This window comes from Rhynchophorus ferrugineus, unplaced genomic scaffold (assembly GCF_030347505.1).
Source record: "Rhynchophorus ferrugineus isolate W39M unplaced genomic scaffold, kcgeb_rfMv2 rfM8, whole genome shotgun sequence".
NCBI classification, from domain to species: domain Eukaryota; kingdom Metazoa; phylum Arthropoda; class Insecta; order Coleoptera; family Curculionidae; genus Rhynchophorus; species Rhynchophorus ferrugineus.
Genome location: NW_027472587.1, coordinates 18,683,672 through 18,805,567, shown reverse-complemented (window position 1 = coordinate 18,805,567; position 121,896 = coordinate 18,683,672). Strand labels below are relative to the sequence as shown.

The following is a 121,896-nucleotide window of genomic DNA, read 5'->3' as shown; positions in this document are numbered from 1 at the left end:
TTTGCTTCTTTTTGTCATCTGATATAGATTCGACAACTGATACTACTGTTATCACTTTTGTTAGGAAATCAACACTTATTGCGAATTTTTATTCAACATAAATGATGTAGATTTGGCAGTTGATATTAGATAACAAGTTGTTAATTTTATTAGGAAATCAACATTTTCTGTGATTTTTCTTCTCAACATCACTGACGTAGATTTGTCAATTAACAGTAAATAAATAGTTGTCAATTTTATTAGAAAATTGACATTTATTGTGACGTTATTTCGACATCACTGACATCAATCATATATTAAGAACAATGATTTTTCAACCTTTTGAATTATAATATCTTGGAAAAGACGATTCTGACGAAAAAAAGGACAAGAATAATTTCAACAGATAATTTCACGGTATATAACTATTTTTATGATAAAACTTACCTTTTTGTTGAAAAGTGCGGAAAACATATTTTTCGAACTTTGACCTTGAATTATTTTTGCAGATGTAGAATCAATGAGAACGCTTGGTAACCTCGCATGTCTACTTTGACCGGACTAGTGGTGACGGGACACAGTACCGCGTCGTGCGATCCACCCGCGCCCTTAACAAATAACAAGACAACAGCTAACAGAAACGTCGAATAACATCTGGGTCGATAACTGAACGAGACCAAAAAAAGAAACATTAAATGTTTTGTAATGTCTTAACTACTGCTATCAGTTACTATATACCACAAATAGTAATACCGTGCGAGCGTGTTAAATTTGCTCGACGGCTTGCCTTATTATAACAATATAGTATTTTAAGAAATAATCTTATCAAATAGTACCGAGTGCCTTTTGATATTCGAAATGGTGGTTCGAACGGTTCGTCATCACCATCACCGGTCCGGCGACGCGTCTTGGTTGGGCGTCGAGGCTATTGAGGGCCCTAGATTTGTATTTTTTTTTATTTCGTAAAAACAACATTGAAGGCACTTTTAACGGACGATTTGGCCCAGTGTGCTTTTGAATGAGTTTTTTTTGTCCGAGCGACGTTGCCGGTTCCGTCCAGTCCGAATCGAAACCTCTCGCGTCCACCTAACGCTGCCGAACTAAATTTCGACGTCACTCGATCGGTTTTTGTCCCAACTCTGTTTAATAACTTGTCCCAACAGAAAAATTAATAATCGACCGTCTTGTCCGGCTCGTATAAGCTTAACCGTCCACGATAGACGAACAATCTATTAACAAAAGTTGGAGGTGGTTTAATTTCGAACAAAAAACTTCTTTACGAAATTTCTGTCCGATAAACGGTTATCGATATACGATGCCAAACACTAAAGGATTAGCATCACTCATAAAGCGTCATATGAATTGATCGGTAAGGTAGGAATTTTTGTGATAATGTCCGTTGTCATCGACAATTTGACTGAAAGTTACTTTAATTGACGTTCATGAGTGATATATCGACGTTTCGGAAGCGTGACAAAAACTGATCGAGGTAAAACCGCGGCCTACGCGATAGCCAGCTCGATAAAATCGAACGCAGCGCTGGCGTGGACTCGAATCTTCGACTCCGGGCCCGGACGGCGCCGTCTCGCTCGGACGGCCGGTTCAATCGAAACATATACGAGGAAACTGTATTTTTGATTTGGTTGCCTTCATTTTTTACCTATTGCGTCAGATTTAATATGGCTCTGGAATGGCTATTTTATAATGAGAACTCGTCGCCAGACCGCTGATGGTGTCAAAAATAAAAGGAAAAGGAAAAATCGTCGCGGTCACTTCGAACGAAAATCGGTCAAGAAGCACCCTTTGTCTTCTCGTCTCTAGCTCTAGCTATACACGATCCCGATTCAATACTCTCTATCTGCTTGTAAAACAACTATAACTCTATTATTAGGGGCTCGTTAGTAGTCATTTATGTATATGGTTCTGTAAAATAACTATATATATCCAGTTCTATTGTAAAAAAATAATTATTGTGTTATGGCATCGGTGGCATCGCGATGAGGGGGAGTGGGAGCAGGCGGGGACGCGAAACCGCGCACCCCCTTCCACTAATATACCGCCTGTCTGGGAAGGTGGTCGCGAGATGATCGTCGTCGTCCCCCCGTTCTCCTCAAACCTCCCCCCCTCGCCACGTTTTATGTATGTATATATGTATATATATAGATGAGTCGTACCTACTGCACATCCCTTTGTTGAAACCGAATCCGAGTCAGCTCATAAGACACTCGGCGAGACTTGTAACAATTGTACATATATATACTACAACCCACACAAAATTCTATGTATTAAATATAGTATTGGACTAGTATAGCAGAATTTATTCAATGGAAAACTTATGGATAAGAACACTGCCGTCCATACGTGATAGGTGAACTGTTCTATTATTATTATTTTTTGTTTTGTTTCTTTGTTCGTTATGATACATCTAGCAACGAAAAAATGCTATACGGTAGGAGTTTCTTTTTGTCGTCATAAGAAAATAGAATTAAGGCAGATTATTGGTTATACACACTCATATTTTTTTACTCATTTTTCATTTTTTTGGCTTATAAGGCGCAGATGTGCTTAAAAATAAGCTTGTACTTTTTTCTTGATATCTTTTTTTTGTGTTTTGGTTGGTCGCGCCAGCGGGTCGCGTCGCGCGGGTGCGGGGCGATGTGGCCGACTGGCGTCGAGAATTTTTTTCGTTTTTGTTGCTCATCTTCATTTTTTCTTCAGTTAGTGTTTTAGAACCGGTGACCGAAATTGATTTAATTGATGTGTGTGTGTGTCCGAAAGCGGTTTGTTTTTGTTTTTACCTGAATCCGTACTAGATTGTTTTTATTTTTCTCTATAATATTTTCCTTTTAAGACAGAACAAAACAATTGCCGACGTTATGTGTGTGCATATCTGACCATAATGCTTGAAAATTAGAATCCCGATCGAACTGCCAAAGATGCTGGTTAGGAAAACTACGACCTCAAGCTCATCCGTCGCCAATATAACATCGGATCTACGATGTCTTATGGGATACAATCGCTATTCGTGTACACACAATGTTCAGGGCTACAGTTGATTAAGTCTCGTCAATATTGTACAAATGCGCGATGATTTTTAACATGAAATGCAAATAGTTCCATAGAAATACTCGATAACATTAAAATGATGTCTTTACTTGATCACACATCACACATTTCATAAAAAAACACTTTACGATTTTGATTCTCGTCATATCATTATAACTTTTAAAACGGTTGGAAATTATTGGAATATATTATATCTTTATCAAAGAAAAAATAGTTTGATAACATAAGATAAGGTTATTTCCCTAACAGTTTTAAAATCTTGATGTATAAGTTCTCAATTAATTATTAAATGGCAATCATAAACCGTTAAATTATGAAGGTGAACTTATGGCATTTAAGAAAAACTTAATGAAACCGTTTTGCCGCTATTTAACTTTTTAGGGTATCATGTAAGATATTTAATATTAATTGAATTATATTGATAATGAAATAAAGGTATTTTTCGAAATGTGAGATGTAGCTTTATTATTTTTGATGAGCAAATTTTCTCATTTCGTTATAAAGTGGTAATCATAACAGGTTAAATTATGCAGCTGAATTTACAGCAATTGAGAAAAAAAGAGTGTTGCTGTTTAACTTTTTAAGATGTTATACAAAATAGTCTGATAATGAAATATGAAATAAAGATATTTTCTTAATATTAGATGTAATTGTATCATTATTTCAAAGAAAATTTTGACATTTCATTACAAAGCATTTACCACAACATCTAAAATTATGTAGTTGAATTTAGAACTGAGAATTTTTTAATTTCCAACTGAGTGTTGATATTTAACTTTTCAATATATAATACAAAGTATTATAAAGAAAAGATGACATAATAATGTTCAAATTAGGAAGTGTAAATAATAACAAGTTAAACTGTAAAATTGAATTCAAGGAATTTAATAAATACAAAATATTTTGATAAGAAAATATGAAATAAATTTATATGAGATGCAGCATTTGTATGAAAATTCCTCCAATAAATTAGAAAATATGAATTACAATAGGTCAAATTGTGAAGATGAATCTAGAGCATTAAATTATAGATTTGCGTGTGTGTAAAGGTATCAGATGAAGTACAAATAGTAAATAACTGAAATAGTAACTGTTATACTGCGAATGTATGAAAATTTAGATGACGTGCGATGTAAAGACGTCATTTTACGATTCTTAACGTGCAAATAATATTTTTGTGGTTAGTACCTTGTTGTCAGTTCATTTTTTGCGAGACATATCCTTGGAACCATCTGTTCTAGCTCTTTTACTCTCTGATACGGCTGAATTGTTAATGATATCGTTGTATATCGAGTGGGTTTACGTCCAAGTACGTAGATGAATAGCGATCGAGCTTACTCAGTGTCAAAAATGAATCGAAAACACGAAAACAACACCAAACTAAAAGCTTCAAACCATGCCAGGACATCCTACCTAAAGAAGGAACGGGTTCAAATGGTGGCGATAAAACGGGGTAGGGGGAACGCGTGGGGGGATAGGATAATAGAGGGTACCTACGCTACGGCCCCCGGCCTCCAAAGCGGGCCTAGGGGCGCCTTGAGTGACCTCAAAAATTACTTTTTTACAGTCTCATCCAGAAAGTAATTGTAGTACATATCTCGAGCCCCAATCAGGGTGGGGGCTTTTTCTGAATTCGTCTGTGACGATTTGCTTTCAAACAATTCGGAACAATGATCGTCGAACGGATCAAGCACGAATTGATGGCCCGCGTGCCGGTGCCCGAACGCACCGTCGCGGATGATTTTAGTCGTTTTAGTGCGGGGGCAACCGCGGGCGCCGGTCTTCCCCGCCTGGGACGATCGCTCGGCCGCCCGGGGCGCCCCCCATCTGTCGTAGAATCGGTAATGTCTGTGAGTTACGCCTGGGTGAATTGTTTTAAACCAATAGTAACGTTTTGAGGTCTCGATTTCTGTATTTCTCGTCTGTTTTTCAATGTTCTATTGTTTTTTTATGTTTTTTTTTGTTTAGTGTTACTGTCGATACCAATCCAACAACCAACCGGTTGGCGAATCGAGAACTGTTGCCTCTCGCTTTGTGACGGGAAACGTAAAATGTATGTACACGTGTTGTGAACCTCGCGGGCAAAAGAACATGTTGTCTCGCTGCAATTGTGGTCCGGTTTAAGGTGTTGGTCGTTAGATGGCCGTTAAACCTGCTGGAATATCGGAAAGCAACTAAAAAGCACCTAGGTATTCCCCGCAGAAATCCCGCCGGTCGCGAAAGGCGCCGTCGGATCGCAGACATTTGTACTGGCGCATTCGCTATATTATCTATTACCAATTTATTGATAAATGAGTCTTTTAACACCTTTTTCATTGATCAGTTGAAGAGGCCTATTTTAACGTGACAATAAGTTCACAGATGACGAACGGTGCTTAAATCCAGGTAGCCACCTTTTTCATGAAAACAGATGTATGGCGCATTCACCATTTTTTATCATCTGCCTTTTTATGAACGAATTATTCAAAAATGCCAGAGACTAACATAAGAAGTATATTTTAGCATTAATATAACTTTAGAGACGACTGAATACGCATAAAACTACCTCATTTAGGAAAACATACATTTTTAAAACATTCACCATTTTCCACTACATCAGTTTATTTATAAACGAACAATTCGAACTTGTAAAAGACTAATTCAAAAATGATATTATAGTTTTGAAAATGGCCATATAGATCACAACAAACCGTTAAAGTCGCTTAAATACCCATTTCAGGAAAACGATGATACCTGCGCAGTCGCCACTTTCAATATCCTCGGTTTATTTATAACTGATTCAAAACTGTTGGAGACTAACTTAAAACGTATATTTTAACATGTATGTTTGTAAAGTGTATGTAAAGTTTATAAGAGATCAATTTAAAAAGAATTATAACGTAAGAATAAATCTATAGATGACGAAAAACTCTTAAATCCAGGTATAATCATTTTAAATATAACAAAAATATTGGGCGTATACACCATTTCGTCTACGATTAATACACCAACGATTAAAAATTGTAAGAGATCAATTGCGGAAGTGCATTTTATGAAGAAAATGTATCTACAGATGACGAAATAAATTTAAATACATGTATAAAATGTTTTCAATCAACAAAAATATTGGACAACTTCGCTATTTTTCTTGTTGAAATAGATTATATGAATAAATTAATAATATAGATGGAGAGATACTTATAGAAGACAGTAAAACAAGAATATTGGCGCATTCACCATTTCTTCAATACCCAGTTTATAAAGGGGCGGTTCAAAGAATTACATTTTAAAATAACAATAACTTTGTAGATAACAAAACATACCTATTAACCGGGTATAGAATTTTTCCCCGGATAACGGAAATATCGGGAGCATTCGCCATTTTTTCAAAATGTTACTTAGAAACAAAACAGAAACATTTTCCTTAATAGTGAGTAATATATATCGTTCTCGGTTGTCTGAGTGATCCGACGGACTGATCGCCCCGCGACTTGGGATAGCGGGGGAGAGGAATTTAACGTCGTCCTTAAACTTTCTCTGAAATTTCGAAAATTCTAAACAACTATATCGAATTTGGTTCGAATTGCGTTTTTTTATTTTCAGTGTCTGTGTGTCCCAGAACAATTTCTCGATGTCTCGTCGTTCCGTCAAAACGATAGCCTGAGGACGGGTCCCGAGGTCCGCGAAACCGAAACGTAACTGAAATATTACACCGAACGTAACGATCAATTTTGATCCGTAAGGAAATCGAAGAGCATCGACCGGCGAACGAAACGTCAACCGAACAGTAAAGTGAATGGCAGTCTTTCGAAAAATGGGCAGTTTTTTTTTTCGCGATTTTTTTTGGTTTTTTTGTTCATCGGAATCAATTTTTCTCGTATTAGGAACACTAAAATCACTCGTCCGTTTAGCCTAGATGTAGGCTAAAGAAAACTGGCGACCTCACGGGACCGACCTGTAGACTAGACGCGAACCGGGACAAGCAGGTGTGGTGGCTTTCTCCAACCCGAACTGTCATACCGTTCGTCTTACGCTATGTACATTGTACCACGTGTAACAACCCACTGTAAACTGTCGTTACGAAACAACGAAGAACAATTCCAAAAAAAAATCGTGTTAATAATAATAATAATAATATATTTATTTCAATAATGTAAAAACTGACTAGTTGCTGCACACGTGTCAACGAGATCGTGAACCTAACCTATTAATTGTGCCGTAGTGAAATAAATTACTATTTAACATAAATTAGATCTTAATACAAAATAATAATAAACATAAATATTAAGCAGACATGCTGGGACGCTAAGGGAAGGGGGAGGTGGGGGAATTTTATTACAGAAAAAAAATATTCAAAAAAAAAAACAAACACACGAAAATAGCAACTAGCCTGAGCGCAAAAAGAAAAGAGAAAAACCTACAAAAAAATAACGCGAAGGAAGACACGACGACGAAAAGCGGCAACGTCGCGACCATCTTTTGTTTAAAGCAAGGATAGTCGCGATGTGGTCGCCGTAATTAGCTTAGGGGGGGTGTGTCGTGTCATTTTTGTTTTGTTTCGTTGTCAATTTTTCTTTGTAGCTATTTCCCGAATGAATGAATCATCGTACACGCCAAATTAATGAAGAAATAATGGCATATCTACTTAATATAACAAATCACAGTAAAATATAATACCTATGGTATATATTCAACTAATATTATTTTGTTTTATGTATCCTCTTACTTTGTCCAGTAAGAGGATACATAGGTTCAACATTGGAATGGAAGAGATAGAACTAAAACTATAAACAGAACAGGAACCTTCGTTCGTCTTTCGTAGAAGAGGAGAAGGTCCTTAACCTCAACGACTAGCAAAAATATAACTTTGGTTAGACAAAAAGGAAATTCTCATATTATTTACAGGCCTTCTCGAACGATCACACATACATATACACGCAGACAAGATAGATATATACACAAAAAAATAGCGTGCGCGCGCTCTGTCGGAATCGCGCAGCTTACAGTGGTGCCAGATGGTGCAGGTTTTCCTGCAGTCGGGGGTGATGGGGGGCGCCTGCCACCTGTCGGCCGGAACGGCGGTTCTGAGAAATAATCCGGATTGTTTGATGATGATGGAGTTGTTGGTCGCGATGGAGAGGCGTCACCGATTCACCGCCACGTCCGTATTGGTTTCTTTCCGATTCAGTACCAGACGCCGGCGGCTTGGGGGGGCGTCGTCGGTTTGACAACACCGCCCGGTCACTCCAGCTGCTCCAGGAAGTTGGGCGACTTGAAATACTCCGGGACCGGGTCGTCAAGCCTCGAGATTATCTTGTAGATCGATTTCTTCCAGGATTGCTCCGCGTCCCTGCCCTCCTGGATCGCTTTGAAGAATTCCCTGAGCGTTTGCTCTACGACGAACCTGAAATTTGAAGGAACCTACGGACAAGAGAAAGAAACATTAGATCGTTGCCTCGAAAAAAATCCTCGAAATAATTAAAAGCATGAACACGCGGCAACGCAGCACCGTTTACTATTAACGAAACAAAAAAACATCGCCAAGTTGCCACATCTACCAATTACAATATTAAATCAGAAATAATATTAACATATTCTGATTCAATATATTTCTAAGTAACTTAAAATAAAAATCGAAAAATTGCGTGAACTAGCCAAGACATCTTAGCAAAAATTTGTCTTTTCCCAACTGAGAATCTTATACATTGATGGCAAAACAAACTGAACTAAAGAGAAGACTAAAGCAACAAAAATCAAACGAGGAAACTGGTTCGTAAATGGTTCTATGGTAGATAAAAATAAAAGAAAATAAAAAAACAAAAATTTTTAGATGTCTCGGATATCACAAACCTGTGGACCCCATACCTCGATGTGATTGTTTCTGTTATAATGAAGATTCAGCACTCGGTATAGTTCTGAATCGGCACCAACGTGGAGATCATCGGCGTTCTTGACACCCTCCGACACAGCTTGTCTCGCGTATTTCTCCATTTGAATGTAATAGAATTCCCTGTAAACAAAATAAAAAAAAATCGTCAAGTTCTAGGAATTAATCGAGGACGCGACAACGTCTCAACGAACCTCCGGATTTTTTCTAATTATTTGCAAAGTAAAATGAAAAAATATTACGGTAATGTATAAAAAAAATTATAAGTGATCAATTTATAAAATACATTATAACATAAGAATAAATCTATAGATGACCAAAAACTATTAAATCCAGGTATAGACTCTTTAAATATATCAAAAATATCGGGGAATACACCATTTCGCCTACGATTCATACAACAACGATTAAAAATTGAAAGAGATCAATTTCGAAAGTACATTTTATGAAGAAAATAAAGCTACAAATAAACGTTTTAAAACTGCAAGAGATCAGTTTAAATTAGATTATATGAATACATTAATAACATAGATGACGAGAGATACTTATAGAAGACAGTATAACAAGAATATTCGGCGCATTCACCATTTTTTCAAAAACCAGTTTATGAAAGGGCAGTTTAAAGTATTACGTTTTAAAACAATAACAACACTGTAGATAAAGGAAGTTACTTATAAAACGGGTATAGAATTTTTCCGGGATAACGGAAATATCTGGCGCATTCACCATTTTCCAAAATGTTACTTAGAAACAAAACAGAAACATTTTCCTTGATAGTGAGTAATATATATCGATATCGGTTGTCTGAGTGATCGGACGGTCTGATCGCCCCGCGGCTCGGGATATCGGGAGAGAGGAATTTAACGACGTCACATTGTTTCTTAATTGTGAAAAAATACTTAAAAAGAACCACCGGATTTTTTTTCCAAATATTTGCAAAGTAAAATGAAAAAATCTTGCAGTAATATATTTAAAAAAAATGTAATACATAAAACTTAAAAACAAATATAGATACTAGATAATTTAACGTTATAATTGTAAAGTATCCAAATAGTGAAAATGGTTAGACCAACTACGATACCGAACCTATTAGACAGCAACAGTTGCGTTGTTAATATTTTACCATAGCTAATACACCAGAATTAATTATGTATGCCCAATTGGCCTATAATTGGCATTCGAGTTCTATGACATGACACTGCAGTGTTTAGGTAATATTAATTCAATTTCGGCCTAAACATTGGTATTATTACGTGTAATCAGGCGCCATGTAACGATTAACGCTCTTGGCTGTACATTCTCCATCTAATCTGTTAATTTAGTGTTTGATTTTTCTCGATACGGACTAGCTTTTTTGTTTTACTTATTTTTTTTTTGGTGGCACAGCCTACTTTGAATGGAATTCATGTTTTTTTTATTGGTGCGGATTATATTAAGCCAGACGAACAATACGGCACGACAGATGTCCTAATCTGAAAAACCGTTAGGAAACTATTCAACTATTCAGAAGATCGGTTCGTTCTAAGCAAGGGTGTGTTGTTCACCCTCTTTGGTATTTCACCAAAAAAGGGGAAAGTTCCTCTCGGTTGGAGCGTGTGTGTGTACATACGTATTTTTTTCTGTTACTGTTACTGTACATAAATAATCGTCGCTGATTCCGCTACGAATGTGGGGTTTTTGTCTTGAAAGCGATATTGTCAAATTCGGTACGGCTGGTTGATATGCAAAAGGCTGGTGGAAAGTGTGAGTTTCTTTGACCTGCTGACGGGTCAGGCCCGCATGTACAAGAAAATTGTATTGAAGGATCACGTACTGTAGCGGTTTACCACCTGCACTATTCAAGATTGATTCATAGCGATATCCTGGCCCATTTACAATGACATTTTTAGTCACTCTCTAATACAGTTAGATGTTGGTAGAGTTTTCAAGCGAGTTTTATTTTCTTACCGTTAAAACTAAATTGTATTTTACCAAATCTAAATCTAAATATTTGTTGTAATATGATTTAAAAGCAATAACCTAAATAATAATTCTCTATGACTCAGTATTATATCGTTCATTTTTAATTTAACATACTTTGATAAAAATCATTTTCCTTCAATGTCATAAAGAATAACTCATGTTGATTAAAATACCTTTTGGTATCATTAAATGTTACTGCATTATACCTTTTTTATCGACCATATTTTACTAACCTCAGAAATGTATGTGCATTAAAATCATTTTCTGGTAACAATTCATCAGAACTGATTACATTTTTGAATGACTCAACCATTGACTTCTAATCGAGCATCATTTAACTGGATCAAGAATAAGTTATGTGCATTAAAATCATTTTCTGAGCAACATGCATCAGAACTTAATCCATTTTTTGAATAGCTCAATACCACAGCATTCATTTTAATCGAGCATGATTTAACTCCATCAATAATTAGATGTACGCATTAAAATTATTTTCCGCTAAAAATCGAAGATCAGAACTTTATTTTTGAATGACTCAGTACTACATAATTCGTTCTCCATTGAGCATAATTTAAAAGTATTACAAATAACCCTTGTACATTAAAAAATAAATTTCTGTTAGATATTGATCAAAACTTATGTTATTTTTTGATAACTCGATACTAAATATTTTATATTCAATGGCGTATCATCTATAACAACGTTAAAAAGAGACCTGTAGCATCAAAAATATCATCAAAATGTGTTTAACGCAAATTATATAATTTCAAAAAAATATCAAAAATATGAATTTTTTATTACAGTTCAAGGATTAAAAACGATTTTTCCATATTTATTTATTGATATGATTTAGTGATTTCTGATCAAAATTGTACGAAAGTTAATGTGTACATAACTGTTTTTTTTTCTTCCTTAATATTAAGGGAATAAAATAAGAATACAGCTGTTGCTGGCTACATCAATCTTCTTAAGAAAAACGAACGACAAACACAAATAAAACCGTTAAATAAATCGCTCTCGGGTCGAAATCTTAAAGAAGTGCTTTTCAATTCGGTCCAAGGAAAAAAAGGGAGGCCGTGACGCCTGTACAAACAATCGAGGCCCGGTGATTCCGGTAGAGTTCGTTAAAGACGCGTGCCAGGCATCTTAAGACGACCGTGGGCCGTCTCGAAGACGTTCAGGGAAACGACGAAGGGACCGACCGACAGCCATCTGTCCCGAGGCCGGTAACGTCTTTTCGCTCTAAAGGAAACCGTCTCCGAGAGTGTTTACCTGTGGGAACGAGGGGAATCGGAACTTGTTTTGTTCGGTATCGTACCTGGCGGTTGACGCTGATTTGGCTTTGGGACTTATAAATTACGAGGTAGGGTCGTGAACGACGACAATGAACCCCTATTTCGCAAGAAAGTCATAACGTCTCCGATTTTTTTCACAACCCGCGCTCTTGCCTTGTTTGGAATCCGTTAAAATTCGATTTTTTTTCGATGAAAAACAACACCGATGCCAAATCTAATTAAGTATAATTAGGATGATGCCTGGGCAACGAGGAATTTTCGTGTTCAATTAGCGAAAAACGAAAACGAGTGAACGGCGACAATAAAACCCTATTTCGCAAGAAAGTCATAACGTCTCCGATTTTTTTCACACTCCACTCTGTTGCTTTGTTTGGAATCCGTTAGAATTCGATTTTTTTTGATCAAAAACAACACCGATGGCAAATCCAATTAAGTAAAATTAGGATGATGTCTGGGCAACGAGGAGTTTTCGTGTTCAATTAGCGAAAAACGAAAACGAGTGAACGACGTCAATAAATCCCTATTTCGCAAGAAAGTCATAACGTCTCCGATTTTTTTCACACCCCGCGCTGTTTCCTTGTTTGGAATCCGTTAAAATTCGATTTTTTTTTATCAAAAACAACACCGATGCCAAATCTAATTAAGTAAAATTAGGATGATGTCAGTTCAATTAGCGAAAAACGAATTGCCTTGTATGAAATGTCACGATTCCAACGTTAAATTTTATTTAGCGAAAAAAAAAAAACACAGAAACTCTACAAATAAAATAATATTTCTGCTTTGTGTTCTTGTTGGGTGCGCTAAATTTTTTAATTTTTAATTTGCCTGCCTTTTCCTGCCAAACAGATAGGGATTTCCGTAATTAGTATTTCTCAATTAACTCATTACGTCATTACTGTGTGTATGTGCCTTAATAAAAATAGGAAAAAACCCTCGACGAACTGCCTACTGCTCAATTAAAAATAACTTAATTAAGGTCTTGAGACTAATTAGTGGGCCAGGCGTTTTCCTTTGGCTGCGGTACCTCCTCCCCCGCCTCCGTCTCTTTTTTCCGGTCCTCTTTTTTTTTTCGCGGAGGTTTTCTCCCTCATTTTCCACTCTCTTTCAAACTGGTCGTGGGACATATTAAGTTAATTAGACCAACTTATCGATTACCACAATAAAAGATCACGGCAGTTTTCATTATACTGGACCGTGTTAAATCTAAGAATATTGCATTAAAATGTCGTGCCTCCCTGGAATATCTTTATGTTATGGAATATTTAAGCTTTCATATTAAATAATCATCACATTGTTGATCAAAAATAACTGAATTTCTTTAAAAAAACTGTTTTCTTTAAACATCATCAGATGTTTTTAGCTTAATAGGGTGACATATATTTTAGATTCCTATAGTAACTATAGGATCAGCACATTGACCTAAAATTCTATCTAAAATTAAGGTTTTATCCCAAAACAATGTTTGCATTATTATATTATCAACTTTTCTTGCATTTTCAGATGGAGCTAACTTAGATTATTGGTCTGCACCAAAGCATAATTTAATTGTATCAAAAATAACTGAATTTCTTTAAAAAAGCTGTTTTCTTTAAACAGCATCAGATGTTTTTAGCTTTATCGGGTGACATATATTTTAGAATCCTATAGTAACTATAGGATCAGCACATTGACCTAAAATTCTATCTAAAATTAAGGTTTTATCCCAAAACAACGTTTGCATTATTATATTATCAACTTTTCTTGCATTTTCAGATGGAGCTAACTTAGATTAGTGATCTGCACCAAAGCATAATTTAATTGTATCAAAAATAACTGAATTTCTTTAAAAAAGCTGTTTTCTTTAAACAGCATCAGATGTTTTTAGCTTTATCGGGTGACATATATTTTAGAATCCTATAGTAACTATAGGATCAGCACATTGACCTAAAATTCTATCTAAAATTAAGGTTTTATCCCAAAACAACGTTTGCATTATTATATTATCAACTTTTCTTGCATTTTCAGATGGAGCTAACTTAGATTAGTGATCTGCACCAAAGCATAATTTAATTGTATCAAAAATAACTGAATTTCTTTAAAAAAGCTGTTTTCTTTAAACAGCATCAGATGTTTTTAGCTTTATCGGGTGACATATATTTTAGAATCCTATAGTAACTATAGGATCAGCACATTGACCTAAAATTCTATCTAAAATTAAGGTTTTATCCCAAAACAACGTTTGCATTATTATATTATCAACTTTTCTTGCATTTTCAGATGGAGCTAACTTAGATTAGTGATCTGCACCAAAGCATAATTTAATTGTATCAAAAATAACTGAATTTCTTTAAAAAAGCTGTTTTCTTTAAACATCATCAGATGTTTTTAGCTTTATCGGGTGACATATATTTTAGATTCCTATATTAACTAGAACATCAGCACATTGACCTAAAATTCTATCTAAAATCAAGGTTTTATCCCAAAACAACGTTTGCATTATTATATTATCAAATTTTCTTGCATTTTCAGATGGAGCTAACTTAGATTATTGGTCTGTACCAAAGCATAATTTAATTGTATCAAAAATAACTGAATTTCTTTAAAAAAGCTGTTTTCTTTAAACACCATCAGATGTTTTTAACTTTATCGGATGACATATATTTTAGATTCCTATATTAACTATAGCATCAGCACATTGACCTAAAATTCTATTTAAAATCAAGGTTTTATCCCAAAACAACGTTTGCATTATTATCCTATCAACTTTTCTTGCATTTTGAAGATGGAGCTAACTTAGATTATTGGTCTGCACCAAAGCATAATTTAATTGTATCAAAAATAACTGAATTTCTTTAAAAAAGCTGTTTTCTTTAAACATCATCAGATGTTTTTAGCTTTATCGGGTGACATATATTTTAGATTCCTATATTAACTAGAACATCAGCACATTGACCTAAAATTCTATCTAAAATCAAGGTTTTATCCCAAAACAACGTTTGCATTATTATATTATCAATGGACGAACCTCTTGCATTTTCAAGATGGAGCTAACTTAGATTATTGGTCTGTACCAAAGCATAATTTAAATGTATCAAAAATAACTGAATTTCTTTAAAAAAGCTGTTTTCTTTAAACACCATCAGATGTTTTTAACTTTATCGGATGACATATATTTTAGATTCCTATATTAACTATAGCATCAGCACATTGACCTAAAATTCTATCTAAAATCAAGGTTTTATCCCAAAACAACGTTTGCATTATTATCCTATCAACTTTTCTTGCATTTTGAAGATGGAGCTAACTTAGATTATTGGTCTGCACCAAAGCATAATTTAATTGTATCAAAAATAACTGAATTTCTTTAAAAAAGCTGTTATCTTTCAACATCTTCTAACGGTTTCGGTTTTATGGGATGATGTAAGTGTTGAATTCTTGTATTAACATGAGCATCAATGCACTGCATCTAGAATAAAGTACTTTACTTGTTGTCATCAAAGGAAGTTAATTTAGAACTGCTGCATATATGGAAGCTTCAATCTCTTGCTTCATCAATAACTGAGAATCTTAAAAAAAAAACCTGTTATCCGATGACATCATTAAATAGTTGCTGTTATCGGTTAATGTACAAACAGAGGACTTATATTGACGGTAACATCATATTTCTGCGTCAAAGATAATTTGATAGTTTTCAATTAACCGAAACACTAGTTCAGGACGATAATAAATGTTTCATCCGCTGAAGGGGTCATTTCTGTTGGATTATCTCGATCCAATGGTCCATCATAATACCCATCATCCTTGCTGGCTGAAAGAAAAGCGATCCCATTATTCGATTTTCCTTTTTCCCGAACAGCCGCGAGGACAATAAATACTTGCGAATGAAAATTCAGAAAATCCGCGACGAACAAAGAGCGCAATCCCGCCGTTGAAAGTTCCTCTTTTTTCCTGACGATTGTTAGTCGAACCCGGTTAACTCTAATTAGTCATTGTTAATTAAAAAAAACACGTCATATTGAATATGTCAGCGGAGGAGCCGCATAGTTCTAAAGCCGTCAGTCGTGAACGGTAGCCAGTTTTCTTTCGCATTGTTTAATTTTCTTTGGTTCTCCTCCTCGCCGTTCATTATCGCGAATCGCCGAGAGAGAGAGAGAGAGAAGACGACGAACGAGAGTCGACGAAAAAAAAAAATATATACGGAAAGGAAAGGCAATTTTTACCGAATAAGAAGGGCTCGAGAGGGCAAACTGGGAGTTTTTTCCTTAATTACAAAGAAAGCCGTTCAAAATTTCTATGCGTCCCAGGATTTTCTCCTGCATTTCGTCCGTCCGTCCTCTTTTTCTTTATTTACTTTCGACAAGCCTAGTTATCCCCGCAGTACAACAACCGTTTAAAAATTCTCTTTCGAATGTACAATTTCGAAGAAATATTTGAATCAGGAAATTGAAGAAATAAACGACACTGTGGCAACAGTGTAATTGTTTAAAAATATTCATTATTTAGATATTATGTAAAACATGACAACATTGAGTTGTTTAGTTTAAACAGATACAAGCTTAAATATCAGTCAGAAGTTTAAAGGAAATAACAACGCTCCGGCAACATTGATTTGTTTAAACAATAAGAAAAGGAGAACTCGATTTTCTTTCGAAAGAACAAATAAATATTTGAATCAGGAAATAAAAGAAATAAACGACACTGCGGCAACAGCGTAATTGTTCAAAAATCTTCATTATTAAGAAATTATGTAAGACATGACAACGTTGAGTTGTTTAAACTAAACAGATACTAGCGTAAATAGCAGTCAGTACTTTAAATAAAATAACAACGCTCTGGCAACATTGATTTGTTTAAACAATAAGAAAAGGAGAACTCGATTTTCTTTCGAAAGAACAAATAAATATTTGAATCACGAAATCAAACAAATAAACGACACTGTGGCAACAGCGTAGTTGTTCAAAAATCTTCATTATTAAGAAATTGTGTAAAACATGACAACGTTGAGTTGTTTAAACTAAACAGATACAAACGTAAATAACAGTCAGTAGTTTAAATAAAATAACAACGCTCTGGCAACATTGACTTGTTTAAACAATAAGAAAAGGAGAAGCAGTCGATTCGTCCATTAATTTTTTTGATGTTTTTCGATGGAGTGGATTGGTGCGATCGGTAATTAATGCAGCATCGAGGAGTAATTAAAAATTCCGGTCTAATCGTAGTTGATCGCGATGACCGGAAACAATTTGCCCGGGGTACACCTTAGAACCTCCCTTCGCCGCCCATTTCCTGCCGCCTCCTCACATGCCGCATCCCAATTACCAACCTAATTAATTACCTTAATTGGTGCATTGTGATTATGCGTGAATCCCGGTTAATTATTTAACTTCTCATCGATATGCCCTCGATATCTTGACGCTCCGATCTTGACGTTCCACGAACCGAGTTTGGGGAGAAAGAAACCGGAAAAATCCGGCAACGACGCGACCTTTATTTAATTAATGTGCCACAGAGAAATATATCGAATTCGACCTGTACAGGAACGAGAGCGATAATTGAAAATATTTTTAGTCCGTCGCTTGTTTCGCCACGAGAGAGAAAAACCCTTTTATCCTAGCCATATGTAGTCCTCAGATAATCGACGCCAACCTGTAATTTCTTCCGATATCGTCAATGATCCATTTCCATCGGTAAACAAAGAAATAAAAAAAACGAACGAAAACGGCAAAGTGCTTATACGATACGTTTGGTGTTCTTTTGTTCGTGGAAAAAAAACGAAGCCAAAGCTGACTGGTTTTGCCTTATTGATTTCCTTATCTTATCAATGCTAATACACCATCTGTTCTGAAAGTTGTTAGCGTTTGTTTAAGCTTGAGGGGTTAAAGAATAGATAATGGTGTAGGTGAAGTAAATAGAAACATTATGAGACGATTTTTATATGTTTATTTTCATCTAGTAAACATTAATATTTTCGTCAAACGTTTTAGTGTAAATAAACATATGTTTTCAAATATTTAGGAATATTTTAACATCTTTTGATTATTGTGTTTGATTATTTCGTGCGTTAAACTACATTTTGTGTCGATATGATTGAATTTTTGATAAATTTATAAAAACTCACCTGAAATTGGAGAACCATTTCACTAACTGGGCAGTATTGTTCTTGTTAAACTTGATGTCCGGAAAGTACATTTTTAGCACCGCTGAACTGGGATATCGGACCCAGAAGAACATCAGTTTTGCCTTCCTCAGGTGCATGGGCGTCAGCGTTGAGGAGTGATCGGATGTTAAGGAAATATTTGGCTGTAATAAGGGGAAGAAGGCTTTGTACAATTGGATAAAGGGCCTTCTTCGGGTATAATGAAAAGCGAGAAGAAACACGACGGGGTGTTTCTTCTGTTTCCTCAAAATACGCTTGAGAAATGAAATGTGCAACGTCAATTAGAAAAAAGATTGAAAGAAAAGCCGACGTAGATCAATTGCTAGTAAATATTAATGTACCCGTCACAAAAGAATAAAAAAATAACCATAGGTTAAAAGAGTAGGAATTATTTCATCCCCTGGCTAACATACATATGTACTTTCCCACATTCTTTGATATCTTAATATAGAAAAAAAAGAAAACTATAAAGAACAGGGCGACTTGTATTATACGGTAAGTTTTAACAAGATTTTTATTATTCATGATTTTACCTTATCCGACACGAATCTGATATAATTCTTAACTAGCGGGGCTTCTATAAAGAGGATTGGGTCAGATTGTTTTATCAGTCCCCCTCTAGGTCAAACGATACCTTAACCCCCCAACTTCTAGAAGTCTTACAAGCTTTTATTCTACCTTAATCACTTTGCATTGATGTTGCACAAAACTGAGTGTCTCGATATCGACCTTTCGGTCGAGTATCGATCATATTATTAAATGGTTAAATTACTTTGCATAAAAAGGATATAGTAGGCTGCATTCCGTCGTAGGAGATGTCGCCTGAGTTGCAGTCTGAGTTACGGTCTCCGTTGTCCATGTTGAGGCCGCCCGATGGGGCTCGCATGTGCGAATAATCGGGTGAACCGCCATGTTGGGCGGCAGCCAATAATGCTGGGTGCAGCAGCGTGGGGGGATGATGTACTGGCGGGGACTCCCTCTCGATTTTGTGCATGCGAGGTGGTGAGGAGGAAGCCTGCGAGACAAAACAAAAAATCATTAAAGTTACATATGGAATATTCGATAAATATCTCAAGGAGATTAAAATTAACTAAAAATTTGTTGGAGCAAGATTATATAATGTTACAGACAGCAATTTAAAGCATCTAAGCTTTGCCAGTAATAACAAGTGTTTCAAGAATTTAATATGAACATGATGTCACTGAACGAACTCTATATGTTACAATAATCCCTCCTTTTATATCATCTAAAATGATGGAGATTTCAATAAAAACTGTAATATCTCAAGAACGAGACCGGCAGCTTCAAAGGTTTTTGTGAAGCTCGATTAGAAAATATTGTAGGAAGTACAGGCAATATCGCATCAACTTATTGCATCTAAGGTTTGGGGGTTACAACAGATTTTCTTAGAATATTATATGAACACAATAGCACTGGACGAGCTCTTTTCGATACAGCAATTTTTCCTGCTAAATCATCTAATATTCAGGAGTTATCAACAAAAACAGTAATATCTCAAGAACGAGACCGGCAGCTTCAAAGGTTCCTGTGGAGCTCGATTAGAAAATATTGTAGGAAGTACAGGCAATATCGCATCAACTTAATGCATCTAAGGTTTGGGGGTTACAACAGATTTTCTTAGAATATTATATGAACACAATAGCACTGGACGAGCTCTTTTCGATACACCAATTTTTCCTGCTAAATCATCTAATATTCAGGAGTTATCAACAAAAACAGTAATATCTCAAGAACGAGACCGGCAGCTTCAAAGGTTCCTGTGGAGCTCGATTAGAAAATACTGTAGGAAGTACAGGCAATATCGCATCAACTTATTGCATCTAAGGTTTGGGGGTTACAACAGATTTTCTTAGAATATTATATGAACACAATAGCACTGGACGAGCTCTTTTCGATACAGCAATTTTTCCTGCTAAATCATCTAGTATTCAGGAGTTATCAACAAAAACAGTAATATCTCAAGAACGAGACCGGCAGCTTCAAAGGTTCCTGTGGAGCTCGATTAGAAAATATTGTAGGAAGTACAGGCAATATCGCATCAACTTATTGCATCTAAGGTTTGGGGGTTACAACAGATTTTCTTAGAATATTATATGAACACAATAGCACTGGACGAGCTCTTTTCGATACACCAATTTTTCCTGCTAAATCATCTAATATTCAGGAGTTATCAACAAAAACAGTAATATCTCAAGAACGAGACCGGCAGCTTCAAAGGTTCCTGTGGAGCTCGATTAGAAAATACTGTAGGAAGTACAGGCAATATCGCATCAACTTATTGCATCTAAGGTTTGGGGGTTACAACAGATTTTCTTAGAATATTATATGAACACAATAGCACTGGACGAGCTCTTTTCGATACAGCAATTTTTCCTGCTAAATCATCTAGTATTCAGGAGTTATCAACAAAAACAGTAATATCTCAAGAACGAGACCGGCAGCTTCAAAGGTTCCTGTGGAGCTCGATTAGAAAATATTGTAGGAAGTACAGGCAATATCGCATCAACTTATTGCATCTAAGGTTTGGGGGTTACAACAGATTTTCTTAGAATATTATATGAACACAATAGCACTGGACGAGCTCTTTTCGATACACCAATTTTTCCTGCTAAATCATCTAATATTCAGGAGTTATCAACAAAAACAGTAATATCTCAAGAACGAGACCGGCAGCTTCAAAGGTTCCTGTGGAGCTCGATTAGAAAATACTGTAGGAAGTACAGGCAATATCGCATCAACTTATTGCATCTAAGGTTTGGGGGTTACAACAGATTTTCTTAGAATATTATATGAACACAATAGCACTGGACGAGCTCTTTTCGATACACCAATTTTTCCTGCTAAATCATCTAATATTCAGGAGTTATCAACGAAAACAGTAATATCACAAGAACGAGACCGGCAGCTTCAAATATTTTTTTGGAGCTCGATCAGAAAATATTGTAGGAAGTACAGGCAATATCGCATCAACTTAATGCATCTAAGGTTTGGCAGTTAAAATGTTATAGATATTCGTTAAAGAATGTTGTGGATAATAGTCACAATATCGCATAAACTTATATCATGTAGAGTTCGTAAATTATAAAGTAATCCCTAAAATAATTAAAAAAATCCCATGAAATTTAACAGGACGTTTCGCTTTAACTGATGATGAGAAACACTAACGCGTGTCACTCGGATTAATTAAAGAAATTATTTCTCTTAAGTGAGCTGGACGAGAAAACGACAAAAACTAATTAGAACACGTGTCGTAATTAGGTCAAACCCTGGAACGTGATGAAAACAAACATCGTCGTGGCGTAACGCTAACGTACATCGAAAAATTAAATATATTATTTTAATAAATATTTCCCCTTTTAAAAAAATAACTATAAATAAAATAAATAACCGATCGAGTGACCGGGAAATCCGAAAAACATTCCGATTTTTAAAGGTGATATAGCGTATTGGTTTTAATAACAATATTAAATTAAATTAAAAATAAATTAGGGATAACTCTGGCGCGTACGCGGCGTGTAACGTGTCGCGACCGAATATAGCGCCCGATATTTAATTCAAATATTTATGGGTTTTATTTAAATAATTTGTTGAAAAATTAAATTGAAAATAAAATTATTGCCCTGGCGTGTGTTATCGGATCGCGCGGACGTCGACGGTGAGGGGGGGATTCGTTTTTTGGGGACAATTTGCGTCCCCGCAACAAGTGGTTTGTTTTTTCGATACGATTTTGTTTTATACGTGTTTTTGTTATTCGCTCTTTCGCGTGTATATTTATAAATATATCGATAATAGACGTATGTTTATTTTATGGAGGGAAAAAGTGATATATTTCGTTTTGCTTTAAATTATGATGGGTGGGTTTTAAGGAGAGTTTGAGATGGTATAATTTGCATTGCAATGTGATGTCTATTACTTACATTTACTCAGAAAAACCTCATTTATAATGACCAAATTATTATTTCATTATCAAACTTACATCTGCTATAGTAATTCATAAGTAATTACATTTACTCGGAAAAGTAAACTTCTTTTATAATGAAGAAATTCATATTTTATTATGAAACTTAAACTTGCTTTATTTAGAAATATAATTTTCTGTCTTATAATAATTCTTACATTTATTTACAAAAGAAAACTTTATTTTTTATGACCAAATTATTATTTTATCGTCCAATTTAAATTTGCTTGATTTAGATACAAAATTTTCTGTGTAATAATTCTTACATTTATTCAGAAAAGTAAACCTCTTCTATAATGAACAAATTCATATTTTGTTATGAAACTTAAACTTGCTTTATTTAGAAATATAATTTTCTGTCTTATAATAATTCTTACATTTATTTACAAAAGAAAACTTTATTTTTTATGACCAAATTATTATTTTATCGTCCAATTTAAATTTGCTTGATTTAGATACAAAATTTTCTGTGTAATAATTCTTACATTTATTCAGAAAAGTAAACCTCTTTTATAATGAACAAATTCATATTTTATTATGAAACTTAAACTTGCTTTATTTAGAAATATAATTTTCTGTCTTATAATAATTCTTACATTTATTTAGAAAAGAAAACTTTATTTTTTATGATCAAATTATTGTTTTATCATGAAATTTAAACTTGCTGGATATTGATATTTAATTTTCTATCTATGTTAATTATTACATTCATTCAGATTAAAAGACGACTTTGTATATATGAACCTTTTTTCGTATATATTTATAAATATTAAAAATAGACGTACGTTTATTTTAGGGGGAAAAAAAGTAATTTCGGTTTTGCTTTAAATTGTGACGAGTGGGTTTTATGAAAAATGCGAGATGTTACTAACCTGCATTGCCATGTGGTGCCCATGGCTTGGTCCGTGGAAGAAGGGGCTGTACGGTGAGAAGACCTGCGACTCGTGCAGACCGGGGTTTGGTATCGCCACCGATGTCGGAAGGGAGACGGGCAACATCGGTGGCGGCTGATGATATGGGGGAGGCCTTGGTGACGGGCATGATGGGGCGCTTCCCGCGCTGGGTTCCATGGTGGCCGGGGACATTCCCATCCCGCCATCCTGGCCCAGGATGCGACTGACCGTCCTGGGGGTGATGCGGGTATCCGTAACCTTGAACGGCACAAAATCCTGCATTATTTGAAAAGGTTGGTTGCGTTCGCGTTCACGATAACATCTACGTGCAGTAAGACAACCACTTACCTTGTGTCGTTTCTTCTTCGGCGCCACCACCAAGCTCAGGGCCTCGTTCTGTTCGGGCGTCTCCTGCTTCTGCACGCAAAAGGGATGGTTCATGCCGTAGAGCGGCGCCTGACTGATGCCCGGCGGTGGTTTCGGCGCCTGGAACATCGGCGGTCTCACGTGCATGTCGCCGGGTTTCTGGAGGCCGTTTCCGTGCATCCCGTGCATCGGCATCATCTGAGGTCCGCCGCCCGCGTGACTCGTCGGGGGCAGCGGTGCCTGCGGCCTGTCCGCCACCTTCGTCCTGGGCGACTTCCTGTCCAACAGTTGCGACGCCATCATCAGGTCCTTGTTGAGCTGTTCGGCCGCCGAGGCCGCGTCCTGCTGCTTGCACCGTTTCTGGTGCACGAACCGCGATAGGACCGAGTCGATGAGGCCGGACAAGGAGGCGGTGATCTCCGTCTTCAGGGCGTCGGCGAGGCCTTCTAGATCGGGTCCGCTGGGTGTCGTCATGTTTCTCATCAGATGTAACCGTTCTGTCAGAGGATCTGGTTTGGGCATGGGGACTTGTTGTTGAGCCTGTTGTTGCTGCTGGTGGTGTTGGTGTTGATGCTGGTGCTGGTGCTGCTGTTGTTGTTGCTGCTGTTGTTGTTCGTTCATCGCCGCCGCCGCGGCGGCCGCTTCCTTCGCCATCCGCGCCTCCTGCTCCATCAGGAGCTTGTGACCGAGATACATGGCCGCGGCACTGTTCACGTGTTGGGGCGCGTGTAGCAGACCGTTGTGAAAGGCCGGCGTCTGCGGCTTGGCCTTGGGAGTGTCTTGGGGAACGGGAGGGGGCGCGGGCGTCGGCGTCGGGGTGCTGGTGACGGGCGACGGAGGCGGCGACCGCTTTACACTCTGTTCACTATCACTAGGTATCTCCTCCACTTCCTGGCTCTCCTCCGAGCCCTGTTCCACTCGCGTGCATAACTGCATGTATTTCTGCTGCATCTCCGCCAACTGTTCCTGCATCGTCCTCAGCTGCGACTTGAGCAGGTTCTTCTCCACCCGTTTCTGTCTCAGAGGCTCGGTGTCCTCTTCGTCGTCGTCCAGGAACCGATCGGCCGCGCTGTCGTGCTGCTGCGGCTGGTACAGCTTCCGTTTCTTGCATCCGTTGACCTGGGGCGGCGCCGGACTGGCCCTCATCCCCGAGACGATGTGCTCGACGCGGGCCCGTTTGGCGTCCTCGGGCTTCGCCGGACTGGCCGGCTCGGCTTTCGGCGAGGGTAACGACGCAGTCTCGATGCCGTTCATCGCGTCGTCCAGCATCTCGGGCTGTTGCTGCTGCTGCTGCTGTTGGGATTGCGATTGCTGTTGCTGCGGCCGGGAATTGTCCACCGGCGAGTCCTGAACGGAGTCCGGCTCGGGACTGGCCTTGGGATCGTTGTTGTTGTTGTTGGCGGCGATGTGCTCGGAGCGCAGGTCGTGCTCCAGGGCGAGCAGGTCGTGCTTGCGGCCCTGCAGGATGTCGCGCAGCATGTGGTGCGCGAGGGCGTCGGTGGCGGGCGGGCTCGAGTCGCCCCTGGTAGTCGCGTCGCTGTCGTCGGCGCCGGCGTCGCCCTTCTGGCGTCCGAGCAGCTCGTTGAGCATCTTGGCGGGCGCGAAACCGGGTCCAAACAGTCCGAACTGTTGGTGTTGCGTGAAGATGGCGCCGTACAGATTGCCGCCGGAACCGAGGAAGTTCGGTCGCGAACTGAAATTCGGTATCGACGAGTAAGAGTTGCGAGGTTCGCCGGCGTCCACGCGCTGTCTGGTTCTTTTGCTTTTCTTCAAGAGCTTATCTGTGTACACGCCGAATTCTGTCTCCTCCTCCGATGACATCATAGGTCGGGGCGTTATTGGTCGCTCAGGTGCCCCCTCCAGAAAGCCGAGTCCCCACTTAAGAATAGTTGCCCATGTCGATACCTGGAACGGAACGAAACGCTCGTTACGGAGGGTCGCCTCGGCCGGCACCTGCGGTCGCCGTAGTCGGCCGTGGTCTCTCGAGCCGCCGTCTGACGCTCAAGCCTTAGCACACGTTCAAATTCTCGCTCGCTGTCTCTCTCTCTCTCTCTCACACACACGCACGTTTCGGTCTACCCGTACATTCAACAGCTAACATCCCTTACTTAAACCATATTGTATTACATTAATTAGAAAACATTATATATATATATATATATATATATATATATATATATATATATATATATATATATATAACTTTAAAATAATAAACTTGAAATGTCTCTGAAAATTTCGGTATTATGTTATCTTCAGTAGTCCAAGCTAATGTTTTTTTCTTTTCTTTGACAACTATGATATATTCTTTATTCATGTAATATGTATTCATGTATGCCCTATATTAATACTAAATTTGTTTATCACAAATTACCTTTTTTTTCAGAAATATTCCTCAAATTTGCAGTTAGAAATTTATATATAAGTTAATAGAGAAATTGTTAAAATCGTTAAAATCAAGATACTGAGTTTCCAACACAGAAAATGTAAACATGAACTGGTTACCTGTATATATTTAAATTTTTTAATTGAATATCAAATATTTCTTTCGCATCTTTCACCAGTAATTCGTAAATTTCATTCAACTTACAATACTCTCAACAAACATTCGAATGTAAAACACCAATGAAACAAGAAAAAACTATTAATTTATTCGCAAACATCAAGGTAAATATTTAAAAATAGGACAAAAAAACGCCTGGCGGTCTTGCCACCACCGATACCCTGAGCAAGTAGAAATAAAATAAATACCATTCAGACGTCCCCATTGTGACCTCACGTCAATAAGACCACCAAGGCCCTTTAAGAAGCCATATACAGCTACCCATTAAGATTTCACATGGTTGCCCGCGTGAGAAATATCCTTCAGGCCGTTAAGACTCTCAAGGGAACCACCACGTCTTAACAAAAGATAATTCGTCGTTATTTCTGCTTGATATCGTTAATTTTTACAAAATATTTTTTGTGAATGTTAGTTCTTTCACTTTATAAACGTCATTTATTGAGAAAAATTGGTAGAATATATATTAATTAAAATATTTTTCATTATCTTCGATGACCTTGTTCAATCTTTCTATAAATGTCCGGAAATAGTTGATTCATCAAGTGCTAAATTACCTGAAGATTATTTGAGAGTTTGTTGAAATTGGGATTTATTGGTCAAGGATTTGATGAGTTTAGATTTTCAAATCAAACAACGCGAAGGAGAAATGTTAAAACCGTATTGTTGTTGTAAAAATATTAATTTATGATTAATAAGAATCTTAAATTCGTTGTACCAAGTTGTGATTTCATGTGATGAGCTTCCTTTATACTACCGACTGTTACCACAATAAAGAAAGATCACCGAAATAGTCTGAATTCCTGTTATTATTACATATATTTTATGTAACCGATTGTTATTATTTAAAATTAATCTCTAGTTGATATAATCACCAAAACTAAAGTTCAAGAAACGGTTTTCAGTTATGTAGACGTCTCCCAAGACCCAAGGAAAGCAAAATTCGTCTCCTTTCTTCCGTGAAATTAATTAATTACGCCGTTCCCATCCACAAACAGGACGAAGACCTTCGAATTGGCATAGTTTCGACATTCATAATCTACAAGACAATAATAACGATCTTCCCCGAGCGGCAGATGGTGAATTTTATCGAAATTTTCGCTCGAAATCTATCATAGAGCCTGCCATATGGTCCCCTATGGTCCGAAGACAACACAAAAGTTAAACAGCAGGGGGCTCGGGTGGATTATTTCCGATTATTTCTTCAATTCTTATCGGAAGTCGTCCGGATATGGCTTATGATATGTGATAAATGAATAATATTGGTTTGTTCGGAAAGTAATATCGGTTTTTGTTTTTTTTTATTGCTAATTTTTTAATTTTCGTTATTGATGTTTTGAGAATTATATTTATATGGTTTAAGAAAGCTGGCATATAATAATTGTTGCATAAGCTTGAAGACTAGAAGACTTATAATTTAATATGCAATAAGATGAATAAAGTGTTGCGAGTCATGGTCGATGTCCCATGTTACATGTCCAACAAACTGATTCAACGTGATGTCCCCATAGAACCCATAACGAGCGTGATTCGGAGTGTTAGTGCGAAGTACTCTGTTAAATTTGCGCGATGATAGTAAAGTGTATAAGCTCAAACACAAACTGCCATACGAACTGCTTAATAGACACATAGAGTGAGATTGAATAATCTCTAGAATAAGCTAGAATAGTGCTTAGAATAAGTTTAATAATGGATAAACTTTAAAAAAAGTCAGAATAGTATCTAGAATAAGATTTAGATTATAAGTTGAACAGTAGATCACTTACTGAAGTCAGGGTAGTTATATTATATTATATATCTGAAATCATATAATAATACTTATTGTCCACGGGCAGATTATTGAGGTTCTAGGAGATTAATAATAATAACAAATAATAACAGTGAAGTTACGTCATCGAATACATTGCCTATGTAGTACTTTGTAAATTCGTTTCAAAAATTAGGCAGTATTATATTCTGCTTAAAATGAGATAACATGCTATTTGATGACATTGCTTTTAAAAGAATACAATAAAATTAAGGAAGATTTATTATATCAATTTACGTACTTAGGAAAAAGGTTAAAATAACATTTGATTAGATTTTGTTAATCATAATATTATTTAAAAATTTATGGCAGATTTACCATTATTCATGCTGGAAACATGAATGCAGTGATTAAATCTATTTTTTTTCAAGAATATGTACTTAGATAGTAACAAGAGAACCTAGAAAAATATGTGTGTTATAAAAATTACTTGGCAAAAAACAACAGTTTTCATTCACACAATAAAAATTCAAATATGCTCTATGAAATTAAAATACATTACTTGGATACACAATTGTTAATATGGTAAATTATGTCCTCAGAGAATACTAATATATACTACATGATGGATACTACATGATACTAATATATACTACCTACGCACTACATGATAGGTAACTATGTGAATATAGTAATAATATAACAACTTTATCAACAAGTCCATCAATTAAGTCTATCAACAATATATACTTTATAAGTTATATATTGTTAAAATAAATTATGTTTGATAATATTTTTGTTTCATTATTTTATTTACATTAGAAATTTGTTATATTCCAAAGCCAAAATGAACTAAAAGTCAAAGTTGATGCGGCAATTTTGATGACGTGAGTCGACTATTTTATCTATAGACTTAAGGACTAGAAAATTCAAGAGTTAACATACGACAAAAGTAAGATAAAAGCATACATAAACCCCTCGAAACCATAAGTTTTTCGAAAAATACTGTCCACTCTGTATAAAAAATCGCATTAATCCCGAAAAATACTACCCCTATCCCCTCACGGCTCCTTGTCGAGCAACCGAACGTTCCTCCTCCTCATTCCCCACCTCCCCCACGGCTTCTCCTACGCCGTCCCCGTCAGCCGAACGGTATGAAAGGAAAAAATCCTCCGGCCGAGACATTAAAGAATTATCCCCGGCCGCTACGCGAAAGAATCAGAGAGACCGAAAGGGTTGTAAGTAGTTGGGTGGCAGGAGTGGGGGGAGGAGGGAGGTTGGAGGCGATGGGCAGATCGGAAAGAGTCGGGGAGCGACGGGCTGGGGGTGGAATCTGTTACATCTCAAGCGAAAAATGCGATTTCTTTATCCTGCTGCCTGGAAGGCGAGGCCTATGCTGTTCTCCTTCGTCTGCATCTCCTGCTAGCGGTGCGGCGCTTCAAGTGTTTTGTTAATGTGCCGGTACACGGGAAAAAGCGACCCGGTACGGTGGTCAAAGTCGGGTCAGTTGTCCGACAGGACGGGAAACAAGAGGATTGTACAAAGAATAGGAACGTTACCATATAACAAAAATTATTTTTCTAGGTTATTACTAAGGGTATAGGTTATTTCTAGGTTTATCACTAGTTTATCACTCTGGTTGAAAATGTCCATGCCAAATAAATAGTCAGTCATTCAATAGTCTCTAATCCAACCCGTTATTACTGGTAAAAGGCGTTAGAAAGTTAAGTATTGATACTATTAAATATTAAGCTGCTGGGGTTTTATTGTTCAAGTAACTGTAATTTATATCTTAGATATCTTAGACGTACTATAATGTTAAAATAAATCATATTCCATAAGATTTTCCTTTCATTATTTTATTCATATTAGAATGTTGTTATATTTAAAAAGAACAATAAACTAAAATGCATAAAATATCAACGTTATATGTGGCAACATTGCACCGTTTCGACGTCATAAATTGAGATGGTGTAAGTTCACTGCTACTTTGCATTGACTACATTTAGAACTTCATATATTTTAACTAAGTATCAAGAATTAGGGTTTTAAACTGATATATTCAGTTACAAGTGTATCTTTGATGATACAAGCATTGACTAACGAAACTCTATTGATAGAAGCGCAAGTTTATCGTACGGTTTCTGTGATCTGTATAATCTTACCACCAAATATAAACTAATATATCTATAAAAACAATGAGTGAAACCATATAAGAAAATTTTCCTTGCGACATTATATTATCTTTTTTTTAGCTTTAGAGACATCTATAGAAAAAGTTGTGCTTTACTAGCTGTACAGTAATAGTATGCTATTAAAAAATTGAAAAAATTTAATAGAATAGCTCTACACCACAATAACCACATATATAACATTATAATAATCTAAAAATAATTACATGTTATAATATTTGAATGAAGAATATATGAAATACGTATATTATGACATTTAAAACCGCATAATATGTTATTATGTTAATTTTAAATAAATTAAGGAGCGATACCGTGTAAGGAAATTTTCTTTTGCGATTTTCTGTTAGGTCATATCAGTTGAAATTCGCACTAGATCGTCAATTTCGAGATAATTTTCTGTAATGCTGTCGAATTAACAATAAAACTGTAATAATCGGATGTTTGTGAGGTAAATCAACGTTTTATTGGCTATACAATAATTTTTTGCCTGTATAACATAATCAAAGAACAAATGTTTTTATAATAATTAATGAAGAATATATTCAATACGGATAGTATGACAATTAAAACCATATAATATGTTATTATATTAATTTTAAATTAAATTAGGATTAATACCATATAAGAAAATTTTAATTTTGGGATTTCGTTGTGTAATTCTTAGTTTCAACTCATGTTGAATGATACATTATTATTCAGTTATCAATTATATTATTGAATTAGTGATAAAACTGTATTAAGTGATTCATATTCGACGTTGGTGAGGTAGATCAGTTCTGTCGGGGCGATACCACATAACGACCATTTTCTCTCCGATTAAATATTTCTGGGAAAAGGGGCGTTTTTTTCTTCGTGTACGACCGTTCTGGACCCGAATGCATTTACGACAAGTAATGACGTGATCGACTCAGTTCCGCCGATGTATTTACACCGTCTTGTGAGGCTTTTAATCATGTCTCCTCGAACAATCCCGCGGATCCGAACTGAATGGCCTGAAGTTGCGGAGGATTCAGGTCGCGTTTTCCTCGCTTTTCAACCGGTCCCCGCCCCCACCCCTCAGAGCGGCACTTGTTAATTTTTATCTTTCGCGGAAATTTTCCGGATTTCTTCGTTTTAATTATGCGGGCGGGTTTTTATTTTCTTATTCGGTCGGCCCACATGCATCTATTGTATTTGTTCTGCTTGCACAGGTCTTAATTGTAGCCGAGAAAGGTGTTGGTATCGATAAAACACTAAAATACGGTCTCTCAATGATGAATAACGACTTGGAGACCTTGTTAATACGACAAATTTATATTTTAACTGTGACTGGCTATTTAAAATTATCGATAATTAAAATGACTTTGAATTACTTTCCTCCAAAGTGATGAAAAGCTTAATCAAAAGGACTTGTCAATATCACAAATATCCTCAAAATCACTTCTATTCAACTTTCATTAATCAATTTTGTAACGAAAAGTTTCAGAAAATAATAATGAAAATATCTGTTCAGCTAGAAAAAATTTGTCTCATTTTTCTTCTATTGTTTTCTGTAACTCGGGAAAAATTTCTGGTATGTTAACTAAAAACACAGCATTTTTATAGAATTGAATGCCCAATAAGACAGGTTAATTAGAATCGGTTTATATTTAGCATTTCTATAAAATAATAACAAAAAATATCTGATCATCTCTAAATAGTTTTGGGTAATTTATCCAAGATTTTTCCATGTAACTATGGAACTAAACCAGATACCTTTTTCAAATAATCTGCATACCTACAAAATTGAATATTTAATAAGATAGTATGGTTTCCTTTGGTGTATATATCATAGTTTCAAAATATTATAAAAAAAATTAAGATCAAATATGTTTTTGGATAGTTATTTAATAAACACAATTTTGCTTATATCTTAAAAACAATCAGCCTTACACGAAAAATAGTGCTATTATCGATTTTTTTACTATAATATTCATAAAATATGAAAGTTTTTATTGATTTGGACGCTAAATATTTTTTGACAATTTTTCTATATATATACTCAGGAAAAATTGCAATTTTTGGCCATTTTCAAACTTTTCCTTATATCTTCGGTTCAAACAAGGATATATTGTTGAAAATATCACTACTTATGTAGAATTTGATGCTAAATAAGATGGTGATATCAGTTATGTTTAGATCTGAATACTTTAAGAAATATGGCTCTAAAGTGTTTTTCGCTGAAAATTCTTTAAAAACGAATTTTCCTCATATTTCAAAAATATTTGATACATACCAAAAATAATAGTTTCAATGTTTTTTTCACCACTTTATTTACTAATTATACCAAATTTAGTCCATTTGGAGATATAATATTTTTGGCCCTTTATATCATGGAAAAAGTGTTAAAAAATCGATTCTCAGTCGACATTGAAAAGAGATTTCCGAAAGAAAGTGTAACCATGCAAGTAAAACTAGTTGTTTTATATGCCGCTTTACACATTTTTTGTAAATTTGGACTTTATAGAAGATAATGACAACAATTCTAATTTTGTAAAACTCCGGAATAGAATAATATGAACAAAAGAAACAATCGGAATTTTATATAGAATTTAATGCTGTACAAGATGGGATAATTATATTTTGTGAATATTTAAAACTTCCAGAAAATATTTTTATATATATTTTTTAAAGTCTCCTTTTACCAACTATGGGTTTATCTGGACTGGGCCTATAGTTTAACATGGGCTCCGAACCACTATCCTCAGCATTAAGTCTACCGACTGGCGAGTGACCTTACGAATGGCGACTTAGTAGAGGGAGTACTTAGTGGAGGGTCTTACCCAGCCTGGTTACTGGCGTGACTGGGATCATTTTCCTTGTCGGATTTTATACTCTTACTAGAACATTCACAAATTTTAAACAATCACAAACATAAATTTGCCACCATGTCCCAGCAGGATTCGAACCCGCGGCTATCGCAACAGTAGGAGGACCGTCCCATCGCCTTTACCACTGCGCCACCAATCCGGCTCCAGAACACATTTTCTGTTAATTTAAGTTTTTAAGTTCTAGGAAATAATAATAAAAATGCTAGTTTAATAATAAATAACTTTGTTTAAATTTTTTTTCTATGAAAACGTAAACAATCAATATGTCTGAAAACTGTTGTCTATGATTACTGTTGACTTTATAAAAACATGTTCCCTCCGTTATTTTCCGAAAATAATTAACGAGGTGAAAGAAAAGGAAACGAGTCGATCTTATCTGCGTTGTTGTTGAAAAAATAGGTGAGAAATTCCCATAGTGACCACAGGTGTGTATCGGCCAGTAAGTCACAAGACTTAGCCGCACGATTAATACGCTACCGAGCAGATGGTGACGTGGCCAGATAAGCGGCACTTCCGGCGATGCCGCCCAGGTAAATCGCGCATGTATATGTAGATTTCCGCCTTTCCGTGGTCACGGAAAAGTGCCCGTCCGCAAGGGAACTCTTTCCCATGAAGGTTCGCTGCGAAACAGGACGATTAGAACACCATATCAGCACATGGCGTGCCTTATGGGTATGCGGGGTAATGCGAAGGAATCCGCCGAAGATAGATAGGAGGGTAACGAAGCTCAATTATCCAGGTGCTGGCCTCGAAGGTTGTTTATAGTTTAAAGAAAAACATATGGCGTTCAAACGATAATAGTCGTACACCCACTTCATCATCGGTGGTCATTATTAATCACTCAGCCATACACTAGGGACGCCAAAAAATAATTCACATTTTTAAGACCATAGATTGTTTATTAAGAACAAAGCTTGTTCCACAAATATTTGTTTAACGTTTTTAGCAGTTAATCTTGTATTAAACAGATCCGCAAATGTCCAACCAAGTATAAATACATATAATATACAAAGATCTTGATATAGATAACCTGGTGCAGTTTTAGTGGGATCTGCTGGTAGAAGAAAACAACCTTAAACTTTTTCACCTTTCATTTCTTTAGAATAGAGAGATATACAAATAAAATTAAACAAGCTGCTGATTGATCACTGCCAATTTACCCATTCCTTCGTAATAGATCGAACTGAGAGACCTCTGTGACCTAATGAATGAGGAACAAATGTCCGACTCTCGTATTGGAATAAATTGGGTGATAATCTCGTCAAAGATGCCACTACAAATGGTAAACAAACTATAAATACATTATATTGCGAAGATCTTCATATATATACCTGGTGTAGCTTGAGTAGGACCTGCTAGAGGAAGAAAACAGTTTTAATCCATTAAGAAGTCCTTGTTTCCTCTTTAGAGAAGATAGATTTACTAATACAATTTTCTAAAAGGGTGAGAGACCAACGTGTTACAAATTTGAGGTCTGTCTACCATATTTTAATAAAATCCAAATACTCATTAACTATTAGAAGAAGTCATTGTTTATCTGATTCATTGAGGAGTGTTTTCTTGCCTCAAAATCTAAATGTGAGTGTCTAAATTATTTTGACATCAATGATTATTTTAAAATCTAATTTTATCTTGTACACAGTTTTGTTTTAATAATACATTTATCTACTCAAAATTTTACTTATTGATTTGATTCTCTACTTATTTGTTTTAAGTTTTCTCGTTGATATTATTTATATTTTTTTAATTATCAGTTATTGTTTGAGCTTTCTTGCAATGCGCAACAGACTAGAAGAGTTTCTTCTATAATTGTCACAATAATTGTCCAATCAATCTATTAGACACAATTCTAAGAAGATTTTTAAACAATTATAAAATTTGGTCGAGTAGTTGTCACATGAATTCTGATTTTTTTCTATCGGCAAGCATAACATAGAATACACGTATTCAAATAAAAATTTTATAATCATATAGAAAACTAAGCAAAAACTGTAATAATGGTTTAGTAGAAACTTAGTAGATTATAAATTTAATATTAAAATCATTAATTAAGATGTCTGTTAAACCGAATTTAACGTAGTTCATCAACAACTTTATTCTTCTTAAATTTAAACTATTTCATTCGATTTTATTTGATGACTATTGAACCGAATGAATAAATGAACATGATTATTCAGAAGGCGTTCTCAGCTTAACCTAACATGAAAAAGATTGTTTTATTAGTAAATTATAAAGCCTAATAAGATTGTTGAAAAGGTATTTGAAGAATAAGAAAACTGTCCTGCGATATTATTGGACCTCTCACAAGTTTTGACCGAGTCTTAGGACTAATCCACAAGATGAACAAATTCCTACGGCGGAACTATTGTTAACTGTTAGAGTCATATCTTTTCGAAAGAAATATTAGGGCACTCTCAACATTTTCACACTAAACAAACAAACACTAATAAACAGTAATTGAAACATTTGCCAACGGCAGAGCTATCATGGCAAAAGATATATTTTTTGTCTAAGACTGTAGAACCATTTGTAGATCTACAAATGGACTAGAGACTGGAAAATCGGCATCTATCTGGATGGTAGGTAAAATTGGAAATAACATCTTAGACAAGCAGCAGAGCAGATCAGACTCAAAATCAAGCAAATATACTAGTTAGTTGGAAGATATTCTCAATTTGACCTAAATTCAAAGAGAAACCAATCTCCAATCAGATAATTGGGTGCCAAATCAGGGCTGTACGGCGTATGACCCATCAATTCGATGTTTTGAGTGCTCAAATAGTCTCTCATTTGAGCCGATGTGTGAGAGCTCGCATTGTCATGATGAAGAACAATCCGTCTTATTTATTTCCTTATTTCAACGAAGACTTCTGCCAAACAAATGGTTGTGGTTGTGTGTGAAAGAAACAGGCCACCATTTTCTTTGAACTGCTTCGTGCGCGAATAACTTAATAATTTATTAGGAAATTAAGATGTGATAAAAAATATTGATACAGAAAAATCTCTTTCCTATCACTCGTCGAGTCACACTGTAATTTCGACATAACACCCCATAGAGGTCTTAAACTTGACACCACCAGATACACGACCATTAACGGCCCATACCATTCGGGGGGAAACTCTTTATGTCTCCACTCAAAATTACCTCAATTCTAATAAAACGAGCACTTCTCCTTTACGTCAAAGAATTAACTATAAAAATTCTTATAGGCAAGTTGACATAAATTCGAAATTGTTTCGTCGAGGCCATAACGGCAAGATTATAATAAACCTCGGCGTGGGGCGGGTGGTGGTGGGTTTGCGGTGGGGTTATTGTGTCGACGCGTTCACCAAGTCGTTCCGAAGAGATTATAAAAAAGTGACGCCCAATAAAAAACTCACCTCGCAATAAAAGGTCGACGTCGTATACGGCGCTGTTGGCATTTGTTGTCTTTTTTTTACGAGGACTCGTATAAAGACGGCAGTGAGATATTGTAACGTGCAAGGAAACAAATCGAATCGGCTACGGATATGGCTTTAACGCGCTTTAAAAACGCGATAAAATCAAAAATTACGAACGTCGCTTGACGGAATACGTTTAAAATTATTTGCGCATCTATCTTATACGTGTATGTGGAGATAGGGACGCGTACCGATACGATTTAAACAATATTCGATTAAAATATGCTTTAATAATATCTGAAATAACTGGTAAAACCGATTTTCTAGTGCTTAAGGCTACAGAAATCTTTTATATACATTTCAACTTCTGCTTCAACAGTATTGCTCTATAATAGAGAAGTATTTCCGTGTATTTTATACTAAAGTTCCAAGGCAAGACGTAAAAGTCTACTACTCGATGTGTCTCTTAAGACTACATAATTCTTCTAGTGTTTTTAAGGATACAGAAATGTTCGTATGTTTGTATCCACAAAACTCAAAAAGTTATCAGTATGTTGGCCTTAAAATCTCCATATAGTATAGCCCCATAATGGAGAAGTGTTTTAACATACCTTCTATCAAAGTTCCAAGGCAAAACGTAACATTGTAAGCGTTTTAGTTTGAAAGCTATTAAACATGCACGCTTAAAACGAAAACATAATTTATTCCAAAAGTATTTAGGTTATCTTTTTAAAAAAAATTCTTGCTGACATATACTGACAATACTGCAGTATAAATCCTATTTTAATATAAAGGAAAACCTTAGTCCAAATACTTCTTTCATCACATCCCAGAGCTAGACTAAAAACCAAACCAAACAATCAGAGTGGTGAGCCAGTGGCTTTATAATATCCAAATGATATAAAGCATTGATATTTTAAGTAGTTTAAAATAATTTCTAATTATATATTTCTAACTATATTCAATATTTACATCTAATATATGAAAAAAATCTTAAATATGATCTTCGAAACTATGTAATAAACATGTTAACGAATTGTCTTGATATTTATCTGACATTGTCTGAGATAACACATGCAATGTTGACAATATATTTAAAATTAGATATATATGGGGAAAAGAAAACAATCCAAGTATGTATCATATTTCAGTCCAAAGGTACAGATGGACATACAGAAAAATAATTGAGTTGCCTTTAACATAATATATCATAGTGATTCATGAATGATCTTGTTGTTTATTAGATCTATTATTTAAATTATTTAAAATAATGTTTAATGATTAGTGTCATACAGTCTCGATATTCTTGTAGATAACTCAGCGTTCCTATTTTCTGTGTATATATACAAGTTTTAGAAAATAAAAATAAAAATATATATTTAACTATAAAAAGTTCTGTCCAATTTATCTATTATTCTTTCCTGTAACTCCAAAAAAGTCTGTGATATGTCGATGAAAATAACAACATTTATGTATAATTTTATGCCCAATAAGATGGTATAAATATATTATGAATATATCTATAAGTTATATAAAATAATAGTAAAAATATCTGCTTATCTTGAAATAGTTTGGTGTATTTTATTTTGATTTACGCCATTTAACTGTAGAAGGAAACTAGATATGTCTCTAAAATTACCTCCACATATACAAAATTGAAAGCTTAACAAGGTAGCATAGTTACGTTTGGTGTATATCTGATTATTTTAAAAATATAGGGATAACATATCTATTTCGATATCTACTTATTAAACACAATTTTGTTTATAACTCAAAAATTATTAGAATTACATGAAAAATAATGTTATTTTCGATTTTCTCATAATAATATTCATAGAATATGAAAGTTTCACCTTATTTGGAAGCCAAAAAAATTTTGACAATTTTTCCATACATATACTCAGGAAAAATTTCAATTTTTGGCCATTTTCAAACTCTTCCTTATTTCTCTGGTCCAAACAAGGATACATTGTCGAAAGTATCACTACTTATGTAGAATTTGATGCTTAATAAGATGATAATATCAATTTTGCCTAAATCTGAATATTTTAATTAATATGGCTCGGAAGTTGTTTTTGCTGAAAATTTTTTAAAATCGATTTTTACTCATATTTCAAAAAATATTTTATATATACCAAAAATAATGGTTTCTATGTTATTTTTACCACTTTATTTATTAGATATAGAAAATTTACTTCATTTAGAGGTATAAAATGTATTGCCTTTTTTTCCTGAATTAAGTGTTAAATAATAGACTGTCAATTGAAATTGAACAGAGATATTTTGAACAAAATATAATCGTGCAAGCAAAACTGTCTGTTTGGTATAGTGCTACAAATATTTTTTATAAATTTTAAAGTTCTAGAAATTATTGACAAAAGTATCGGTGCAGTAATAAATAATTATGATTAAATTGTTCTTATATGTTTTTGTAAAACTCTTCAATAGCACTATATAAATAAATGAAATTATCAATGTTTATGTATGATTTAATGCCTAATAAGATGGTATAATGATAATGTGTGTTTAATCAGAGGTTCTATAAAATAAAGAAAAAATATCTGTTCAGTTATAAATAGATTTGTATAACTTTTATTCTATTCCTTTTAATAACTTTAGAAGCTTATACGATATGTAAACAAAAATAACAGCATTTGTGTAGAATTTCAAGCTCAATAAGACTGTTTAAACATATTATGGGTATATCTAAAAGTTATATAAAATAATAATAAAAATATTTGCTCATCTCGAAATCGTTTGGTGTAATTTATTTTGATTTTTGCCATTAAATTTTGGAAAGAAACTAGATATGTCTCTAAAATTACCTCCACATGTATAAAATTGAATACTTAATAAGGTAGCGTAGTTATATTTGGTGTATATTTGATATTTTTAAAAATGTAGGGATAAAATATCTTTTTCTATAACTACTAATTAAACGCAACTTTGTTTATATCTCATAAACTATTAACATTATATGAAAAATAATGTTATTTTCGTTTTTATCATAATAATATTGATAAAATATGAAGGTTTCACTTCATTTGGAAAGCAACATTTTTTTCGCAATTTTTCCATATATATACTCAGGAAAAATTTCAATTTTTGACCATTTTCAAACTTTTCCTTGCGTCTCCGGTTAAAACAAAGATACATTGTCGAAAGTATCACTACTTATGTAGAATTTGATGCTTAATAAGATTATAATATCAATTTTGCGTAAATCTGAATACTTTAATTAATATGGCGCGGAAGTTGTTTTTGCTGAAAATTTTTTAAAATAGATTTTTACTCGTATTTCAAAAAATGTTTTATATATACCAAAAATAATGGTTTGTATGTTATTTTTACCACTTTATTTATCAGATATAGAAAATTTACTCCATTCGGAGATATAAAATATTTTACCCTTTTCTCCTAAATTTCTCATATATATATATATATATATATATATATATATATATATATATATATATATATATATATATATTCGTGAAACTCTAGAACAGCATAATGTAAATGATTCAATTTTTGATGTTCAATAAGATAGTGTAATTATAATATGTATGTATCTAAAACTCGTATGAAATAATGAAAAACATAACTGTTCATATAAATAGTTTTGTATATTTTTTCTTCTTTTCCTAGTTATAACTCTAGAAAAGTATGTGAAAGGCAAACAAAAATATTAGTATTCATGTAGAATTTCAATATTCAATAAGATGGTATAAATATATTATATGTATGTCTAAAAGATCTATAAAATAATTTAAAAAATATCTGCACATTTTTAAATTGTTTTGGATAATTAATTTTGAATTTTCTCATATAACTTTGGAACCAAACTAGATATGCCTCTAAAATTACCTTCATATGTTCAAAATTGCCTGCCTACTAAGATAGGATGGTGTATTATATTTGGTGTATATTTAATAGTTCTAGAAATAATGGATAAAATATCTTTTTTGAGATTAATTTATTAAACACAATTTTACATATCTAAGGAAAGAAAACTAGATAGTTCTCTGTCATGTGATTGATATATAGTTTATGAAAAATTACGGAACTTACATATAAGAAAGACGCAACTTTTTTTAATCTTATCAGATAGTTCGGTCAACCGCAACCATGATAAAGACACAGATCATCACGAAAACATTGTTGACTCAAGTCGGACATGCTGGTGATTCAGCCAACAACTTGAGATTGCTCTATCGGAGTTTAGCGGTTTTTGTTATGAGGCATATCTCTTGGACGGATTAAATTGGAACAAAAAAAACCATAACAGTTTTTTTTGTTTGTTTATGTTAAAACGCGAATTCGGTTGGAACATATGGAAGAGCACAGTGGCGGCTCCTGATCAAACATTTTAAGGTATCCTTCAATTTTTCAAACAAACTTACCTATTTTTTATAAATGAAGTGTAACCCAGTTCACTTCTATTGGCAAATTTGGTAATTGTTTTGTCAATAAAATTGTCTATTTCGGATATAAACTGTTCATCAATAACTAACAGGGAAAAAACTGTTAAACGATCTTCGGCTATTGAATTTAGTGTTGAAAAACACCTTTTCATCTCTGATTGTTACCGCGACTTCTCATAATCGCCAAGTCTCCTAGATTGTTTGCCATTAAACATTTTAGAAGAGGTAGTGAACCATTTAATGTTCTGCAATCAATTCTTGAATAAATAACGGACAGTTCAGTTTGTAATCGTCATTTATCGAGTGTCAGATAACCATAGAGAGAAAAAACCTAATACCAACACACCAGTTTGGGTTTATTAATAAGCATTCAACAATTGACCAAGTCCACAGAATAACAGATGTTATTGAAAAAGCCTACGAAAGTCAAAAATAACGCTTTGAATTTTTTTACTAAGTGTTTCTGCATCATATTTTTTCAGGAATTAAGTAGTTCCAAAAACACTCAATTGGCTCACCATCGCGAACATATCTAAAACAACTACCAAAAATGAGGAATTATTCTCATTTCCTCAATTATATACTCATGACAAAATTGTAGCAGATCGTTCTGTATTTCTTTGGTGGTCCTTTTAAATACTGAAGCATTCTTTAGGTGCTCCCTTAGAGTTACACCTAGTTCAGCCGAAAAATGTATAAGGCCACGAATATCCCCGGATTCTGGGAAGTATCGCTCTCATCATGTCCCCTAATAGTATATTCAAACGCTCCACAAAATGTAAGGTAACTTATAATTTTTGATAGAACATATCTATTCTTTTAGACATTTTTATTTTATTTCTGATATTTATCCAATACATAGAATGTAATTGAGCCATAATATTAGTTTACACTGGTAATGCAAATTCAATACTATTAACTATACTATTAAATTAACGGGTATAACTTTTTCCACCATATTTCTCAATAATATCTGGTAATAATCTAACTTTTCCTTTAAATTCCAACTTTTCTTCGTAAGAATATTTAACAGATTTTGTTATTGTTAACTGGCCGAAAGTTGCGTAAAATTCCGATACAGACAACCGATATCACATACGAGCCATTCCGAGCTGGACTAAATGCAGCGAAATATCCAGTTAAATATCGGCCGGGTTTTAGACCGTTTGGACGCACACGGGCGTAGCGGAATGCCACGCGGGTATTTGAAGGAGCTCGCAGAGCACGATCGTGTGGCCCAGATAAATAATACCGATAGCGTGAGTCGGTAGGTTAGGTTATTCCACTGGTCCACGTCACTTCCGTGGCTCCTTCACTTCCATTGCAGTTATTTATCATTTATTACAACAAGAATTCGCGAATGCTAAGTGGGATTGGCTTTTTGGTAAGTATTAGAAAATATTTTAGTGAGATTATATAATTATTTTTGGGAGCTCTGCAACATTATGCACTAGCCGCCACTGGGAGAGTATCTAGGAGCGGTACTGCGTAATCGAATTTTTTTTCTCCCGCGATTTCGTTCGGTCGAAAGGGCCGCTGGTCCGGACAAAGACGTCCGCGTGATCGATGCGTACCTACGCCGGGACGGTTCGCCTAGTTCTAATTAAAACGGCGGGGCGGCCGTGTAAACGCGTCAGAGATGAAAGCTCCCTGAACTTTTTCCAAAGCTCGGCCCTCGGTCAATAAAAGAGAGCCGGTCGGAGAACGCAAAAAAAATTGAATGCTCTTTTAATACTGCCCACCTCTCGGGCTGAAGAGTGGACTGATGGATTTTCTAATTAGCATACATAACCGCGAAGTGCGGTCGACGAGGGCGGGGGGATGGAGAGAGGGGGGGGGGATTTGGAGGCGCTCTTTAGGCATGACCGATGCTGTTTTCGCAGTTTTCTTGGAGGTTATTAATAGAAATGCACTCGTGCTATATGAAAAATGAAGAAAAAAATCCCTTTTTAGTGAAAAAATCCCTCATTGCTCTCTTTGTTTCCTTCGAAGCTAATCTGGGACGTATCGTCCATTGTTTTTCATGACTGTTGATGCTTTAAATATCAAGTTGATGCCTACAATGTCAGTAACATCCATTGGTGAACATATGAAGTATCAATATATGAGTCATGCAGTCTATACAGACACTAATCGTCGGTTTAACGATTAAGTGGTGATGATTTTGGTGTCAGTGACACATAACCGCCAGTATGACCGAAAAAGTTCGAATATAATGAAATATAAGACCTAAAGGACGAGAATGTAGCTCAAACTTTCAGCGAATAGATTGTTTTAATGTTTGTCAGACAAAAAAGTATTGTTTTCTAAGACGTATTGTGGGTTCAGCAAGGTTCAGTGTATTACGAGCTGCTAAAACCAAATGTAACTGTTGCTACAGATATCCGCCGATCTCATTTGAATAAATTGAACAACATATTGTTGTAGAAAGCCTTGCAGGATACAAAAGTTGTGATGAATAAATTGACCGAATTTTATTAAAACAAATCTCATTCCTGTTCATATTTGACTGTTATGAAAATTATATGAGCTTTTCCTTTCTTACTGCTAGTTAACACAGTTTTGATTTAACACAATTTCTATAAAACGGGTTTAAGCTTATAATAGATATAGATAGCCCATGTGTTGCAATATTTTTACATATATTTTCAATAAAACGTTTCAAACATTGTTGAAAATATTACTACTTAGGTAATTTTGGATCCTAAATAAGGTGGTAATATCAGATTTTTTATTAATTGTTTTGACTGAGAATTTTTATAAATCGAATGTTACACGTTTTTCAAAAAATATTGGCTGTATACTAAAAATAATGTATTTGTATGTTTTTTTTCACTACTTCATTTACCGGATATATAAATTGACGTCAAACAATGTCAATTTGAGGCTTGGATTTCGAATATATACGTTTCAAATTTTATTCCTGTTAATATATTAAGATTAAACTGTTATGAAAATGATATTAGCCTTTTCATTCTTGTTGTTAATTAAAAGGGTCTTAAATTTCTATATAACACTTTTAAGCTTATACTGGGTTTAGAGAGGACATATGTTGTAATATTTTTATATATATATATATATATATATATATATATATATATATATATTTATCAAAACGGTTCAAAAAATTAAATTTTCTGATATAAAACATTTGAGTAGGGCAACACCTGTCGGAGCCGCTAGTATCAAGAGTAAAAATCAAGAGTGCATCTGTTTATCATAAAAACGATAAGAGAGCAATATTGTATCGACCGCAGATAGGCCGGACTGACGTCTCCGTGGATATAAATCACCAAAGAAACCGTCCTGACTCATCCCATCTAATCGAATTAAAGACGCGAAAGTCACATCCTCTGGGAAACAAAGGAACCTGCAGTCGGAGTGAAAAATCTCAGCAAAGGAAGTGGAATAATGAGGATGCAGGGACGTACGACCGTAAAGACGGTGCCCTAACGCGGCCCGATCGAAATCCGTCAGTATTTCGGCTCGTCCATTGACAAATACGGATGAGAAAATTCTACGTCGGAAGTGCGAAGTCTGTAGGTCGCACGTCTGGCCGGCGAAGAGCACGGCGGGTTAATTGGAGCTGATGGTTTCGCGTTTAACACTTGCACTTAGCGCTAATGAAATATATCCGCTGCGTCGCGAATAAAGAAAACGGAAGAATAATATCCTAACTGACTCATTCCGTCTGTTGGTACACGAAACAATAAACGTTTATATTTGTGCTGTTAATTATAAGGCGCGTTTTTTTACAGTACTTTTAAATAGCGCGAGTTGAAACTGGAATAACTCGAAATGACGTTTACCTAATTTTAATAGATTAACAAAATTTAGTGGAAAAATATTATCTATTCTTATTATAACCATAGCAGGCTCACCGAATACAATATATAACATTTATAACAAAACTTAATGGAATTTCTATTACCCGTTATTTCTAGAAAATCACAAAAGAATCGAAACATTTGACTGTTCTTTCAACGGCAGACAAACAACTAAACAATCAATGTGGATGAGGATATGTAGATATTTTCTAGATATACAGAATATTTATAGATATAATACAGACATATAGAATAGATATTCTTTAGAAAATGGTATTAATCGCGCAATATAACACCGCCCTCCTTAAGAAATGACGACAGAGACGGACATGGTCGTTGTTCCGTCTGGGCCATCTTATAGTTGTAGTAAAATTATTTGGGTATGGCCTGTATTTTCGTCCACCAGTTTGTCTGTGATGATCATCCGAATAGCACTGTGTGTACCCAAATTTCAATGGCGTGAATGTTTGGTAACGATAATAATTCATGGCTAAGGAAATTTGAACAGCTTCCATACTTTTGCCCGAACTCTATTTAACTACGCCAAGGAATATTTGGATCAACTGCGAAACAATTGTCAATCCAACGTTAAATCTGTCTTATTTTCTTAATAATTAATTTAATTACGGTTAATTGAATGAATTCAAACTGTTCTCTTTTGAATTGTGAGCGCGATATAACTCGTATACTAAATGAACTGACGATGACCTGAAGATGGCAGATGGGGTTCTGCCGAAACGCCGTCATATGTATTAACTGACAAAATATTAGGCAGCAAAATGAGAAATTAGGGATGGACGATAATAAAACATAGAACATTTTCCACAGTCAAGTGTTAAAGTAAAACTAAATCAAACTAAATTCACAGTGTTTTTGCCGAACAAACACGTTAAGCTCCCCCTCCTCCGCTTATACCACCCTAACCTTCCTCAAGGGTCCCTGGGGATCCTTGGTATCGATCCACCTATCGTCTCAAATCACCGACTGCATTCATTATGGGCCTGTCTTAGAAGGCACGGCGCTATAAACGAAAATAAACGCGGCGGGTTACACAACGCCGATTGTTTGGTTCGTTTTTTTTTTATCCCGTGTCATCGCGGGACTTCGAGTAGACGCCAAATTGCTCTATACCTAGCCCGTAATGGCGGTAATTCTGATTTTTTTCCGAATATCTTCGCTATATACTTACGGAGGGAACCGTTGCATTTTTGATGTCGGGGAAAATTGATTAGGTTTTCCGGGTTATGGTTAAGATCGATGTCGGGGTATGTTATTTGTGAAATTGTTGGTCGGGTTTGAGTGGTGATGTCGTTTTTTTTAATAGATTAATGATATAATCAAGAATCGTGCCGATATATAGTATAATACGTTAGAAATCGACAAGAATAGAAATAGTATCATTGTTAGACCGGTTGTGGTATACTAATGATGAAAAATGAACTAGAATCGTTATGATATACACTACTACTATATAAAAACACTTCGGAGACATTGATCAAAATCTTCGAAACTCAGATATCCATCCCATTCTGAGGCTGCAAGATCTACCAATCTACCAAGTACACACATTTTTTACAATACTAGAACAGAAACAGACTCAAAATAGTCAAACCATTTGATCTTGTATAGTGTACATATATATATATATATATATATATATATATATATATATATATATATATATATATATATATATATATATATATATAGACTTAAGTTATTGTAAAGACAAGATAAAGTCTTTCTACACTGAACACTTCGATGAAACTTAATGGAAAACAGTTACTTTATGTAAAGAAATGCCAACGCTGTCATGTTGAACAGTTACACTAGGCTGTATGACACTTTTTTACAATGATTTTGTAAATTTCACTTATCATAATATACGAAAGTATCACTAATATATTTAATAAAACTAAGAGCTCAAAATGTATTAAAATATTCCGTTTTATTGACCAAACATTGTACTCTTGACAAAAACATGATGGAAACTGTATTTTTGTATATGAAAAACAAGTAGAACAAGTTTTAATTGTTGTTAAGTTGGTGTGAGAAAGTTCGAAGGATTTAAACCAGTTCTTAGCCGAAAATATTATCATACTTAAAACGAGATCCTCCCATTGTAACCACCAAACAAATAACCACATATATTAATGCCCGAAAGATGTTCGGATGAACTAAACTCTCAATAAATCTCTTATTTTAAACAGTTAAACTTTCAAGAACCGACACTATAAATCTATAACAATCGATACAACGCTCTGTCGATCACGTACAAATAACTACTTCCTCCTCGAACAATCGGCGCCCACAGAGTTGCAAACATCACGCCTATCACCTGGTTTTTTTTGCTGGCACAAAGTTCCCGTCGTAAACGCTTTACCTTCTTCTTCAAGACGGCCCACCTGTCTTGAAAAGCGCACCGCGGATCCGTTTCCGGTCGGAATTGCCTCATTCTTACTGACATTGAGATCGTGATTAGCCTCGACGCTCTAGGAAGTCAGTGAAGAGGTGATTTGTGGAGGTGGGACTGGGCTTGACACGGTGTCGGTATTCAGTGCGCCTTGTCGAACAGATGTCTTAGTTGGTCGTTTAAGTGGTCAAATTAGATGAATGACCCGTTATTTATGATTTTACGGATACTGTACGGATAAAGGATTCTCGCACTACGTTGGAACTTCCGTGAAAATAGTCTCTCTTTGTTGGGACACGATTTTATTAGTTTACCGTCCATTTAACACGGTCCGGTTCAATGTTGACAAGGTTTTTATGTGTTACCACCTTGTTTTCGACCTTAAAATTCTAATGGACACCAAAACTAAATATACAAAACAATAATATAGCATAAAAATAATAGAAGGAAGGTTAGTACTGTCTATACATAATGAAACAATATTTCTATAACTATTTTGTAGCTACTATTACAAGGATATGTAAATAATGATGCCTTAATACCATCTAGAACTGAATAGTTTAAGTTTTGAACAGTTTTAATTTTCTAATCCAGGAAATATTAATTATTAGCAAACTCATTTCTCCGTAAATAATGTAATAATGTAACTTTTTTCAAATATAACTGTACAGATAAAAACAAAATGTAAATATTCACTCACTACCTATTTGATTTTCAAAACAATGTTAGATTGGTCAGATGTGAAATAAAATAAAACGGTTTTAATTATCTAGTAAAACGCTCATAGGTTTAGGTCCTCAAATGAAATAGTTATGCTATTGTTATTTTATTGTATATTATCTTTACAGGTATAAATGTATATATTCTGTCCAGTTCATAGTACCAGTACTCAAGTTCAAGTTCTAAACTATTTTGATTTTTTTTCCATATATGTTTTTTAGTCGATTTTCAATTCTTTTTTTACCATTTTTCTTCAAATGTCTCTAACCATTTTGAACCAAGGCAGGATGATGAAAGAGGAAACAGTTAAAGTCCAGTATACAATTAGTATGCCTTAACTGTACCGAAATTGTATTATAGAGTGTGAAAGCTTTATGGGCATGTGTGTTATTGTTCAGAATATACATGAACGTTTGGTTAAAATGTATGAGAAGAGAGATAACACTAACTGTTTTGCAGATATGATAAATACATTAAGAAGAAGGCAGTGATTAAAAGTAGTTTTATCAAGAAAGATGTATAGCGATTTTACAAGGAAACATTGCATAGAAGGAACAGCATATGCTCTCTAATGAAAGTAAAATACATTACTCAGATATACAATTGTTAATTAGGTGGATTAGGCCTTTGGGGGATACCACAACATAAAAAACGCGCCTAGAAATCTACCTATACTAGAGTGAAAAAGAGTTAAATATAAATATAATAAAACAACTCTAACCTATAAATTATTGTGGCGGTATAATCAATTATAGTTCTTCGACAATATATGCAGTAGATGTACTATAATGTTAAAATAATTATTATACATAACATTTTTGTTTTATTATTTTATTTAGATTAGAATATTAGAGAGTTGCTTCGGCAACATTGCGACGTTTTAACAGGTCACGTATTCACTATACGTACAATATTTCTCCCTTACTATTTTCTGGTATTAATATATTAATTGGTTTTCGAATATGTCAAATATTAAAATTATCTAGTTATAAAATGATGGAAAAATGGAAGATATAAATGCACCTAATAGGTTAACAAATGTGGGAATAAATAGTGAAAAAAAACACATTTAAGCTAATAAAACACGATTCCTATATATTTTCCCATGCGACTTTACCCTCCGAAACTGTTGGAAAAAAAGAAGACAATATATAACGGAGGAAAGACTTAAAAACACCCTCCATCTTGACGTACTCTCCCTAATTGCGAAAGAGACCAAAGAAGACCGATTCTTGCAAAACGGCATGAGGGAACAAGAACGCGAAACAAGGGCAGTTTTTGTGCCACCCTCCCGCTTGCATCATCTTAAAGGGTTGAGACAAAAGACCAGACCTGCTCAAGCACATACTTAGACCCCTCTCACCACTTTCTTCTTGCCCTGCCAGCCCTGCTTATTAATAACAAATCCTACCCATGGGGGTCGCGTTCTTCTTTGTCTTGGAGCTGGTTTTTTTCGCATATATTATACACGGTGGCTCAGCCAACGATATACCGAGCCACGTACTGGGTAGATCCACGCTAATTACCGTTAGCATTCAGGTATAAATTAAATCAGCGGGTTTGATTATTGTTTCTTAAAGTCTAAATGTACTTAACGCTTTCTGGAGACACTTTCCCTTTTACTGAAAGGTAATTAAGACGAATGGAACCTCGTATTTTCTTAAGTGCATTAGAGGAACTGAGACGGAGGTCCTTGTAAACATATTCAGGCAATGTGGCGAGCGTGGAGTCGTTAATTAATTGAAGCTTGTCAAGTAATAACAGGTTGCCAGTTGAAATTTAAAGGATATGTTAAATTACAGGAATGAGATGCTGAAAAAACACAGTAAATGTACAAAAGAAAAACATATCTGTGTATCTATAGCTCTATAAATACCCAAACGGAGAACCCTCTCGAATTCTGAAGAAACAAAAAAATATTTAAATGAATAACACCCTCGACATCATGACCTATAATGCAAATAGCTTTCTCAAACATCAGAAAGAGCTTCAAGAAATATTTGATATAAATAACATAGATGTGTGTCTGATATCTGAAACATATTGAGGAAAACTTAAATTAATTTAAAACTAATTTAAACTTAAAAGGACTTATTATGCAAATACCTTCGATAAAAATGATAAAAAGAGCTGGACCAGAGATAATCAGAGAATCATCTAATGAAATTCAGTGAAAGTCATTTCAGTATAAGTAAAAGTCAGGGCACGTTAAAGAGAGTGACGTATATGTTAAGCCTAAATTGTCTATCGTAGAAAAAGAACTTATAAAGTAATTTTAAAACCATAGCAAATTAGGACAAAAACAAATAGTCTTAATTAATATCAGTATTAATTTACTAAATTTTTATAATAAGTGTAAAACATATATTGTACTACTAAAAGGAGCTGGAGACGTTTTTTACATCCATTTTATCACTGAAACTGCCAAGAAACAAACCCGATTTTTGTCTAATTTCGTTCCCTTGTCAGTCCAGCCGAAAACGGAAGCAATTTGACAATCAGTGGGCTCATCTCCGGCAGGTAATCGGAGCCGTACGACGTCACCGCCGTTCTTCCGGTGCCCCCGGACCACGCTAGGACCCGGCCAGGACTCCGATCCGTCCGGATTTATGGTCCGTTGAGCGTTCTTTCGGAAGCGGTCGCGTCGACTGGCGTTTTTTTGTACGTGTGTGCGTGCGTTCTCGTCTAATTTGTACGGGGCCGCGATGATTAGACACTTTTCTGGTAGTTTAATAGATGGCACGTTTTCGAAGTGTGACAAGAGGAAATAGTTTTTATAGCCGTGCTCATCGCACCAACATATATATCAATTGTGCGGGATATGGAGTTTACTTTGTACAAACTGATTGTTTAGTTCTAGAACACTCACCTAAATCTGTTACTATGCACTAAGGGTTTCACTATGCTTTCGTACAGATGGAAATGTGTATACTCATTTTTATGCAAATCATACACTCTTTTAATACTTTTACCATATATATATAGTGGTAAAAATTGGGGATTTTTGGTCACTTTCTCGGTTTTGTTACAATTATATTTTCATATATTTTATGACTATATAGGTAAAAACATGCTGAAATATGTAAAATTCTACGTAGAATAACGTAGATATTTATTTTATAAGATATTTGATGGTAACTAAATATGAAACAAAAAATGTTGTCTTTAAAAAGATTCGGATATAAAACTGAAAAGGTTTTGTACAGGTGCAAATGTATATATTCTGTTGTTTATATAAACCAAATCTTAATTATAATTTTTTTAAAGCTTTTACCATATATGTAGTTGTCAAATTTGGACATTTGGATAATTTTCAGGGTTTTTGTTATAACTTTTTTTAAGATATAACTATACAGATAGAAACACGGTCAGCTTTATAAAATTTAACTTAGAATAAAGTAGATATTCATTCACTACCAGATCTATTTTAATTTCTAAAATTTGTCAGATTGGTTAGATGTGAAATAAAATGAAATGCTTTTAATTATCTGGTAAAACGTTCATAGGTTTAGATGAACAAATGAAAGAGTTATGCTATTGTTATTATATTGTATATTTTTTTACAGGTGCAAATTTATATATTCTGTCATTCTGTACAAGTTCATGTTTTAAACCATTTTGAATTTTTTCTCATATATAGAGTTATTAAAATTGGGAATATTTAGCCGATTTTCAATTCTTTTGTTACCATTTTTCGATGACAAATAAAAACATAGATATATAAAATTTTACACAAAATTACGTATATTAATATGTTGTTATATCTATTTTATTTATAAAGATATATAAGATTAATTAAACCAAATTTTCTGTGTTTTAATTTTCACAGAAATTAATTTAAATTAATTAATTTAATTTAATTTTACAATTATCTATCTTTTAGGTATAGAAATGAATCATTTTATGCAAGTTCAAATTATAAACCTTTTTTCTGTTTTTTCTCTATATATAGTCATAAAAATTGGAAATTTTTAGTAATTTTTAATTATTTTATTTCATTGAACTTGAACACTCATTGAATTGAACTCATTAAACTATAATATATATGACTTATCTTGCTCCCTGTCCGTCGAACCAAAATAATCTTCAGTAATTAAATGAAGGAAAACGTCATTTTTTGTAACTATTTTTATTCTGAAATATTTTCATCGCTGAGCAGCGTTAATTTAACCAACTGGGAGGTAAAAAACTAAAGTTAAACGCAAAAAAGCACACCGGAAGTTATTAATATCAGCTTCGTGGCGATGACGGTGATATCACTCTATTTATTTTCCACTCTATCACACGCCAATTTGTACGTACGTCGCAAGAAACGAACGAACATTTAGATCAATGGTCGAGAAGACCCCGGACAAAATGAAAAATTAGTAGGAAACGAGGAAAATATAACCGAACGGTTTCGATATCATTCGGTTTTTTCAGCCTATTGTCTCGGTGGGTCCATGTAAAGCAGTTCGACGACGAAAAAAATAGAATAGAATTCGACCATTGTGCGAGGCCAAACATTACCGTGTGGCCTTTTCACTGGCCTGGACAAATTATTTTTTATTGAACGGTTTGGTTTTTGATATTGAGGGACGTGACGGACGATCATGATGAGTTCTTAACATCTATTGTTATTAGTAATGGTTTAACGGAAGTCCACAATTTTCTTAAGATTTTGGATATACATTGTTAAGTAGAACCAAGGTTCAATAGCATTAGTAATAGTTCACAGATGTTTTGATGTCACAAATTTAAATGACGTACGTACAAAAATGGTTTTGTTTATAATATGATTCAAAATAACCATATATTCATTAATATAGCAGCATTTTGGAAGTCCATTTTTCAAGATTATTTATTAGTATTATAGGGTAAGAAGAACAATATTTTGATTGATAAATAGTAAAATAATTTCGACTGCATATTTAGTATCTTGGCAACTAATAGGTCTTTTTTTATTAACTCTTCGATTTCCTAAATCTCTCGATGTTTCTTTAAGTATTTTGAGTATTAAAACTTCTTTCATTGAAGGTTCAACGAATAATAATCTTCATAATAGTAGAATAATATGAATATACATAATAGAATGATAAGAACATAATTTTACATCATTCAGCAACAACTGAAAACTTCTTTCGAACGCAAAATCTAGCAATTATCTGTCACTTATGGCATGATTAAAAAAATCTGTCGTAAACAACTGTTGGAATGAAATAGAAACAAACCAATTACTTTTATTATATTACGTCATTGTTATCATTATATTACTCTGCAATTTGCCAATTTAAAAATGTTTAAAATGAACTAATCTATACAGCACAGAGGACATTGAAATAAAAATATATATCCGTACTTTCCTTTCTCAAAATTAGTATGCGAAGGATTTCTTACATCTCCATCTGTTGAGGCGTGGATATTCGGCTTTGCCATTCATATTGATAGATGTGGTCCCCATGGTAATGAATCCACTTTTCATCACCATTAATAATATGATGCAGGAAGCCTTATATATTTTGCTGTTGAAGCAACATTTCGCACAGGACCAAACATCTTTCAATGTCTCTTGACTTCTATTCTTTCATTCTTCAGAACAAAATATTCAAGCTTTTGAATCATTCCCGTGGTCTTCAAGCTATTGTAAGTGGTTATTTTGCATATTCTTCTTGCTTTTTACATGAATCATCATCGAGTAATGCCTTCAAATACACATCTTGAAGAAGAAAACTTAAATATGAAGTTGTACCTGATGCGATTTAACTCATAGTAACATCATCTGTTAAAACCTTCTTAAATTAATTTTTAGGTTTAATATTCATTTTATTTGTATAGTTTGAGATTTGACGAGAAACTTTAGAATGTTTCACTGTTTATATTTCTAATGTGCGAAGCTTGTAGTGACGTTCCTGTACCAAGCCTGCGAATCAATCGCTCAATCAGCTCTCATCACATAATTATGCTATTTTGAGACTTCCGTTTCACTCTTATAGTTGTCACTTTGTTAACGAAAAAGAGATTATATTCACAACGTTTGAAGGCCAGTTCAAAATAAGTTAGTTAAAAAGTAAACTCTGTCCTTAAGCTGGTGGAAAGTTCGTTCAAAATTTTAGATATAAAGATAGCGTTATTTGTTTACTCGGTTAAAATTGTGAACGGTCACCAAATAATGGAGTTAAAAAAAGGCCAGAATGGATCAACAGAAAAGGGCCTATATACATCTTTAGTGGCTTAACAGTAATTGAGAAAAATTTGCTGGGAAGTGGCATCACCGTATAACACAGACCTTGCCCCGCCTGACTACCGTTCGTTCCTGTCTCTGTGAAACTCTCTTAAAGATATCAGAATGGCTTTAAAAAAACTTGTTAAATTCTGGAGCTTTACAGTGACGGAATTATTTGAACTATAAAAGGTAGTAAATGTATATCAATTAAAATATCTAATGATTAGTGTTTGAAATTTATAAATTATAAAATATCTTTTAAAATTATCTTAATTTTTAGCATTAATATATTAACAGAGTTTTGTTGTATACAAGAAGATTATTATCAAATTAAAAAAGTTAAGATTAAGCACTTATATACGACAAGTTTATGCGATTTGGTTCGCTTCATTCTTCTAATATCCTGCGTATTATCTACTAGCTGTATTGCCTCTACGTTGTTGTAATTCAGTAACTTTATTTTAAGGTGAAATCTTGGATGAACTCATAAATTCATTTGATATCGAGGTGATCGTATAATATAAAACCCTGGTTACATAGCAATAAGTATTTGTGATTAATCGAAGACATCGTTGAACCCCATAAGTCCAAATAAGCTTTATAATAAACCAATCTCAATGATTTTAGATCAAGTTGGAGTATCTTCCGACTAACCAGCATGGTTCTTTGAGTTTGAGTCTGATCTGCTCTGCTTTTTGTCTAACAATTCGCTTATTTAACACCGTCTACTATCGAATATAAAACCATTATTTTAATTTGTCCAGTCATCGTTAGAACCGAAGACGTTGAATGACTCGCAGAAACATCTAAGACATACTTCCATGTGTTATGAGACATCTGTTTTCCATTGTTTGCCAATATTGCTGGGGTGAAAGTTTCGACTTCACAGCTGGGGGACGGGAATATATTCTAATTAAAACCAAAGATCGTTTCTTCACGGTTATAGTGGCTCGAATTCGCGGAACCATCGGATGTTTGAAAATCGGAAAAACAGCCAACGATAATAAAAAAATATCCGGGAGTAAAGATGGCGGGTCGACGGTCGGCGGGATGGCGGGACGAGCGCAGCTTTTTGACTGACCGCTATGATGGATGCGGCGTACACGTCGGTCAGCACGCTAGCCGGATGGTTTTTCCATGTCATTTGCCGGTCAGTTTTCCGCCTAGTTTGACTAGTAATGATTTTTTTCTTCGTTTTTTTGTGTGTGCCCGGAAGTACAAGCGTCTGTGGCAAAAGGACGAGATCAATTTATTATTATTTCATATGGCAGTGCAATTTCCAAACTGTTTGAAAAAAGCTTTTTTAATTCTCTTCACCGCTGCTCTGTTTTTTTGTAATTATATTTTCCTTTTCACAAACTAATAATCAGCAGGCGTTGGTAAAAATGAGAGTAACCAACTTAGAGACCATCCCAAATAACATTCGGTTATATCCAGAATGGTTACTGGATATATTAACAAACAAATTGAAAAGTCCCCGGCCTGACACATAGATGGCGCTAATAGAATAAAATCCATATATTTTTTAGTTAGCCCTACCTCTCAAAAGATGCGTATATAAATTTGACAGCTGTCGAATCATTAGATTGTGAACTATAGCATCTTGAGTGAAGCAACTTTTGTTATTGTGAAAAAGATGGATAAAAAGGAATTTCGCGTGTCGATAAAATGGCTTGATGCCGAGTTTCCAGATGCCGCCCAAGAAAAATCAACCATCAAGGATTAGTATGCTAAGTTTAGACGTTGTGAAATGAGCACCGAAGACGGTGAACGCAGTGGATGCCCAAAAGAGATCGCTATGACCGTAAATTGAAATTAAATGAAATAGCAGACATTCTAAAGATATCAGCTCAATGTGTACATCATATCATTCACGAATATTTCGGTGAGTATTTGAGAAAGCTATGTGCGAAGTGGCACGCGAGCTCACTTTTGACCAAAAAGTGACTGTGAATGGACTCCACACGATGAACCCGCTCTAAAGCGTGGTAAAACACAACAGTCGGCTGGCAAGTTTCCTTGAAAAAGGAAGGACCATCAACCGCGACTACTACATAGCGATATTGGACCGTTTGAAAGACGAAATCGCCGAAAAACAGCCGCATTTGAAGAAAAATAATGTGCTGCTTCACCAAGAAAATGCACCGTGTCGCAAGTCAGCGGAAACGCTGGCAAAAATCCATGAATTGGACTTCGAATTGCTTGTTCATCGACCGTATGCTCCAGATATGGCCCCCCGCGACTATTTCCTGTTCTCAGATCTCAAAACAATGCTCGCTGGGAAGAAATTTTCGTCAGATGAAGAAGTGATCGCCGAAACTGGGTCCTATTTTCACGTAAAGGATAAATCGTATTACAAAAATGGTATCGAAAGTTGGAGGGTCGCTATAATCAGTGTATCACCCTTGAAGGGAATTATATTGAATGAAAAAAACTAATTTTGCCAAAAAAAATGTGTTGTACTGTGGTAAGCCGGGGACTTTTCAATTGACGTGTTAAAAGAGGCTTCATAACCATACCTATCACTGAATCAAACCCTCCATACAATTTCCATGGGTTTGAATTTCTTTTTTGTTCCAAGATACTAGCAGTAATTCTAGTCGTAAAAAGAATTAAAACCTCATTCTGTCAATTTATATTTGTGTTTATTTTCACTCATATAGTAACCTCAATCAGGAACTCAAAATTGCGTTCCTGTTATGAATTAAATAATGCATATTTAGGAGACGCATAGGTTACGGCGTCCTATGGCTGGAGATAAGAACGGCGGCGACCTTAGGGGGGTACCACGTACACAAACTGCTCGTAAAACTGATATAAACTAAAACCAATAGAAAACCCCTTATTTTGATGGGGCCGGTCTTCTCTGTTTCATTCGAACGAAGGCAAAAAAAAACTAATTGGAACGGAAATAATGCCGTAAGAGAGGGCGACCGGGGGGGACGACGACTGCAAATTGCAAGAAAAGAGAGACGATGCACCGGGTAGCGGGGCAGCCGAACGCCGTGGGCGGGGAGGGGGCGGCGGTGGTGCGAGGGAGGGAAGAGGGGGGCGCATGTGCCCGGCACCGCCGCCACCGCCGCCGCCGCCGCCATCGGAATCAAAGAGCGCACTTTTCAAACGATGACCGCTGGTTCGATCGATGTTTTATAATGCTGAGCCGTGGCCACACCCAGGGCTAATTGAATGAGGCCCGTACGCTGGGATCCCGCGCTGGAGAGAGGGCATTTTTTCGCTTCGAACGGCTGGGACTAACTCGGTCGCCGTCCCCGTGCTCCCCCGTCCTCCTACCCTGCCCAGTCCGCGTGTACCGCCGCCGCCCCCGGGCCCCAGGTCCGCGATCGGCTGGCATCGTGCTGCCGCCTGCCGCCGTATTTTTTTCTATTAATCTAAAAGTCATCGTCGCGAACGAAACGCCGAAAAATTATACGCGCCATCGTGATGGACTCGAAGGACCAATATTTTCGGTATTTCATAGACACTCGAGGTCTTTATTAATAGACACGCTCAGATTAACTACTAAGCTTGAGTTATCAGGAGCCTTATAATGCCAAAAATTCCAAAATTTGAACTTTTCAACCCTTATATCTTAGCCAGGATGTCTAGAGTTAAACAAGTAGAAGCAACAACAACAATAAAAGAAAAAAACATATATTCTGTAGACACTCAAGATCTTTATCACTGGACAAGTCCAAATTAACTACTAAACCCAGCTAGGGTTATCAGAAGTCTTCCATAATTCTAAAAAATAGAAATAGGTGTACCGCAAGGCAGTGTTTTGTTCTTTGCCTACTCTATAAATGCGTCTTTCTTGTATTTATCTTTATAATTCGAAGATATCTTGTACAGTATTTATTGATTTTAGTTGCTTAGGATTGAATTTGTGTCTTTTACTAAGAAATAATTACCTGTTTCAACGACCAATGTTTGCAACAAAGTCATTGTTCGTTATTTTAGCTCTTGAGTATAATCAATGAAAAGTACTAAAACAGCAGATATAAAAACAAAGACTTCGACAGAAACTTCTTTAGAGCTTTTTCTAGCCTTTCACTCTAATATATTGAATAGTTCCTGCGTCTAAAATATTGTTATAAACATATAAACACACATATTCAGAACAGATAGTAGTATATTTGTGTAGAATCATGCTGACCAGCCAGTAGAAGAAGAGAATAAACGTCGTTTTGTAACAATAGTAACAATCCATACAACTAAATGAAAAAAAAAACCACGCAACAGTATACGGAATAAGTCGTCCTTTTAAGCCATTCCTGCTAGAACTTTAATAACGGCCTTCTCCGGCATTCACCAGAGAATCCCGCAGAACCACCTCCCACCCCCCTACGTCCCTAACCGATGTAATAAAACGAGGATACAGAACTAACAAAAGGAGGACGTCATATCTTTAAACGCAGTATTCGAAAACGCTTATTACTCGGGTAGGAAAAAAAACTATAAAAGTGGGGTAATCGCAGAAGGAGCGGGCACAGGATCGAGGTGCAGGAATGGAAGGGGGGCGGGGTGAATAATAATCTGAGCAGATGTGGTATAGCGCGATGCTTTGTGATGGAGAATTCGCATCCTTAATAATGAGGCAAACATATTAACCGTCGAGATAGAGTTTTGAGTAAAAAATCATCAGGTGCGTTGTTTCCATTTAAGTATCATTATTGTTCTAGTTAGTTTTTATTTATATTTGACTTACATCGTCATTTTGAACAAGTCAATAATGCTAGGTGAGAAGACAAAGGCTGTTTTATTAAGATATAAAATAATTTGTACAGTGTTACCAGTTTAAAGTACATTAATATTTTATAATACTATTGATATCATATTGCTTGCAGAAATACTGACACTGTAAATTGTTTAATCGACATTTTATTATCAATCAAGTTTTGAAACCACTGTGGATTTATAGTATTCAACTTTGGAGTTATATCAGCCAAAGCAATAGAAATATTATAAAAAAATTTCACAACTAGGTACTGTGAGGCAGTACTAGTAATACCTATTTGCATAAGGATTTGAAACACTATCATAAAACGCAGAATATTTAGTAAACAAGGATTTCAAGAGAACGGTACTAACAAAAAAGATTTACGTGAGTAAAACTTGATCTAATTCAGTGAATTTATAAATGAAAATCAATGCACTTTGAAAAAAGTAACATATATATTAAGCCCAAAGTGTCTATCGTAGCATAAGTACTTTGTAATTTTAAAACCGTAGCAAATTAAGATAAAAACACTTAGATCATTAGTGTTAATTTACTAGATTGTTATAATAACTAATAAAAACCTTTCAAATGGGCTTAAAAGGCTTCTACAGTGATCTTTTAAAGTAATTCACTACTCAATAACCGAAATACCAGAAGGAACATAATCGATATAAAATATCAACTCTCTAATAGTGTGCTGAAAAGAAAATATCTTGAAAAATACTTCATCGTAAACACTGCGCCCCCATCTTCTTGTACATTCATTAATTATCCTCATGTCGGCTGTAATTAGACTACTCTTACCGCAACAAAAAAACCATCTGTCACCAGCTCAGAATATCTCCGGAGATGCCTTTTCTTCGCTGCATTCTTCCACCCACCCCCTCCGCGACCGCAAAACATGAAACGTCTTTGATGTCGTCGTCCCTTTCAGTGCGTACGGCAGGTACGTGAATCTCCATTTCGGAATTTGCAAATAACAACGATTTTTCGTACAGAACGGGTAAAAAGGGTTCGAGGTCCATCTGGCCAGGGGGTTGTTTTGCATCTGCAGTCGTCCGGCGACGTTGAAAAGGGTTTAAGATCGGACTGTTTCCTTTCTTTCGTTCGGATACATGTGCGATTTTTCAGCGAAAGATGAAAATATGTATCAAGGTGTTCGAAAAATATGATTTGTGGCCTTTGCGATGCACGGAAGATGTTTGATTGAATGAGATCTTAAGAAAACCATCACCTGCCGTACTTGAAAACTGTTATTCTATGGTCTGTATTAATTTTCTCAAATAGAGCGTCAATAATTTTATTTGAAATGTTATGAAGCATCAATAATAAGGTTCCTGTTATAATATTATCAAAACTACGCCTTCAGATGTTTTCTAGTCTCATCTCATAGCATCATTAGATATTTTTTGTTAAAACTTGATGGCGTGATGACTTGTGGATGCTCCGGTGACAATAAGCCCAACAATATGATTAAGAATAACAGAAAATTGAATAAATAAGGCCATAAAAAGCTTAGAGATTGAATCTAACGGATTGAAGCTTGGTTTATCAACAGGACCTCAAAATTATGTCACAGATGTCACGAGAGTAAATACAAAATACCAAACTGTCAACAGATCTCTCTCCTACCTAACAAATATATGATAAACTTGACAGAAAATCGAAGAATTGATGTTTATCGATCTCAGTAGAGATGTGGGAATACTCACAAAGTGAATGGAAGACACTGGACTTCTAATATTTAAATAAGTTAAAAAACGGAATGAGTAAAATGTGCGAAGAAGAAACTAAAAATAATGGTGATATTTCTAAACATTTTCTATCAAAGAACACGTATGAATATTTGGTTTTTGATAGTTAAAACATAAAATTAAATTTATTATGGATGCTTGGAGAAAACCTCTGGTTAACTGAAAAAGAACAGACTGGAAACTTGAGCTCAAGGAATCAATTGATGCTAAACTTAAGCTGAAATACCATATCTTTCTCTGGATGTCACCTATTGGACTGGATGAACAGCAATCTCGTAATGTTCTGGTTGAAGAATTATTGCAATGAACATACATGTCAATGTATGAACATGGACATGCATATACAAGTAAGAACTGTTTGGCTATATGAAAAGAAGCATTGTCTACAATAATACCATTAGCCTGGATGAATTCCATTGAAAAAGAAACTGACAAATGGTGGAAATGCTCATGAAAGTCTTAGATAGGTTGGTAGATCAAATTTTAGTTATTGACTTGAATAAATCAAAAAGACACAGTGACTGAATGAAACTTTCGAGTTATGATCCAATGCTGACAATTATCAAGACAGTGTGATCAGAATGGAAACTAGGGGTGAGTTTAAAATTAATATATGATAACTGTAGAAAATCGTATTATATAATGTGAAAGATTTATATGTACAGATACATGTGTAATTTTGTTCAGAATATACATAAACACTTGGTTAAAATGTATGAGGAATATATACTAACAGTTTTTTAACTAATTTTAACAAGAAGAATGTACACTGGTAATAACAAAAAATAAAAAGTATAATGATACAAAAATCATTTAACAAGGAAACGCAGCAACGACGGAAAGAAGAACTAAAAGCAAAAAGTAGCGTTGGGAACTATCGACTGAAAACAGTCGAAACAGTCGATAGTCAAAAAACTTCGTCTGAACATAATAATAAATATTATCAGTCAAATGCACGGTTCGGCTGTTCGTTCAATTCGTGATGTCAGACGAAGATGTACGAATCCTTTCTTGTATAAATTGTAAGAGAGGAAAGGACGGAGATAATTGTTTGGAACAGTTAATTTTTTATGTGCTTATATTTTACAACGGTAGAATAAGCGAGATGGAGATGTATACATTCCTTCGGGTACTAACTTTAAAAAAGAAAAGGAAAAAAATAATTAGTGTTAACTAATACTATAACATGCAATTAATAATTTCATATCAAAGGAAGTAGAAATATGTTTATATTTGAATGTTCTGTGGATCTGTAAAAAGAATTGAAATATTGCAGCTATATTGTTATTTACAAGCAAATTACCAAAAAACATAAAACTATATATATTACTTATAAATATATGTAAGCATAAGTTGGGTTAGTTTTGTCAAGATCGCGGCTAAGACGACAGAGCCAGAACATTAAAAATAAGTCGAATGTAACCAGTAGAACCAAAAATAGTAACTAAAAATAAACGACTAAAACAGTCGCTAGTAAATAGTAACAAAATCAGTCGGACCGAAAATAGCGACTGAAAACAGTCGATAGTAGAAAGTAGTCAATTACTAAACAGTCGATAGTTAATTTCAGTTCAAAGTTCCCAACGCTAGTAAAAAGGTAAATAGGATGTCTATTGAAAGTCAAATATATTACTTGGATATAAAATTGTTAATTAGCTAGTGCCTAAAATCCTACCTACCAAACACTAACCTACAAACTACTATGACTGTACAATTAACTCTAGTTTAAGTCCTTCGATAAGAATTATATGTGCGAACATTATTGTAGTTTCACTATTTTATTTACATTCGAATTTTGTTATATGTCACAGACAATATCATCACTACATAGTATAAAACAAAGTCGCCTTTTCTGTCCCTATATCCCTATGTGCGCTTAAATCTTTAAAACTACGCAACGGATTTTGAAGCGGTTTTTTTCAGTAGATAGAGTGATTCAAGAGGAAGGTTTATATGTATAATACATACTAATACATACATATACTAAGGCAACATTGCTAATTTTAGAGGTTTCTAACGTGATGTCGTAAATTAACCTATTTTTTTAGGCTTATTTAGCAATTAGCAAAAACGCTGCCTAAACCTACGAGTTAGATCAAATTAATGTACTACAGTATTGTAGACCATAAAAGGGTCTACAAAAAGTCCGCGATGGTATATGTTTATCTTTTAGGGATAACCCACATTAACCATTTTTATTGTTTACTTTTTACGTGAGAAAATGGCTTATTTACGAAGCTATTTTAAGCAATACGGCATTAATCCTTATCGAATTAAGTACCTTAAATACAGTGTGCAATTAATATAGATCAATATGGTTCCTTACAGCATGTAAATTAAACAAATATTTTCGGAGATATTACAAATTTAAAATTTGCGTTTAAAAATGTGTAATGTAATAAAAATTGTATGAATTTAGATATTCCAAAGATAGCAGGAAATCTTCATAGTAAGTATAGGGGAAGAGGAATTGTTTTACTCCAAATTTAATGCGTGCAGGCCAAGGGCAGTAATGAATGAACCAAAAATACTGGATCGATTTTAATCATGTTTTCATTGAGTGACATAGGCATATATATTTTATGCCCGTGCAAAGTCGGAGCGGGCCGCTATGTTTTTATATACAACGTTCATATTTTTTCTGTAGTGTATTTAATTTAGTATCAGCATTGCACCCGTGCGAAGCCGGGGCGGGTCGCTAGTAAACTATAAGTTAAAGTTGATGCCGTAACATTGCAGCGAGCATACTGAATTACGACGATAGTCAATAACAACTTAGGATCTCCGGTTTTTAGTTTTCCTTCAAACTGAATGGAATTATATAAGTATGGATGATGTACTGCAAGCTCTCGTTATAGAGTCATAATTCTTCTAGCATGAATAATAATCTTAAAGCATAACAACCCGGTTCCCCCTTTCCATAAAGTCGAACGTTCATCCCTTTTAGCGACGGGACCATTCAACCCGAACCAGAACGGCAAACTGTTGCGGCCCCGATTTTATTATATTAAATTCCGACGAAAAATAAATAAAACAAATATAAATAAATGGACCAAACGAAAGTGAAACAATTAAAAATGAATTTCCCTTTCCACGAAAAAATCTAGGTCATCGGATTTAATTTAATTTTATACTACACACATTTCTATATATATATATATATAGATATATTTATTTATTTATACATCTAAACCGGAGTTTAAATATTATTTCCGAATTTTTACTAAATGGCCATTTTATTCGACTAATGAATAATAATTGTAAAATTCGGTCGGCAACATAAATATCGAAAATATTTAGCGACAATTAAATTATAACAAACTGGAAAGCAATTTTATAAATATACATTCGCGATCCGGACCCCCTGGACCGCACGGGTAGGGGGGCGGGAAGTGCGGGGGGGGGAGGGCGGTAAGCGGGCGCGCGCTATACGGAGACCAACGCGCGCGAGAGAGACGGCACGCGATGGTGGAGAGCAACAAAGACAGGGCGCGTTAAAATGATTGAATAAAAAAGTGCTTTCTCTTTCGGTAAATATAATATCCCCGTGTTTATGTTCGATGGGAAATTATTTAAATCTGCAGCACCAAAAAATAAAATGAACGACCTGTTGAGCTTTTAATTTAATTTATATTAATTGTTTTGTGGGTCATTGGGCGTATGTGTGTATGTGTTGTAGTTTTTAAACGCGACCTGTTCCATCGAAGTTTTTCAATGAAATATTAGGTTTTATACGATTAATTAATGCTTTATATATATATATATATATATATATATATATATATATATATATATATATATATATATAACTTTGCTCAAAGATGTAAAGATGAAAGTAAGTATGATTTCCATAAAAAGTTTATCTTTCTCCTCCTTTTAGTGAATTTTTTATGACATCCTGCAACATCTGAGGCTGAATTTCTTGAAATTCGTGACGAATATTGTCTTTAAGATGTTGAATTAACAGTTAAGGGCTTATTCACATAAACTTTTGATTTTAGAAAGTCTTATAAGAAAAAGTCTGGTGCTGTTAAATCCGGAGATCTAGCTGGCCATGCCACCTTGCTGAAACTACATGTCCTCGTCATTGGTCTTCCATTTCAAGTGCAAGAAAATTTCGAATCATATCTTGGTACCATTCAGCATTAACAGTAATTGCAACATCTTGGTCATTTTCAAATAAAAATACAAATTACAAAATTCAACACAATTATTTTCAGTAAATATTGTCACTATTTCTGCTCGATCTTGTGACGTATATTTATTCGTAATAAAATTTGGACGTCTACACAACACAGTGGTTAAAGCTAAACCGAGCTAAACATTACATAACCAAGATGGCGCACAATCAAAAGGACAGCGGGACTTTTGTTTGTTGTTTGTATATAAATAACAATATACAATCAGGTCTTGGGTTATGTAAATAAAGTAGATCTGTCGAAGCTTATTTTTACTCAGTGAAAGGATAATATACGGAATGAATAAAACCTGATAAAGAAAACAGTTTTTTTACAGGTCCAATAGCCACAAACTTATATTGTATGAAGTCAAACCAAAACGAAACTCATACTGACATGAAAATACGATGATTCAATTAGTCACGCAAAAAGAAGTAAACACATTTATAAAGGTTGACATTAATACACATTAATACGAGTGCTGCAAAAACAACCAAGAAAGGGACTTATAAAACTCACCAACCTGATCAATCCGATATTTCGACTAAAACATGTCCCAGTCGTTTGGAAGATTGGTTCCAAAACTTGGGAAATCCAGTAATATCCAAGGTATTTGAAAAACGTCCATTGAAAAGAATAAAACCGATTGTCTATACATCAGTTTGTGTTTGGTAACAAAAATCCGATAATAGTGTGCATAGAATAACAGACGTATATGAAAAATCCTGTGAAGCTAAAGAAGTAGCTTTAGCTATATTTTAAGATATAGCAGAAAATATTACTGAAACAACACACTGAACTACTGAAATCTTACATTACAGCCAGAATGTATTAGAGTCAAACAAGAGGAAGACTACACCAAAATAGAAGAAGCTAAATCAAGTATATCACAAGGAAGTGTATTGAGACCAATTCTTTATCTACCCTATTAAGAATCTTGGAATGAATCTTGATACAAAACTTTGCAGGAAGGAAAGTCATGTAAGAAAAAAATTAAAGAACTTGAGTTAAAATATAGAAAAACGAAAGTGGTTAATTGGAAGAAAATCACAATTATCACTATATGGGTATACGGTATGTTCCACGAAAACAATACAAGTTTTCCAAACAACAAAGAACAAAGTCCTAAAAAGTAATGTAGGTGCACCGAGATACTACAGGACTGATTACTCACCTCGAGATCTTCAGATACCATACAATTTCAAAAAAAATCAGAATACATCGATTAGAATGTACTATATTTATTAATACAATGTTTATTAGACTTATAACATTTATTTTAAACATTTTTCGGCACATACTTACTCCTTATCTTTATAAAACTTAGATAATATATCTTCTTAAAATATAGATACCAGTTTCTCCAAGGACGTCCATCAAACTATAACCAGTCTCCGAGTTAATTATCGTACTCATCACCATATTAAATATATTAAATATGTTCTGATCTGGTTGTACAAAGTGTCCTGTTTTGTTCCCAATCATATTCATAACTAATAATGTAGCTGTAATCTGTATAGGGTTTCGAATTCATTCACAAAATGATCCACTAACCCACTTGCGAACACACTTCAAAAAAACTCACCCCTACTCAGCAACGGTCGATAAAATCTCAGCCCCTATTATTCAGTCACGATGGGACCGTTTGAATTTCAGCTATGTTCTTATCTTTTACGGTACATCTATGCACCGATAAGTTAAGTTTTGTGATGGTTATTAGTTATTTTTGCTCTAAGAATGAATAATAGTGATTTTATTGATTTCGACCACCTTAATCAAGTATTCCTCAAAGAAAAACATTTACAAAATAAGCTTCACCATAAACAGTCACTACATATTCACTTTTCCATTTCATTCCACTCTATTCTTGATATAATTTTACTTGATAAGTTAATTTTTGTGGTGGTTATTAGTTTTATTATATAGTATTTTTGCTCTAACAATGAATAATAGTGATTTTATCAAGTATTCCTCAAAGAAAAACATTTACAAAATAAGCTTCACCATAAACAGTCACTAAATATTCACTTTTCCATTTCATTCCACTCTATTCTTGATATAATTTTACTTGATAAGTTAATTTTTGTGATGGTTATTAGTTCTTTATGTTCGAACAATGAGTAAAAGCGATTTTATTGAGTTCGACCACCTTCGCCAAATATTCCTGTTTCTGATTCAAAGAAAGACTTTTACAAAATATTCTTCACCATAAACAGTAAATAAAAACACAACAGTCACTACATATATCAACTCCATTCTCCATTCAAGAATATAAATATCGACATTTTGTGACAGAGACAGAGACTGGCATCTTGTATGGCACAATACAATCGTTTTTTTTTCTATTTGCTTTACAATTGTTCCAAATTTTCTGACCATATGAACCTTCCCTGGAATTCTGCAAATATTTTCTCGAGTTTTAGCGAAACTAACGAACAGAATTTAATTTTTCTACCTAATGATGAAATATTAACATTCTTGAGGATGCTGATGAATAGTTTTGATGTTTTAATCTCATTCTGCGACTTCTTATTGATATTAGATTACAGAATTAGTAAAAATATAACATTTTCAGAACAATGAGAACATTATTTCGCCATGCGGAGAATCCCTTTTTGTCGATAGGCTATAAAAACGCTCGTTTCTCCGATATATCACCGAGAACGTATCATTAAATCAACAATCGGCAACAAAAGATCGCGCGGAGAGTAAATTTAAGGGGGAAGGTCCCGAAAAAAAAAACTGGGAAAGGTGCGACGGCACGAGCTGTGCTCCTGAAGGGACGGGAGGAAGGGTGGGTTAGGGCCGAAGGAGGGGACGCTTCTTTGTTAGCGAGATAGAGAACAAGTCAGCTGGCTTGGAGACTGCCCCGTACTTGGTAGGTGATGCAGCTGCCTTGTCAAGTTGGCCGGTCACTTTGTTTTGGGACAGGGGCGCCCGTTTTTTTCGATTATTCGTATTTTGGGTTTTAGGCCGTTCGGGTTCGATGAGGCACGCGTCATTTTGGGTCGATTAACTCTTCGTTTTTTCCGTTTGTTTACATTTATTTGGTATTTAGCAGCTTCATTATTTTAACAATGTTTTCTACATCATTACAAACATTTCAATTAACATAATTTCAAGGTAGCGGAAGTGTTTCCTAAAAGCCAGGAAAGCCAAACAAAAAAAGCCAACAGTGTCAAAATTATTCGAAATTGTATTGAAATTGATAAAAACAATCATTGAGCAAAAGCATCTTATGATCAGTTTGGTTTTAGGAATTAATATGCCATGATCTATTGGGTTCCCAGGTCGAAGAAGAGAATAAAATTTCTTCTGTAATAGTTTTAGATGTTGCTCAAGCTTTTGATAAAGTTTGGCATGTGGGTTTAAGGCATAAAATTTAAGGTAGAAACATTTAATTTCTGCCTGAACCAGTATTCAAAAATATTACGGTCATATGTAACTGACGGATACTTCAGAGCCCAACAAGAAGATACCTGTCCTTACTTAATAGCTGAAATATGAGTATGTGAGACACAGAGGTATATCGGGAGCAGTCCTTTATCTGCTGTATACTAGAAGCAGAAGACACTATAATGAATCAACCCAAAAGTTACGAACGGCTATTGCAGAAATACAATGCTGGACAGAAATCAAATGAACAAAATAAGTCGGTGCATATTGTTTTCACCAACAAAAGAATCATGCACAAGCTAGTATATATACATCAACAAGTAGCCCTGTATGGAAATACAATCTACAATAATATCCGGTTGTTAAGAAAAAATGTGATGAACTCAAGCTGAAATAAGAAAAGATGTACTGGTGTTGCGTAGATATTCAGCACTGTTAGTATATAATAAACTATTATTTTACCAACAAATCTTGAAACCAATATGTACCTATGATGTTGGGCCAACTCTGTGGTTATACCACTCAAATCAATAGAAATATTATATAAATAACTCAAAACAAGGTACTGCGAGATATTGATGATGCTCCATGGTACATTTGTAACGACAATCTGCCTAAGAAAATGAAGGTAGAGACTGTCGATAATGTTATCAAGGACTATGCCCAAAGATATCAACGTTGAGCTTCAACCTCACATCATTTATTGAGGTTCTCCAGCTTCTAGATAATGATAGCTTAGACAGAGGATTAAAGATAGTAAAACCATTTGATGTACTTGAGTGAAGTTATTAGTAAAACTAGGTGCACATTAAATAAGTACTTGGTAATTTTAAAACAGCAAAAAAATAAGTATAAAAACAAATAACTTATTAGTATAAATTTATTAAAATACTATAATAATTTAAAAATATATAATAAAGACTTGACTTCACAGCATTACCATGAATATAAATATAACAAAAATACTATATGTTGAATGAAAGTTAAATTAATGAAGTTATCAGAGGTCAATCAATATTTTCCTTGTCGTGAAGAGATTTAAGCAAATGAATACTGGTTTTAAGTTCTAGATACGGATGATATATACGGTAAGTCTTAGTAGCGCTTTACTTCTTATGTAGATACCAAATTGTAGGTATAAATACTTTGTACTAATTTTTCATAATAAAGTTTTGAATAAAAAAATTTAAAACTCATTTATTGGCCTACATATATTCGATACGCCACTGAACTGCATTTTTAACACTACTTATTGGTACGCGTGCCGGTCGTAAGCCCCGTATTTTTTCAGGGGGCGCCCCTCGGACCCCCTCGCGTACACATACATTTCGACAAAAGAAAACCAGAAGTAGACGCACCTCGTCTAACAACCCCCCCCCCCTCCACCACTTCTCGTAATCTTAATGCCCCTTTGTCATGGTAATGAGGGCCCGTGAGCGATCGGTGAGGTCGGAACATCTGTCCGCGGATCGGCTACGTCACGTGACGCGGCCGCTTACGTCTCAAGCAGCGGTGACGTCACGCGAGCCCATGTAAGAAAACCGTCTGAAGGTTGTCGGGCGTCCGGTGACGTCACACGCAAGGTCTTTCTCCGTCTTCCTTGGCGGCGGCGACGGCCCGAGACAGTCGGCAGACACGTCGAATAGCGTTGAACAGGTCCTGGTGGATTGATGGGCACGCTTCACCGTTTATTTCTCAATCAGATTACGGGGAGACGTCGCGGTGTCTTTGAAAACGCGTCCGTTATTTATTTATTGAGTAATTCAGTGTTTCATATCACTACTAAGGGTTTTTGGTGTCATTATCAGTGATTAAGTTACATGCAGCAATAATAAATATCACCTTGGACAAGACAAAATAAGAAAATATCGACTGGTTAGTCGGAAAATACTCCCAGCGTCACGTAAACCCAACGATGTTAGCTGATCAGTCAATTTTAAAGCCCATTAGGACTTATTGGGTTAAATATAGGACTGCACTAAGCTGCGAGAGATACATCCAGTCGTTACTTATTGAGTGTTTCAGCGTTTTATATCACAACTTTTTGTGTAATTATGTATGATTAGAGTACATGTTGTAATCATAAACATCACTTTAGACGCGACAGAATCAAATGAATTAAAAGGTTAGTTGCAAGATACTCCAAAGATACACCAAAGATATTGGTTTATCAGTCAACTATAAAACCTATTAGGAGTCATGGGGTCAACTAAGGCGTAATTCTGCCAAAACAAAGTTCTTCGATTATTTACCAAGGTTTATCCCTACTTAACCAACGAAGAACTGCACGATGACTTCGAAATTAAAAGCATGTACGAAGTAATCGAAGATTGGGCCTTAAATACAACAAACGGCTTGCTTCTGTAATGATGCAAGTGTAACAGAACAACACTAATACATTAATTTATAAATTCAGATTTTAATAAGTATATCTAATGTAAGATGAATTAAAAAAATTGTAATAACAGATCAAACTGAGATAAAAAATGCATATTATATATAAATATACAGGAATAATTAAAAAATCATCATTAACATGTCATCCAGTTAGTCATTATATTAAAATTTACTCACACAAGAGATTGTAGATTTAATAGAACATTAATTTAATAGAACTCTTGCAAATAGATCATACAAACAGGAAAATTGTAGTATTTTCTGAAGATAATACGAATTGAATCTTTAGAGATGCAAAAAAATATAAATAAATCAACAGAAAGTTTGAAGAACCTTTCAAATATCACCATTATTCATGTTATAGAGGCATATAGAATATGATATAATTATTTGTAAGCAAAATTAAACTTGTCACTCAAATGGGATTGGGTTTGGAGCTCACATAGATCACCACACTATAACAGGCATATATAGTATTACAGAATCTCTAGAAGATTTATGTGGTCATAAAAAACTTTTTTACTAATATTAAAAATCCAATGAAAAAACGTGTCTTCTAAGGATCCGAGATATTTTACCTCTAAACAAAACTAAGAACTGGAAGGATTTTATTGGAAACTCTTGACAGAAGCACCTTTATATATTATTATTATTATTTGTAACTATATTTAATAGAGCAAAATATCACTGTCTGGAAAGAGCATAGTTGGAAAACCATTTTCACAAATAAAACTACCATTAATCCTCAATATCATGTATTATCAATTGTTTTGATATTCTCTTCTTTTATTCATCAAATTATCATTGATTTATGGAAATAAACTTTAGATATTTACCATTAAAAATATATACATATACAAAGAAGGTCAGAACTTGAGATGGAAGAAAAATACGTTCACTCTAATACGGCTAGATCTCCGAAAATTCGAAGGATCCGCTTAAGGACATATTCTTCGTGGGTTAAGCTTTGAATATATGAAAGAAATACTATTTTTATTATTATAAAAAATCATCTTAATAAAAAGTCCAAACTCCAACCCATCACATCTGACAAAAAACGAAGCATTGAAGAATAAAAATTGACCAGGCGTGGAATACAAACGACCATAGCCACTGCGAGTAAATGAAAACAAGCACTGTCACGAATCAATATTTGATTTAGTCGTGAAAATGAGGAAAAATATCGGAGGACCGGTTTAAAAAAAACTATCGGCGAGGAGTAGGGGGTCCCTGCCATGACAGAAAAGTATTACAAAACCGGGAATTTAAATAAATAACGACCGTTATTATGGAGGTTTTAATGGTGATATAATTGGTTGAAATGCGGCCGACACCTTACAGGAACAGCAGGAAAAACGAGTCGCGTTGTTTCCTTCCGCGGTGGTAATTCGATGGCGTGTTTCGGAAAAAGCAGTTTAGCTTCATTTCCTTTGATAAACGCACGGAAATCTATACGAGCTTGTTATCACTATCACCAGGATTTTTTTTCCATTGTCTTGGTATTCTCCACCAATCGTTGATATAAACAACAAAAATATATGTAGACAAATAATATGAGTCATCGGACAATATTACCTTACTTGGAATTAAAATTATTCAGATCAAATTTAAGTAATTATCTTTCTATCTATATAATAAAGTTTAATCGGTGGCTATTTATATAAACAATACAAAAATAGGTCTTCATTTATTATTTAAAATTTTTTATTGTGTGATAATATTTGTCATATGGTTTGGAAATAAGTAATTTTTTTCTGTCTGCTTTATAGGCTTTAACTTACAGCATTCATTTTAGAGCAGGAATACCGTATATATTTGCAATATTATTTTATTTTACACTATTCCTTAAAATAAGGAAAATATAGACGTCTTGTTGACTCAGTGATAAAGGCCATAGGACGGTCCTCCTACTGTTGCGATAGCCGCAGGTTCGAATCCTGCTGGGGCACGGTTGTAAATTTATGTTTGTGATTGTTTAAAATTTGTGATTGTCCTAGGCAAGAGTGTAAAATTCGACAAGGAACATGATCCCAACCACGCCAGTAACCACGCTGGGTAAGACTGGATGTTTTCTGGGATGATTTCTAAAGTTGGTCATTCGCCAGTCGGTAGGCTTAATGCTAGGACCGTGGTTCGGAGCCCACGTTAAACTTTAGGTCCAGTCAAGATAAACCTATATATATATATATATATATATATATATATATATATATATAAAAGAAAAATATAGTTATAATAAATTTTATGTCCTTCTTTGCTATATCTTATAAATTAAACAACTAATTTTTCTCATTTCTGATACAGGATATCACACATTTTTAGTACAACACTGTTCTTCAAGTTACGTATTTTCTAATATTCTATACTTGAATATCTTGAACCAAGAAAGTAATTGAATAACATTTTAAATAGGTAAAACTATACTGAATTTAACGACTATTAATATACAATTTTCATTAAAATCATACCAAAACAGTGTTAAAAATGACCATGATATTTGTTTATCTTATATATATGATATGATATACAACATAATATGTATATATTACATCAGACCCAAATTCAATGGACTGTAGTGATTATTCCTAACCTGGCCTAAAATCAAAGGCATTGGTTTATCATTCAATTATAAAGCCTACTTGGACTTATGGGGTGCAAATATGGGGTTGAACTGAGACGTCAAACCCACTAGTAATCCAACGATGTCAAAACAATGTTTTACGATTAATTACCAATGCTTATCTCTATATAACCAACGAAGAGTTAGGCGATGACCTCGAAATGTAACAGATTTATGAAATACGAATTTGTACTAAGAATATATAGTTTAAAGAGCCTCTGTAATTACCAAAAATCCAGAAAATTGGCCTTATAATCTCTTTGATTATAGGTCAAGTTGAGAGTCTCTTCGGACTAACCAATACAGTTGCTTAATTTTGAGTCTGATCTGCACTGTTTTTTGTCCAACATGGTGTTACCAATTTAAACTACTATCAAGATGGATGACGAGATATTTAGCTAATTCTGTATGAAGAATCAGGCATCTGTCGAATAATATAGTCAAGTAAAATTAACATGGACAGATTTGCAATTTTAAGCTGGATTTTCCAGTCTCCAGCTCATTTATAGATCTGCTACTTGACTGCTATTTTTTTTTCATACCTCGGTCGAAAGTACGTACTTTCGTCCCTAACTTTTTTATAACATCTTTATTAGATACGCTTAGTACAATCTTAATTTACAATTGATTTATTACTACTTTTCCTATGTACTTGGAATAATTAACAAGCAAGACGAGTGTGCGAGAAAATACATCAATATGTATTCCTCAATATGTATTCCTCAATATGTATTCCTCAAAAATTATAATAACTTATAGCTATAGTTTACACTAAAGCTATACACTTTATATAACTTCGTATGGTTTTGTTCGCTTCAATCTCCTGACATCCTGCGCGCAGTCCAGCAGTTGTATTGCTTCCACGTTAGTATGATTTAGTAATCTTCTTTCGTGTTTCAAGGCGAAATCTTGGATAACTTCCATCCATTGATTTCATTTCCAGGTCATCGTGCAGTTCTTCGTTGGTTACATAGCGATAGGCATTGGTAATCAATCGAAGAACCTTGTTTTGACAGCGTTGTATGACTAGTTCATTTGCATTTTTAGTGCAACCCCATATTTGTACCCCATAGGTCCAAATTGGCTTTATAATTGTTTTATAGATCAACCTCTTTGATTTTAGATCAAGTTGAGAGTATCTTCCAACTAACCAGTATAGTTGTTTTATTTTGGTTCTAATGTGTTTTGCTTTTTGTCTGACGTGATGTTTTCGTCCCTAATAAGAGGGAAGAAAGTTAAACATTTACCCCCTGTGAGAGGTACAGCCGCACCCTCTATAACGGCGGGAGGAAAGAATTTCTTATGCGTATTTATACTTGTAACAAGGGACTATATATTCTGTCGTTACAACAAAATGCTTACCGCTGTCATTAACGTTACTACCTCTAACCTTAAAAATAATCATCAATATTATTTTGTCGTTACTAGATTCAATAATCCAGAAAAATTTAACAGTACGTTATCATCTAATGAATCCACGGAGGAGGAAGATGTTATACGAAATTTTGACGCAGAAGCGCGACTGATAATAAATACAGATATGTTACCGAAGAAGTCTACTGATGTCGGAGGAAGGCATCAAAAACATGCTCATCAAAATTTAAAGTTAAATTAATAACGTACTTTCGACCGGCTATGAAAAAAAATCGTTTACACCACAGTGGCCAAAAGTTGAAATCTCGGCCCTGCTCATCCTGACTCGGCTTCGCCTCGGGAATCATGACGAGCAGCGCCGAAAATTCAACTTTCGGCCCCTGTGGTGTAATATACTATTTTTTAGAATATTAGGCAGATATCTTTTGCCATGTTTTTCACTGAGAATATATTTTAGGACTCCATTAGTCACCAAATCATTAACTATCATTCCACCAAATAGGGCACACCACTGTGTGCAATCTAAATATCTAATTAGTTCCTTATTTAAGAAATGCAATGATCTTGAACTAAATAAGAAAAAACGTCGACATTTTTTTTTGATGAATTACGACGGTCGGCGACGGGAGGGACGCGGCGGATAGGAAGCGACGGATAATTTGGGGCAATAAAAAGTGAAAAAGTCGGCGACATATGCTTCTTGCAATTCAAATAAAGAGCGTCACCGCGCGCGCCATCTGGCCAGAAAGTCGCGTCGCCGATATTAGTCGCCCCTGTTTACCGACCGTGGATTCGGCCAGGTGGTAATTTCTTTTCCGTGAAGGGAGACCAAGTGGCAGATGTACCCTTACGTACCCCTTCGATCGAACAGGGCGCCTTGTGATTTTCTGTATGGGCGTTGCGAGTCGAACGGGTTAGAATTTGCCGATAAAACTAGCTTCTTATCGGCGATAAACAGTGACGGACTGAGTTCTTCTCAACCACTTAGGTCCGCTAATTTTTTTTATTATTATTTAATTATTATATTGTTACTAGTAGTTACCGACTAACCTACGATTTGTCTTTATGATAACTTTAATCTAGGTATATAACTAGGGGGACCCATCGGCCCTATCTTAGTCTCTGGTGAAATAATGTGTATACATGTCACTGCTGTATTTTTTATTATATGCTCTTCACTACACAACACTACACAAGATCACATAGTTTGATTCTTTTGAGTCTGTGTCCTATTCTGGTGGTATCCAAAAGTTACAATACTTCAATATTTTCATGAGAACGGAGTCTTTCCTCATGCCCCCTTGCAATTCTCTTGATTTCTTGACTGACTGTGGGTATCTGAAAGTGTAGGTAATCAGTCCTATAGTATTTGGGTGTGCCCACAATACCTCTCAGGACTTCTGAATATCTTGTATTTTGTTTATGTTACTCTTTGCACGACATCCCCATAATTGAACTCCGCATGTCCATGTAGGTTTTAGTATTTGCTTATATAATAGCAATTTATTATGTACTGACGATTGTTATTTTCTTCCAATTAGCCAATACATTTTCCTATATTTCAATTCCAGTTCCTATCTTTTCTTCTTTATATGTTTCTTCCAGCGAAGTTTTGCATCAAGATTTATTCCGAGATATTTAGCGTTGTTGCTATATGAAATGATAGCATTAGTTAATGTTATTGGTGATTGTAATTGAACTGCACATGCACATATTTACTTTCGTTAATTTTTATTTTCCAAGGTTGTGGCCAACTATTTATATTGTCACTTGCTTGTTGTTAGTAACAATATTAATAATATATATATATATATATATATATATATATATATATATATATATATATATATATATATAACATATATAATTATACAAAAATTCAGTAAAAAATAACTGGTTTGTTTTTCCGCACGACAGAAAACCCGAAATACGACCCTGCGCCGTCTTTAGATTATTCCTAATCTGTTGTTGTGGCCGAATTCTTGTAAGGTATCTACACAATTGTATATCTCGAACCCAAGAAAGGTGCCTGCACTTGGCGTCCAGATTTTTTGTACATGGTGCACCTTGATATCCGCTTATTAAACATTCCGTGATCCCCACAATAGAAATGCGAGTTCTTTTCTATTCGTCGGTATTTTGTCGGGCAGGTATCTCGAGAAGACGTCAAGGTGTCTCGCACCGTCCCATTTTTCTTTCGGAAATCGTCGATTAGTGGTGGACGGGGCATCGAATCGCGCGCCGTGACTAGTCGCGAGTTGAGATACGGCGTCTGGGGGGGAAGTTTTCCTGCGGAAGTTGTTGCGGTAGCAGGATGTCGCTAAGTACGAGTACAATGAGATGATCCGGTGGTAGTAACGGCGATAGCGGTCCTGCTGGCTATGGGAACGGCCTACAACGGCCCGGGCTCGCTCGTCCTCAACCACACAGCACTCCCTCCTCGTAAATAATTACACTTAATATTGTGTTAAGCGACAACACGAAGATTATCATTTTCTCTTTGTTAATTTTCATGTACAGCGTTGTGAAAAAATAGAGACGCATCTTTTTTTTTTCTACAACATATTTATTTACAATGCATGATTAAAATATAGTTATATAAATTATAACAGAAAATATTCAACATTTTGAATTCAAATCAGAAGATATTCAGGTCAGAGCTGCGAATATTATAATTGAGAACGGCACTTTCAAAGTAGTCAGTATCAAATTTTAAATATAAAAACAGTTGAGAAAAATCTGAGACTTTAGAACTAAAATCAGACCATTCACCGATTGTGCTGACTTTCACTAATGCCAAAGCCAAGTAATTGCTGTCTGGTTAATAGAAAAACCGACTGGATAGATTTTAGAGTGATACAATAAGAAAATCAACTTGGCAGGCTGGATACAGACTTGTTGCTCAAGGATATTTTGCACCTGGCTTGACAAAATACCTCAGAAATTTGAATGAAACTAAACGGTAATAACTACCCTAAAGAAATTCTACAACCAAATTAGAAAAAGGACAGGCGAGGAAATAATAGCATTATTCCAGAGCTCAGCAAAATAAAATTAAGCTGAATAATCTTGAACGTTTTAACTGAGATATTAAACTAAAGAATTGAAAAATAACATCGTGTGCGGATTTCTGCCTGAAGTTGAACTATGCTGAGTTTGGAGGAGATTGTCTTTTTTACTTGTCATTTCATCAGCTATCATAGAGAGAAAAACCTAATAACAACACACCAGTTTGTGTTTATTAACAAGCATTCAAAAACTGACCGATTCCACAGAATAAAAGATGTTATTGAATACGCATACGAAGCTAAAAAGATATGCTCAGCCATATTCTTAGATGTAGCACAATCCTTCTATGAGGTTTGGCATGAAAGTCTTGTTCATAAACTACGGAAAATATTACCAAAACAACACACCTAACTAGTAAAATCGTACATTACAGCCAGAATGTTTAGAGCTAAACAAGAACAAGCTTACTCTACAATAAAAGAAGCTAAAACAGGTGTACCATAAGGAAGTGTACTGGGGCCAATGCTTTATCTACCCTATACTTCTGATATACCACAGATGGAGAATATTGCGATGGCTACATTTGCTGATGATATTGCGATTGTAGCTCTGGGAGACAATAGTGAAGAAGCCACACGAAAATTAGAACAGGCAAGTGACAATATAAATAATTGGACACACGCTTGGAAAAAAATTAACGAAAGTAAATCTGTGAATGTGCCATTCACCTACAATCAGACCTTACAAGCACCAACAACATTAAATAATAATATCATTCCATATAGCAACAAAGATAAATATTTCGGAATGAATCTTGTTTTACATCTTCGCTGGAAGGAACATATAAAGAAGAACAGAAAATAAATGGAATTGAAATATAGGAAAATTCATTAACTAATTGGAAGAAAATCACAATTATCAGTACACAATAAATTTCTATTATATAAGCAAATACTGAAACCTATATGGACATACGGAGTTCAATGATGGGGATGTTCTGCAAAGAGTAACATAAACAAAATACAAATTTTTCAGAACGAAGTCCTGAGAAGTATTGTGGACGCACCTAAATACTATAGGACTGATTGCGTACATTGAGGCTTTCAGATACACACAGTCAGTCAAGAAATCAAGAGAATTGCAAGGGGGCATGAGGAAAGACTCCATTCTCACGAGAATATTGAAGTATTGCAGCTTTTGGATACCACCAGAACAGGACACAGACTCAAAAGAATCAAACCATCTGATCTTGTGTAGTATTGGGTAGTGAGGTGCATAGAATAAAAAATACAGCAGTGACATATATAAACATTATTTCACCAGAGACTGAGATAGGGCCAATAGGTCCTCTTGGATATATATATCTAGATTTAACTTATCACAAAGACGGAAATGACAAGTAACAATGTAATATATATATATATAATAATATAATATATATAATATATATATATATATATATATATATATATATATATATATATATATATATAATATATCCCTTTATTACCCCGTTAAATGTTACCAGTCATCCTTTCATCCCATTCAAATAGCTATGCAGTGATCAATTACAAATCTTCGCGCATTATTACCCACTTAATGTGTGTAAATTAGCTGATTAATATGATGCCAACTGTTTATAGTGTAAAATTCATTAACAGCCACTATCGATAACTATATGGAAAATTAGTTGCCTAAATTTCACGTTTATTAATAGTGGTCGAAGGTAAACGGTCGAGTTCGAATTCGCTACGTGTGGCGTGTGTATGTGTGAGGGAGAGTGAGAGAGAGGGACAGAGAGAGGGTGAACGCGCGAGAGATAGAGGCGTAGTGAGAGTGAGACTGCTAAATGGCCGGTAGTTGTTTCCAATCAATGCAATATTCTAAGTGATCGGGCTTTGCTAATCACCCATCCTAATTGCTACGCCGTTAATAGTTAAAAAGCCCTCAAAAATTAGGTTAAAGTTATATTTAAAATCCCCAAGAAGATTTCTGAATCAAATGTTGGAGAAACTATCAACAGAATCTATTTATATATCCCCATTTCGCTTGGTCACGTCATAAATTGAGATCGATTCTACCGAACTCGTTCATCTTCACTAAGTTTCTCAATACGTCGTAGAAGGTTCTTATAAAAAAAATTCTACAGAAAATTGGAAAAATTAAGAAAACTTAACAAGTATTTTAAATTTCGCGCGATTGATAATCTTCTATAAAGCGATTGTTGGTTTCGGTTTGTTTATTCCACTTTTGAGTACGATCAACATTTTTGTCGCTTGATTATAATCGCTATTATTTGATTATAATGCACCTTCAGCCTCAAAAGTGTTTTGTATCCAGAGTATGTGCTGGAATAGAAAAGGAAACGTCGTTTTCCTCGGAAGAAACAGCCCAAGTTTGCTAGATTAAGGATGTATGTGTGTGTGTGTCACTTAGCATTATTTTTACCTGGTGCATATACAATTATTTATATAGAGTATTTGTGTAGATATATATATATATATATATATATATATGTATATATAAAAATCAGTTGAAAAGTCCCCGTCCAACCATAGTAAAACCCATTTTTTTTTTGGCAAATTTAGATTTTTTATTTTATTCAACATAATTCCCTTCAAGAATGATACATTGATTATAACGACCCTCCAACTTTTCAATACCATTTTTGCAGTACGATTTGTCCTTTGCTTCAAAATATGCCTCAGTTTCGGCGATCACCTCTTCATTCGCCGAAAATTTCTTACCAGCGAACATTCAGCATCCCACCATTATTTTGAGATCTGAGAACAGGAAATAGTCGCGAGGGCCAGATCTGGAGAATACGGTGGATGAGGAAGCAATTCAAAACCCATTTTAATGGATTTTTGACATCGTTTTCTCTGACTTGTGACACGGTGCATTATCCTGGTGAAGCAGCAGTTTTTTTTCTTCAAATGCGGCCGTTTTTCGGCGATTTCGTCCTTCAAACAACCCAATAATGCTATGTAATAGTCGCTGTTGATGATACTTCCTTATTCAAGGTAGTTAATGAAAATTATTCCATGCGCATCCCAAAATACGGACGCCATAAACTTGCCAGCCAACTGTTGCGTTTTCCCACGATTTGGAGTGGGTTCATCGTATGCAGTCCACTCGAATGACTGTCGATTGGAATTCCGAGTGAAACGATGGAGCCATGTTTCATCCGTTGTCACATATCGACGCAAAAGCCCGGGTTTATTATCTTGATTGATCAGTGTTTGATCATCTTCAAACACTGCTCCGAATCATAAACTCGTCGTTGTTTTTGGTCAAAAGTGAGCTTGCGCAGCATACACTCTACACAGAGCTTTCTCATACCCAAATATTCGTGAATGATAGATGTACACGTTCAGTTGAGATCTTCAGAGTGTCTGCTATTTCATTCAATTTACATTTAGGGTCACTCAAAATCATTTTGTGGATTTTACAATGTTTTCGTCGGTAACAACGCCTTTTGGGCGTCCACTGCGTTCACCGCTTTTGGTGCACATTTCACCACTTTTAAACTTAACATACCAATCCTTGATGGTTGATTTTCCTGGGGCAGTGTCCGGAAAGTCGGCATCAAGCTTTTGCTTCAGCAATATATTTCCCTTCAAAAAGCAATATTTTATAAACACCCGAAATTCCTTTCAATCAATTTTTTTCACAATAACAAATGTTACTGCATATATATATATATATATATATATATATATATATATATATATGTATCTATGTAAGTATATTGTCGTAGAAAAAAAAGGAAATCATAAATCGTGGCCTTTTAAAATGTCGTTCGTAAAATGCTATCAATTAATTAATTACTTAATTATTTTCAAGGAATTCATTTACTTAAACAAATTTTAAAATTAATCAATAATTACTTTTCTCGATACATTTTTGTGTTGTACAAGTAAATAAAATATTAACAGACACATACTTAGTCTGCTTTCAGTATGAAGGAACAAAAAGATAAGTTCAAGAACCATAAAAATCACCAATGTTGTGCATTAAAAAGTATTATTTTAAAAATATGTTTTTAAAATATTTTTTCTTAATTAGTTATTCCATTAAATATTCATAGCTCTGACAGGACAACGTCTGTTCGTCCTGCTAGTACTAATTAAAACGAAAGAACTCCATTCTCCGAACAAGGAATAACCAACAATGTGTCCAGGCAGGATTTTTTTAGTCTCTTCAGCCGATTTCCCGTCTCCTAAAGTCCTCGCGCTGTAACTTTTTCTCAAATAATCATCGGTACAGTTAATACCGGACCTCTCCTCCCCCCGCCCTTCACCTCGCAGCACCAAACAATGGAGGACGACGGAAAAATGAAGCTAAAGTTTTCCGTCGAAAAGTTGTTGGCCGTGGATCCATCTTAAATCGGATCGGACGGCATCATTAATTAGTTGGGGAGGTGGGCGACGCCTGCGGGACAATTTGTCGCTCTCTGGACTTTGATTAGCAAACTTTAAGATTTACCATTCACGCGTGCTCCTTTCCATTACCGTCGCCCGAGTTTTTCCGGGAGGGAATAGTTGGGGACGGGCGCTGGAACGGACAGATCGCTACGGAAATAATTAACTTCGATAGTTTGTTCAGAGAAAAAGCAGTTCGGAGCCTGTTCTCCTACAACAAGTCGTTGCAATACAGTGGATGATGGAAGCTAAGATAGTTTATGGGGGACCTTTATTTGTCTTGATAAAAATTGGGATTTTGACTCTCTCTCCTCTCTCTCTCTCTCTCTCTCTCTCTCTCTCTCTCTCTATATGTATAAAAAAATGTAGAAATGCAGGAAACTGTAGGAATGTTCATCGGGTCGGTTAGTCGGTCGCAATGTGTAGCTGCCGCTGCGATTATTTGTCAGAATACTCACTACTATTTTTGGAAGGAATTTGCACGAGAACTGAAAACACTGGTTGAAGAAATACTGTTTAGTTTTAATATTAAATTATACATGTGGTCGACGAGAGAATTGAAAGGATATTAGGTTAGGTAGAGGAAGAACGATAGCGCTGTGGAAGTGGTACTATTACAAGGGGACAGAGAAAAAAAAAGAGGGCGAGACGTCGTCGTGATAGTTTTTTACAGCCTGGAACTGTATGGTCCAAATCCACCGGCGTTGCCAACCTTTGTACTTGTTGATGAAGTGGTGGTGGCCACAAAACCATCACCCAAATAATCCATAAAAATGTTTGGAAATGCCCAAGAAAGGAATTGAAGTTAATGCTTGACATATTATACAAATTAGAACCAAATTTTCAACAGATCAAATTTAAAATAAAAGAACTGTTCTAATTAGTCGGACGATATCCCCAACTTAACATCAAAATCAAAGAGATAGGTTTACCAGTCTTTTATAAAACCTATTAGGGCTTACGAGGTTGTAGTACAACATCAAACCGACTAATAATCCAACTCTACCAAAATAAATTTCTTGGTAATATCATGGCATTACATAAAAATTAATAAAATTTTTTTGAAAATATTTTGTTTTGAAGAGAGTCTTTTGGGTTCAGATTCGTTTTGTAAGTTTATATAACTAAATATGTTTATGTACGCTATAATACATTAATTGAAAAGTCAATATTTCATTCACATCCACCGAATAGTTTTCGACAAAAAAAAAGAATAAAAAATCGTTTTTCTAGACGCTAATGTGGTAGAACACCTTAATATGCTAATACGAATAATAAAAGGACTATTGGAACCAATATTTAGTTTAGATAAAGCCTCAATATTTCATTCAAAACCATTCAATAGTTTTATAAAAAAAAACAAAAACGATTCTAAAAAAGATATATTCCCTTAATATATTAACAAAAATAATAACAGAACTATTGGGACTGTGACTTAATTTTGATGAAGCTCCAAAATTCCATTCAAACCCATTAAGTAGCTTTAAACAGAATGTAATAAATATTCTAAAAAATAATTTTCAGCATATCAAGGTAGTATAACCCCTTAAAATGCTAATAAAAATAATAAAAAAGCTATTAGAACAGTCATTTAGTTTTGAAAAGCTTCAGAGTTCCATTCAAACCCATTTAATAGTTTTACAGAACATACTAAAGAAGAAACCGTTTTCCAGGATGTTAAGGTGTTATAGCCCCTTAATATGCTAACACAAATAATAAAATGACTACTGTTAATGTCATTCATTTAGTTTTGACAAAGCTTCAAAATTTTATTTAAACCCATTCAGTAGTTTTACACAGAATACAAAAAAATATTCTAAAAATAAATGACATTTCAAGATGTCACGGTGGTGTAACCCCTAAATATGCTAATAAAAATAACAAAGAGTCTATTGGAAATGTCATTAATTTAGTTTTGATAAAGCTTCAAAGTTTCATTCAAATCTATTCAGTAGTTTTACACAAAATACAAAAAAGATTCTAAAAAATACCCTTGTCAAGATGGTATAACCCCTTAATATGCTAAATAAAATAATAAAATGACTATTGGGACTGTGATTTAGCTTCGATAAAACTTCAACATTTTATTTAAAAGCATTGAATGGGTTTCGAGTAAAGAATTCTAAGGAAACATTCATTTTTTAAATTGGCCAGATGATATAACTTCTTAATATGCTGTCGTTGATGAACTTAACAATGTTTAGATGAAGTTTTCTCTGCCTTGAAGTATAGATATCTTATTTCTCTTTTTTCTAAAAGAATCCCAGCTGTTCTAACAGTTTCCTTGCTCTATTAGCCGCGTTTCCACGAACGGTGGAACGCATGCATACACACGCACGAGACAGAGTAAGAGGAAAAAAGAACGGCCGCCGACATTTTTCCAACAAATTTGCCGAATAGTTGCAAAATAGCCCTTTCTCCTTCTCTTGCGCATCCATTGTTCACCGGCTACGTGCTCACATATTCATAATGGTCTTTGGAGACGCGCGACAGCAGCGCCCTCGGGTAATACGCCGGCGGGACTCGTTACTAAACGAGTGCTCGACGAGGATAATGGCCACAAGTACCTTTTTGAAGTAAACTGCGTGGTTTTTTACAAAATTTGTCTTGTTGGTCCAGAGTCGTTCGTATCCCGAAAGGTAGGGGGGAAGACCGCCTTGATTAAAACGTGTGTTCGTCCTTTTTTCCCCGTTTCGTTTCGTTAGTTTGATTTTCCGTTACCTATATCCGTTTGAAAGTATTAATATGTGGAAAGAATGCTTTGTGAGATGGTAATTTAGATTGCAATAGTGACATATTTACAGAAAATATATTTTTAAGGTAAAATAATGAGATACTGATAATATTTTTCAATTATATTAAGTGGTTTTAAATATATTGGATTTTAATATCACGCATTTTGCACTGTGGCCACGTACATTAATTGCAAGTCGTATTTTTATACGATAAATATATTTCATTTTGTGTTATGATTAAACATATATATTTTTATGTTAAATAATATGGAAACCGAATTTATTTAAATATTATAATAAAGGTAAGAATAAAATATCATCATGTTTGTAAACGTTTTCTGTCTATTTGATTTTGTAGGTATTTCAAAAGAAGAAAAAAGCTAAAAGTTTAAACGAAGTGTCATGAATTTTTAGCATAGTGTAAATAAATATAAGATGTACTGAATAGAAAGTGGTTGGAATAAATCGATGAAATATTATATCATTTAACAAATTTTATTGAAATAAATGGAATAAAATAAACAAAGAAAATGTAATTTAACCAACACACATTTAGAGACATACCCATTACGTCATGGATTAGTTTTTTTTCTATGTTTAGGTATATGTTTAATTTTTATATAGTATTTATGTTATGGTTATTGTAAATCTTGAGTTTTTAAGTTTTATTTAACTTCTATTGTATTGTCTATATTTATTATAGTATATTATATATTACAATAAAACATTTGTGGGGTATTATTCCATTCCATAGAAAAATTCCATTCCTTTTTACACATCCACAGAACATTCAAATAAAATAGTAATTCTCCTTCGTTTAAAATTGTTATTATAATAGTATTCAGTAATTATTTTTTTCCTTTTCTTTTTTAAAGTTAGCTCGTGAAAGAATTTATACATCTCCGTCTCGTTTATACTACCTTTGGAAAATATAACCACATATATAAGATAACTGCCCTAACTAATAAGTAATTATCTCCGTCCTTTGCTCTCTCACAATTTATACAGGAAAGGATTCGTACATCTTCGTCTGACATCACGAATTAAAAAAAAAAACCAGCCAAACCGTGCATTTGTAATAAAGTTGTAGTAATTAATATTTTCAGTCCCTAGTTTTTGACTATCAGCTAGTCGATAACGCTAGTCCTTTATTTAAGACTAAACATCAAAGTTGATGCGGCAACATTGCGACCGTTGTGACGTCATAGATTCCGATGAAGCGAATTCACCATTATTTTGAAAGAACTGTGGTTCTCTTGTTCTGACATCCCTTAGATGTGATTTTACAAGACGGCCACGTCACAAAATAAAACAAAAACTAAACAGAACGCCGCCGATCTCGTCGGGCCGGGACAAATGGCACGGAAATCGATCGGGTGCCGCGTCGCGAATGCGAAAAAATCTAATCAATTTTATTTCTGTTTATCGACAGATAAACTATATCTGCCCGGTGATGTTGTTAATGCGCAATTATTTCCATATCCGCGCACATTCAAAGGAAAGCACCGGCCCCATCCGTTTATTTTTCATGTACGTATAATATATTTTCATTTTCTGTTGCTGGCGTTTCGTAACAACATCGTAATTAGATCGCATTGAGGAACGAATTGTCCATTGTGCAGATAAAAGAGCGTTGCCTAACAAAAAAAAAGCACAACGCGCACACAGAGATGATTTTTTAATGATACAGGATGTCATACGGTAGGTCTATAACCTTGTCATTAATCAGGCATAAAAAGGGCAAATCTTACACGCCATTTTGTTCAGATTATACCAGTTTACAGGTTGTTTTCGATATTAAAATCAATGATCCGGTCATATTTAGGTTTTCCAATGTTTTTCTGAAGCTTTTCTATAGTTTAAATCGTCGTAAGTGACAATACATATAATATTTGAAGACTTGCTTGTTCTACGATGGACATTTTGGGCTTAACATCTATGTCACAGTTTTTAGTGTGCACTGTATTAATGAGGCATACAAAGGGTAAACCTTACACGCCATTTTCTTCAGATTATACCAGTTTACAGGTTGTTTTCGATGTCAAAATCAATGATCCGGTCATATTTAGGTTTTCCAATGTTTTTCTGAAGCTTTTCTATAGTTTAAATCGTCGTAAGTGACAATACATATAATATTTGAAGACTTGCTTGTTCTACGATGGACATTTTGGGCTTAACATCTATGTCACAGTTTTTAGTGTGCACTGTATTAATGAGGCATACAAAGGGCAAACCTTACACGCCATTTTCTTCATATTATACCAGTTTATAGGTTGTTTTCGATGTTAAAATCAATGATCCGGTCATATTTAGGTTTGCCAATGTTTTTCTGAAGCTTGTCTATAGTTTAAATCGTCGTAAGTGACAATACATATAATATTTGAAGACTTGCTTGTTCTACGATGGACATTTTGGGCTTAACATCTATGTTACAGTTTTTAGTGTGCACTGTATTAATGAGGCATACAAAGGGCAAACCTTACACGCCATTTTCTTCATATTATACCAGTTTATAGGTTGTTTTCGATGTTAAAATCAATGATCCGGTCATATTTAGGTTTTCCAATGTTTTTCTGAAGCTTGTCTATAGTTTAAATCGTCGTAAGTGACAATACATATAATATTTGAAGTCTTGCTTGTTCTACGATGGACATTTTGGGCTTAACATCTATGTCACAGTTTTTAGTGTGCACTGTATTAATGAGGCATACAAAGGGCAAACCTTACACGCCATTTTCTTCATATTATACCAGTTTATAGGTTGTTTTCGATGTTAAAATCAATGATCCGGTCATATTTAGGTTTGCCAATGTTTTTCTGAAGCTTGTCTATAGTTTAAATCGTCGTAAGTGACAATGCATATAATATTTGAAGTCTTACTTATTCTACGATGGATATTTTGGGCTTAACATCTCTGTCACAGTTTTTAGTGTGCACTGTATTAATGAGGCATACAAAGGGCAAACCTTACACGCCATTTTCTTCAGATTATACCAGTTTACAGGTTGTTTTCGATATTAAAATCAATGATCCGGTCATATTTAGGTTTTCCAATGTTTTTCTGAAGCTTGTCTATAGTTTAAATCGTCGTAAGTGACAATGCATATAATATTTGAAGTCTTACTTATTCTACGATGGACATTTTGGGCTTAACATCTATGTCACACTTTTAAGCGTGCACTGTATTAATGAGGCATACAAAGGGCAAACCTTACACACCATTTTGTTCAGATTATACCAGTTTACAGGTTGTTTTCGATATTAAAATCAATGATCCGGTCATATTTAGGTTTTCCAATGTTTTTCTGAAGCTTGTCTATAGTTTAAATCGTCGTAAGTGACAATGCATATAATATTTGAAGTCTTACTTATTCTACGATGGACATTTTGGGCTTAACATCTATGTCACAGTTTTTAGCGTGCACTGTATTAATGAGGCATACAAAGGGCAAACCTTACACGCCATTTTCTTCATATTATACCAGTTTACAGGTTGTTTTCGATGTCAAAATCAATGATCCGGTCATATTTAGGTTTGCCAATGTTTTTCTGAAGCTTGTCTATAGTTTAAATCGTCGTAAGTGACAATGCTTATAATATTAGAAGTCTTACTTATTCTACGATGGACATTTTGGGCTTAACATCTATGTCACAGTTTTTAGTGTGCACTGTATTAATGAGGCATACAAAGGGCAAACCTTACACGCCATTTTCTTCATATTATACCAGTTTATAGGTTGTTTTCGATGTTAAAATCAATGATCCGGTCATATTTAGGTTTGCCAATGTTTTTCTGAAGCTTGTCTATAGTTTAAATCGTCGTAAGTGACAATGCATATAATATTTGAAGTCTTACTTATTCTACGATGGACATTTTGGGCTTAACATCTCTGTCACAGTTTTTAGTGTGCACTGTATTAATGAGGCATACAAAGGGTAAACCTTACACGCCATTTTCTTCAGATTATACCAGTTTACAGGTTGTTTTCGATGTCAAAATCAATGATCCGGTCATATTTAGGTTTGCCAATGTTTTTCTGAAGCTTTTCTATAGTTTAAATCGTCGTAAGTGACAATACATATAATATTTGAAGACTTGCTTGTTCTACGATGGACATTTTGGGCTTAACATCTATGTCATAGTTTTTAATTAGCACTGTATTAATGAGGCATACAAAGGGTAAACCTTACACGCCATTTTCTTCAGCTTATACCAGTTTACAGGTTGTTTTCGATATTAAAATCAATAATCCGATCACATTTATGTTCCTCAGCGTTTTTCTGATGCTTTTCTATAGATCAAATCGTAGTAAATGATCTTATCCATAATATTTGCAGACTAAAATATTTTTGACTAATATATTTGGGACCAGTTTGTTTCCCAAATTATTTGCTTTATTTTTTAATATGGCAATTTAGTAAATTAATACTTGTCCATTTGTTTTCAGGAATTTACTACGATTTTAAAACTACAAAGTATATCTATGTTACTATTTTTAATGTGCTCTAAATTTTATTTATAACTTCATTGAATTAGATCAAACAGTTTTATTAGCTTTAATTTTCTGACTAAGCCATCATTGATATTACGAGCTGGAGAACCTCACCATTGATGTACTGATGGAGCCTCAGTTCGTGACTCTGTTATTCTCTTTGTTTGTTTTCCCTCTGTCTTAACATATTACAAGAAATATTTTAATGCTAAGATTCTGTTAGTTATTGCCGTGTCATCGGATGATTATAATTAACGCATCCATTACGAATTCCTGGTTTCTCTAAGAAATTGGGGAGGTAAGGGGTCGACCAAAACTAAGCGAACCACTGTACTTTATCTATAGTTTGGCCTTTTGTCCGCTGGCTCTTTGCCATTATGCGGCTGAACCTCCGTTTTCGTTCGAAATTTCACCGATTAATCCTAGTCAGACAACTGCCAAATTCTCCGGGATAGTTTCGGTAAAAGTCGCACTTCCACGATGACGTCTTAACGTCTCCAGAAACCATTGTTAGGGAGATTGGCGACAACTCGCCATGATATTGTTAAAGCGCTTGTATATAGGGAAGGGCGTTAAGAAAACAACATTCTTTAGTGTCAGTTACGGAAAATAACTCATAACTTTCATAATATAATAACAATTTTGATAACTAAATCTCAACAACCTGGAAGAAATTGAAATTGAAAAAGATATATTGTTATTTTTTAATAGATTTTATCACGAATTGTAAATTAACCATATTTATTTTTAATATCTTATTTTCATAGTAATTTTATAACTTAAGTATGATAAATAGTTACAAGTAAATAATAAAGTAATAAGTAGTACTAATATGTAATATTTAATGATAAATTAATATCAACGGTTTATTCGGCTGGAGTTCTACAAGTTAGCGTCTTAGGACCTCTCCTGTATCTGCTCTACACTGTTGACATTCCAACAACAAAAGAAATACTACTTGGAACCTTTGCCGGCGAAACAATTATTATGGCAAATGATATATCTCTGCCTAGGGCAATAAAATAAGTGCAACAAGATCTACAAATGGACGAAAGATTGGAATGAAAAGGGTATCGCCAAAACTGAGACCTATTTTGAAACAAAGGACAAATCGTACTACAAAAATAGTATCGAAAAGTTGGAGGGTCGCTATAATCAGTGTATCACCCTTGAAGGGAATTATGTTGAATAAAGGAAAACTAATTTTGCCAAAAAAAGAATGTGTTTTACTATGGTAGGCCGGGGACTTTTCAACTGACCTGTTATTATATCGAATAGTAGCTGACAATAAAACGTATTCTCGAAAAACTAAAACTAAAAAAAGGAAATATGCAAAATTAGTTCTCCATTAAACCAAAACTGTAAATTCTCTCTGTGCGATACAAAAAGCATACAAACAAAAGACCACAGAGAACTGTCCAAGCAACATGCGAAAAAGCAGGTGTATTGTACATCTATTGCTTAATCGTATATAAACAATGAGTTGGAGAGCCGGCTGATGAAAATAATGCGCTCACTGTTGCGTGTCTCCGTATAACCAAGAGCAGGAAGTGATTCTTTCGACGAATTATGTTATTCACAATCATCTTAATGGGGGAAAATCGGTCCTGCTAATTTTAGTTTAGATACTACCAAAGCTATCTGAAAACAAAAATCCCTTTCGGGATTTACTTGCACATACACACGATGTACCGAAAGATGATGGTGGTCAGAGGAAAACAGGCCATTAATTATTTATAATTTTAAACTTTTTTTAGAGTTTTATTTATTATAAACTCTGAGTTGATATTTGTCTTAAAGTTCACTGAATAAAGTGAAAAAAACGTTATCAATCAAGGAGAAATGTCTTTTACAGACGAAAAATAACTAAAGAGATAACAGACAAACACTAGGTGGTCAACCAACTGAATAAAGACTTAAACGATAACTAATATTGCTTCAGATACTAACTAAATTATCTGTAATACGAGTTGATAAGGAGATAACTTATTGAAGCGATTTTCTACATGTTATCGTATAACATAAACCCCATCAAATACTTATTACCCAATGGGCAGATTGTCAAATGCTAAGAGAGTAAAAAAATACATACAATAATTTTTTATTTTTTTTAAATACCGTAATTCCCACTGCTTTCTTTATATGCGTAATCTGAACCATCATATCGACCGAATTTTCTCGCGTGGTATCGAGTCTTTTATGATCTAGCCACCGTATATCCTGGCTGCTTCTTGGACCGTACCGTCGGCGGATATCCTTACTTCCTGCTGAACAAGCGCCTACTATGATTTACGACCGTGGAGTCGTGTCGACTGGACATATACAGGTTAGATAAACGCTACAACTACCAACTCTCACTGTCTGTCTGTTCTCGTAACGTATCTACTGTCAGCAGGAATTTTTACAAAAATTCTATTTTACTTATATAATTTTTTTTATCAAGGTTATATACTGTTAATACGGACTTGTTTCCATAAGATTGACGAAATATAAATATTTATAAAATAACTTAAACAATTTCAGAGTTTCTTTGTGATTGTGTTTATGTTTCAGCTAAGACAGGGCCGACAAATCCTCCTAGATATATGCCTGTCAGTAAAGATTAGTAGTAATATAATAAATAATTACAAAAAATTAATGGAGTATATACTTATATAATATCTTGATCAAGCTAGATCTAGCCAACTGTTAATCTCAATCAAAATTTGATTGCTCTAAAGAAATAAATTTTGGAAAATGTTGGCAAAAATAATTATATGTTGTGCATTTTAATAATAACAGCAAAAATAAATATATAAAACAGCTGCAAAAAATGAATTATTTCTCTGACGAATGGCAAGAGAAAAAAGATATTGTTAGACAACAGTTTTGGTTTTTTAAATAAGCAATTGATGACAAAAATGAACACACAACATTTACAGTGCTGTATAACTTGATTGTCTTTCCCAGTTCTTCAAATAACTGTTAATCTCAATCAAAATTTGATTGCTCTAAAGAAATAAATTTCGGAAAATGTTGGCAAAAATAATTATATGTTGTGCATTTTAATAATAACAGCAAAAACAAATATATAAAACAGTTGCAAAAAAAGGAATTATTTCTTTGATGAATGGCAAGAGAAAAAGGATTTTATTAGAAATAATAAGACATGTTCGGATCATCCCTTCTTCTTGTTCGAATTTATTTTTAAGGGTGTGGTTCTTGGTGAACTTCTTCAGTGTAGTTTTCGCTTCATTGAAATTCTACAACTTTGTTTCTTTGTATAATTGACTCATCAACAGACTCAAGTTATCAAGAATACAGAACTTTGAAAACATTTTTCACGCATTTTATCGTTGGGAATATAATATATCTTTCCCCGTTCTTCAAATATCAGCTGAATCTGAAAAATTCAATCACTCTAAAGAAATAACCTTTACTAACAATAATTATAATATGAAATAACTTTTTATTTTAATAAAACAACTGAGTAAGACAAGGAACTTAGTAATGTAACTGTACTTATGTAAATGATCTATCAAAAAACCAAACCAAAATATGTCTTCCCAATCATTAAAATATCAATTAACCCTAATCAAAATCACTTAAAAATATATTAATAATAATATTTCTATCTCAATAAAACAACTGAGAAGGACACGGGAGTTTTGTTCTTTGACATTGGCCAAAGAAAGAACTTTTTGTTAGAAAACAAAAGATATGTTCAAACCACCCTCTCCTTAGAATCCTTTTACGTGATAAATAAGAAATTCTTGATATTTTTGAGGATACAATGGCACTTGGTGATTTTTTTCAGTTCACCATTTATACAGCAGTTTTTTACAACATTGAGTAACGAAATATGTCATTCCTTCAATACCACATCCTTCAAATATCAACTAACCGTAATAATAATTAAATCACTTAAAAATATGATGAGCAAATTGTTACCGCGTAACTATTGTCAATTGCTGGAGTCATATTTATTCGGAAGAAAATTTAGAGTATCGCACGAAATGGCGTTCTCGACATTTAAAAATATTTCGGCTGGAGTTCCACAAGGTAGCGTCTTAGGACCTCTCCTGTATCTGCTCTACACTGCTGACATTCCAACAACAAAAGAAACACTTCTTGGAATCTTTGCTGACGACACAGTTATTATGGCAAAAGATATATCTCTGCCTAGGGCAATAAAAAAAGTGCAAGTGGCAGTCAACAAAATCTACAAATCGACGAAAGATTGGAAAAATCTACCTAATAGCTCCAAATCTGTCCACGTTAATTTTGCATTAAGGCGAAATAATAAAAACTTAATTATATCACTCAATGGATGCCCGATTCCTCAAGCAGAATCATATAAATACCTTGGAATCCATCTTGACGGTAGATTAAATTAGAAGCATCACGTTAGACGAAAAGCAAAACACATTAGAACCAAAATAAAACAACTATACAGGTTAGTCGGAAGATACTCTCAACTTGATCTAAAATCAAAGAGGTTGATCTATAATACAATTATAAAGCCAATTAGGACCTATGGGGTGCAAATATGGGGTTGCACTAAAAATTCAAATCAGTTAGTCATACAGCGCTGTCAAAACAAGGTTCTTCGATCGATTACCAATGCCTATCGCTATGTAATCAATGAAGAACTGCACGATGACCTGGAAATCAAATGGATTTGCGAAGTTGTGCAGGATTTCGCCTTCAAACACGAAAGGAAATTAATAAATCATACTAACGTGGAAGCAATACAACTGCTGGACAGCGCGCAGGATATCAGGAGATTGAAACGAACAAAACCATACGAACTTGTGTGAACATTTAGTGTGTACTACTAGTGTAAACTATAGCTATAAGTTAATAATTAATAAATAATTATAATTTTATATTTGAGGAATACATACTGATGTATTTTCTCGCGCTCGTCTTGCTTGTTAATTAATCCAAGTACATAGGAAAAGTAATAATAAATTAATTGTAAATTAAGATTGTACTAAGCGTATCTAATAAAGATGTTATAAAAAAAACTTAAAAATATATTAATAAAAATAATTCTATCTCAATAAAACAGCGATGAAAAGAAGGGGGAGTTAATTCTCCGGCGAGAAGCAAGAGAAAAAGCGTGCCACAAAAGCGAAAGACCAAGGAAAAGGTTTCCGTCAGACGACGATAACATTTAAGTGGAAGGATCTGACGTGATAAAGATGTTAAAAGGCCACTTGTTGCGTTTTCTTAAAGGGGAACTGAATATCTTGAGAGCGTCGCGTCTTAAGACCCGAGCAACAGTTTGTTTTTGTTTCCCTGCCTTTCTTATCTCGGAAGGGGCGGCGAAAAGACGATCGTTTATCCGATTTAAGGACCGCTCGAGGGCGTAACGAAGAAGATAATGCTAGTTTTATCCGATATTTTCGGTGTTTATTGACACTCGGTTGTATTTAATTTGATTTTTTTACAGGGAATGAACAGAATGGTATGAATATCTGACATATACATAATATGTATTCATTAATGAGGTCTTGAAGCACCATTTGCTGTTAAAACGGCTGCAGTTCTTTGCGGAATAGTTACTGAATAGTGCCTAATGGGATATTTTGCCGTTGTTGTACCAAAATATCCGCCAATTACTCAAATGATGTTGAAGATGGAAATATACACCTAATCCTCATTCTCTACTCTAAGACTCCCTAGAACAGTTGAAAACAAGATGTTTTAAGCTCCTCTGATGTTGTCTGGTCACAATCCTTTTTAATGTTATGTGAATCTTCACTCGTCAACTCAGAGAGAAATAAAAGAATAAGCAAATAGTTTAATACACTGAAATATACCCTACAAGAGTTTACAAATAAGACATAACTGGTACTACCATACAATAAAACATACAATAGAATGTACTATAATAAATGAGGTTCATATTATTTTACCTATCTCGTGTAACTTATTTATAATAAATATTCAAATAAGATGGTTCTATACTCAATATGGTCATAGCCAAGTAGTTAAATAAAAGAACTTTTCCTCCACAACGGTTTTTCTACGTTATGTCACAAGATACAACAACCGAGTCAATATATATAAACAAAGAATATAATACACTCAACTGTACCCTACAAGACTTTACAAATACAATACACAGAAGCAGTACTGCCAACATACAATAAGACGTACTATCATTCATGAAACATTGAAAAATTCAGCTGTTTTCTGAACTCTGGGAGACTATAAAAAGAATAATCAAAGAGTTTAGTACATTAAAGTATAATGTACAAGACTTTACAAATAACAGATAAGTGGTACTACCAATATATAATAAAATGTACTATAGTAAATGATGTTCATATTATTTTATCGATCTCGTGTAGCTTATATTATGAATAAATATTCAATTAAGATGGTTCTATACTTAATATGGTCATAGCCAAGTAGTTAACTGAAAGAACCTTTCTTCTACAACAGTTTTTCTACCCTATGTCACAAGATACAAGAACCGAGTCAATAAATATAAACAAAGAGTATAATACATTGAACTGTAACCTACAAGACTAGAAATACAATACACAGAAGCAGTATTGCCAACATACAATAAGACATACTATCGTTCATGAAACATTGAATAGTTTTGGTACACTGAATTACAGTGTACAAGACCTTACAAATAACAGGTAAGTGGTACTACTAATATATAATAAAATGTACGATAATAAATGATGTTCGTATTATTTTAACGATCTCGTATAGCTTATATTATGAATAAATATTCAATTAAGATGGTTCTATACTTAATATGGTCATAGCCAAGTAGTTAACTGAAAGAACCTTTCTTCTACAACAGTTTTTCTACCCTATGTAACAAGATACAAGAACCGAGTCAATAAATATAAACAAAGAGTATAATACACTGAACTGTAACCTACAAGACTAGAAATACAATACACAGAAGCAGTATTGCCAACATACAATAAGACATACTATCATTCATGAAACATTGAATAGTTTTGGTACACTGAATTACAGTGTACAAGAGTTTACAGATAACAGGTAAGTGGAACTACTAATATATAATAAAATGTACGATAATAAATGATGTTCATATTATTTTATCGATCTCGTGTAGCTTATATTATGAATAAATATTCAATTAAGATGGTTCTATACTTAATATGGTCATAGCAAAGTAGTTAACTGAAAGAACCTTTCTTCTACAACGGTTTTTCTACCTTATGTCACAAGATACAAGAACCGAGTCAATAAATATAAACAAAGAGTATAATACACTGAACTGTAACCTACAAGACTAGAAATACAATACACAGAAGCAGTATTGCCAACATACAATAAGACATACTGTCATTCATGAAACATTGAATAGTTTTCTGAACTCTGGTACACTGAATAATCAAAGAGTTTAGTACAGTGTACAAGACTTTACAGATAACAGGTAAGTGGAACTACTAATATATAATAAAATGTACGATAATAAATGATGTTCATATTATTTTATCGATCTCGTGTAGCTTATTTATACTAAATATTCAATTAAGATGGTTCTATACTCAATATAGGTATAGCCAAGTAGTTAAATAAAGAACCTTTCTTCTACAACGGTTTTTCTACCTTATGTCACAAGATACAAGAACCGAGTCAATAAATATAAACAAAGAGTATAATGCACTGAACTGTAACCTACAAGACTAGAAATACAATACACAGAAGCAGTATTGCCAACATACAATAAGACATACTATCATTCATGAAACATTGAATAGTTTTGGTAGACTGAATTACAGTGTACAAGACCATACAGACCACAGGTAAGTGGAACTACTAATATATAATAAAATGTACGATAAGAAATGATGTTCATATTATTTTATCGATGTAGTGTAGCTTATATTATGAATAAATATTCAATTAAGATGGTTCTATACTTAATATGGTCATAGCCAAGTAATTAACTGAAAGAACCTATCCTCCACAATAATGTTTCCACCTTATGTCACAAGATACAAAAACCAAGTCAATCTTAAATCGATCTTCTTTCATCGCAGATCGTGTTTGCTTTATTCTCGCATAACATCTGATCTCATCTTAAACCGATCGCTCAGGTCGGACAAAGGAACCCGACATTTTGCTCGGCGTGATCCGTATTCATACACGTTTTATTATGCCTCGCTAAACGACGCCAATGAATTAAATAATCAGAAACACAACCGAAAGCCCATACACTTCTTGTTCTATTGATTGATCGGTTTATTTTGCGCCGATATAGGATATTGGGTTCCATACAGACGCGCCTACCAGCTTTAAGAGGTCGGTAACAGAAGACACAGGCGGAGAAAAGAGCATCTGCCCATTCTGATGCGAAAATTGCGTGGGACCGCGAAATATCGAGTTACCAGACTGTGTTTTCTATGGGGGTTTCGAAGATGCTTGATTTATTTTCGAGAATCTTGACCATAAACTGACCCACGGGCCTTTGCGGTGCTTTGAATGGACGTCCGAGCCGATTACGAGGCCGTACCTCATGTGTATGTGTGTGTGAGCGCGAGATAATAAAGGAAATCAACTATTTGAGAGGATTTAACGTTCATTTAGTTCCCGTTGCCGCATATAAAAGATGGAAGATTGCCAAGCGCACCTAGCTTGTTTCCGGTCGCATTTTCATTGGCCAGGTCGAAGACTACGTAGACAAATCAGATCTTGTCATGGTATTGTGCGATTTTGTTTATGCTACACTACTGTCGCCTGTAAAAAGAAGGACGTCGGGCTAGGTATCATTAAACCAACAGCGGTAATTAAACGTTTGTGTGCTTATGTGTGTGTACAGGTTACAATTATGCCTATCGTTATGTCCCAATACACCAAACAACTCCTAAATAATTATTTTGTTATGATAATATACATATACATCCGTTGATGTTACTCTAAATATCACATAACATGAAAAGAAAAATGTATTAGAACATATAGCTATAGATAACTACTAGCTGTTAACAGTATCACTATATGAGTAAATATGTTCCCACAAACACAAGACATTCAGCAATAGTAAAGCTATAAAAATTATTATATCTACAAAGTACAACGCAAGAAGAATTTCTGGCTTTAACAGATAATATAGAATAATAAAACTATCCAACAAAGATAGACAAATTGATAATATAAATTGCGAACTGAGAAAAAATAATAATAACAAAATAACTACACTGTTTTCTTGTATTTTGTGCATTTTAGTTATGTTAAATAAAGTATAGAGAGTATAAATATAAATATCAACGACAATACAGAATACAAGGGCTGAAAATAGTTATTAAGTAACCGAAATATTAGTTAAGTGTATAGTTAGATAATTAAAGTGGATTTTCATCGAACCTTTTTCGAGAAAGACCGAGAATTCTTGAAACATCTCACTTAAATCATCACACGAACACTATCAATATTGATATGGTACTAGATCATGATCACAATACGGTTTTTAACAATATACACTAAGATAGTTACAAAAAAATTAAAATTAAAATTCAATAAACCGTGTAAATTACTTGTTTCAATTCTTCAGCCAAAAACTACAGAAATCCCTCACCGATAATGTCGTCATTCTACAGAAAGTATGAAGAAATAAGGTCAATAGTAATAAAGGATGTTATATTCAATAAAATTTAATTTCACAATATAAAAATCCGATTACATTTTGTCGAAACAACGCTACGAACTTATTCCGAGATCCAAGACATATCACGACATTTACTGTCGGATATTTTCCAATCCAAACCGTAACAAATAAAAAAGAAAAACCGGGAAAAACTAGCGCCCGAGCATTTTCAATTAAAAATTTTCCAGTATGCCTCACGAAAGCAGATCCATTATAGTTTCGTACCTGATGTTTTCATTGGCAGCGGGTCTTGCGTGACAATGGGCGGCACCGCGATCAAGACGCTGATAGCGGCCTAATATTTCTAAGTTGCTTCTTTTGTACACCAGTCCGTTTAATGAATGTTATCACGCCGTGGCCATCTTCGACCTCAGAAAGTATAGCGCATTAATATTGTATCTGTTTGTTGGTAATGTCTCCTGGGTATATCAATATTAAATAAGTAAGGAGAGCGATCCTGGTACGCGATAACGACGCTAATATCCTTTCCGTTTTCTGTCCTCATTATTATACCCTTTTTGTACGTGTGCGGCCGAAGGGGTATCTACCCCCCACCCGTATCAGCGTCTGGGATCGGTACTTTTCAATCAAGCGATTGTTCATCGATTTTCACAACAAAACCGTATTGTTTTTCTTGGATTATGCAATCGTCTTCGTTATATTGTCTTCGTTTTTAACACAAATGTGAATAGAGATGTTGCATAGTGAGAAACAGCTTTTTTGAGGTGTTTGCATATATTTTCATCAATATTCTACTTTAAAAAATCATGCTTATTTAGGATCATTGCGGTACATAGTAGATCTATTTTTCGTCGCCAGTCATAATACGCTAGAGCTATTCTAATTATATCTAATTCTTGTGGAAGCTATTTCCCCCCCTTTTGAATATTATCCATCGCATGTAAACGCCCAAAAATGGTTCATTCATCAATCCCACTCATATAACTTTTACGCTCTTTAGAAGAACATGTCCACCAGTCTATATCAATAATTGTCAACTCCCGCAAGCAGAGGATGCTAAATATATTGGTATGCATTTAGATCGAGAAGAAGTACATACTCGCCAAACTGAAGCAACTTGAATTTAAACTTTACCAAATGTATTGGTTTATCGCGCCCAATTTAAAATTTCAATTAGATAACAAGATACTACTGTGTAAACCTATACTCAAGCCTATTTGGTCATATGGAATCCAACTATGGGGCATTGCCAGCAAGTCAATATACCCATCATACAACGGTCTCAAAATAAAGTATTGCGTGCTATTGTCGATGCTCTGTATTATGTTTCAAATGAAGTGATACAACTCGATATTCCTCTATAACCAATAACGAATGTAATTCAACGTATTTGTGTGAAATACTTCGAAAGAGTGTCACTACATCCCAATGAATTCGCTAATCAGCTAAATATGCGAAATGACAGTGAAGTGCATAGACTAAAACGTTCAACACTATCCGATCTGATTAATGGACATATATAGACTTTAGAATAAGCTTTAGAACTGATAAGTCATAAAAGAAACATCAACTAAGCTGTCTGAAACTTCTTCTTCTTCTCCTTCTTCTCTTCTGATTCCCCAGACCGTTCTTGGTCATCAACATCAAACCCGTCACTTTTAAAGTTTCACATTGAGATTTAGGTGTTAATAAATCAACAAAATTAAATGGAAAAACGTTATTTTGGGCAAAGAAATATCACAACCCTTCCTAGTTGTTTAACAGTTTTATACTTTTCATTTTGCATTTTCACTAATAGATATCGCTAATCGAAATACATGCAGGTATCTTATAGATACAGATTGAAACAGATTATCGAAATATGTGGAAAGAACACTATAAAAGAAAGGAATATATCAACAGAAAATGTGTGAATATTAAAAAAAAGCATATAGAGTACAAATATAAATGAAATAAAAATGAAATTTCATATCCATGAAAATATAAAACAAAAAGATACTTTAAAACTTAAAATAAGCATTAACTCATTGAGTAACCAAAATGTTAGAAGTTCTTACGATGTTCTAAACACTGGACAATTTTAGAAAGTTGTGATATACGTTTTGATAATGTGCTTTGGAAAATGAGATAAAAATTAAATACATATTTGTATGAATAATAATAAACTTGATAAATAATTATTGTAATAAAATTGTACTAATGACAGATCATACTTTTTCTTCGAAAAGTTGTAACGAAAACTTGGTACTTCTTGATACAATGCGATGTATTGGTAACGTGAAACGATGAACTGGAAACAAGAAATTGATACTATGTAAATTAACCAAATAAAACAAAACAATTAATCTTAGAATGATGAATTATTTGATTAATTGTATGACACATGTATGTTACTCATCATTTCGTATCATAGAATGTGATAAAGAAATGCATTGATTAATCTGTGACTGTTCAAAATTCAGGCCTATAAATTAATAATAATTTTTATTATATTACTTAAATAAATTAATTTTAAAGGATTTACAAAAGATGGTGTTATTGTGTATTAAGTCGCATCAGGTACATTTGTAATCAACTTAAATATGACAACTTCCGACCATATGTTGCAAAACCGGTGAAAACATGTTTGAAAACATTAAAATGGGAAGTGCTACTCTAACAGCCGTATTCTCCAAACAATGCTCCTTCTGATTACTACTTGTTGCGACATATGAGTTATGACCTGTCTGAGCAACGGTTTACTTGTAATGAAGATACCAAACATTGGTTTATTCGTGGATATCTTCAAAAGACACACAATTATTTCGATATAGTATCAGTAACAAGCCTGACAGATGGAAAAAAGCAGCAGCTAGTGATGGACAATTCTTTGAACAAAATAAATTGTACCGATTTTTCACAAAAATATCTTTAAAACCAATTTATAAACTTAATATATATACACCCAGCTAACTTGATTTAGCTATATATGAATTTTATGTAAGCCAAACTTGATAATTTCCTACCGACACATCAAGGAACTAGTTAACATCTAATTATAAACTGTTTTTTTTTCTCTGTCCGATAACGTTTCCGTTTCCTCTCGTTTGTCAATTTTTTTATCGTCATAAGCGTCTTTTCTTTCTGTGATTGTGCCTTATCGTCACAGCCCACTACGTGCCGAAGAAATCCCACGACTTATACGTAATATATCCCGTGAAACATTTTTTTAATTTACTGCCTGCTTTGGATAACATTTTATCGGGCCTCGAGACTGAAAAATCCCCGGTCTCATTAACAAAAACTGGAAACGATAGTTTCTATATATGTTCGTACTCAAAATCGGTGATTTTATGTAGTTTCGTTCCTTCGCTGGAACATGCTCTTGTCTCTGGAGCATCAACGAGTGAAGCGCCAATATTTTTGACATTTAAAATTACGACAAGTGTCAAAGTTTTTGAAGGCATTTGTTTGAATAATACAAAATTGTTTTTATTTCAAGAAAAAAAAACATTAAAAAGCTGTTAAACTTATTTAACCATTTATAGAAATACCAGATTTTCAGTTTAGATTTCCAAATCAACACTCGACAATCGACTAAGTGCACAAAATAATAGCGATTGATGAAAAGACATTCTTAAAATAGAAATATTGACGCACAATATTCCCAGACGCCTCACAAGCTTTTGACTGGGTATGACATTTGGGATTAATCTACAAAATGAGCAAATTGTTATCGCTGTATTACTGTCGACTGCTGTAATCATATATTTTCGAAGGAAAATTTAGTCTCGCATAAAGGGGAATTCTCAACACGTAAATATATTTAGACTGGAGTCCCACAGGGTACTGTCTTGGGACCATCTCTATATCTGCTATATACTACTGATATTCCAGTAAAAAAAGAAACAATACTTGAGATATTTGCCAATGACACAGTCATCATGGTAAAATATGTGTCTCTGTCTAAGGCTGTAGGTAAAGTACAAGTAACGTAAATGGTAGGTTATATTGGAAACATCAACCAAAAAGAGTGCGGATTAGACTTAAGCAACTGCGCTGGTTAGTCGGAAGATACTCGCAACTTGAACTAAAATCAAAGAGATTGGTCAATCATGAAGCCAATTGGTATAAAACAAAGTTTTACGAATGCTAATCGCTACGTAACCCACGAAGAGCTGCGCGATGACCTCGAAATCTAATGTACACACGAAATGATTCAAGATTTCGCCTTAAAATATGAAATAAGGTTGCTAAATCACAGAAATGAAGTGGCAATACAGCTACTAGACAACACGTAGGAAATCAGAAGATTGAAGCGAACCAACCCACACGAATTTGTTTAAGTTTATTGGTGCATTCTTAACTTCAGCTTAAGTAGATTAGTTTTATTTTAATTTCGGAAATACATACTGATGTATTAATACTATACTTGAGTGTACTAAGCATGTAAGATATTATTAATATTTAAAAACTTCAATAAAATTGCATATAATTAGGAATATTAATACGATCTGAATGAATTAAAAATTCGCTTGATCTCCAAAAATGAATCCTTAATTCAGTTAGTTTCAATATACAACCTCGTATCAACTGTCACAGTGTTTTAAGACCATTTAGAGATCAGACAGAGTACTTTTCAGCCACCATATCAAAATCTATATTAAAACAAGTTTCACTGGTGTTTCATTCCAATCATACATCAACACAGTCACCGTTTCAACTTACCCATTCAGGCTGGAAGCGTCATTGTCGTAAAACCCATTTATTGCGTATCTGCAACAGAAAAAAATCGAGTATGTAATCGGCATGTGGCACTAACGAGGGAAAAACAAATGACCGCGACGCCTCCGATGACGTTACGGATAAAAGCGGGCGCGATTTTCTTATCTGGATCACTTAACGCCGACTGAAGATTCGGTTACATGACGAGAACGGAACACGGGGGCGTAGAACCCAAGACACACTAAGATAGAAAGGAATTAAGTGCGCGTAATGTAATACAATTAATGTACGCCCCCTGTATTATATGACCAAGTATCATGTACAAAGTTTCAAAAGCGATACAGTACTTAGAGAGCGGTGTTTTTATTATTACAATATATTTTAGATTATTGACGATATTTTTGAGCAAAATGCTTCTTGATCTAACAATTCGGTTCTCACATAAAGCTTCTACAGCCTTAAACCAAATAAAATAACTAAAACTAGTTCAGTATTACGTTTTAAAATCAAAAAAAAAAAACTTCAAATTATATAAAAAACTCACTTAATTCACATTATCCTTAATTTATTAACTATATTAACTTATATTACTCTATAAGTTTTAAGAGAAAAATGCTAAATTATTCAATATATCACTATTATCTATGGTTATCAGTATTTTAAAATCATTTTTCCAAAAAAAAACGAGTTCGTCTCCAGAAATCTGTATGAATAAAGATAAATAGCTCAAATTGTTATTGTGGTCTTTTAAACCGATTAGATGCTAAAATTTGTGTTAGTTGACAATTTTAAATCAGAACAACACGCATTTCTAAAAACAATAGCTAAAATCGACGAATTAATATCAGAATTACAAAATCTAACTTGCAAAAACTTATATATATAGCATCACTTTGGAAAATGAAGAAGATTAAAATGGCTGTCGATATTCAGTTCTCAGATAAAGCTCCTACAGACTAATACGAAATAAAATAAATAGAACTAGTATACTATTAAATTAAAAACACAAAGCTGCAAACTAAATAACAAAAACTCACTCAATTCACCTTATCATTAATTTATTAACTATGCTACAACATTTAACTATCATTCATACCATATTTTCGTATAAAAGTTACAACATTTTCTAAAAAAATTTAGAAAAAAATGCTGGATTGTTTTAGATATCACTATCTCCTATGGTTATCAGTATTTAATTACGTTCTAATTAGCAAAATAAATATCTCAGATTATTCTTGTGGCCTTTTAGACCCAGTAGAAGTTAAAATTTGTTAACAGAAGATTTGATTTTTTGATCAAAATAACACACAGTTCTAAAAATAATTGGTAAAATTGCTGAATTAGTATAACAATTACAAAATCTAACATGAAAGAAAACAATATACATCTAGCATCAATTAGTAAAATGAATTTGACAGAGTGAGATTAATGGATAAAGTAATAAGCACATCAAACATGACTATATAAGGTATAAAGTATGAACAAACCAAATGAGTAAAAGTTAAACGAAAGACGTGATGATGGGAGTATAGTATATTTAAGTATTTGGGTATAGAAAATGAGAACAATGGAACCTAGGAAAGGAAAACGAATGGCAGAATTGGCAAAATCATGAACTTATACTTTATTATAAATAACAAATGTATTTATAAAAAGGAAATATTAAGCGAAACTAACATGGTTATTGTCAAAGACAGATAAAAGCAGATACAAGCAAAATAAATGAAATCCATCAGAGAAATCACAGGTGTAACAAAGTTGATCAGGATAAGAAGTAAAGAAATAATAATTGAACTGAATATTCAACCAATGAAAGAGTACCTAAGAAGGAGGCAATTTAGTTAGTGGCGATATTTATAGATGGAGGGCACAACACAGTCAAAGAGAAATACTTTAGAAGAGAGCAAAAACCGCGGCAGAATCAATAAGATCGAACAGAGATTTCTTGATTCAACATCCAACTTATTCGCCAGATTTAGGTTGTCCTGATTTCTAAATTTTCTCGCACGTTAAGGAATTATTTCATATTAAACTCGAAGATCGTTGAAATAAATTTGTTTAGACAACATTAAACAATACAAAAGTATTCTAAATTTGAAATAATTTTTACATATTTTATGCTTTTTTTTTAAATATATCAAAACAATTGTTCTTTCTTTTAATTAAGAACAAGTCTAAACATAACAGTAAACCTCCATTATATTAAAGATTCTTCTTTGATATTTCTAGCTATCTGTAACAATAGAAATTTATATTTTTCGAATTTGCAGGAATTTACAAACTATAACATTGTTTATATTAGCTAAAATTCAATGAGTTATAACGATAACGTAAGTTACGATACTATATTGTTAGTGATAATAAAATATTTGGTCTTTTTTGAAGATTTTTTCCGCAAAACTCGATTTTACTGATAGAAAATTTCGTCACAATTTCGCTATAACAGTCGACTCTGGTATAGCACTAATTGCCATTACCGGAGGACATTTCCGGACCGGAAATGCATGATGCACGCAACTGGACGCAACGATGTTTTTCCACCAACGACCCCCGTGCCACTCCCGCCCCCTCCAGGCCACCCCAGGCGCGACATGTTAATCGAGAGGGCGAATATTATTAATCATTTGTTTCTCAACATCAATCAGTTGATTTCTGCAATGAGTTTGAGTCCTGCCGGCACTGATATCACTGTCTTGCAGTTCCTTCACCGTTTACTCGTTGTATTACAGGTCAGTTGAAAAGTCACCGAACTACCATAGTAAAACACTTTTTTTTGGCAAAATTAGTTTTTTTTATTCAGCAAAATTCTCATCAAGGGTGATGCACTGATTATAGCGACCCTCCAACATTTCGATACCATTTTTGTAGTACTATTTGTCCTTTGCTTCAAAATAGGTCTCAGTTTCGGCGATCACCTCTTCATTCGACAAAAATTTCTTCATACCGAGCATTCTTTTGAGATCTGAGAACAGGAAATAGTCGCTGGGGGCCAGATCTGAAGAATACGGTGGATGAGGAAGCAATTCGAAACACAATTCATGGATTTTTATCATCGTGTTCAGTGACTTGTGACACGGTGCATTGTCTTTGTGAAGCAACACTTTCTTTTTCTTCAAATGCGGACGGTTGTCAGGGATTTCCTCTTTCAAATGGTCCAATTATGCTATGTAATAGTCGCTGTTAATGGTCCTTCCTTTTCCAAGGTAGTGGATGAAAATTATTCCATGCGCATCCCAAAATATAAGCCCTATAACATTGCCAGCCGACTGTTGCATTTTCCCACGCTTTGGAGCGGGTTCATCGTGTGCAGTCCACTCGGATGACTATCGATTGGACTTTATAGTGAAATGAAGGAGCCATGTTTCATCCATTATCACATATCAATTCAAAAACTCGGGTTTATTACGCTTGATCATCTTCAAACACTGCTCCGAATCATCAATGTGTCGTTGTTTTTGGTCAAAAGTGAGCTCGCGTGGCACCCACTTTACACAGAGTTTTCTCATACCGAAATATTCGTGAATGATATGATGTATACGTCCAGTTGATATCTGATATCAGAGTGTCTGCTATTTAGCTGCTTAGTAATGTTTATGTATTAACAATGCTCTTTTTCTATTAAACCTCACTGTATTAAACTACACAGGATGAAAAGGTTTAATTCTTTTTGTCTGTATCCTCTTCCGGTGTTATCCAAGGGTTGGAATACAGTTTAACATTAACATGAAAATAGGTCGTCTCTCATTTTCGTGAGCGACAGTTGGTATCTGAAGATTTCGGTGTAAGTAATAAGTCTGAATGTACACCTACAACACTTTTCAGGAGTTTGTTCTGGAAAACTTGTATTTATATAAGTTTTCGAGCAACGTTCCCATATACACTGATAATTCTGATTTTCTTCTAATTGACCAATACTTTTTCATATATTTGAACACAGTTATTTCCTTTCTTTTTACATATTTGTTACACAGAAATTTTAATTCCAAGATGCTTCCAAAGAAGGAGTTGACAACCAATATTCCAGTGGCCGAATATTCGTACACCTAAGGTCTCTTACGCCTTGTTAAACATTGTCACCCTTAATAAAGTCACAAGTATAGTTAAAACAACTTTTATATAAGTTTGTATATGAAACTTTCACTGTTATACCACTTTATCGCAGTACGTATAATAATATTATTATTGTGTTTCCTTATGATAAAGCCGATGAAATCATACATAAATAATATTAGTTGTACTTTTCGGTACTGACAAATGAAACCGAATTTATAAATAGCAACTTGCATTGTTGTGTTTGAGTGTGTCGTTTTTAAACTTCCTGGAACTTTGTCCCATTAGCGGACAAGATAATGATACGTAATGTGATGTTTTAATGACATTCTCTTGATAACATTGAAGTAAAAATAATTATAAGAACAAAAATAACGATATTACATGTTACGAATTAACATTTTCATAGTGTGATTGTTGTATCTTTGTAATCTAAATGTAAATAAAAATTGGTTTTATTAATTCCTACATTCTATAATGGCATTTATTAAGAGGCATGACCGAAATTCTCTAAAATAATTTTAGGGGCTTCGATAGTTAATTTTTTCAAATATCAAGAATGCAATTTTGATAGTTCTATGATTAGTGTCAGTATATACTGAATAACTATATAATTCTAAATGGAAACCTGTCATTAGAGTTTTTGTTTTGCTGTTGTAGAGATTTTCGTATAGATGTATTTCGCATTTTCTCTAATACATCTCGCTGATCAATATACATATAAGGACCTAATATATTCTATTACTAGGTATAGTTCTTCAGACAAAATGTAGATTAGAGAATGGATATTGAAGGAATAAATAATAGTCATAAACCTCGCTGTTCACGTGTTTTTTTAGATTGCAATACCACATATATTGAAATATATAGGACGATGTTCACTGTAGGTTAGGATAGGCACCTATTTTGATAGTCAAATACGCTAATAAAGTAAATCGATCGGCATCTGCAGATCCTCTGCAAATTTTGAAAGAAAATTCCTGTATTGAATTGAGTTTTATTGAAATATACGAAGTTATGTAAGGCTAAATTAATATTAGTTAGGTGATTAGGAAATTGCTGAGGGGAATATAAAAATAAACGTTAATTAAAAAAACTATTAGGCGCATTCACCATTTTTTAAAAATTATCTCATGTACCTGACACTATATGTTACAGATATTCGACATATACTTCTATTAATTGTGTATCTATTCATTCTTAGGCATTCAGACATTACCGTATGCTTCATAATCAGCATTCAGGTTCGTATGTATTATACAAATACATTTTTATGAACGATGAATACTTCTGACTAGCCCTCCGACACCTCCACGCACCACGGCTCATTATCTTCACATAAACGTACACATAACACAATATTAAATGCTCTAACGCATTCCATCCAGTTCTGCGCGATATCAATCAACGTTACGATATCAATGACGCTAACCCGGCCCCTCTCCCCGTCGATTCGATCCCCTCACCCCGCCGGGCGGCCTCCCTTGTAGCCGCCGCCGATACCCCCCCGCCCGACCGTTCACCCCCGGCTTAATTTGGTCAATGGTTCACACATTAGACTTAATTGCGGCCTGCCATGCGGTTGTTTGTTTAAACTATAGTCACGTGATCGTAAACACGTGCCATTGAGATGTAAATTCACCGGTTGGGACGTCCGAGACGGTCTGGTTTATTTTGGCGAAGAACAAAATGAAAAATTATTTAGGTTCTTCCAAGAGAATGCGTGGAATAATCTGGACGAAATGGCGAAAGCGCGGGATTGTGTTTTTACGAGATTATAAGATCCTAAGGGATTCCACGACATCCAGTCTTTTTCAAATACTTTCTACATACATAGCTATATAAGAATAATACATTTCAAAAGACTTGTTAAGACAATAAAGTCAGAAATGCATAATATTGGAAATTACAGAAAAAAAAGAAATAATAAGATGAATAACATAAACCACGAAAAAATATATGTAAAAAATAAATTTAAGAACATTTGAAATGGTACTTATGGTGCCACCTAGTTTTATTTCCAAATTATTGTACAAAACAAATCAGATGTACACACCATTACATGTACTTTCTTTTTATAAGAAGATGAAACAACATAAATCACTGGAAAAATATCAAATATAATGGTACTGGTGGTGCCACCTAGTTTTTTCACAAAATATATTAAATAACAAATTAGGCGCATTCACCATTACCGGTACTTATAATCGTTTAGTACTTGACAGTGATGTCAAAAATGGCGAAGGGAATTACAAAATTTTATATCTCTTCCTATACCTCTAAATAACAAACATAAACAAGATGAAATAATTTATATATCATAACAATAGTAGTTTCAAGAAATACTGGAAAATGAATCGTATAATACCTTAGCAAAATATGTCGAGTTTAAAAATAATTTAATATATATATTTTAAATATGATCTAATATCAGAACCGAAATATCGAATTTTTATATTTATTGCTTATATAAAAATTACCTATTTATATTTACAGTTAACCACAGTTTATTAACAGTTATTTTGTAATATTTCCTTTATGTAAATATGTAGTAACCCATGCTAAAATATTTGGTTAATAATAAACTAGAATTAATGATATCATGTTATTTATATATATGCAAATTATATTGAGAAATAAATAATGTTCAGCAATTTTTTTGCTATATAGCAACACAGTGAACCATATTACTGGAAACCAATAGAATACTTAGTTAATATCAACTCAACATGGATAATATTATGTTATTTAAAAATATAGATAACGTTTTTGTTTAAAATTTCTTGGCGCATTCACCATACAAAATATTTTCAAATACTTTGATTATATGAAGATGTTGTAACTGGTATGTATTACAGAGAACAAAGTAAAGTAAATTGGTTACATATTCACCACTGACAACACATTTCTTTATAAATAAGCACACCGTAACCCACATTATCGGTAACCAATAAAATACTTATTCATTTTAATTCAACGTAGAAAATATTAGGTACTTTATAAAGGAATTGTATTAAAAAAAAATAGAGTATATTCACCATAATGTTGTTGTTGATTCATTCCGTATAATATTATGTTTTATATTTTATATAAGTGAATAAAATTTCATAAAATATTGGCGCATCCACCATAAACAATTTTTTTAATATTTTCATTGTAGGGAAACACCGTAACTCACATTACAAGCAACCAATAAAATATTTGGTTAATATCTAGCCCCAAACGGATGACATTATCCAACTGAATGGGTCGGATCGACCCAATAAGCAAACCTAACTGTTGATTTAATAATTAACTTCTATATATCAGTTACGATTACTGACCTTCCGCACATGTAAAACACGATTGCTACAAAGTGCAAATAAAATCGATCATTTAGCATGTCAATAAACGGACGATAAAACGTTTGGAACCGAAATAATCAATTAAAAAAACGGTGATATAATATTTAATATATTTGACTGTATATTAAATTAATATAATTTTACTCGCTAGTACGACAAGAATAGGTTTGATTGTGCACTGACCGGTGTTTAAACTGGTTCTTGCGACTAGAGAGCGGTAAGACAAGTTTAACCCCTGTTAGAAATAAGGGATTAAGAACAAGAGGTGCGTTAGTTTAGTTGTGTCGGCGATAAGAGCCAGGTGAGGTGATTTTTAGTTGTTATATGTGCTATTTCTCAAGTAAATAATACTAACCGTTATTTTTATGTTTCCATTAATCTTTAGACGATATTCATTAGATTATACGTTAATTTTAGTTCAAATTAGCAAAGCTGTGATATATCTCATATTATAATACAATCATTATAAAAAATTGTTCCAAGAAACTAAATAAAACTGCCACTAATTTATGAAAACTATCTTAAGATAATTTTTAACTAAATAGAAATATAAATCAACATTATTCTCAGCAATTTTTCAAACTCAATTTTATTTTAGTACAATACTATTGTGGGAATACTTAATAAAACTGAATTGGAATATATAATAAGATTTTCAGCATCATTTTTTTTTCATGTTTTGATAGAACAGTTTTATTTAAAATTTGAGACCTTTCATACATTTAGATTTAACTCGTGTTTTTTACGTGATATAATATATTTTAAACCAATACATCTTTATGTAAAATAAATATTAAGACCAATAACTTCGTATTTGTTGCATTGTATAATAAATTTGAATTCACACTGAAAATGATACATTGTTTTCGATATAATCAATTTGTTGAACATTCTCATTTTTCTATTTACTTTGATTTTAATAGAATCTTATAGAATATTTTTGTGTAATTATATTTTATGAATTTCTTGTGAGTTCAAACTGAAAATGTTCAGAAATTTGTAAATGTCATTTATAATCAGAGGGTTTATACAGTTAAAATATGAAATAGCTGAAAGTGTTTCAAATATATTTTCCTCAAAACGTCTAAAAGAGGTTTCATTAAAGATGATGATATTTTCAAATGTTTCAGTTTAGGTCTAAACAAGATAATTTTCACATCTTTGTTTCATAATACATTACTTTACTTCCATCAGAATTTTATAATAGATTGTCTTTTCCAATTTTGTTACTAAAATGGTTGAGATTATTGAACGTTTATTTGAATTTAGGGTTAAAATACAAGATAATTATTTCGATAAGAGCTTCATAACAAATTGTTTTCTCAAATTCTTTTGATTATTGAATGTTTGTATGAATGTATAACTAAAATACAAGATACTCTTAAGAAATTACGATTTATAATATTAATATATCATTGAGATAATTTTGCGTTTTTGCTATCACAATACATCAAGTTATGATGACCGTTTCATTTTTATTCGAATTTTGAAACATATTTTTTCATCGCAATTTTGTCTTTACAAACTGTTGAGATAATATTTACAAATTGAAAGCCGATTGTTATATTGGAAAATTAATATGAAGAGGGTTATTGAGTGAACAATTGCTTAAATATTTGAAAAACTTACTGAAATTAAACCTATTGAAATATTTTTTAAAACTTACTACTTAAAAAACAATTTAATTCCGATTGATTTTTGATAGCTTTTATACGAATTGTAGCTGTAATATAAGATTGGTATGGTTATTTTAGAAGAGTACTTAGAAATATGAGAGAAATTTTAAATATACACTAGTAAACATAATATGAGGAAAATTATTGTGTCAACAATTGCTTGTAAGATATGCGAAATCTTATACTATTTAAACTAGTTTAATTGCGATTAGGTTTTAATAACTTGACTATTTTTGAAGAATATGTAGAAGTATGAGAGAAATTATGAATAAAGACTACTAAACACGAAACTGAAAAACTTTAAAATTACCTGGGGGAATTTCATAGAGTTAATCCATGTACAAAACGAAAACAACACAAAAACCCGGCAGCGTACGAACAGGTATCTAAAGGAAACAAAAGAAAAAAAAACAAAAAAAAATAAAAGTATAATCGAGAAAAAATTTCAAAGTTCCAGCACTGTCACTATAACACAATAACCCGTCGCAGCACAAGATTGTCCAAAGTCCGGCTGGCGATTGTCTTAAGTCGCTCGCAGGACGGCTGCTGACTGACTGGACGTCGACGGTTCAACGTTGGCGCAGGACTGATCCTGCTGTACATGTCCTGCTCCTGCAAAGGATGCCGGCGAAGTGAAGGCGCTGACCTAAGAAAATGGATTAAGGCGCTGCCGGTTCAAAGGAAGCGTCGCTGTAGCAGGACGCCTGCCGACGACTGACACAAGACGTGCGGGCGGCGTCGCACGCGCCGACGTCTGCGTCTCTCCCCACCCGTCGCCACGCCTCCAGAGAGGCCCCGACTCGATGATTAAGTGATATTTTTAAGTAAATCGTAAGATTTTTCAACGGACCGCTCCGTTTTTTCCTTTATTACTTCCATAATCGACCCAATTCCTCTCTCTCTCTTTCACGCACTTCAATTTTAATTGTCATACATACTCCAAGTACTAACTTACCATTTTTTGTCTGACTCTTCCTTTAGAACAAGCAAAAACTTTCGCATCATAATTATTTTTACCAAAAAACCTGTACATTCAAAATCTTACATCACCTTAACTGCAACAAACAAACTAGCGACCAATATAGAATTCTTTGATAGTAAATTTACGTGTCTTATATATATTAGATTATATAAATTTATAACTAGAATATTTTGATGACAACAAAAAAAACAAACAAATATATACCATCACTGAAAAATACCGAGAAAGCAGGGTTTTAAGGATACAAATTATGAAACTAGAAAAGTGTTTTGTGTGTTGTAAAAAGAGTCAATTAAAACTCTAATTAATGACAGATATAACGACCCCGAAAAATCAGATATTTACTTTTTTTCATAATACTTAAAAATGCGATTCTCATTTCATCCTACATAAGACATACCTTCATAAGAACTGCTTCATTCTTGAAATTTTTACTTTTTAATGTGTCATGGCTTCACAATTTTTAAGAAATGATAAACATTTTGATATTTTTTTAATATCAAAATGCAATTTGAAAAACTTTTCAAAAGTGACTGGAATATATTAGTTATCTCGTAATTGTTTAGTGTTTACTGTCTACGTAGTGCTTAAAATTAGGATGAACGTTTTAATCTTTTCTTGATTTTGAAATGTACGTAATAATCTATTCAAAAAATCGTATTTTTTAGGCTTTACTGCATGTAGAATACTTAAAAATATTATAAACTTTTAACTATTTCTTAACTTTGAGATGAATGTAACCCACTCAAAACTCAATTATTTGGTGTTTACTGTCTACACAATGACTTTCTTTTGTTGATTTTAAAATGTAATATAAAGCCTATTGAAAACTGATTAAAAATTCTTATTATTACGATTTTTTTAGCATTTACTGTTTGCACAATACTTAAAAGTATGACGAAAGTTTCCTTTTTTTATTATAAAAAGGCTCATAAACCCTACTCAAAACTGTTCGAAAAAATCTCACTATATATTTTCGTTCGTCTTTAATGTCTACATAATACTTAAATATATGGCAGACATTTTAACTTTTTCTTAATTTTAAATTATATGTAAAAATCTATTCAAAACTAATTCTAAAAATCTTATTTACTATGTATATTTTTAGTGTTTACTGTCGGCAAAGTAATTGAAAACTTTTCTTAATTTTAAAATGCATAAAAAAGCGTATACGAAAAAAAATTTCTATGCTAAAAAAATAAAAAATCAGGAATATCTCCCTTATTATTATCGATTTAAAATGAAGAGCTCGCTTAAATTGGTCAGTTGGGGTGGACACAAGGGGTAGTAGTATTCTCTTTGAAGCCGGAGTTTCACCCCTTTATTGTCGCCCGGACTCGGAGGGGTTCAGAGAACCTCGAAACCAAATTATCACCGATTATTTTTAACAGTTTCTTGTTTGCCGCGTGGACTGTACACTAACACATTACGATGTTTACAGTCACTGTCAGTCCCAACACTGTCCCGTCGAACGACAACAAAAGAAGCGGCGGAATCCTCCGCTCGGTCCAGAATCCGGCACCACACAGTTTTATTCACTTTTTTTTTAATACGGCACAGTTTTTTTTCACACTTTTTCACTTTTTTTATTTTTTTTTAACGAAGAAAAAAAAAACATTAAAAACAAAAAAAAACGAAAAAAAAAAAGACCCGATAGAGGGGGGTTCGGGTGAGGGGGGCCAGAGGGGATTCAAGAACTACGAAAAATCCTTACCTTATTTTTTTGCTATTTTTTTTTGATGTGTATGTGTGCGTTCCTAAAAAAACTAAAAAAAAGCGAGTTCACTCACAATATAGAACTGATAACTCTTGGGTAACATGGCAATGAATGTTCGTCTTGTGGAATACTATCAGGCCTCGCCAAGGAGTGGGGAGAAGGACGCATGAGCAGCGTGGAGACGTTAAGGATGCCGTACGGTGGCGCCATCGGCGTCCTCCGGCAGACGCCGTAACTTGCTACGCAGTTTTTTTGCACGCAACGAGGGAGATACGACGGTGTGAGTTCAGTTGGCAGGAGATCAGGAGGGAGATCGCGATGCGGTCGCTTCCGAAGGGGTCGGAGCGATGCGGGAACCGAAATCGTACGAGATATATTGAGGATACGATGATGATAACAGAAATATATGTTCGCCGTTTCATTCAAGCTGTCGTTCGTCCAATTTTATTTGCATTAACTGTTCAATCTCAGAAAATTCTTCTGGTGTTTCTTACGTATATCGCCTTACTGCTGTAAAAACTCAGTAAATGATGACTAAACATTCTTAAAATATTTGCTAAACACAAATTAATAACTGTGATCAAAATAACTTAATAGGTGAACAGAAGAATACAAATATTTCTTTAATTTTTTAAATAATAAAAAGTGTAGCTATACAGAATCTTTCACTTAAAAATAAATTAATATTGGTATCATTAAATATACAAATAACTTAAAAAAATTTAAACATCTCTTTTCCGGTGTCATAATTTGTGCTTTATATATTATGCAATTTTTTATATTCAATATTATACTCTTAAGAGCTTTATAATATTCAAATTAATATATATTATCAAAATAACTTAACAGGTGAACAGAGTAGTATGGAATTTTCTTTAATTCTTTTAATAGAAAAAAGTGTAGATATATAGGAATTTTCATATAATAATAAATTAACATTGGTACAATCTCATATCATTGAATATACAAATAGTAAATAAAAATTTTTAAACATTTGGGTTTCGGTGTCATAATTTCTGCTGCTATGATAACACCTTTATATATCACGCAATGTTCGAACTATTTGAAATTCTTCTGATTTTGAAAACCTAAAATATTATGTAATTCTTTTAATACTTAAAAGTGTGGGTATACAATAATTTTCGTATAATAATTATTTGTGTAATTGGATATTAGTGAATATACAAATAATGCATAAAAATATATTTTTTAGTGTCATAATTTCTGCTGGTATGATTATCCTTTTATATTTTATGCAATGCCTGGACTATTTTTGGAAATTTTGGTAATATTTTTGGCTTGGCACTATTGAAAAAATGTATTTAGATTTAAGATGTATTTACATTTTTGTAGTTTTTAGACTGTTCAGTTGATTAAGTAGATTTGTGTATTTTTGAAGGCTTTCTATCTCATTTTCTGTAAAAATTTCATATTACCATACGTAAAAAAATATAGAAATATGTATTGTTACTGCTATCTGTGAAACTGATTTACCGAGAGGGGTGAACGAGTTATTACATGGAAGGGTCGTGCACCAGAAAAACCCGGCAGGTCCTTACAGGATCCCGCAGTCGGGTGCAGGTGGAGCATCCGCCAAAAACAACATCGATGGCAACGCCGAGGTCCACGCACCTGCTAGCATTCGCGTGCATCCGAAACGGGCAAATAGAAAAATTGCGCGCTCGCACACACACATACACACATACGTAAAAAGAGCGACCGAAAAAAAAATACTGTCGCATTACACAAACAACGGAACAAGAACTAGCTCTGGCTGAGGGATGGGCATTTATCATTTTCCAACGGGACTGGTCCGGTCGATAGGCTGGACGGTCGCAACGGCCGAGCGTATAAAATTTGCAGGATCTAAAATGCGTTTGTTTGCTTTTTATTCGCAAAAATCAATATTTTGCGGTTGATTAAAGGGAGTCGTGAATTGAATGGTTAAAAATGCAACTTGCTAATCTGTCACTTTCGGTTTTTTCGGATTTATCGCCAGCAGGAATATTGTTCCTTAATTCTGATATCAAAGTTTTTTTTTAATATTTGAAAATCTCCTTTTTACCAACCAGGGTTTATCTGGACTGGAGCTACAGTTTTAGGCCCCTGACCTACTTAGAGACTATCCCAGAAGGCATCCGTTCTTACCCAGCCCGATCACTGGCGTGAATGGGCTGAATATTCCTTGTCAGATTCTCCAATGTTGCCTATAAAGACATTCACAATTACAATCACGAACATAAAGTACATCCAGCAGAATTCGAACCCGCGACTATCGTAGCAGTAGGGGTAAGCCGACAATCGAATTGTTTTTCTGTCCTACATTGTCCTCGAAATTATGAAACCAGGCTGGGTAAGACCGAATGTCTTCTGTGATGGTCTCTGAGTTGGTCACAGGTCAGTTGGTAGGCTTAATACCAATGACAGTGGTTCGGAGCTCACGTTAAACCGTAGGTCTAGTCCAGATAAACTCCATTAATTTAAGATTTTTAACGCGTCATATTTATATATCTTAAAACGTAGGATTGAATAACTCTACCCCAAGATCCAGTGTTACACAGTGGTCTGACGTTTGACTAAAAAAACAATATTGACAAAACAAAAATATAATTTAACATATTTTCATAGAGTTAAACTTCGATGTATAAAAAGATTGTTTAAAACGCGTTGACAGAAAATAATTATACAATTAGATTCGCTAAAAGTAATTAGTATTCATGAAGGTATAAGATTATCAAACTCGGCAAAAAGATCAAGTGATCTGACTTTTGACTAAACAAAAAACATATTATTTAACATATTTTCATCAAGTTCAACTTAAATTTATTAAAAGATTATTCAAAATGTGTTGAGAGAAAATAATTATCCGATTAGGGTCGCTAAAATGATTATTCATGGAGGTATAATATTAGCACATTCGATAATAACATCCAGTGATGCACAGTGGTCCCATTTTTAAATGAATAGGAAAACGGCAATTTCAACGATGCTTCTACGATTTTATACTTAGAATCGGTAAGGCGTTAATTAAAATATGTCGATGGAAAAGTATGGCCGGGCCGGAGAGCAGCTGGACACTCCTGAGCGTCGTATTTCTCTTCTTCGTCGGGACAATTTCCCTATAAATGACCATTTCCAGGACCGTTCGCCATGAATTTCGGTTAACCGCGCTGGCACTAAATCGACTTGTTTATTACTAGCAATTAAAGGACTGGGACGTGGTGACTGCTTGATAAAATCGACAGCGGATGTCAGTTGCGGCCTGACCAGAAGGGGAAAATGGACTGGACAACAGACGAAGGAAGCTCGGGCCATTTTATACCGCAACAACTGATTTTCCATAAATGGTAACTAGGTTTTATTGGATTATCTCGAAATTAGGCTCCAATCGGTGTCGGTAATTAGTTGTTCTTGCAATCCTGTACGTCTAACCAACTTCATGGTACATAATGGTAGCAATTGTGTCAATCTATTTATTATTTATGACAGAAAAGGCTTCTTGTTTCACTTTGGAGTCATGTTGAGATACTGTTACATTCAGAAAAATTTACTTTGCTTTAGCGACTGGAGAAATCTGAGGTACGTACATCCTTAAAAACAAACAAAGAGCCATAACTACTGAACTGTTCCCTCCAGAATTATATTATTGGATTTGGACGAACTATAGCTTCAATAAAATAATGCTATATTTCAAATAACTCGTGCTATATGGAATTTATTAAAGGAAACGTTATACGGAATCCAGAATTTTACGTTTTGAACTTGGACAATTCACGATCTCCCTAATGATAGGATTTAACACCCCACAATTTTTGAGGGTATTTGAAAGTTTATTCTGCAGTATTTTTAGATATTCTTCAAGATTTCGATAAAGCTTGGCATGAGGGTTTAAACCATTGGATTAAAATAATTCTGCCTCACCAACAAACATTTTAGAGCCATTTGTAACCGACTTTGCTTACTCTTATTTTGCTTATTTAAAGATGCTTATTCTAACTTATTCCAACGCTTTATTAGTACATGTTTCTTCCAATTTCCAGATCCAGATGGATTCTCAGATATCTAACATGATCTTCTTGTGGGAGTTCATGATTGTTATGATATACTGGAGGACAAGTCCTCAACAATGTTTTCAATTACAAATGAATGTTCTTGAAATGAAGTTGGAGGTTCCTTGTAGTTGATTTTAGTTCTTCGTGGTATGATGAAATATCGCCGTATCGTTAGAAAATGTGTCCACTGTATTGGTATTTATGGTCGGTATGTCAGGTATACACAGTAGATGTAACAATGGATCAAGGATACAACCTTGCCGAATACCTGAATATATTGGATATAGTTCAATGTATTCATCACCCTGTTTCATAATTAAGTGTATGTCTATAAGATACGACTTAGTAGTTGAAAGTGTAGATCGGGCAGAAGAGTTTTCAATTTAACTTAAAGATCTTATCAAGAGCTTGAGATATACCGAGCAATATATTTTTCGTTTAAGTTTTTATATATTTGGTTAACCAGTCTGTGAACTTGCTCTATGGTTCCGTCTTTGCTACGACAGCCAAACTGATGCTCTTCTGTGATTATTTTGAGATTCTTGATGTATAGTTTCTCGAAAATTTTAGATATCACAGGCTTATGGAACGATAGGACGTCTCCTGACTTTCCCTCTGGTTTAAGAATGATTAGGGCAACTTTTCAAGTACTAAGGAAGTATTTTAGACGTAAATGGTCTTTAAAAAGTTATTAACTTCAGTTTTCGGGCAGTTCTTCTAACATTCTTCCAGTTATTAGATCAAATCCCAGAGATTTTTGGCATTAATTTCATTCTTTATTGTTCGTTTTACTTCCCTAACGTAAATTTTTCGTGTGGTATATACATTTAAAATGGACAATAATAAATAATAACAAAAACATATTATTTCATGTAAAAAGTTTTTTAACGATATTACTTTTGTAATTATCGAGAATAATTATCTTTAATTATCGTGGAGAGACCTGAAGGAAACAATCAAATTTTTCCAAACAATCTCGCGAAAAGCGCTCGGAAATACCAAAAAAAAACGCACACACCCACAGGTAAATTTCCCGTATTAGATTAGCACAAAGAGCTCGACCGGATAGTCACTGTCCTAGACATAATACCGCGACACCACAGAGGCCGTCTTCCGGTCGCAATTGGTCGCATTGTCGCCACACATCGAAAAAAAAACGCGCACGACCGTCGGATCAACCGGCCGGGGTGCCGGTATCGTAGGCCTAGCCACTCTATTGATCTCCGGCCGCTAGCCGACGCCAACAGGTGGCCGATGGCTGGATTTTTTCGCTCGTTTTGGACGGCGCTCTTTTTTTATTATTTTGCCCGATTGCCGACAATGACACCTATTAATACCTGTTTTTTTTTAGTCGGTTTCGTCCATTGAGTTTGCGATAGCCGATAGATTTTTTATTAATTATGTAGGAATTATTTAAATAGATTGTTTTGGGGACCGCGAACGGGCAGGTGTTTATTGTTTGCGCGGTACGGGGCCAACTGTAAAAGTACCGTTAAACACTAGAGTCAATGGGAAAAAAACTCGTAAATTTTTTATATCATAGTTTTCTATTATAGAAATACTTCTTATATAATATTATATAATTCACTTTTGATTGATAACCTTTGACGCGTTGCAGTCATTTGTAATTCATTAAAATAATTGCAGATATATATATCTGAAAGTTCTTGAGCTCATGTTGTCTGATGGTTTAAATGATGTCTAACTGTTCTAATATAACTAATAGTATTCCTCTTCTAACTCTATCAAATGCCTATTCTTCTATTTTTCTATTATTTGGCTTATACTAAGTATTTAAGTTGTGTAAACTTTTTTTTTCTTTTGTTTTAGTTGAACATATGACAATATTGCCTGACTAAATCTATACTTATTTCTCTACGGAAAAAATAGATCGCCTGAAAATTGAAACATTTTAAAGTATTTAAGATAAAGGTGGAAAGGGGAAATACTGAGAATTAACAACAAAGCCATAAATAACTATCTGAAAAATCTAATAGATGACAACGAAAACAGATTATTCGCTCTGGAAAGTCACCAAATACCTAAAATGGTCACCTGTAAGATACCTTCATGGAACTTGGACACGTAGCAATCAAGGTGAAGTTGAAGCTTTTGCTAACAATCTTGAAATAAACTTTCAAACCAAATGAAACTGATATTAATCAAGGTTGACATTAATCCAAAGAAATCGAAGATGAAGATTAAAACCACTAAGAAAGGCAGTTAAAAAACTTATGAAGCCGACTTGGTAGTAAAGGCGATGGGGCGGTTCTCCTACTGTTGCGATAGCCGTGGGTTCGAATCCTGCTGGGGCATGTTCGTAAATTTATGTTTATGATTGTTAAATTAATTTAGTATTATTATAATCTTAATACCTAAGAAGTAGTATTGTAGGTGCACCGAGATACTACAGGACTGATTACTTGCATCGTGACCTTCAGATACCGATTGTCAACCAGGAAATCAAGAGAAGATATGAGGACATACTCCATTGTCATGTCAATATCGAGGTAATACAACCCTTGGTTAACGATTACGATAAAGATATATATATATATATATATATATATATATATATATATATATATATATATATATATATAATTTTATCTATTTTTAGTACAATAAACCTCCTAATCTACCCCTTGCCAGTTCAAATTGTTTTCTTCTACCCATCAGTCACTTTTTCCTTCTAAATCTTAATAGATAATAATACCGTGGATAAAGAATATCATAAACAAAAGAAGAACAATTTTTGAATGATTTTACATGAATCATGTTATACTGAACAATATAATTACAAATTCCTCATAAAACATTATTAA

At 34.1% G+C, this 121,896-nt stretch overlaps 1 protein-coding gene across 5 annotated transcripts; it reads right to left on the bottom strand.

Annotated features, from left to right (window-relative positions):
- Positions 1-7,140: 7,140 nt before the first annotated feature.
- Positions 7,141-103,318, bottom strand: pros (homeobox protein prospero). 5 transcript variants are annotated; one of them, XM_076412640.1, is made up of 7 exons: positions 103,254-103,318; positions 23,525-25,447; positions 23,156-23,452; positions 19,095-19,319; positions 18,266-18,420; positions 8,890-9,034; positions 7,141-8,445 (listed from the first exon to the last, which is right to left on the bottom strand). In XM_076412640.1, exons 2-7 carry the CDS (start codon positions 25,364-25,366, stop codon positions 8,266-8,268), a joined length of 2,844 nt encoding a protein of 947 aa, XP_076268755.1. In that variant the 5' UTR covers positions 25,367-25,447; positions 103,254-103,318; the 3' UTR covers positions 7,141-8,265. The 5 variants fall into 5 exon arrangements, with proteins under 5 accessions (XP_076268755.1, XP_076268754.1, XP_076268756.1 ...); XM_076412639.1 differs by having other exon boundaries at positions 18,266-18,447; positions 19,077-19,319; positions 23,156-23,434; XM_076412641.1 differs by having other exon boundaries at positions 23,156-23,434.
- Positions 103,319-121,896: the final 18,578 nt, after the last annotated feature.

What these genes read in the sequence shown, in the direction of transcription:
- pros (XM_076412637.1), bottom strand. Translation starts at nt 25,366, where the DNA reads ATGATGTCATCGGAGGAGGAGACAGAATTCGGCGTGTACACAGATAAG. An exon ending in AAATGGTTCTCCAATTTCAG is followed by an intron (nt 9,035 to 18,265) that starts GTGAGTTTTTAT and finishes TTTTGTTTACAG; the next exon opens with GGAATTCTATTACATTCAAA. An exon ending in ACAGAAACAATCACATCGAG is followed by an intron (nt 8,446 to 8,889) that starts GTATGGGGTCCA and finishes TCTTGTCCGTAG; the next exon opens with GTTCCTTCAAATTTCAGGTT.